At 40.6% G+C, this 112,768-nt stretch overlaps 5 protein-coding genes across 20 annotated transcripts; all 5 read left to right on the top strand.

Moving 5' to 3' along the window:
* The first annotated feature begins 2,951 nt into the window (after nt 1–2,951).
* LOC144535362 (protein max-like) lies at nt 2,952–7,366 on the top strand. 4 transcript variants are annotated; one of them, XM_078277789.1, is made up of 4 exons: nt 2,952–3,136; nt 5,226–5,333; nt 6,646–6,769; nt 6,904–7,366. In XM_078277789.1, the coding sequence occupies exons 1-4, from the start codon at nt 3,101–3,103 to the stop codon at nt 7,086–7,088; spliced, it is 453 nt and encodes a 150-aa protein (XP_078133915.1). In that variant the 5' UTR covers nt 2,952–3,100; the 3' UTR covers nt 7,089–7,366. The 4 variants fall into 4 exon arrangements, with proteins under 4 accessions (XP_078133915.1, XP_078133913.1, XP_078133914.1 ...); XM_078277787.1 differs by having other exon boundaries at nt 6,874–7,366; XM_078277788.1 differs by having other exon boundaries at nt 6,631–6,769.
* A 2,239-nt stretch (nt 7,367–9,605) lies between these two features.
* Nucleotides 9,606–15,362, top strand: LOC144535523 (ras-related protein Rab-15-like). 2 transcript variants are annotated; one of them, XM_078278053.1, is made up of 7 exons: nt 9,606–9,794; nt 12,583–12,643; nt 12,731–12,791; nt 12,878–12,955; nt 13,145–13,234; nt 13,774–13,842; nt 13,969–15,362. In XM_078278053.1, the coding sequence occupies exons 1-7, from the start codon at nt 9,671–9,673 to the stop codon at nt 14,122–14,124; spliced, it is 639 nt and encodes a 212-aa protein (XP_078134179.1). In that variant the 5' UTR covers nt 9,606–9,670; the 3' UTR covers nt 14,125–15,362. The 2 variants fall into 2 exon arrangements, with proteins under 2 accessions (XP_078134179.1, XP_078134180.1); XM_078278054.1 differs by having other exon boundaries at nt 13,777–13,842; nt 13,969–15,081.
* A 72-nt stretch (nt 15,363–15,434) lies between these two features.
* Nucleotides 15,435–16,947, top strand: gpx2 (glutathione peroxidase 2). Its single transcript, XM_078278055.1, has 2 exons — nt 15,435–15,656; nt 16,171–16,947. The coding sequence occupies exons 1-2, from the start codon at nt 15,435–15,437 to the stop codon at nt 16,522–16,524; spliced, it is 576 nt and encodes a 191-aa protein (XP_078134181.1). The 3' UTR covers nt 16,525–16,947.
* Nucleotides 16,948–18,542: 1,595 nt separating this feature from the next.
* Nucleotides 18,543–58,935, top strand: LOC144534780 (signal-induced proliferation-associated 1-like protein 1). Of its 7 annotated transcripts, none has more exons than XM_078276799.1 (22): nt 18,543–18,689; nt 37,629–39,341; nt 39,472–39,602; nt 40,772–40,960; nt 41,139–41,313; nt 42,111–42,214; nt 42,513–42,670; nt 48,165–48,744; nt 49,934–50,208; nt 50,320–50,580; nt 50,692–50,835; nt 50,930–51,066; nt 51,186–51,268; nt 51,574–51,992; nt 53,037–53,228; nt 53,891–54,053; nt 54,214–54,415; nt 54,734–54,883; nt 55,080–55,197; nt 55,473–55,572; nt 55,976–56,088; nt 58,494–58,935. In XM_078276799.1, the coding sequence occupies exons 2-22, from the start codon at nt 37,856–37,858 to the stop codon at nt 58,501–58,503; spliced, it is 5,190 nt and encodes a 1,729-aa protein (XP_078132925.1). In that variant the 5' UTR covers nt 18,543–18,689; nt 37,629–37,855; the 3' UTR covers nt 58,504–58,935. The 7 variants fall into 7 exon arrangements, 6 of the variants coding, with proteins under 6 accessions (XP_078132925.1, XP_078132926.1, XP_078132922.1 ...); XM_078276800.1 differs by lacking the exon at nt 58,494–58,935 and adding an exon at nt 57,647–57,872; XM_078276796.1 differs by lacking the exon at nt 58,494–58,935 and adding an exon at nt 31,108–31,204 and having other exon boundaries at nt 55,976–57,872.
* Nucleotides 58,936–65,431: 6,496 nt separating this feature from the next.
* Nucleotides 65,432–105,870, top strand: LOC144535639 (regulator of G-protein signaling 6-like). 6 transcript variants are annotated; one of them, XM_078278180.1, is made up of 16 exons: nt 65,432–65,515; nt 89,642–89,741; nt 90,700–90,750; nt 90,863–90,969; nt 92,169–92,220; nt 92,698–92,762; nt 94,430–94,506; nt 95,308–95,389; nt 95,761–95,835; nt 97,765–97,866; nt 97,995–98,077; nt 98,446–98,571; nt 99,469–99,655; nt 100,496–100,585; nt 103,439–103,495; nt 103,788–105,870. In XM_078278180.1, the coding sequence occupies exons 1-16, from the start codon at nt 65,432–65,434 to the stop codon at nt 103,836–103,838; spliced, it is 1,389 nt and encodes a 462-aa protein (XP_078134306.1). In that variant the 3' UTR covers nt 103,839–105,870. The 6 variants fall into 6 exon arrangements, with proteins under 6 accessions (XP_078134306.1, XP_078134304.1, XP_078134303.1 ...); XM_078278178.1 differs by having other exon boundaries at nt 97,995–98,167; XM_078278177.1 differs by having other exon boundaries at nt 97,995–98,167; nt 103,436–103,495.
* Nucleotides 105,871–112,768: the final 6,898 nt, after the last annotated feature.

Genomic DNA, 112,768 nt, shown 5'->3' with positions numbered 1-112,768 from the left:
CCTCTTTTATTGTGAGACGTGGGTGTTTTGTACACCAAGACCTTTTATTTACAACGTACCCAACTGATCGTATATGTTAGACCAGGCTCAAATGTTGTTGACTTAATACCACAAGCAGTGTAGAGATTAGGTCAAAGTTAAACAGGCCAAAGCTCAAAATCTCAATGCACCTCACGTGCTGCAGACATTCAATGGAATCTCTTACAGGAACAACAGCTTAAGTTAACCTGCATCTTCTACATACATATAACAACAACAATGTTGTTAGGGTTAGGTAACTAATATACAACAAAACATGATACAATTTGCTATCGAACTTAATGAATCAGAAAATAAAATAATAATTTTTTTTAAGGTTTTGAGGATGATAGAAGCACTTAAAAAGCAAGGTATAGTTCTATGTATTTATGAAGATATTTCCATTTGATAAATATCACCATCTAAAAGTGAACTGTCAACTGGAAGTAAGACAAGAAGACATAATGGGCATGAAGATAATTTACAGCCCTGTTTGAATCTTAGAATTAACAATACAACAGGTGCAACTGAGGACAATCAAAAACTGGATATCACCGTCTAAAAGTATTTTTATCCCTGGGTGAATCAGTTCTACACAAAACAAGCAAGGTATCTGATAAAGATCTGTATCTGGATGGCATATTGAAATCCTTTGAGGATGTAGTACAGCAATTTGGAATCCCTAAGTCCCAATTTTTTAGATGTTTGCAACTTCCCCATCTGTTAGTGGGGACATTTGTATCCAGTTCTTCAGTCCTGAAGGCTTCAGAATATTATTTTATGGTTATTCAGAACCTGGGGGATGGAGCCTGGTCAGTCCTCAAGAAGACATGGGAAAGAGATTATAGTATTACACTAGAAGATGAGGAGTGGGACAGAATTGGTAGAAATATTAAAACTATGTCACGCGATGTAAAGGTGTGTCTCATGCAGTTTAAGATCATGCATCGCTTCTACTGGACACGCTCCAAATTGTTTAGACTTGGATTGAAAGACACACCAAATTGTTGGAATTGTAACACAGAAGACAGCCAATTACTTCATGCCCTATGGTCCTGTGATAAGAGATACATGATAATTTATGTCGGATTGCAGGGACCCAGATTCCATTCAGCCCAAGAGTATTTGTTCTGGGAGATGGCTCGATCCTAAGTGGGATAGATAAGTACACGAGAAGTTAGGTCCAAACCAGTTCAATGATAGCCAGACAGATTCTTCTAAGAGTATGGAGGAACGAAGGGGTACCTCCAATCCAAGAGTGGGCTTGTGAGATGGCTAGAGTGGCAGCATTTGAAAAAATGTCATGCAAGTGGCTTGCTAGATTGAGTTCTTACACAGAAAAATTGAGAAAATATCTGAGGTCTCTGGAGGGGCCCTAGGACGCTATATACTATGGAAAGGTGTATATAATGTACCAATGGTATCAGCATTTATACATAATGTGGTTATTTGATTGACAGTTGGCTGTTATTTTATGTATTGAATATTATGTATATATGTATATTATTTCAACTTGTCAAGGAAAAGAGAAGGGGGAAAAACGAATTGTAAAGGGAGGTGGTGATGGCTGATGGGGGGTCAGACAGGGAGATGTGCTTATGTTGTGAGTTGAATGTTTTGTGTTTTTTTTTGTTTCAAATACGAATAAAAAGGTTAATCACAAAAAAAACAAGCAAAGTATATATTTTGATTACTGTGACTCTGCTCACTCTGTTCATCTGGAAACTGTGAAAACTTCATGTTTTGCGGTCTTCCCATCAACCTTGAAAAAAAATTACATTTACTAATACATTTTCAGTGCTTATTTCCACGTCCCATATTTTCTGATATAAAACAAAAATTGAAAACGGGTCAATTTGACCCTAAGTCAACACAAGGGTTAAAAACAAAAGTCAGATGGAGATCATATGCTTGTTAATACCACTTGTATCTAGGTTACAGTCTATGTTGAGTAGTCAGATGCTGCACATATGACTCAGCCTATTCTTTCTCAGATCTTGTTTCATTAAAACTATAAAAGATGCCCTTTCTGTCTCTCTGGTCAGAAGACACATTTTTATCCTCTTGAGATTTGTCTCTCTATTATTATTGTACAATGACAATAACTTTAATCTTCAAACTATCAGTGTTTTTGTGCATTATTTTAGGTGTGTTTAAGTGCTTACAGATAATTTCCACGACAGCTCATATGCTAGAGACACCCTCTGTTGTCTAAATATTAAATGATAAGGTCAGGTGTAGATTTAAATTATGTTATTTTTAAGGATGTAAAACAGTCCATGTTTAGCTTTGTCTTATTCAAATTACACAAAACTAATCCCCGATTAGTTAAGAGATAAGATAGATAATGAAGCACATCTATGTAGTGCTTCAGTAGGTTTATAAGCAGTGATCGCTTGCTGCAGAAGCTATTTAAAGGTCCTAAAGAGGCAAGTGTCTAACCATGAATGGTGAGTGGGGGAGGGCAGCCATAGTGAGCTAGGCCACCATCTGGCCTCATAATCATATGCTGGGAGCCTAGTTATTGTAGCACTCTACCCTGCTGACAATAAATGACCAGTGAAACAGCAAACTTTAGCATAGTGTATGTTGGTCCTTACCGCAATATATTTAAAGAGAATATCTATCTTACATCAAAATTATTGCATATGTTTAAGGCCAGATTTATTCATGACAATTTAATCAAATGTGGTTTCTAATATATTTATTTATAACTATACAACAAATATTTAATTATGATCAATATAAGGCTGCTGTGTTTGCAACCTGTAGGAGATAACCGTATATGTTGGTGGGCGCGTCCAAATCCGTGTGCTTATGGGACATGTAGTTCACATTCCGGTGCAAAGGGGGCTGCGTGTTGGCAAATTACTTCATTACCCACAAGGTCTTGTTTTCTTGCGCCTGCGCTTTTAATGTTTTCCCGTCCATGTGTAGGCGAATCACGTGTAGAGAGACCGTTGATCGTCATGTCCCTGCTGTAGCAAAGATCCGTGCTAGATTTTATTATTTGCCTCCAGTTGTCGCTGCACTTTGTTTTGACAGCTGCTTGTTTTCTTTTCTCGTACCTGTTTACCGAAGAATGAGCGAAAACGATGACATCGAAGTCGACAGCGATGTATGTGGTTTAGTTTCCTCTAGGAGTAACGTTAGCTAGTCAAATTGTTAGCCAAACAGCAACGTTAACATTCATGCCAGCCTAACGTTACGCTATCTGATGGAGCTAACGTTAGCTAGCTAGCTGGATTTCTTGGCTAACACTAGCTCGATTTTAAGATAAATAGGGAGTGAGCTATTTGAAACTAAGTGTTTTGGAGTGATAACTGGCTGACTGGCTTGTTAATGAAAGTCAAGCACATTAGTCAGGTGAATTTGTCAAGTTGTGTGGTTTTACTGCACCCAGTTAAACCAGCCATCGTTTGGCTTTGGTGGCTTATCTATCTGTGCAATTACGGTACAGGTGCTGGAAGTGGCCAAAAAGCACGTAACGTTAGACAGAGTCTTGCTCACTTCATTATATTACGTTACACACCATTTGATTAAGTCTTCTTGAAAATGTGATAAAAGGTTTGATATTTGTTTTTTAAAGAAATAAATATAAATTAACCTTCACTGTAAATACGCATTGTAATGCAAAGACAATTCCCTTATTTATCATGTTTAACTACGTTAAAATAGTTTGCCGGAAATCCCAAAGGATTTCTGCTCAGAATGCAATTGGCTGTTATATGAAAATATATACAATTGTAGGTAATTCTACTGTACATTTCAGAGGAAATTAAAGGAAAAGTCAATGCATTGTAACGCATAGAACATGCCTTCAAAGTTGAACATAAATATATTTTTTTTATCAAATATTAAAACTACATTAAAAATGCTTTCAAATGTTATATCAGTCGAGGATACTCCGATCAGATCTTTTTTGTTGTAGTTAAAAAATGAGGGGATTTCCCATACATTACAGTGCGTATGTACAGTGGAGGTGGATTTATATTTATTCAGATTTTTCAATATTGCTTAATTGGGTATGTGGAATGCGAGAGTTTATTATTGTAGTTAGCGTAACTTTTAACGTCCATCTTGGCCGCCTTAAGCAATGTTACTGTAATTGTATGAATACACGCGCAACAAAACCCAAACGGTGGCTGTGCAAAATAGGACCGTAGAGACGGCTGTGTTAATGTTTTCATGTTTTACGATTAGGGACATGCCAAGTTCATCTGTTATTTACCTGCAGCTTTCTGGATTTTTTAACAATATGTTCTACAACGAGAATACAGTACTGCCGCAGGACTTCACACTGCATTTGAAACATACTTGCACCATTAAAAAAAAACACAGTACGTGCTAATTTAAATTCCCCATGGTTTACAAACCAGCTGTATATAATTGCACATAAATGCGCTGTGGCGTTGTAATTGAGGATGCATATGAAAGCATGTCAGATCCTCGATCAGGTCACATATTTCTCAGAGCCCCTTGCAGCTACATGTAAAATGTGTATAGCAATTAATAGCCCCCATGAAAAATCTTACCCAATACTATATTTGTGCTGTTTCTATCCAATTACATTTTTGTGTTTGACCTGGCAAATTGTTCAAATGACTCTATGATAACTATAAGATCAAGATATGCATTCAAGTTTATTTGCTTAGCCATATTATGGTGTGAGAAGTTTCCACGCCAACTAGTGTGTCTTAAATATTTGACAGATGTTGCACAAATCTATGCCAAGTCTATGCCTATTGCCATTCAAGCCTTCAGGAGAGTTCTCCTGCACCAGATAAGCATGTATTTTATTTAGCTTTGAACGAAATTGAGTTCCTGTGAAGGACAATTGTTGGACTGTCGGGATATGCTGGTCCAACCCTTTCAGCAACTGAAAGCAACCAGCACATCTTCAGTTGAGACTCTGTAAACAGATCCCCTCCTTGTAAACATTATACTCGCACCACAGGTTCCTGCTCTATGATGGCAGGGAAAATTAGATTTAAATTAGTACACACAAGGACCCTGTGAAAGATAAGACAACTTATTCTACTTGTTTGCAATTTAAATCTGCAGCATTTACATATTGCAGCTTTAAATGGCTCCCTGTCCTAAAAATCACATGGTAATCAAGTAACAAACTTTCTTCTGACTTCATTGGTGTGTTTTTGAATATATGACCTGCATTGTAAATATAAACATTGCCTCTCCCTTTGCAGGCAGACAAGCGAGCCCATCACAATGCGCTTGAGCGCAAACGCAGGGACCACATTAAAGACAGCTTTCATGGTTTACGAGATTCCGTGCCTGCTTTACAAGGGGAGAAGGTGAGAGGAAAATATATGCATTTTCTACATTCTATAACTCTACCAGCAAAGATATTGAATCATTTTTTTTTTTTTTTTTTTAAGGTAAGACGTATGTCAGATGTCTATCTCGTGGCGCAGCAGCCTTGTTCACATAAAGAGCCACGTTTAGATTTTCTTGTCAGTGTCACCATCCATCCATCTACCTTAATGCTTGCTTACTATTGGCATAAGCCTGAGCTGCATGTCCTTATGAGGGAAGAAAACAAACTGAGGTCAAAAAGTGTATTAAGTTGTGCACATGCAAAGCACCTTTGTAAGGCATGAGAGAGCTGTATGTTGTCATCTTGCACTGCTGTGCTTTCGGACTGTTTTCACAGCTCTGCAAACGTGGTCGATCAGCTGCATTTCCAAGTCCATAATATTCATCCACCTTATCAGACATTATTACAGTTTGTACTAGGGCTGCTCGACGATGGAAAAAATCATAATCAAAATTATTTTGGTCAATGTTGAAATCCTGATTATTATAGATATAGATAAATTAGATAGATAAACAAATGTGTCATAAATCCGTGTCATTCAGAACACAAGGCAAAATAGGATTTTACTTGCAAAGTGTAAAGTACAAAATAATTGTTTTTCTCGATTACATCGTTTTTGTGATCGTTGGGAGCCGAAATCGCGATCAAAATTCGATTCGACAGCTCTAGTTTGTACCCATCGATGTTTCTGTTGTGTTCTGCTAAGACAGCTCTCTTAGAGGTCTAAACCAGAGGAGTGACAAAATCATGGGCTCGTTTTAAAAGATGGCTTTCCCAAGCAAAGCCATCCATGTGTCAATCATGTCCAAATGATGTGATTTGAGATTGTCCATTTCAGGTCCTCATTGTACTTTTACAGACTGGAAGGCAACAGCTCTATACTCTTTTAGCATCTTAGCCCACCTAACCAAGAGAGAGCTGTTTGTATTTATAGTCCATTTCATCAGTCAGTTCATCATTCAATTAAATCCAAGTGCAGCAAGCACTGGTATTCAGTATGCATGTGTGATGGCGCTCCAACATGAAGAACATGTGTTTTTGTGCTAGGTCATTCTAAAATGTTTTCAGAGTTCTAAATGTGCTTAAGGTTGCTGGCCTTTGGAATAGTCTTGTCATTTTAGTCTTGTCATTTTAAATTTAAAAAAATAATTGCAACATACATGTATAACACTGTGATCACTGCATAACTGTTTTGGCACAATTAATGTTGTTCTGCCTGAACAAACAGACACTGCAGCTTTTTTCCCATGGCTCTCTGAAATTTGTGCTGACAGAGTTCTGTCAAACAGGCTTCCCGAGCACAGATTCTAGACAAAGCCACCGAGTACATCCAGTACATGAGGCGAAAAAACCATACCCACCAGCAAGACATTGATGACTTAAAGAAGCAGAATGCACTGTTGGAGCAACAGGGTAAGTGAAAGACGTGCACGTTTTTGTTGTTGTTGTTCTTTTACGTCAAAGTGTGATTTAGTCTTTTAGTTACAGTATGCAATATTTGATGAGATCTCCTGCAGTCTTTGTCTCTCTGTCTGTGGGTACTGCAGTTCGTGCACTGGAGAAGGCGAAGGGGAACACTCAGCTCCAGACAAACTACTCTTCTGACAGCAGCTTGTACACAAACCGCAAAGGCAGCGCGGTGTCTGCCTTTGACGGCGGGTCCGACTCCAGCTCTGAATCAGAGCCAGACGAGCCACCCAACAGAAAGAAGCTGCGCGTGGAGCCCAGCTAGACTCCGGTCGCCGCTTCCCCCCCCCCCGGTTCTCCAAACAGACTCTTTTTGCCCACCAGCCCCAACTCCTCTCACCTGTCCACACTCAGTCCTGCATTCTAACACCAGTCCAGAAGACAAGATGGAGACTGTGTGAGAGAGGTGCTATTATGTATAAAACGCTTCTACCTTCCTTTTTCCTCCTGGTAAGCATCCTGTCACTCCGTTCGTGGCCCAGCAACAACTTTTTAAGACCCCCAAAGTGAGGCAGCTCTGCAGTTTTGAAGGACTATGCTTTTTATATAAAAACCTCATGATAACCATTCATAATCATATGTGGAGACGACAAGGTATGACGCTTTAGTAAAGCTACACAAAATATATAGATTTTTTTTTTTCTTCTCTCATGGTTGTTGTGGACAACGTCTCTGCAATCTGTTGGGGTTGTGAGACTTTTTTGACCTTTTGACAAAATGGTAATTAGGAATAGTTTACCTTTTTAATATTCATACTTTTCCAGAAAAGAATGTGAAGTTGCTTTTGAAAAGAAAATGTCTGTTATGCAAGATGCAACCCTCCTTATTCAGTGTAGGTGGCTGAAGTTTTTGTCTGTAAAATGTTTGTATAATCAAATGAATCCCTCTATTTATAGTGACTCACCGAAATTGATTTCCTACCCTTATATCTGGTCTCCCTTATGTTTGGCTTGAGATTTTCCAGAGAGCACAGGAGGATGAACAAGTTGACCTGCTGTTTTAGTGGATTTTCCACAGGCTCAACTATTTATTTTCCTCTATTTTTATTATCAGATAAAATGTAGGTATACAAAAAAAATATCCCCTAATGGATACTGAATGTTAGGCAATGCAGTTAAAGGGCAGTGACCTTTTATTTTTGTTAATGAAAGTCCATTTCAGTGTGTGGTATATAACACTGTATACTCTTTAATGGTGTCAGTTCTGCAAAGAAAAGCCTTCCCTTGAAATATTTGCCTGTGCTGGGAACGCTTGTCTTTCTTCCTTTCTTTTCTTTTTGCAGAAGTAAATTAGTGTGTATGTAATCAATATTTGTTTGTTCCATTCCATGGAAATTACAGGTATGTTGTACATACTGCCAACGGTTGTCTTGCAAGTTAAGGCAAACCTTTATTATGAGACTATAAATAAAACTATTTTATCCTTTTGGGATGTATTTGTGACTCAACATGTTTTTAATAACATCTTATGATAGCTTTTGTACATTAAGCTTCCTAAATTTACATTAATCTTCACGTGTTTGGGGTTAGAGGGAAACGGCTGAGGGAACTCATTTTCAATCCCAGTTAATGAAATAATCAGATGTTTGATTACATTTTAGAAACTGCTAATAGAATCAAAGCAATCAAGAGTGATAATTTAGTGAGCTATTGTAGGATATAATTTTTTTTAGATTTATATATTTGAATGGCAGGGATACAAAGACAATTCTGATTTCTTTGGTGGTTTTTCTCACTCCGTTTCAGATAATATGCAGACAGTGGGAGCATCAGGAGACGGGTGCAGGTACTAAGGCTACAGTTGAGGACACAGACGTCATATCCTCCAATGGGGCATTGCATTAAATCAAGAAGAGTCGAGGGACTTTACACATTAAAGCCTGATTCTGCAGTTTTAGTCTACACATTTTAAGATTAGATTTTTTAATTAAAATATAAGATTAAATAAATTGCCATGATGATTTAATATTCTCCACTAACATTACGTTTGGTGTCAGAATGTTCTGACACCAGGTAGGCTACCTGACAGAACGTGTAAAATCATGTCTTCCTCTAATGTAGAAGTAGCCTACTCTGTAAGTCAGTAATAGGCTACAGTAGAGTTGCATATTAAGGTGTTTGGGGGTCCTTCTGTAAGTCATTTGGGTTACAATTAGTTTTTGGAGAATACTACAACCAGCAATACCACAGGCCAAGCAATCGGCCCTTTCCAAACAGGCACATTTTCACCGGGCGCTGTAGGCCTACTAGTTTGTTTAAAAAAATTGATTTTGGGAACAGCCCAATGTAATTGTCCCAGTTTACGCTCCCACAGCAAGAAGCAGCCTCTTCAAGGATGCAGGTTGTATGCTGCCTTCTGGGGCAGTAGGTAATGTTTTAGAACACAGTAACCTGTCGCACCAGCTGGCTCCAGCTGTGTGTACATTTTCTTAAATTAGGGTGTAAAGTCCCAGCGATACGTTGAAATTACCGGAACGTAAAGTTTAAATGTATTTTTTAAAAGATAAGAGAAAGATTACTCCTTTGTAAAGATAGGAGAAATTAGCCTACTAGCTAAGGCCAGAACAAAACATAAAGCAAAGGTGATGCATTCATCACATTGTGTGTTTTAAATACACGCTAAACTCGAACCGAAACACAAAATAGCCTGCTATAGTTCTAGTAATATTTCTAGGAAAAAACTGCTCAAACAACCGGCTTTGTAAAATGGTACGCGTTCTAAATGACTTAATTTACAAATCCCGAGTATAGAAATACGATTGTCCGAGGGGCCATGGAGGCAGCACACTGCAGTGAGCCAAAGCTACTTGGAAGAGTCATGTTTTCTTCTACATTTTAGTTTTTGGTCATGGCTAAACAGTACGACTTTTTGTTCCGGTTGCTCATGCTCGGAGACTCGGGGGTTGGGAAGACGTGCGTGTTGCGAAGGTTCACAGAAAGTGAATTTGATCCTTCACATATTTCCACCATCGGTAAGCCATCCAACAAGTTTTCAGTGACGCCTGTTTCAAAAGTCCTATGGCTTCATGTTAGCCGCAGATTGAACCGGATAAACATCGGTGAATACTTTTTACAGAATTAATGTCGAGATGGCAACTTTTTAACTAAACTTTCTAAAACAGTTGACCCTAATTTTCACTTTTGTTCAAAATGCCTAAGCTGGCCTACTTGGCTAGTAGGATTACGTTAATACTAAGTGACTCAGGTCTTAACAGCCCTGAAACTGACTGAAAATGTCTTAAGAAAGCTACACTGATCCTAAAATATTACATTTTCTAACAAAGATATGTCCCTAAAGAATACCTCTCATTCATCCTTTAGTTAATAAAGGATGTAGGAGAGGTCTGAAAAGCTGTTAACTGTCACAGTAACAATGGAAAGGAATGTCAACAAAATTGTTTTATCTGCCCTCAAAGTGTTTTTTATCCTGTTTATTATTCAGAAAATGGTACTTGTAGACTGATCTGCACATTAGTGCTTCATATCGCTGCTGCCTCTTTTCCTGACTGTTTGATAAACTAATGACTTGGAGGAAAATGGTGTGGCAGTTTTACACTAAGAGTAAAGCAAAGAAAAACAGTCACAGACACTTTGATTGTAGGCTGTATAGTTAATTGTGACTGTAAGAGAAAGTGCTGTAGTGTAGAGTGAATTTAGGTTAAAAGGTTTGTGTACTGCAAGCTGGAGAGCTGACTTGAGGAGAGCTTTACATGGGATTAAACTCAGTTATTTGAGAAGGTGCATGGTAAGTAAATTGTCATTGCTTTAAGATCCCTGATGTTGTGATTATTGGTTACATTAGACTGCTTCCCTCCAGATCTGCATCCCCATTTCTCACAAACACAGTGTCAGTTCAGAGAGCTGTGGCAACAAGAAGGAACGCACAGCTTTGCATATATTAAATAAAAAAACACAAGGGAAGCGAGAATGGGACAGTATTAATATGGAAGCTTGTGTCAGTGGTAAGGTGGTAAAAAGGCTTTGTGGTCCACAAGAATCCATGTTTTAAAGATGAAACGCACCATAAATTAACACACCATAAAATAGTGATTTATTCTTTAGTATTGTATTAAATACATTTGAATTTCAACTAGTCTCTCCTTAAGCCAAATGTTAGTCTTATCTTATCTCATCGACAGTGACTAAAGGAACACGATTAGAATTTTAAATATAATTTTACTGGGATGTAGATTAGAAGGCACATTTTCTGATTCACTAAAGTCTTAACATTCAAATCAAACACATTTGAATGTAACGTCTCAAACAGAAATTATGCCAGCCAACGGAGTCATTGACTATTTATGTGTCCTTCATAGCGGAACTTGAAAAGGAAGTACAAAAACAGGTGTATAGGGGCGGCTGTGGCTCATGTGGTAAGAGCTGTCGCCTACCAATCGGTTCGATCCGTGGCCCTTCAGGTCCATGTCGCAAGACACTGAACCCCGAATTGCTCCCGATGCTGCGCCATCTGTGTGTGAATGTTTATCTGATAAACAGGAGCCACCTTGTATGGCAGCCTCGGCCACCAGTGTGTGAATGGTTCCTGTACTATGTAAAAGTGCTTTGGGTAGTCGTTAAGACTAGAAAGGCGCTATAGAAATACAGTCCATTTACTATAGTGAAGCTGAATTGATTAGTCCATTGACAGGAAATGAATCTGCACTGTCATGGCTTACTGGGACACTTGAATAGAACATTGCTAATGTTATAAACATGCTTTTCCTATGACAAGTCTGCTGTAGAAAAAAGGCCCATAAGTGATCGCGTTAAGTCTATTTTTCAAGTAAAAATGCCAAACATGATCTTGTTACAGCTTCTCTACTCTGAGGCTTAATTTGCTGTTTTACTTTGTCTTACTGTATGTGATAGTTAACTAAATTGCTGGGTTTTGGACTGTTAGTCAGACAAAATAAGCGATTTGAAGGGATGTTGTTGGCTTTACAAAAGTTTGATTGGTATTTTTCACCGTTCTCTGAAATGCTTTTAGATCAATTGATTAATTGTATAATCAGGAAAATAATCAGATGAATCATTATTGAAAATAATATACCAGTGGCCGGGTTGGTTCAGTGGGTAGAGCAGGCACACGTATACTGAGAGGCTTATGCCTCGACGCAGAGGTCCAGGGTTCGTGTCCGACCTGTGACGATTTCCTGCATGTCTTTCCCCTCTTTCTCACCTAGCTGTCCTATCCATTAAAGGCAGAAAAGCCCAAAAAAAGAAGAAAATAATAATATACCACATAGTATATTTAGCACAATACTAGAGCATATACATTTTAAGCATCTAATATACACAGTATGTAGCATGAAAATGAGTTTTTAGAGTGGGCTCAGCATACAAACTAAACTAAAATTGATTTAAGAAGATAAACAGGTTGGCAGCTGGTGCTATTCTGTCACATTTCTTAACTCTCTCGTCCTGTTACCCAGCAGTAAAAACACACAGCTGCAGCTCACATCGGTTGCAACCCCCTTGTGGAGACACAGTGATTTAAAAGCTGACGCTATGCAGTGCTTGAGATACTATTCATTAGGGATAATAGTGTCTCTGAGCAACACTCATTAAGTGCTTACAAACACACAATAGCCCATGAAAAATAGCACAAAGCAGGATTTGTTCATCAATTTGTCACAGTTGCATAAGTGATTCCACTTTGACCTTGTTAAGGTGTTTGCAGTTGCATCACAAATTGCTTCTGTTATGTGTTGTTGTTTCTGTGGAATTAAATGTAATTTTCTTTCTTTTTTCTTTTGGCAGGAGTAGATTTTAAAATGAAAACACTAGAACTAGATGGAATCAGGGTGCGAGTACAGATATGGTAAGTTATGTATGATTTTTAATTGCATTCACAGTATGCTGATGTGCATATTGTGTGATCTTCTGCTGGGTTTGGTCGTCTGTGCAGGGACACGGCAGGTCAGGAACGTTATCACACCATCACCAAACAGTACTACAGGCGTGCACAGGTGATCCCTCCATATGAACAACAAGTTACCTTCATGGGTTACTGTAGCATTCATTCTTTAATCCTTCTTCGTTGATTCTTGTCCAGGGTATCATCTTTGTATACGACATCACAAGCGAGTCGTCCTTTCAGCACCTAGTGAAGTGGGCCAGTGATGTGGATGAAGTAAGGCAATAAGCACTCTCATTTCACTCCCTTGGCCTTCACAGTGACCCAGTATTTGTACCAACTCTCAGTGCACCGCTGAGGCTTGCTGCACACCCAGTGGCTTAGTGTGAGTGACAAGATGATGAAGTCCCTTATCTCTTTGCTGTCTGTCTTGACTTTAGTTTTTTGTGTTGTTGTGTTTTGCAGTATGCCCAAGACAAGGTGCAAAGGATCTTGGTAGGAAACAAGTGTGATGAGGAGCTTAAGAGGCAGGTGACAAAGGACCAAGGAAACAAGGTTTGATTAAACCTTATTTTATGGGTTTTATTAGTTTTTTAAATAGTCTTTTTTTTTTTTAAACATGTAACGTACTTAATAACATACTTGTTGTAGATATAAAAAATATCCTAGAGTACCCAGTAGTTATTGTTTCAAGTTCAAAGTGGCAAACACTTTACATTGAGTGATATAAGGTGACAGGATTAAATGGTAAGCAGACATTTTTAAAGGATACACAGCTAAATCTAAGAGTTTTGTTTATTAGTCTGGCAATTATTTCACAAACTGTGGTACAGAAATACTGTATTAATGGAGTTTTCATGACACCTTACTTTGCTTACACAGAATGTGAGTTTTTCTTAAACATTTTTCCAACGTGGACCCAGCACATCAGCTCATTTGTATGAATAATTCATTAAAAACAAATTGATAGGCCAGTTAATAACAACTTACATCCAGTCTCCTAAACCCTGTGTTCGTTTACTTGAGAAAACTGACCACGGCTATTAAAATACCTTTTGTTGTACTTATTTATAACCATATCCACCTGGACAAAGCAGCTAGCAGAAAGCTATGGGATGGAGTTCTTTGAGACCAGCGCCTTCAACAGCATGAACATCTGTGAGGTAGGACACAGGGTGCATCTCCAAAGAAACTGTGTGTCACATTAGAAATGTGCATACATACGGGATGGGAACTTACCTGCTAAATTCTTATTTATTATCTTACATATTTATTTTTCACTTCCTCAGTCCTTCACTCGTGTGACAGAACTGGTGCTGCAGGCTCACAAGAGAGACATGGACAACTTGTTGGGATCCCTGGATGATTATCTGGAGAAGGCCGTTTTGGAAGAAGAGGACAGTGAAGGCACCGACAACAACGCTCAGAAGACCTGCATCTGTTAGAAAGAGGGCCATCACAGTACCATGGCTCATACTGCAGCTAAAGACATTTGTTCCCCACTGTGACTTGACTCAGCCCTCCTCCACTTTCTTCATAGATACTGTGACCTGTTGGCCAGGAGGGTGCTCCATTGGTTTCCCTCTTCGTATGTCGGTGCAGTGGTAGATGCAGTTAGCAGCAGCAACTAGCAGAGGGCCCATTCTGTTGCATGATCACTGAACCCTGTAGCCAGTGAAGAGTATGCATACAGTGCATGAAGGTAGCTCCATTTGCTCCAGCAAAACTATCAATGCACACTCTCTTTACATTTTCCACGGTGAAATGCACTATATACATCTAGAAATTGATTGGTGATGTGTGGATCCATATCAAAGAAATCAGTTTATTAAGTTGCAAAGAGTATATGTGCTACGACAAGGCAGCCAGAGGACAGAGTTGAATTATTTACTTCTCGAAACTCAAACCAGGGCGGATTCTTTTACACAATGGGCTTATTTCTTCTAGGGAGACAGTGTTTTGCCATGTTCAGTGACCTTTCTGAATGCAGTGCATGTTTGTTTACCATCCTGAATGTATATGTATTTGTTTTATGAACGTGACTGGCATTGCCTACTGTATGTTATGCATTTAAGCAGTGCTACTGCTGCTTAGAATATGTTTGCAGGGTCTGCTGAGGTGCCACGGATATGTCATTTTAATGTTATGTTTGAAACTCAAGGATGTTGCAAAAAATCTTGCTATGTATAAATTCCAATTGCCTATATTTAAAACAAATTAATTGGATATCTGAGCCTTGCTGAGTCACAAAATTTTGGATTGAGAGTAAAGTTGGATCCTTGGGGAGTTAAGATGGGTTCATTTATTTTTCATCACCTGCTGCGTGTGCACGTTAAATCTTTGATGACTGAGAAAACTGATACATACAATGCTGAATACATCCCATAATACCATTTGACCATGTCAAATACAGTACATGCTCAAGATACGACACATTTTAAAAGAATTCCAATGACCGCACCTTTTAAGTTCAGAGAAATTCTAAATGTAAACCCTTTTCTAAGCTTATCCAAAATAGGATAGCACATTGTGAATCACGCAAAACCTACTTCATGTACTTGTGTGGTGTCACAATCAGTTACATCAATCTGCTCCATCTGAAACTTGTAAAAGAGTATTGTATGTCAGGTGCGGATCAGTTTCTTGCAGAGCCATTTGACACCCACAAAAGGCAGGGAGTCAGGTGACCAAGCAGTTGGATGCAGTCACACGTTGATATCCCGTCTGCCTCCAGTGAGGAATCACAGGAGTTGAGATGACGTTCATCGCCAAGACCTTCTACGACCTGAGAGCCACCACGCTGGAGGGAGACTCGGTGGATTTCAACGTGTTTCGGGGACGGGTGGTCCTGATAGAGAATGTGGCCTCGCTCTGAGGCACCACCACCCGGGACTTCAGTGAGCTCAACCAGCTTCAGAGCAAGTACCCTCATCGGCTGGTGGTCCTGGGTTTTCCCTGTAACCAGTTTGGCTATCAGGTGAGTTGAGCAGCATGGTTTCCTCAGGCAATTTGTTATGACCCTGCAATATCTGCTCTTGATATAAGCCTAAAATCTCATACATGTATGCCGATGATGGTTTATTAGTCATGTGAAATGTATCAATTCACCTGTTTATACAAACCTTCACCCAATTAAGTGCTTCCTCTGGATGATAAAATGTTTTCCATATTTGGAGCTACACCTGAATTCCAGATGTTTAAAGCCAATTTCATCTTTCTGACTATATCATATATAAATATATATATTTACGTTTGAAAATGAACAATGTTTGTTATATCCAGTGAGAATAACGCCCATTATATTTATAAAGTAGTAAGAACAGCACGATCACATAGTGTGAAAACAGTAGCTGCTACTTCAGCTTTGATACTATTAGATTTTAAGTATCTGCTGACACTCTGATAGCAGGTGGTTTTGTTTGCTACAGTGTAATCAGCTTGATTCATGTTATCATTTTCACAATATGAAAATAAGCACTTGTGTTTTGCAGGAGAACTGCAGCAATGGTGAGATCTTGAATTCCCTGCAGCATGTGCGTCCAGGCGGCGGCTTTCAGCCCAGCTTTACCGTCTTTGAGAAGTGTGTTGTCAACGGGACAAACACACATCCAGTCTTTGCCTATCTTAAAGACAAGCTCCCCTATCCCGATGATGACCCCACCTCCCTCATGCAGGACCCCAAATTTCTGGTTTGGAGTCCCATCAGCAGGACAGACATCTCTTGGAACTTTGAGAAATTCCTCATCGGGCCAGAGGGAGAGCCCTTTAAAAGATACAGCAAAATGTTTCCCACCATTGACATAGAACCTGACATTCAAAGACTGTTAAGATTAACCAAGACCTAAGAATAGCCTCCACCTCTTAATGACTTCTCATCCATCACAGTCAAAGCTGATATGCTGTCCTCCACACTTTTAAGCCTTATTAAATGAGGGTGGTATTCTTAAAAGCTAAAGGAATATTATCTGAGGCCTTATAAGTGCTTAAGAGTAGTGGAGGAATAAATTCAATCTATGTAAAAAAAATAATTTTACAGTACAAATGTGGGTATACGTCATAGAAATGATCACTTCTAAAGCCAGGTATTTTCTTATGCATGTCCTTTTGTTTCTTGTCCTATGCTAGCCTGGCCAGCAGATGGTGCTACAGATTTGATCATACAAAAAGATAACTTCTTGTGTTCATGCTTTTATGAATTAACATTCATCACACACACACTCACAAAATATTTGCACTGGAATAAAACCCTAAAAACCAATTCTCTCTCACTGCATCTTCTTTTAATTGGACCAGTGAGGCACCTGCTATAAAGATGTGTGCCTCTGATTTAAAAAAAAAAAAAAAAAAAAAGGTTGACAAAAATAGATGTCATTTCTGAAACAGCTCTGTGTAGGCATAGTAATGATGCTTAAAATACAGAGGGAATGATGTGGAATTAGGATACATGTTGTCATTGCACATTAAAATGCTCACAGGCCATTCCTCTGCATTATGCATCCTCTAGCCTGCTGATTCGTTCTTTATTTGTTGAGATCTCTTTCCACCAATTCACAGGATCTAAATTTCCAACTATGACATGCTGACACCAGTAGACAACAGCTGCAGGAATGATTCACTACCGCAGTGGCATTTGAAGACAAGTCCTTATTCATGCATATAGGAGAGCATTGCACTGCCACTGTCTAATGTTTAATTTCCTATGCACAGTGCATTGTTTGCAAGGTCTGCAGATTAGCAGTGGCTTTTCTGCACATCCGCTCACATCGACACTAGCTGATGATGTCAGAGCTACAGGCACAGGCCGGGCAGTGCCCTAATGTCTTAGTCAGGTTGCTGCGGGGACAACAGTGAAACACTCAGTCACCGGCACTGTTGTATTTCCGTTTGTAGACAGCCTGTATCACTGTCTTTGCATATCACATTTAAATAGTTGTATTGTTGTGATACATGAGAACATTTGATTAATGTATTTCCCACAGGCCTGCTGGTATGTGGTTGACAGTCAGGTAAGCAATGTTGCCTATTAGAAGCAGCAAATATTTGAGGAAGACCTCTCCTCTACCCTCTGCACTGCTCCTCTGCACACAGTTTGCAGAAGAATACCACCAAAGATCGTTTATGTTAGAGTGATGTGAGAATCACTCATTGAAATTCTCACCAAATAATGAATAATTAAAATAATAGAATAAAACTCATCACATATAAATTTGTGTCAAGTGGCACACAAATTCTAACTTCATCTCTTGAAAATACTTGCATACATTTGCATGTGTATTGCTCCAAATAACCATGCATGTAACTGCAGCAATATCATGTAAATAATAGAAATAAGCACACTATTCTTTACAATTGGCACTGCATGGCACTGTAAAAGTCCATCTTAAGACAGCTTTAGAAACTGCTTTGAATGTTCTCCCAATTTTTTTCAACAAACATGACATGTTTTTAACAGGAGATTTGCAATAGTAGGTCAAAGGTTGCTGGGTTAAATAGGTCTTGCACTGGAGGATGTGTGTGGTTACATTTAATTATTGTCAGTAGAAATTTGACCAAACTTAAACATAGTAAAACATAAAAAGGTGTGTAACTGGACCTACAAAGAAAAGGATGTAATTACAGGTTTGGAGTAAAAACTTAGCTGCATTAGCTTGCACAGTTTACAACCTATGTTTTTAACGCAGAGTGAGCGCTCTTCGTTTTCCCTCCCCTCCGTCTACCCACTACAGGTGAGCACTGTTGCCACGGAAACGTTTGCTTTCCCCACGAAGCTTTCTCGCGAGACTCCGGGGGCGAGTGAGAGAGAGAGAGAGAGAGAGAGAGAGAGAGAGAGAGAGAGAGAGAGAGAGAGAGAGAGAGGGGGAGAGACTGCCTGAATGATCTCATCCCCTCCAGCAGCTGCATAGCGCAGCGAGGCAAACCCGTAACTTTCTATCAAACTTCAAAGTTGCCTTTCTGAGGACGACACCGGGCATTTTCGGTTTAAACCGGAGCAAACACGTTTCCCGAGAAGGTAAGAAAGAGCGCTACGCAGTTTGTGTTTCGGACTTACAGGACCTTGTTACGAGTTGAAACAAAAGGAGGAAAACCCGCTTCGTAGTGTGTGACATCCAAAAGCTTGAGGCAGAAAGGAGAAAAGGTGAGCCGGGAACGTGGTGCTAGTCATGTGCGGGGTGTTGTTCGTGGTACAAGGTGCCTAACGATACACACAACATCTGTCGGCTGTCCGTGAACGACAAAGCACATCTTTGTGCTGTGTCAAGGTGCAGTGTGGAGCCAGTGCGCAGTCAGTGCCAGTGCTTTTATTTTAACTAATGGGGTTGGTGGTAGACGAAATGGACTCGGTAATAAACGTTTCTACCCGACTATCACTGAGGCTGTCAAAATATAGCCTATGTACCCGCGGCGTCGTTGTGTATGTCAAGGGCATTCTTAGCACTGCTTTGGGGAGACGATTTACAGGTGGTATCGTGCACAGTACAAAGCCTATATCTCCTTGTGTAACTGTCACCACCCGATAATCAGTATGGTGTACCCCGTGTTTCATGCAGGTGATCTCCTTGTGCCACATCTGGCATGGGAGCTCTGATTTGTTTACAGCATTGCCTGGTTCATCATGTTGTTGAACAGATTAGGTCAAGATGATTGCATCGTGAATGTGGTTCATCTTAATCAATATAGCCTACCATGTTAAATTCTGTACCACAGGGTATCTACTTGTCATGGTCCGCCATGGCATTTTGATCAGACCCAATCAGACCCACCTTTGCTAAATGTATTTATGCATAATGTGCAGAATACACAAATCCAGCATTGAATGTTCACTGTGGGCATAGAGACTGTTTTGAATTAGATATAGAATACAGATCAGGACTACATGATAGAATGGGGAAGATTTGGCAATGCGGGGCAACAAGGCAAACAGAGGTTTGTTTAAATAGTAACAACCAGCAAAGAGTGACAACCTTTCAACGTTCAATGCAGTATTGTGTCCAAAACCAGCATATTTACAAAATATCAGCTGTAACAAACCAGTCACAACTATGCAGGTGGAACCATAGACAGGTAGGACATGGAAAATCATTGGGCTCCCCTCAAACTGAATCACAGCGCTTGCTCCAGTGGCTTGTTGGAGTTGGATAATTTTACATGAGTCAGGTGCAAAAAAGGAACATTTGGAGTTTAGCTTTTGGCAAGGATCAAGGATTTTTAGAATTCTTGATAGGCTTAGCTGACCTGCGGTGGGCATGACTGATCATACACTGCACTGTAATCTTTACTAGTGAGTCTAATATCAGCTTTGTCCCATTTAAATTGTAGCTATTCACACTGGAATGCTTCTTGCTTCTCTGATGGGATTTCTTATAGAGCATTCCTCTAATGCAAAGGCAGCAGCTTTATATTGCTGTTGAGGGAAGCATGCATGCTCTGTTTTTAATCTGCCACAATGGGCCAACAACTCTGTGTTTTATGCTGCTGACAAAAATACCATTCAAGGATAAGACATTACTGCGTGGGCCTTAAAACATCTCATTTAAGGAGACTTTGCAGCCATAGTAGCACGAGGCTCATATGATATATTTTCATCTGCATGTAAACTCTAAAAGTTCCTTCAGAAAAAAAGCCATTGCTTCTCACATTTCTTATCAGCATAAACAGTCCTCCCCCTGGTATATGACAAGGACAGTGTTTCTATTTTCACTTTTTGCATCATACTTCTCACTCACAATCATAACAATTGTTATTGTGCTTCATTTGTCGTAGAGTGTTTTTAATGTGCACAGAGGGATGCTTCCTGTTGCTAAGTTGAGCTCATGTTTCTATTGTCTCTTGTGCATTGGCTCGAAGGGAATAGCTCGAGCAAAGATAAAAGACAACAACAAGAGGAGCAGTGTGCAGCTTTATAATTTGCCACTCTGGAATGTGTGGGCTGCAATTATGCTAAGTGGCCATCATGATGAAATGCTTAAATTAACTGTTTACATTTTATAATGAATAATGGCATTATTGTTCTGATTAATTCTCAAGTTCAAAGTGCATTATTCTTAACTGGTTTAATGGTTTTAATGTATAAAGTAGGTTTTTGACCACACTCTTTTCACAGTAATGTGCTGCTTCTTGGTTACACGCTGCTGTTAAGCCCGTGCCCCTGTCAGCTCTAGCTGCCTGTTACTGATGACAGACAAGGCTACAAACTAAACAGACCTTCAGATATGGCCCTGGATGATCTGGTGCACCAATGTAGCCAATGTCAGCTCCAAGGCCAATTCCTTCATGCCTGTTTAATTCTATGCCAGACACCAAAATGAGTCATGTATTCATGAGTTTTGACACAACCTTCAGTCATAGTTTGAAATATATCACTTTTTTGTTTTTGAAAAAAAGGAAGCTCCTTTAGTTTTAACATGAGTGATATGTCCGGCTGGTATTAGTCAGCCTGTAGTCAGATGTCAAGTGACTTGATGGTAATATGGCCTCCAGCATTTTTTCCGTGTGATTGTCTTTTTCGCTGGTGACTGAAGGGGTTGATGAGTTTGATTGTAATGAGGTGTGACTATGGGTCCGCGTTTCCTGCTTGCTAAACTGTTGGAATGCTCTGTCTTTGTCTGGATCGGACGGTCCACTGTATACCAGCCAATGGAGGAAAGCAGAGGGCTTGGAAGCTACAATAGTGATGATGTAATCCCTTTTCAGCGAACTGTCACAGAGTAAATGCGTGCAGACAAAGGAAAATTCCCCTCCTTTTCACCCCACCTGCCACAAAGTTTGGGGAATTTTTCGGACACTGTAATTATCTATGCGGGAGATTCTGTAGTGGTCACCTCCACTGAGGGAGTTTAGTAGTGGGGGACAGGTGCAAAGTGTTGCTATTGACTCTGATCTGGACCTTAGCTGATTGACAGTTGTGTCTCCATTTGGTGGTCTGTTACAATACTTATACACTCATGAACTAAAGCAACCTTTCTGTGACTGGGTTCTGTCATGCTGCTTCCAGCTCTCAACTCCAAACCAAAACCCACAGTCATGCAGAGATCAGACACTGTGTAATTCCCCTTTTCTGCTCCCATCAAACCTCATACGTGCTGAAAATAGCACCACATGGCCTAGAGATTAGAAGATGGGAGAATGAAAAAATTAAAAGTTTGACAAACGACCACTTAAGAATAACTTAAAGTGAGACAAGGAAGAAAAAAAAACTTTCCATAATGAAATCTGGAATTTTGATGATGATGATGATGATGACGATGATGTGCTGCCGCAGGCTACCTCGCTGCCACACAGTGATGACATGCTCAATATTGTCTCGACATGTCTGCCAGTTGCTACACTGTCTCTGTGCTTGGCCTGCACACTCTCCCTGGAACAGATTACAGAACTCAGCCTCTGAGAAGAATCAAAACACCAAACAGAGTTACAGGCCCATGCCCCATGCAGAGCCTATGTGGGCAGCGGTGGAAAATAATTCCACATACAAAAACCGCAGAGGTTTTTTGCTGTTGTCCCTCCTGTGGACAGAAATCTGAGAAGCAGTCAGGAATGCATGAGGGCTTGGCCCTGCTCAAAACAGATCTCAATCCATAGGCAGGTCTGTTCAGCTTGTCCTCATTCCTGTACATGCTTACAACTGTTTTTGTTTCTTTCAGGAGCTCCTTTTACCATGTGATTTGTAGTAAAAACAGGAATGCTGGCACAACAATACAACATGGGAGGTTTTCTCTTGAAAAACACTACTCTCTGAAGCTGAACTCTATCTGCGCTGTTTCAAGTTCTCTAATATAGTCACAGCATTCTTTCTGTAGTTTGTGTTGTGCTTTGTTTCCTGTTCTGAAACTCAGAAAATCCCTCCTCATATTGCTCCAAAATTCCACATCCTTTGCTTTGGAACCAGGGAATCCATTTCCACCCTGTGAGTTCCTGCTTTGCTCTTTGTAAAGCTGAGAAGGAAGAATAAGACCACTGTGCACCCAACCCTTTGCTAGATTTAGAGGACTTTTTAAACAAATAGAAGTTTCAGGTGGACTGAGTGAAGTAATTAGGAACATGTCCCACTGTCGCTATTCATGCAGTATGTCCATGCAGTTTTGTGTTATTACCTTAGCCTTTAACAAAAAACATATACTGAATATTGATGTTGAAATAATTAGTCTACAGTGTATAACAGGACACTGTCTGATGAATAAGGCCATAGTCTTTTTTTCCATATTTCTCCAGGTGCAAAGGGCAGATAGGGCTGGCTAATAACAAACATGGCTACTTTCCCAGCCTTTCCTCTCTCGCTGCCTGTTTCCTGTGTGTTTCATTGATGTATTCCTGGATACCCTGTCTACAGCTTTGCTACACAAGAAACACATTTGAAACTGGAAGCTGTCTTGTAAATATGAAGATGGACATGTGTTTGTATAATAGTTGCATGTAGAAGCTCTTAAAGTTGAATATTGATATGAGAATGTGTTTGCTTAGTTCGATATATAGTCATCAAAACAATATAAAAAAGTGTATATTGTATATATTTTGCCATATCGTTTCTATCGCAATGTCGAAAAACCATCAGCCGAACTGCATTACGGCAATAGTTACGTCATTTGGACGCTTTACGTTCTGATCCTTGCACGTTATGTTCATTTTGCACTAAGGTTCTTAATTAAATGAGAAATAGTACTTTTGCCAAGTATTTACTTTACAAAGGAGTATACAAATAGGCTTTACCAAGTGGTTATTTCATATAGCCTGGACTATTTATTGAATTACCAGTGATATATCGTTATTGAGATATGAAATGACCTAAATTGGGATTGAAGAATTTGGCCATATCACTCAGCCCTTATTGCTTGGGAGGAGGTAAGGTGGTGTTGTGGCTTTGTGTTTAGCCTACATGGTACTCATACTTGCCCTGAATGCTGATTAGGAGGAAGTCACCAGTGGGTGTTTGCTACTAGAAAGAGAAAACCTGCACCTGTACACATCCTGGTTTGCCTCATTTTAAACTGACCCTAGTAACCAGATGTTAAAATACCCAACACTAGGTAGAGAAACACTATGGTAGATGCAAATGAGGGACTCCAGTCAAAACTTGGATGTCTTCCTCCTCTGTGACTTGTGGGGATGCAAAGTCCTGATTATTGCCAGCCGGGGGAGGAATTAAGGGGAAGGGCGCGGGGGCATGTTAATTGCATTCTGCTTCATTCTGTATCCATGAGCCAAGACTAAAACAGTAGAATTACTGGGACAACCGTCTGATGTTGTCTGATTAATAAAGCAGATGTTAATTTGCTTGCTTTGTGCTGTCATGTATTTTTGGGATTTCTTTTTTTGGTGTTTATGAAAACAAAAGTATTGAAAACACTGCACCCTGGACTGCTGTTTAAAATGATATGTGGCTTGCATGGAACTGGCACGGAAGCATGATAAACCACAGTTGTGAGAGTGTGCCAGTAGGTGCAGTGCAGTGCAGGCCAGCAGCAGAACGCTGTACAGGTTTGCACTGTGGTTTTCTGGCACAGACTGTGATTTAGCAGGGCACCACTATTATGCAACACTAGCTGACTTATCGCAGTCCAAATGACTGTATGAATTGATTAACTCTGCGGCCTGACTGTTCATAATTGGACTGGAAGTGCACTGGGCTATGCACTGGACCAGTGCCAAAATCAATGACTGAAAATGGTTTACGTGTATAACTTTGCTACGCTGTTGTTTTGGATTTTGTGTCCTTATCACGCCTTTCCATCTCCTAAACTGTACATTTAGAAACTATTTGCCATTTCTGACAAATAATTCAGATTACTGAGGCACACCTGGGCTTTCCACTGAGTCCTCAGTTGGGGAATTAGGCTGCCCTCCAAGCTGTAGGGGACAACACAGTCAGCCAGGCAGACATGGCAGAAAATCCCCCTGAGGTTTTCTGCTAGGATAATAAGCCCTTCCCTTGTCCCCCCCCCCCTTCACTGCACTGGTCCTCATGTCACTTCGCACTGAAGCATACCCCAATGCAGCCCATGTTAAATTGCTTACCTGGCGAGATCCTATTCTTATGTTTCTGCCTTCATCCTTGCAAACTGAAACAGGTTAATTTCAAAATTGTAGATTACATCTTGTGCACTAGGGACAAAATTAATGTCTGGTGGCAGCACAGCAGCTATTTGGCCAATGTGAGCGGATATTAATCAAGCTTTCACCTTGACTCTGGCCTTCCACAATGGCTTGCCGTGTTCTCCTTTTGAATGCCGCTTCTCTGTCAGATATTAGTCTGTGGGGAAGCCTTATACAGTTGAAGTGCATTCCGTTATGGCTGCCCCAATTCATCTCTGCAATCAAATTAGCTGATGTGTTTTACCCTAGTTGCTGCAGAGGTGTATTTGTGGCCAAGCAGCTGTTGATTGATTGATAGATAAGTTTTACCGATAAAAACGAACTCCAAAGGATGTGTAGAGCATCTTATGATAGATTTGATTGCATTCTCTGGGGTGCTTTTTAAGGCTGTGGTCAATGCTACTGCTGCAGTGAAGCTCGTGTTTCTCATGTTTGCTCAGCAGGGTCCTGACCCTTCCCAAACCTGCCTAATCAAACAATCACAACTGCTCTTCTTCTATAACAACACCTTGCCACAACCTGTCCAGACAGCCCTGTCAAAATAAAGAACAAACCAACATGTCATTCCCAAACTATTCCATTTTTAAAATGCCATTTCAGCAATACAGAGTTCCTATTGTGGGTTTCAAGTTCCCTGTGAGCTTTCTATTTCTTTGTTACTGACAGTGTTTTCATTAATTTCTCTTGCCAGCCTGTTATTTGATCTGAGGATTCCGTTAATTTGTCTGTACAAGGTTGGTGTTGCATGGGCACATAAGCTATGATTGTCTCTTCAAATACTTGATTATTTCTGAGATTGTAATCAGTTAAAATGTACTTTGCTTTATTGTGGTAAGGGTGGTCTAATCTAATTTGCAGTCCTCTGTGACTTAGCTTTGCTACCTGTGTAATCAGGCAGAGGATGTGAGAGGACAGAGCAGTGGATGACTTCCAAACATCACAGCCATCTGTCATATTGACACCTCTCCTATGAGAATCTGTCAGGCCACTGTCGACTGACCTTGCTGCTCATACGCAGTTGTACATGAAGACCTAAGTGCTCTCACCCTGGCCCTGTCCTCATCCCACACCCACACTACATACGCAGACTCATGAATACGATCTCATTCATTTTTGGCAGTTTGAAATACAGTAATAAAGATTTTAAAAAAACAAGACTTGCAATCAAGTTTAACAGCAATTTGGAACTGGAGGAACACTAATCCTAGGCAATCGGGAAGCCAAGAAGACTAATAAATAGGGCTGTCAATCGATTACAATATTTAATTGTGATTAATCGCATGATTGTCCATAGTTAACTCGCGATTAATCGCAAATTTTTTATCTCTTCTAAATGTACTTTAAAACGGATATTTTTTAAAGTTTTTAATGCTCTTATCAACGTGGGAACGGACAAATATGCTTGCTTCATGAAAATGTTTATTATTATTGCAACAATCCAAAACAATGACAAATACTGTCTAGAATATTCTCCAGAATAACCTCAAAAGCCCATTAAGCAATAACAGATGGGCATATTGACCCGAATGCAACATTACTTGGTAATAAAGGTTAACTAAACATCCCATTTTCTTAAGCAGCTCAACACAGAACAATGGACCTCGTGCATTTGTGCTATCGCTGTTGAAAGTTTGTTGCTTGTAGAGTTGTCCAGGCGTCTCCGTTGCAAACAATCCAGCATGGCCTGCCTTTGGCCGTATCCTTGGCCAGCAAGTGTTTTTTGAGAATCTACGTACTCCGGTGGTAACTCAATTCACATCGACAGTATGCAAATAACTTTAGTCTTGACGGAACCATCTCAAATAGAGATGAGCCGATACCGATACCAGTATCGGCTCCGATACTGCCTAAAACGCTGATATCGGTTTCGGGAAATATTGGAGTTTATGCACCGATCCGATACCACGTAATAAAGCCCTAAAGAAAATCTACGTTGAAGTAGTTTATTTATGTTCTTTTTCCGTTATAATGGACTGTCAAACTGGAGAATAAAAGAAAGTTCTGGGGCGTTCATTGTTTGTGTTTGTTCATGTTTCACAAAGAGTTTAACCTGAGCCAGACCGACAACTAAGAGAAATAATATCACATCCATACAGGGATGGTAGAATACAGTTGTTAAAACATACTAAAATATATGACACACTGGTATCGGATCAGTACTCGGTATCGGCCGATACGCAAATTCAGGTATCAGAATCGGTATCGGGAAGCAAAAAATGGTATCGGGCCATCTCTAATCTCAAAGGGCTTTGAAACTGAATTACGTAGCTATTCAAAAGACCCTTTCCTTTATCCATTTCTGCTCAAGTAGGTTTCTGCTAGCCATCCACCACTGCTGCATCGCTTCCTGATTTCCCAAACTACAGAGCGGCCCAAGGCCCAAATCACAGAACGTACATGTGTTTATCACCATCAAAATAAATGAGTGCCGTTAAAAGGAATTTGAGTCAACTCGTTATTAATGCATTCATTTTGACAGCCCTAATAAAAACATGACTAGGTATTTTGACCCAGTTGAGCAACCAACATTTTCATCCTCTGAGAACATGTATGCTTGTTGACTCTACGCATTAGGATTGTCAGTAATATTGACTGCCTCCATTTCCCCCCCATTGTTTGTAGTAGCCATGGGCCACAGGAATAAATGGCTGTATTGGCCTGAGCCCAGCTAGGACGGGCACTGGTCAAGTGACCAATACTCACTGATGGGCATGCACATGCACACAGCTGGGTTCGTGTGTGTGTGTGTGTGTGTGTGTGTGTGTGTGTGTGTGTGTTCTTGATTAACTACATTCGTGGGGTCCAAAAACTGGGAATACAGTATACTTGTGGGGTCCGGACAGCTTCGTGGGGCCAAAATGCTGGACCCCACAACTTTAAAGGGCTGTTTGAGGGTTAAGACTTGGTTTTAGGATTAGGGTTAGAATTAGTTTATGTTAGGGTGAGGGTAAAGGTTAAGGTTAGGCATTTGGTTGTGATGGTTAAGGTTAGGGTAAGGGGCTAGGGAATGCATTATGTCAATGACAGGTCCCCACAAAGATAGTGATGTGTGTGTGTGTGTGTGTGTGTGTGTGTGTGTGTGTGTGTGTGTGTGTGTGTGTGTGTGTGTGACCACTGGATGCCCCCAGACTGCCCCCCAGTGCATGCAACATCCCATTTCCAGCACCAGCTTTTGCACAATCAAAATACCATGATCTAATCAACATTTTGATTGACCCACTCAATTTATCCCTGTTCAAACGTTCCTTCAGCTCCACATCTCTGCTGCCACAGGTGGTGATGTGACATCGATCCAGTGGAGCAGTCATAATGATTCTGAACATGCTAGATAGCACTGTACATAAGATGTATGAGCAGCACTGCAGGCTTACCCTTGATATGTTTTGCTCGTGAGTGCCTGTGATCAGAGAATGAAGTAATAACAGGCTTGGGAAGTGTTTGACGGGCCTCCTGGCTGAGCCCCCTATCCCGTCTCCTGGCACGTGGAGAGGCTGAATTATAGACGGCAAATGCAAAGTATTCACTCAGCCCTCCTCCCCGCATCAACACTGTTAATTATACTGCTGCTACTCCAGCATCCCTTCTATTTTAATCCTCAACTGATGGAAACTGCTTCATCCCAACACACACACTTGAGCACACATTCAGAGGCGTGTGCCAGCCCCATGCTGAGCTGGGAGTATTTGTTTTGTAACACATAGGTTCACTGCTTTTCAGATATTAGGAGGGGCATATTAACCTTTTGTTGGGCAAATAGAGAAAACGCAGTACCCCTATAAACACCTCTCCGCCCCAGCCCACACTGCCCTGTTTAACAAGGCACCCTGCTGGGAAATGCTCCCATTGTATTGGGTTTAATCCAAGTGGCCTGCTTGCTCAGTTCAGCAAGGCAACATTTTCTCAAACACACATAATATCTGAATTTGTACTACAATGTAACAAGTGGAAATATTCCAATATAATAGCATTATAGCAATTAACATACAGTTGTTAATCAAATGTATTACTTCCAAGTCACCTTACAGCCTCTTATAGGAGCTGCCAGTAGAAACAGTAGGTGAAGGAGACTTTTTTTAAGAGCTTTGGGTTAGTTTTGAAATCCAAAGCTCATACTGAAACATTCCCATATAAATCACAGATCTTTTTCACCTGGAGGAAGTGGTGTGCTATTTGGAGTGCCTGTGTGGGAACAGTTGCCAGTACGTTTCCTGTGCGGGGCAGGAATTGAGGTGGAATTGTCATATTACATTTCTCAAGATGTTTTTTGAAGCTCCTATGTTGGTTATCATATCTGATATTAAAGTATTTCTTGTCTTTTCAGTGAACTTCAGCAGGCAGGTTTTCCTGATGTGTTGAAACTGTAGGTGGCCAAGGTCACTGATTATTCTGTATTCAGTAACACAAGTAACGCAGCAAATTGATAGTATAAATAATGTGTTTGTGCAAATGATTGCTTAATTACTTTATTTTACTATATCTCTTTACATAAATATGTTTTTCTACTTAAAAACTAATTAAAAAAAATAACAAATGAAATTTGAATGGTATTATAGGCGCCGATACCGTGGGTGCTCCGGAGCTGCAGCACCCATGGAAAATACTGAGCGTCCACGTGTGCCAGACTGCCAGTAGGCTACATTCATTCAAAATTAAACATTGTAGTTGTTGCTAAGTGGAGCGTGTGAGCGCTGATCGCGGTTACGTGTCAGTTAAACTTCTCATCTCCAATCCTATCTGTATTTGTGAGAAGTGGCGCTGTCCTGAGTTGAAAGATAGCCTACTTTACGGCTTTATTATCGAGTTAATAGGCGTGTGTGTTTGTGTCGGCCGCTGTCCATTTCCTAAGGTTGCTGCTCTCTCTCTCCTTTGCCTGCTGCGTGTCCAGTGTGTGAGTGACAGCCCGCTCAGCGAGCTTTTTACGTTACGCCCGCAATCTCTCGTGGAGCATTATAACTTTGAAAAACCACATGTTCCAGTTAATCTTATAATGGATATGTGTGTTGAGTTATTTAACCAGTGGTTCTCAACCTTTTTGGGACCAGCGCCCCCCTATCCATTATCCAAGTCCAGGTCCCCCTCAAATCCCCCTTAGCTAAAACGTTCAGATTTCCAACTATTCTGAACACTCCGGTTTCAACAGTTTTTCCTACTCTTGGCTAAGTGTTACGCAACTCTAAGCCAGCCTGCTATGATTGGTCATCTGCTCCAAGTAGGCGGGACTGGAGTGTTTTTTTTTATTTTAATTTTTTTAAGCCACTGCGGTGTTAACATTGTCCCATGTAACTACATGCAAACGGAAGTAAACACTGTCACCTTGGCTGCCAGTTTTGTTAAATTCTCCCGAATTCCAGGTCACATTACCCCTGAAACGTTTTCTGTTAGTAGTATTTGGTTTAAAAGCCTTTTTTGACTGTAGAAATTGCTGCTATATTCTATTAGTGTCAACTGTTAACTGAAGTAGCTACATGGCTAACGGCAGTAAACAATGTCATCTTAGCTGCCAATGTTCTCCCCAATTCCGGGTCGCATTACTGCTGAAACATGTCCTATTGCGTAGTGTTTAGTTCAGAAGCCTTTATCGGCAGTTATTGACGGTAGACAGTGCTGCTTCGTTCCACTACAATCTAATGTTAGCATACTGCTAACTATTAAGTAGCTACATGCTAACGCGACATAGCTGTAATATTGGCCAATGTTGGCAGTTCATTAAATGTGGGTATGGAAAAGTTTACAATAGAGATATGATATGGCAGACAGTGCAGATATAGGGATGTCACTTTGTAGGATATGATTTATTTCTTCATCAGCTTATAAACGATTTCAGACTGATCTCATGAAGTGGCGTATGTATGACACGCCAATTCGTATGCCATTTTTGGCATGTTATCAAGATGCATACTCGCTTTTTAGCGTATTTATCAACGCCGTTTGGCCTCCATTGACTTATATTACCTTGCGATTGCGTGTGAATTGACGCCGTAGCGAGTAGTATGAAAGGGCGAAAATCTGCGTAGGGAGGTTGGTCGAGGTGGAGGATGGATAAAATACTTTCACCCAGGAGATCGGGGATCGGGGATCGTGTCCCGCGTGTCACGTTTCCTTCACTCAACCGTCACTTTCTCGCTATAACATGCCAAGTGGCATGTATGTTTACGTCCACTGTATACAGTGTAGACATACACGCGGATAGCTCAAAATGCGTACAGATAACATGCCACTTGGCTTAAGAAAGTCGGCGTGTATGTTTACGCGAAGTCATGATGTCATGTTGACGATTTAGAAGAACAAGGTTCATGGTTGAGAGGGCTACACATTACAGTCTGTATTCTACTGTCTTTTAGGCAACAAGAATATAATCTCTTACTGCCTTCCGACCTGCGAACACTGCCTGCTGGGTTCAGTTTGGCGCACAACCATGCCTGAAACACTGCTGTAGAGGTAAACTTGGCCACCATGTTTAACTGCATGCTCTGTACATTTTATCGTTCATTCATATCAAGAGAGATTAGGGAGACAGATTGAGCAGATCCTTTTGTTCTGGGCAGCCCTGATGGCTACACAGAGACCATAACTTGCATTTCAAACGTGATTTGCAAGAAAATGTAATCTTAGTTTGAGACAGGTATTGCAGAAATAGCATCTCTATGAGCTGGCAGGGGAAAGGAAAGTGCTGTCTTTGATGTTTGCAGAAATGAAAAGCTGTTTGGATTGTCTTATTCAGAAATAACTATTGTCCCATGAGTTTGTTCTTATATCAAAACATCTAGTTTGGGTTCTTGTAGTTCCTGTAGAATTTGGTGTTTTATTTTCAGAGTTTTGCTTTATCAGGCATGTGTGTGTGAGAGTCTTTGTCTCTGCGTGTACCTGTCCATGTGCATCAGGAACTCACTGTCTTTCTAATGGAGTCCTAGGGTTTGAGGCAGGCAGAGAGGGCAGGGTGAGGGAAAGTGCAGCCTAGAGCGGACTTCCACTTTTTTAAACCTCAGCTCCCAACTGCTGCAGCCGCCTCATTAGAATTTTTTACATTCCTCTTCAGGCAGCAGCACACTGCTTCCTCTCCATTGCTCTTTATAATGCACAGCTTTTAAAAGCTGACAAGCTTAAATCTGAACCTCCTCAATAAAGACAAGTCATCTATAAAACCAAATATGAGGAACTAAACTAGGGCTGCAACTAACGATTATTTTCATAGTCTATTAATCTGTTGATTATTTTCTCGATTAATCGATTAGTTGTTTGGTCTATAAAATGTCAGAAAATTGTGAAAAATGTGGATCAGTGTTTCCCAAACGCTGGGGATGACGTCCTCAAATGTCTTGTCAAAGATATTCAGTTTCCTGTCATAGAGGAGAGAAGAAACTAGAAAATATTCACATTTAACAAGCTGGAATCAAAGAATTTTTACTCAAACCGACTAATCGATTATCAAAATAGTTTAATTTAAAAGTTGACAACTAATCGATTAATCGTTGCAGCTCTAAACTAAACCAACTGTGGCTCAGTCTCTGGAGATTCATGTATTTAAGGACCATACAGTTGATGTACATACTTTTAAATCAATTGAATACAAGCCTGACTTTTTTTGTTTTGACTGGGCAGCTAATAGATTAGATAAGAAGTATTGTTCCTTCTTTACTCTGTACAAGCAGACCAGCTGTTAGCCGTGCAATTAGCTTTTTTTTTCTTTTTTTTTATAGATATATGGCCCTCTAGGAGTTGGACAAAGGCTTTCATTGTCAAACTCCTGGCCCACCCAGATAATGACATTGGAAATCGGACTGGGTTTACCGTTTCTAACTATAAACTATGTCAAGTGTTTCAAGTGTCTATTTATCCTGCTGTCTCTCCCACGTAAAATGTGATACCCTGGTGGAGTACTTTCTGAAGAAGAGAGGAAGGATCGAGGACACCCTGCTGGAGATAATGGCAATGAATATATCCTGGCGCTCCTCCAGAGCTGTCTTCTTGTGCAAGGCTGTGAGTGAAATTCACTTTGCCAGTGGTTAGCTATGCCCATTACTCACTGAACTGTGCTGCAGTGATAGCGAGGGGCCCAGATATGGGGCAGAGCAGCAGCACATCACAAAACAATGGTGATGATGAATGTCGATACACTGCCACCGGTTTTTGAAGTGCTCCAACTACACGCAGTGTTTGCATTGCATGTGTGGTCGGTTGAACAATTCCTCGGTTCAGTTGTTAAATTTTATTGTGGCTTTGCACTTCATCCTTAGCTGGTATCTCATAAATCAAGCTCTCAGTATAACTTGGCTGCAAAGATAGAAGACTGTAGTTGTAAAGTGATGGCAGACTTAAAAGTGTTTTATAACTGACTATCACTGTGACTGTCAGTGTTGCACTTCTCTCTAAGAATTTGCCCAAACATGCCCTACTTCTCTTCCCCCCCTCACACAGATGTTCATCACTTCCTCAACTGAAATTGGTGGAATTCCAGGATGTCGTATAGTTTGTCTGCCAGCGGGGTGTCAGGTTCTCGGGTTTGCTCAATCAGATGGGCAGGTTTGTGCTTGGTTTTCAGCCAGATGCAGATACGTGGGGGAGCAAACAGAAAAATAGTTGTAAAAAACCTTGTGCATCTGTTGTGCCTATAGGCTGCTGTGGTTAGACTACACTGGATGTGTAGACACCTCAGTTAACCCCTCACTCCTCAAAACTCCCTCCTTGACAGGAAATGATGTTGTGTAGGAGTCAGTGGATATATTATTATTACGGCAGATTTTCACATATAAAGTTTAAATTCTATGTGTGACTGGTGCACAACCTTGTGGAAAAGCTTGCTCACTGTGGAAGAGTTTAACTGCAGTCTGGCTCCAGTCTGTAGCTTTCTTCATGTTTTTCCCCATAGTGCTTCACCAAATCTCAGTCATCTGTCAGTTAGAATGTGTTGAGTCATACTCACATACTGTAACACAACACAGAAAACTTTATTTTTGTTGTAAGCCTTCTTGCTATTTTCTTGGCCAGGTGAGCCCTTCCTCTGCCTACCTGTCCATCATGAATGTATCCTTCTTTGATGCTTCCCTTGTTTCCAAATTCTAGTTCAGTGTTTGCTTCATCTCTATTTCTCCAGTTTCCCTTGCATCTCATTCATTTGGTTTTCCTGGCAGGCCTCATATACACAGCCACAGTGAGGTTCCAGTGCCAGGCCATTTTCAAAGACTTCACTATGTTGGAATGGGGCCCCAGTCTTGCCCAGGACAGAGGGACCTTTGTGCCTGCTGCCCGACAGCCCAGTCAGCTCTCAGAGCAGGGGAATATTAGGGGACAGGGTGAACCAATGGGCTAAATGGTAGGGTGCCTGTTTGAAAGCCAATGGTGTCAGCCAAACAGCCCCTTAGCCCCATTCAAGCACGCAGTAATTACAAGCTTGTAGGGCAATCCTTTGGCTTCTTTGTCTCGGCTTTGGAAACACTTGCCCATTCCACCGGGGAACTTCATTCCCTCTCTGTTTGGAGACCAAGGACGAAGAGTCTTTCAACTCCAGCATGCTGTCCTTTCTCTCGGGGACACCAGCTAGCCAAGCCAGCTCAGCAACAGGGATCCCCTCCAGGAGACTTTGAGAGTGTCTAGCACCCCACGCTGTGTCTTGATGATGACTCAAGTCTTTGCTTTAGTTGCTCTGATTTTTGTGAGTCAGATTTGAAAGACTCAGACCCTAGGTTTATATTTGTGATTCATCACAGTACAGTTCTGCTGACAGACTGCTGTCTGTCACCCACCTTTAATTCCATGTATGTGTGAGTGGAAGGACCACTATCTGAATCACCTGTAACACATACAGGCTGAGTTTTTATAGGGCCATGTTATTCAGATCAGAGCACAGCCCTCTGTGTCTAGACTCGTCACTACAACCGTAACAACAAATTGTAGCACCTCAAAGGTGTGCCGTGACATCACCAGCCCTTAGTCTGCATCTGTACAACCACTTTGCTCATCTCTCGATGAGCCTGACAGACCAGCTGGGAGGTCAGAGCCCCAATTACAGGAAGTTAACCTCATTTAGTTAACAGGCTCAAGCTGTTTGGACATGTCCTAGAGAATTGTGAAAAAAACATCTTTTTATTTCTGCACAAGGTGGATAATGCATTGGAAGGAGACTGCATTATTTTGTGGGGTTTCTGACCGTCTCTCGTTCTTTTAGCCTGTCTGTCAGTCACACAAACACAAGGCCCACTTCTTCTGTCTCTGTGCCATACTCCTTCCTTTTTATCTGACAAGCACATGAAGCCAGTCATCTGTCTGCGTGTCCATTAGCAAGTAGATTATCTGCCTGTTTTCTGGGACGTCTGTGTGTGCACACGGGCCTGTTTCATGTGTGTTGCTTCTCTTCTTCTGTCTGTCCCTGTGGATGCTCTGCAGCATGAGGGAGTAAGGCCCAACACTCTGGGACTGGACCTGCAGTTTAGCTTACATTCCCCGTCTATTTTCAGTCTTATTCATGTCAAAGAAAGTAGTTAGTAGGACATGAATGATTTTTTTTTTTATTATTCATTAATGAGGTTTTATTAATCTGCTGTAGACACTTACTCAACTCCCATGCCCCAAAGAATTGGTGCCCATTCATTAGGGGACTGTATAGTTGGGAACGTTCATTATGTGACAGATGAAAGATAACAGCGCAAACATTTTTCTTTCATCTAATTTGAATTTCTTCTGGCTGAAGATTTCCTATAATGTAACCATAAAGCTGTTACATCCTGGGTTTGAATTTGAAAATTGCCCTGTCCATTTCATTTGATGATGATTTGATCTTTGCTTTGATCGGCTTATTATCAGACTGTTAGGCTCCATGTGAAACCCCTTATAATGAATTGCTTGCTTAAGGACCCTGTACATTACTGCCTTATGTTTGTGGTTCAAAAAATTTGACGTGTAGAAGCATTATTTTACTGACGGTTCAACACACTGTCGGACTAGACCAGGAATTATGCCTGTTAGTCTTTTATGCTGCATGCGTTTGCTTGATATTGATCCAACAGAAAGAGTCTCTGCTGCATAATATTCACACCACATTCTATGTTTTGAAGAAAGGCTGACTGGGGATGCTTTGCCTCTGGCACTCTGAAAACTGAATCATCCCCACAGCCTTGAGATTTTACATTTGCACTTTTTTTCCTGACTTGTAAATGAATGTTTATACTGTATTATCAATATCAAACAAACTGCATTGTCTAGGGAACATTTGACCCATCCCTCAGTTGACTGTGCTACTGTGGTAATGCTGTTGGTCACATGGTATTATGCACTCCTGTTATACACCTACCTCTTTGATCACTTTTTAATGTAAATGTCTTCTTTCTGATAAGTATGTGTCTAACTTAGAATAAAGTTGGCCCTCATGTTAGGATGCAGTGGTGCAAGGTGGTGGTGCTGTAGGCCTGTCACAGTGCACTGGTTGCTAGTGGGTAATGTGATCACAGCCACAGCCAGACAGGGCTGACTGAGAGTGGAGCCTTAATCTCTCCCAGTGTCTCATCTGCCAAATTGGCCCGATTTGTCAGGCAGAGGATCATCACCCACCTCTCACATGACTTTGAAAGGGCCCCTTTTGCTTTTTGATGTGCAGCTTGGGATATTTGATTAAGAAAACTGCAATACTGCATTACAATTAGCTAATGTTGGCTACTAAAGGGCCACGCAAAGAGACCTCACAAGTCACAAGCCATGAATCAGTGGATGAGGGATGAGATATTTCTCTCACTTGTATACTTGTATGCAGTGTTGGGCACAGTAACTCCTTTAGTTTTGACAGTAACTAGTACTCTAACACATTATTTTTTTAAATAGAGTAACAAATTTACCATTACTGAAAGGCTTGTTACTTCGTTATTATCTCTGCCATCTGCCACGCGTAAGCCAGAGGGGATCATGCGTTCAGTCGTTTTAATTTGGCGTTTTCATGTTTCCCCTCGATGCTTATTCTGAAATTTGTTTAAAAAGTAGGCACCCTTATCTGAAATTGAACATATCAGTGACTATCAGAAGAACAAAAAAACATCCACATTCTGTTCTGCAGACAGGTTTTTAAATTCTCTATCTCTCTCACTTTCTCCTTAGAGGATTCTTGCATATATGTAAAAATGTCCTAAGACATTTTCATAGGAAAGGTTGCATGAAAATATGCCCTGTTGTATGAAGGCGGATACTGGAGTTCTTTTACTAGATGCCCTAAAACCACGCTGTTATTAAGTAGTGAAATAAATGAGATATTTGCCTGCTTAACTCAAGATTTGATTTGAAAGTGACAATTTAATTACCATTGTGCTTTCTCCCATCCTGTCGAGGCGATATACAGGGCACTGATCACAGCCAATCAGGTGTAAAGTCATCTGGTTTTCCAATACTAAGGATCTTATCTCAACAACTTATTAATTTAAGACCTGCTTCCCAAATTGGTTTCTTTTACTTTCAGTCATAGATATGTGAGAGAAAGTGGTGTGAGCCAAGAAACAGATGTTTGTGAAAGGGCTGCACGATATGACCTAAAATCAAAATCACGTTTAATTGCACATTTACCTCGATAACGATAAATTAACGATAATTAATCACGTTGTTCTGCGTTTTTTTTGGGCACAAGTTGCTCAGTTGACTTGGACTCGGTGTTTCACTTATCCTCCATTATGCTTTCCATGCAGTGACTACACACGCGGTAGAATGTTTTTTAGGAGAAAGTAGGCTTATCAACAGGAATAAATTATCGAAATTATCGTCATGGGAAAAATACGTTAATAACAGCTTTAGAATTTCGATGTCGATAATTTTCGATTAATCATCCAGCCCTAGTTTGTGATTATCTTTTCTCCGGACCCTTACTATATTTACTTTTTTCTTTTCTTTTCAGGATTCGTTGTTTGGAGTATGATTAATGCCAAGTGGCCGTGGCAACACAGTTGAGGAAGCAGTATGCAGGCTTGAATGCCGAAGAGGTGGGCTTGCCTCTTCACTTTTTCTGCCTCTTTACTTGTTGATCCACACAATCAACCTGCTCATGAAGTCAGGGAGCAGCATCACAACCCAAAGGCAGCCATGTCTCCCTACTAAGTGCCTTTAGCCTTTTGCACTGGTGTCATGACCAGCCTGAAGCAACCACCCATGGAGCGCACCGTTGGGGGTTCCATCCCCGCCACTGATGAGTTTTACACCCGCCACCTCCGTATGGTCAATGGAGGGGCTGTGCCAACCCGCACAGACAATGTCCATGCCACTGTGAGTACAGGAGTGCCTAAAATGGGTGTCCGGGCTCGGGTGGCTGACTGGCCCCCAAGGAAAGACATTGCAGGGGTTATGTGGCACTCAGCTACAGAGCCTGAGAACTCTGGTGTACCCTCTGCTGGAAAAAGTCACATTAAGTTAGGCTCTGTAATGAGCCCTCAAGACTCATCAATGCTGCGTAACATTCATAATACTTTGAAGAATCGAACCCAGGCCCAGGCCAACAATTACAGCCCTGACACTCGATACCTAGCCCCAGGTGACTATAGAGGCCCGGCACATAGAAACCCACGACAAAGACGCATCCGTCAGCGGAGCAACAGTGACATGACTATCAGTGAGATGGAAGGCAGTGGAGACAGTGGAGAGGACTGGGGTCCAGCATTGGGAGCCAAATGGTCCCCTCTTCATCGCGAATACGGTAGCACCTCCTCAATAGATCAGCATGGAGCATCTGGAGAGAGCTTCTTTGAAATGCTTAGGGGCTATCAAGGGGACAAAGTTGACCAGCGTAGCCCTGCTCCAGAGAAACTGGAGGACATGCTGAATGTTGGGCCCAAGCAGGCCAGCATTGATCTTCAGGAGGATGTCGTAGACAGCCAGCCTCCTAAAGCCAGAGATAAGCTCCCAAAGAGACGAACTAAATCTGAGACAGGGGGTGAGTCTATATTCCGCAAACTTCGGAACGTGCGGGGTGAGTCGGACTCCCCCAGAGCGGGGTCTGATGTAGAGGACAGCCGGACAGAGGACATGGGCCCTCCTTTCAAGCCCTGGGTGTGTCAGAAAGGCTTTGCCCACTATGATGTTCAAAGCATGCTGTTTGACCTCAACGAAGTTACTCAGTTGCGGCAGATTGCAGGCAAGAGGAAAAACACCACCACAGGGGCATCTGCTGCTGCTGTAGCCTCGGCTACCTCCACCCTCTCGTCCACACACAGCCTGCCTTACAGCTCCCCGAGTGGCAGCCAGGAAGAGCTCAGTTCTAGGGACAGTCCTGGTCTGGAGGCAGGGGATGAACAGAGCAATGAAATGCTGCTAAGTTGCCCCTGCTTCCGCAACGAGATAGGTGCTGATGGCAATGGGAGGCGCAGATTGGGAGTAGGTGGGGCAGGGTATCATGGGCTTGTGGGTGGTGGAGCAGGTAATAGTGGCTCAGGAACCCTGAGTGGGGAAGGAAACTTGTACGAAACATCTGTGAGCACGCACTGCACAAATGCTGGGGTAGCAGTGCTTGAGGGACCAAAGGAAGGCCCCAGCACGCTCAGCGGAAAAGGCAAACAATACATTGTGGAGCATGTAGACCTGGGAGCCTACTACTATAGGAAGTTCTTCTACCTTAGGGGTAAGATTAATTTATTTGCTTTCATTATGTACTCATTAGCATATGAATGTGTGTTGTTTAAAGCAGTTTAAAGTTTGATATTCCCCAACAGAATTTTTTTATCGTTTCTCTGCTGCTTCCTCCACCTCAGAGCACTGGAACTATTTTGGGATGGACGAGTCGCTGGGTCCAGTGGCAGTGAGCCTGCGCAGGGAGAAGCTGGAGGAGGACAAGGAGCATGGCCAGCAGTATAACTACCGTCTCATCTTCAGAACCAGCGAGGTCAGCCATAGCCTCCTATCCTTACTACACCCCAACCTCAACCTCAATTTCAGCATCACGTCACATCAATCCTTCCTGCTTCGGAGTGAATCTGCACACAGCATTTAACGATACAGCCCCTTAATATTTTTGCACTCACAGATTTGGGAAAGTTAAGGAAACTGTTTTGGTTGACTGTGGGAAAATCATTTTGTTTGATGCTTGCTTGGATCTTATATCCATTTTATAGTACACCTTCTATACTTGTGTGTAGTTAAAATACTAATATGCCTGCTACACAATACATACCATACATACTCAAGACCAGCTTGAGGTTACCAGTCTCAGTCCTTGTTTATTATTATGCAACCAGCCCTGGGGCTATTTAGCTGTCTCCCAATATCATCAATGTGTGAAGAAACTTCAGAAAGTGCACTCATCTTCCAGCCTCCAAGGCCTGTCAGTGCCCAGCAACCTCTAACCACTGTGTGGAGAGTGTTTCAGTAAAAATAGATTGTCATATTTAGTTGCAAAGTTGGCTGCCAGTGTTCTGTGTTTGGTTTGGGGATTTTGGTTTTTACATTTTGGGTTATGGGATTCATTATATGGACTTACATTCCCAGACAGAGGCTAAAGGCACCTGTCTGGGGCTGTTTGTTGTGGACTGGAGTAGGACAGGTGCATGTGATTAAACCCACACACATTAGACTGAAGTACCACAGGACCCCCGCCCCCTATCCTACCTTCCAAACATGAGGAACACAGGTCCATTGTAAACACAGGCCCTGCACAGCCTCAAACTTGTAGGAGAAAAAGTCTCGGTCCGTTCCAGCTGTTTATGATAGCCAAGTGATTGAGTTCACTCCCAGAACCCAGCACAATGCAGACTTTGTGTACACAGAATGCTAAGGCAAGCTCCCCCCACCTCTTCCACTTTCTATTTACGCAACGCCTATGAGTCATAATTGTCTTGTTGTTTTATGTCACCTTCTTTAAGGGTACAGTAAGGGGATGGTATTACTTGACTGCAGCAACTTCTGATCTTGATCTTTGAGCAGGCATGTTTTGCTATCAGTATGTTCCATCTCCAAGAGAGAGACAGTTAAAACACACTCAAATTCCTGAGATGCATTCTTTCTCTTCTCAAACTCCTCTCTGTAATCACTCTTTCCCTGTCTCCCTCCATACAGCTGACCACTCTTCGAGGTTCTATTCTGGAGGATGCAGTGCCTTCCACCTCTAAGCATGGCACCACCCGGGGGCTGCCTATCAAGGAGGTACTGGAGTACCTTCTCCCTGAGCTGGATATGTCCTGCCTCAGACTGGCCCTCAACACACCCAAAGTCACTGAGCAGCTGATGAAACTGGATGAACAAGGGGTAGGGGGATAAAGCATGAGCAAGTGTTATTATACAGAATCAGAACTTTTTCTGGCTATGTATAAATGCTCCCCTCATTTTGTACAGAACATGAATTTGTGTTTTGTGAGTTCCTATATTGTACTCTGTTATGACATGAACTGTTAAAGAAAGATTGTGCTTCTTTGCTGTCCCCTAGCTGAGTTTTCAGGTGAAGGTGGGGGTGATGTACTGCCGAGCAGGCCAGAGCACTGAGGAGGAGATGTACAACAACGAGATAGCCGGTCCTGCCCTGGAAGAGTTCCTCCAACTGTTGGGGGAGAAGGTTTGCCTCAAGGGCTTCACCAAGTACAGAGCCCAGCTGGACACCAAAAGTAACAATCCCAACACACCTCTAGATTAAACACATACACACATGGAGCTTGTGCTTTTATTCATTAGTGACCTGTGTTGTGGTGCATCTTTTAAAGTCACCAATTGTTGTAGATAAAATGTGTCTTTTGCTGCCTAGCCCATGACCTCTGCCTTTTTATTACTAGCAGTCCTGCTGTAAGTTAGTTTCACTTTAGTTTCATATTGCACCATACTTTATATGGTCAAATATTTCCTTTCACTGGATCTAATTTTCTCCCACCAGCTTTGTCCTTTCAAAACTGTCACTTTACTTTTTTTATTCTTATCTCTCTTCTCTAGTATCATTTTCTCTCTGGTGTGTCTTCTACAAAAGTCCCTCAGTAGTACGAATGAGTGCATGTGGATAATTGCATCAATCTTTAGGGAATCTGGCTTGACTCAAACAAACATAGATTTGGTGATTGAATGACAAAGTCTATAATTTCCTGTTTATGGCCTTGTAGTCCACAAAGTACCATTGAATTATAGTCTAATTATTTAAACATTTAGACACTGCCCCTTGTTCTGGAAACTGTAATGTTAAACAGAAAGGGAAAGGGATCCACTTACACTTGAGTAAAACAGTTAATTGAGCATTGGTTTTATCCAGGCTGACATTGATCCACAGTTCACTGTTGTCTCGATGTTTTGGCTACGGTTAAATTGCATCCTATCTTGTACAGAAACCACTGAGCTCACAGAATATACATGTGAGAGAGATGGATGGCAGTAACTGTGCAATGGATCTCAACCCTGTATTGCTATTTTTCCCCTGTAGCGGATTCCACGGGTACTCACTCCCTGTACACGACTTACAAGGACTATGAGATCATGTTTCATGTGTCGACTCTGCTGCCTTACACACCCAACAACAAACAACAGGTAAAAATCGAGAGCCCAGCCGTTGTGGTATACCATTAGTTATGTATCAGGAAATTCCTTTGTTTGGAAATGGATGGAGTAAAGAAAACCTTAAAGGAAGGATGTATCATTAGATGCATTATATGACTTATGGCTCTGTAATCAGATTTGATTCTTATCCAACTTTCATTCTAATGAAACTTCTATTGTTGAGTGCCATGTCATTAAATGGAATGTATGATATGATTGGTATGGCTTTGCTTTCAGATTCAAATCCCATACTGCTCTAATTAAGACTGTGTTGTTTTCCATTGACTAGTTACTGAGGAAACGCCACATAGGGAACGACATTGTGACCATCGTGTTCCAGGAGCCTGGTGCTCACCCCTTCACCCCGAAGGCCGTTCGCTCTCACTTTCAACATGTCTTCATCATTGTACGGGTGCACGATCCCTGCTCTGACAACACATGCTACAGGTGGGTCTTGTATTTGACCAGCAGAATAATAGCTAAACCCGACATAATGAATAACCCTTTGAGCTTGGAGGTGTACAGTGAATTTGTAAGGACCACAATGGAAACAAGTCTTTTTTTCTACACACGCATACATGTTATGTGGTTTGTCAAAGAAAGGAAGGAAGGAAGAAAAAGCAGTGTTGGTGTATGTGGCATGTTTGCTGAACAAAATTTCTTCCTGAAGTACAGGTTTTTAAAAAATCTTGACAACCTACCAAAGCTTGGAAAGGTTACCAGTTTACCGTCTCAAAGAATTATGAGTATGAAACTGTGACTGACACTGACGTTAAGGTTAGCCCACCAGCTATGAATATGTATGACCGTATCGAGAGACTAAGGAGACTTATTACAATTTTAAGTAGGCCAGGCTGACCAAACCTAGTAGCAATGTTGAAATTCTGGTTTTAACTTACCATCTCAGTGCAGCACTGGACCCTTTTTATGGGACCCTTAAAAGCTCCGCACCACTTCCAGTGCTACCTGCGGTGTTGTTTTTATGCAGGTAGCTACAGTAGCATTAAGACAAAAGTACTGACTGGAAGGCATGGGATGGACATAAAAGCCTGTTGTGTGACTGTCCTGTCTCTCTGGGGTGTGTATTCTCATGTCTGCATAAGTATAAATTAGTTTGATTATGATCAAATGTAATAGATTGGCCCTACAGTAGCTGTCCTCCTCCTCTTCTCTTCCGCTGGCTGATTCTTAGCCTCGTGATGATCAGACTGCAACTCTATGGCGTTCACACTCATGCATTCCGACTCCACCACTCACACATTTTCTCTGCTCTGCATACACTGATATTACACACATAGTTGCTCCCCTTCACTCTCTTACTCCCGTTTCTCCTTTTTACCTGTTTGTCATGCTCACTTGCACACTATTACACACACACGCACACACTTTTTCCCATGCACACTCAAAGGCTCACACACTCATATAATACAACACCCCCCCCCCCCACCCCCCCTCTTTCTTTCTTTCTTTCTTTCTTTCTTTCATCTTCTTCTCTTTTCCTCCCTCCCTGCCTGTCACTTTGCCTTTGGGCAGCGTGAGCTGGAATGGTCTGAAGGAGTTAGCGCCATGCACATGAAGTGCTCTCTTCACTCAGACATGCATGTGAGCGGGGAGGATTGTTCAGATGAGTCCCTCAGAGCTCACAGAATCTATCTCAGTAGCGGACGGTTCAGGCCAGCCTTCTGTCTCTCAGTTCGCACCTACATCAAATTTGGGCTAATTTATTTAGTCTTTTTTTACAGACTTTTCTCCTCTCTGGCAAATAATTTTTTTCTGACCTATCGACCAGTGGACACCTTTATTCAGTTTGCTTTTTGCCTAAAGGGGGCATGTTTGAGTTTAAATTCTGGGAAAAGAGAAAGGGTGAAATGCTGGTTCTCCTGGTTTGCCTTATTGATGAAATGGAGAGGCGCAGGACACAGAGTCCTTGAGGACAATCTAGCTACCCCACCCAGAGAAACTCGCACACTCCCAGCCTTTGGTTTCTACTTCTATGCTGTGGATCGAGGCACCATATGTTAAGACTTCACTCCTGACTCTTTGTCACAAGTCTTTTCACGAATGCCTTTTCCTGATGGTTTGGAAAGGTTTCTGGGTTGGGACAACAGAACACAGGCTACAAAGATTTGCTCCACCTCACTGAGTAGTATGTCTTGAGTGTCGGATTGAAGCTACAGAACAGAAACGCGTTATCATCGACCCGAGGAATCTTTTGGTCACATTGATTGCAAAAAAGATTCATGGTATTGTGCAGTAAGGAAGAACATGGTTGCTTTTTGGTGACACCAGGAGGTAAGTTAAACTCTTGGTGTTTATGTTGATTTATTTATTTGTTTATTTAACAGGGACAATGTGTGGCTATTGACTGTCCTAGAATAAAGGCTGTTTTATGCTTCTGAGTCAACTCCACGCCGTCGCTCCTACGACGTCGTGACCCCTTCGGAGTTCTGCGTTGGGTTTGCTTTGCATCGCGGTGCATTTCACCGCCATAACGCTAGGGGGTGTGTGGCTTCGAAGTTCGATGTCGCCTGTGTCTGTGTCGCTCACCACTGAAACGGTACTCAGAATGGCAAACCTCATAGACTGTCATGCTAAAATATTAATCTTATGTGTTTGGCCTTTTTTTTGCTTAGATTTTGTAAAAAAAGTATCGAGAAATAGACACAGTAAAATCCATTGACCTAGTTACTCTAACCAGAAAATAAGTCGGAGGTTATTTGCGAGGTGTCTGCCAGCCAGTTTATGTTGTGTTAGCAAGCAAACTTTAAGACAACTGCCCACAAAGTACTGCTTGCAAAGTACTGAAGTGCTAATTTCAAAACGTTACTGACGTATAGACACTTTACAAACGGATAACCCCGTCATTGTAACCAAAATATGTCTGAGTTTATTTGCAAAGCTTATGTCAGTGAACTAGCATGTTGCTACTCCCCACAGTAGGCTGCTTGAAACACCGACGATCAACACACAGGACGAGTAGACCAATCACAGTCCTTGCGGTCTGCGTCGCCTCGACGCAAAGTTAAAATTTTTTGGAGGTGCACGTCGAGCTACAGCGGAGGGCTCGGAGGGAGGTTTACAGCGGTTCGCCGTCAATTCAATGCAGAAGCATAAATCAGCCTTAAGCTTAATAGCTCAATTTCATCAGCGGTCCCTGTGTAGGCAAATCCACAAAGGAGTTGCAGCATCAAATGTTATGATTCGGGTACAGAGAATATAGGCTACACCACAACCTGCAAACATTATACATTTGCAGGTTGTGTTGTGTTGTTGCATGTGGTATTTCATGCAGTGATTTGACTTTGCCACTTACTGAATACCAAGCTCTATGGATCTCACACATTTGCAAACACGCAGATTGTTACGCGCAGACATACTGGCTTGAAACCTGATTTCCCACAAAGAGATTGTTTGTTAAATGTTTTTGCCATCAGTCTGTGTCTTCGTAGCTTGTGACCATGTCAATAATGGGATGTCTTTATTAATAGAGATTAGAGCAGTAAAGAGTATGTTATGATTTGTTGAGTCATCCAGTTATTAATAGCCTGTTGTTGCCTGCTGCTGAGATTTGGATAATGCTCAGGTCTTATTGAGCCAGACCAGAGCATTAGAGGAGTAAGTGGCCCGGGGCCAGCGGGGTGCTAATCTGCTGCTTTCAACCGCTGTCTCAAAGTCACATGGGGCCATCAAGGCGGATTGCATAACTAGACCTTTGTCAAGGAAATGTAGGCTGTTTGTGCTTGCTAGCTCGAGCCGCAACACTGCTTCTCCATACCATGATGTAGCGGAGAGCTGGCTTGTCAACTGTGATTGGATGTATAGTATTTATACGCTGGGCTTAGTCAGGCATAGTTTGTAACATTTCTGCTAAAGGCTATGACTGTTATCTGTTGAATGGATTGGACTGGATGGAGACTTGTCAGGACTGTCACATTAGCTTATCTAACACCATGTCATGGACTAATGGAAAGTGAACCCTTTGGAATTAACTACATTTATGCACAATTTCTCTTATTTGTTTATATATATAAAATGTGGTCTGATCTTTAGCAAAGTCACTTTAATAATAATTGTTTTATATTGCATTTATTAAATAATCTCGATTAAAAATCCAAATAGGAAATAGTATGTGAACCCCCTTTACAAATGGCCTCTAAAAAAGCTACTACAAGTCAGATATTCTCATCAATTGTAGTTAGTGCTTATTTGTACCTTGTTCTGTACAAAACATCTTGTTCTGTACAAAAAAACATGAATTACTGACACTCATCTCTTCACAAGCTGATGTGATCCTTCCCTCATTCACAGGTGCTATTAGAGATGAAGCAAAAAGGTATTAAAAGGTGGAAGAGAATGCTTGGGTTACAGTTAAGGACCTGTCTAAATATCTAAAAGTCACTGAGGTTGCGATTTATGTCTCAGCAATAAGAAAAATATAGGGCAACAATGGTGCTGCTCATCAAAGGGCACCATAGAGGAAAGCACTGTTCTACCTTAAGATAAATTGATGATATTGTACATCTCAAATTGGCAACCCAAATGTTGTTTTATGTTACTGGGACAATGTTCTGTGAAAAGCTGAAACAAAAGACTATATTTAGTTGCATAAACACCTTACACTTTGGAGTAATAAAGCAAAACAAACTAATAGCCTAACATTATCCTTAAAGTGAAGCATGGAATAGGGATCCCCATGATTTGTAGTTGTGTTGTGGCCCCTGGGCCTGAACATTTACCAACCATTACTGCACCATTACTCATTGAGAAAACAATGCACTCACACAAATTAAAAATCATTTTTGCAAGTTTAAGTTTCAGGGTAGCTGTCAGTCATCTGATGCTTCATAGAAGTTGGGAGATGTAACACGGAAATGCCCCTAAACACAGTTAAACAGGAACTACAAAAATAACTTGGACATTATAAAATTCATCCTGGCCAATGTGGAGATGTGATCAACACATATAGGAAACACTTGGTTGTGTCACTGGTTTAACTAGTTACCAAACTCACTTTCTTTTTCCAAACTGATTTTGGCTTGTTCAAGCAAATATTTCAATGAATACACCAAAACATGTAATTGTTTTTATGTTACTATTTCAGGCAGATGTAGCTTGTCCATTATTGTGAATTTTAAGAATATCAGACCACATTTTCTGATTAAATCATGCAGAAAAAAATACACTTACTTTTTAGTGGCACTGCTGGATGGATACACTTAAAGCCTCAATTTATGCAGCCAAAGTGTGTATAAACAGGCTGCCAACTAATTGAATAATACAAGCATGTCGTCCCAAATAGTAAATTAATCCCAATTTGTTTAAAAGCACACAGTAAATTTTTATATGAACAACAATACCTACACCTGTTAAATCATTTATAGTAATCCGACTCAAGGGCAGCTATTGTGTGCAAATGGAATAGGAGCAGTGGAGGGTAACAATAGAAGAGCCTTGCCTGTAGGAATTTTAACACACTCCTTTATACTCACAAGTGAAACGGGTCAAAGGCAACTATACTTGTGGGTAAACTATGTAATGTGTCTCCACTATGCTGTTTTATCATGCTATGTTTGTCCTCCTAATGTAACTTTTACCCCCAGTTATTTGACCATCATGGAAATAAGATATGTTAACTTTTATTGTTTGTTTGTTTTTCTGTGTCATATTTTAGTTCTATGTGTTTCATGCTTTTTATATTTTATGTTATTTTATTTTGTCTTCATACATATCCAATAGTCTTCTGACTTTTTTTATTTTTGTATATTTCTACAACCATTTGTTGAATATCGTTTCATGACAGAATCAAACCAAACCATACTTTTAAAGTGCATTACTGCAAAGGCCTATACAAAGGGGTTTAAGTTATGGATTATAATGTTTGTTTATTGACATACTATAGCAGTGCCCTCAAACCCTTACCCTCTTTTTTTCCTTTCTGCAGTGTGGCTGTCACCCGTTCCCAGGACGTTCCCTCCTTTGGCCCACCAATCCCCAAGGGTGTGACCTTCCCCAAGTCCACTGTCTTCAGGGACTTTCTGTTGGGCAAAGTCATCAACGCTGAGAACGCAGCCCACAAGTCTGATAAGTTTGGTGCCATGGCAACACGCACACGGCAGGAATATCTTCGAGACTTGGCAGAGCGTCACGTGACCAGTACTCCTGTCGAACCCACTGGGAAGTTCCCCTTTATCTCTCTGGCACACAAACGACGGGAGAAGGTGCGTCCATACAGTGGGGCGGAGCTGCGGAGCCTAGGGGCCGTGACCTGGCAGGTTCATGCTGAAGATCAGGTAGCTGGTGCTGAACGCGAATGCCTGTTGGCCATTTCAAATGACTTCATCATCCTATTGGATCAGGAGGCCAAAGCGGTGGTGTTTAACTGCGCCACACGTGATGTGATTGGTTGGTCAACTGGGAGTCCTGCCTCCATGAAGATCTACTATGAGCGTGGAGAGAGTGTATCTCTGCGCTCCATCAATAACAACACAGAAGACTTTGGAGAGGTTGTCAAGAGACTGGAGGTCAGTGGGGCACCACTACTGTCTATGACGGTACATCTCATTAGCACACACCATCTGCTGTAGCTATCAGAGGTTATGCTGAGCCAAACACCGCATCTCTGAAAAACAGCTTGTAATAAACAGGCACAGTCCTTTTGGCTTTCACTATCTGAATGCACACTGCTTTTGTCATCATATTTACATTTTAGCTAGTCATCTGCAAAGCTTATCCATTATAGATAACGACTAAAACAGTAGAATAAACGTGCATTTCTAAATCAAGCACCAAGTGTCAATTAGTACAAAGGTCAGGGCCTTTTGGAGTATCCCTGTAGCCAGTGAACAGGTATGTAGGCAAAAAGTGCTTAGTAAAGTTTTTCAGTCTTATGAGTGTCTTCCACTATGATGTGTGAGGGCAGTATTCCCTCTGTCCCTTGAAAACAGTAGTACGAAGAAATAGGAACAACGTATTGTTGATGTTATAATAGCAACATAAGGGCGTAGCCTCAAATTAGACAGTCACCAAAAAGCCACAGCTGTTGTGTTGACTCTATGATTATAAGTTATGCTTAGCACAATACATAGTAATTTGGTGATATGATATTACTGAGGTTTTCAGTGTGGTGTAGGTAAGGCAGTGCTTTTTGACGGGGCATTTGGATCATTCTGCTGACAATGCAGTTCTAGTTGATAGTAAACAAAGTTAAGATTTACTGTTGCCTTCTAGCAGTACTGGCACGTGCCCTTCTTTGTAAAGCAGGGATGTGTTGTTTTTTCATGGCCTTTGTTGTGGGCATCATAACATGCATGATAACTGTATCTAACTGGAACTCTGCTCCTTTTGTGATTTGCTACTATTTTTACTATTTACTATTCTGTGTACTTACTACCATTTACTTCTCAGTTAACTTCCCACAGGTAGAGGAAGAGCGAGACAGGGTGTCTAATGGTAGTTGTAATATACCACAGTTATAATAGGAGTGTACATAATTATTTAAATTCAAGTGCTTAGTATTTATAGTATGTGACTGAAATATGTTCCTCAGCTGGGATGGGATTAGAGCTAGCTTGAAGACGGTATATTAGTTTACCTGCAAAAGACTCTGAAGGGTTTCTTTAAGAAATTGTTTTATACATTATGCATTATGTCTTCTACTCTTTCTCTGATTTGCCCCTTTGCACCTCTGCTCCCTCACTTTACTGTTTGTAGCTGTTGACCAAGGGCAGTCAGACCACAGAGATGACATTGCGCCGTAACGCCCTGGGCCAGCTGGGCTTTCATGTCAACTTTGAGGGCATTGTTGCTGAGGTGGAGCCCTATGGCTATGCTTGGCAGGCTGGGCTCAGGCAGGGCAGCCGATTGGTGGAGATTTGTAAGGTGTCGGTGGCTTCGCTGTCTCACGAGCAGATGATCGACCTGCTCAGAACCTCTGTTACTGTCAAGGTGGTCATCATCCCTCCACATGAGGACTCCACGCCACGCAGGTAGAGTAGATACACAGGAGATGATTTATAGATGCAAGAGAAACTCTGCTTAATGCAGTTGTCTGTGGCTTTTAAAGCTGTCCCATTCTGACTGTGAACATGTGCCAACAGAGGCTGCTCAGAAATCTACCACATGCCACTAGTGGATTACAAGAACCACAAGGAGGGCATGCCATATGAGTTAAAGTTCCCTTTCCGCCCCACCAACAACAACAACACCAAGTGGCCACGCACCTCATCCAGCCCTCAAACACGCGCTGCTGGCACAGGGGGAACGCTGATCAAGGCCCCGCCTTCAGACTTCAGTGACCGTAACTCTGCTGTTATTCCCAGAAGTGTGTCCAGCGACGGGCGACCCCTCAACCCCAAAAGGTCACAAAATAAATATAATGCTGTTATAAAACTTGCAGACACACTGAACAAAAAGCTGTCTGGCTGCAGTTCACAGTTGGTCTTTAATGACATACTTATGCGTCGTCACAGATATTCCCCAGGGAACGACAACTACGCTCTTGCCTGCTCTATTGTGATGGGTCGCACACTGCACAACACAAACTCCCCTTCCAGCCTCCCCTACACAGACGCCATGAGCTCCAACCAGTGGAGGCAGAAATCTATGCCTGATGGGTAAGTTCTTCTGCCCCTCACTATGGGTTACTAATGCTAAATTGGCCTGCTGCACTACCTGGCACTATGGTGACCTTCCTCATCTCCCCTCTAGGTTTAATAACAACAACTGCCGGTCCCCTGTGTCATCTGTGCGGCACATGGCAGGTGAGGGGGTCAATGGAATGAAAACGTGCTCTAGCACTGGTGTTGGATGGACCCGAACTGGGGAGGGGGACAAAACCAGTGCAGGTAAGAGGAATTCGGAACTCTGGCCTTAGTGTTAGCGATATCATTGAATAAAACATGACTTTTACTGGGCTACCACTTGTCTACAGACCTCATTACCCATATGTCCTTGCGTCCCATAGACACTGTGGTTTCCAAGGCAGTAATTCCTCGACTCCAACCGCCAGAGCAGGGCAGCCAAATGTCTCCTAACAAAAGCACTAAGGTGAGCTGGAATCAACAAGCACCATACTGTATGTCATCTCCTAGCTCCTATGTGATTGCAGGTTACGAGTTGATAAAGGAGGCCCTGGGTTAACCAGAGTGCTGCAGTTTAATCACTGGTAAAGATGTGCTTTTGAGTAAGAGCTACAACATGTGTATTCCAATCTCCACTCTTTAAATAGTGACAGTGGATTGAGCTTGCAATATCATAATATGGGGAAATATTAAATATGTACAGTAAAAAGTTTGTGGAAAAAAAAGTTTTTTAATTTGAAAATACTAATTGGACTTCTCATCTCTGAATAGCTGGATGCTCCGTATTCATCCAGCCAGTCTAGCAGCAACACACTCTCGAGCAACGCCTCCAGCTCCGCCCACAGCGATGAGAAGTGGTACGAAGTCGGCTCACGTTCAGGAGTGCGGAACGATCTCGAGCTCAACGGCTATCTTCAGGGCACCTCCACTGACAGCGGCATTGATGCCACTTCCTTCACTGCCACACAAAGCAGCACAGCTTCCTCCACTGGTGCCTTCAGGGCCAAAGACAAAATCCCATGGCAGGATGACCCAGCAGGCAGCCAGAGGGCCTCGGACTCTTCACCTCCGACGCCAGACTCTCTCGTTGCCATTGGAGGCAGTGAGATTCCAGCAAAGAGTCCATCAGCCTTTCCCCTCATTCCTGATAGTGGCTCCTACAGCCTCAGTGATGCAGCCTCCCACTCCAGGTGTGCTGCTGTTCTGTTTGACTCAGCTGTAGGCAGCTGAGGAATTTGTGGCCTTGCATCAATGTTTCATTTAACAGACAGTGATTCATTATAGTCCAGATATATCCTGTACCATCCCAGATGGAAAAGTCCAAAGCTCTCTGCGTTTTGGCATTAACAGAGGGAGAGAGGAAGAATTAAATAACTGTGTGTGTGTGTGTGTGTGTGTGTGTGTGTGTGTGTGTGTGTGTGTGTGTGTGTGTGTGTGTGTGTGTGTGTGTGTGTGTGTGTGTGTGTGTGTGCGTGTGGTTTTGCATTTGTATGTATCTCTGTCTCCTGGTATTCATGATTGAAAGGAAGTGCTTGAAGTTGCTAGAAATGCAGACTGTGAGTTCAGCACTGTTTCCCCTCTTCTAAATCCCACTTCCTTTTGAATCAACTAAAGCTTTCCTCCCTCTCCTCTTCACTCAGCCAGAAATAACTCAGCTCTACCAGACTTGTATATTGGCAGCTTTGTTTTATAGTATGTGCGGTGCACGCACATGCGCGACATGGACACAAAACTTGCTGTTTGAAAATTCAAGCTTTTATGTCAAACTACGGAGAAATGTTATTCGAAGTTGCTGGAAATAAAGTGCAAGGACACGGCGTCCTATTTTTTTTAATCCATAAAGTCATCAGTTGATCCCATCTGCAGAGAGAGAGAAATACATAGTAATGGAACAGGTTAAGATAATCTGTTTATGTTCTGTTTATATATGCAACAAGTGCTAACATATTTTGACAGTTTGAACTAGAAAGAAAGTGGCCATCTGAGGGAATTCATTCTCAGCCAAATTATAGATATTGGTGCTTCATCAATCATGCCAATTGAACCAAGGCCAAAATAAAAATTAAATAATTGAAACCCTGACAAATGAATAGTACTGTACTGCCACTTCTGCAGCCACTTAATATGCTCTGGGTGCTATGTTTTTATAATTATATGAAAATCAAAGACTGTGACACTGCTGCCTTTCTTTTTCATACATACTGTATGTCTCACCTGCCTTCATTTTTCTTCAGCACACTCAGTTCTGGCCTCTCAGGGAGTCCGATGGATCAGGGGCAAGACGAGGCAGCAGCTGCAGCCACCTCACCCACATCACCAGGGACCAAGAGTTTCTACCCTCGTCAAGGAGCGACCTCAAAGTACTTGATTGGCTGGAGGAAACCTGGGGGAACCGTCAACTCTGTGGACTTTGGAAGCACTCGCAAGTAAGATAGGAACTGTCTCCTGCAGTGCTGCATGTTGAGAAAAATTATCATTCAGTGTAGAAATGCGTCCCACTGTCAGTGATGTTGATGTTTGAGAAACTGGGGGAAAGGACTGAATGTTTTGTTATATTTTGTCTTTGAGACAGCTCACTTAATACTACTTTTCTAATTTTGGCAACACTGCCACCATGTGGTGTAGCTGTTTTTTTGTGTTTTTTTTAATTGTTTGGTTCCCAGAGAAGGGTGACTAAATATATTGTCCTTTTTTATTCATTCAAGGCAGCATATGTCTCATTGTTTGGCCCAAAGGGCGATTGCATCATTTGTGGTTGATGGCTACTGCTGTTTTCACACTGTACAGCTGCTGAACAAACCACAGTTATTCCTGGTGAAGCAATAGAGTGGTGAGAGAGTACAGTAGAGAAGTGTCTTGTCAAGTGTGTGTTAACCTCACAAAGAATGGTTGCAGCTCCTTATCATTCATTCACTGATTCCCATCCAGTCTCAGAATTTGAACTGCTGACCTTTAATCACAGACATTCTTTGTTGTTGATGTTCTTGGCCACCACCTCCATTACCTTTGCATTCTTATTTTCTATATAATGTGTGTTATTTGGATTTAAGAGGTATCTCTCTGAGTTGAATCTTGCTTTTATCTCCAGACGGCACCAGAGTGATGGTCTGCTGGGTGGTCAGCCGCAGCTCAGGGCCAATCTCCGGGGCTCCCAGTCGCCCCAGCGGCACACTGCCAAGTCCAGCTTGGAAGAGGACTTGAAGAAGCTCATCACACTTGACAGCCCTCCACCTACTACAAGTGAAGAGAAGGTACTGAGAAAGGCTGTGGCCTTACTGTTTAGACTGACTCTAGTAACATAGTACAATGATTCCTCCCCATTTTTTGATTAGGACAAATTTGCATTCGTAAAATGTTTCACTTTGTTTTACCTAAATCCTGTAATTTGTCTGTTTCCATCCCTATCTGAAGCCAATGTTTCCAGGTCCGCTAGCGACTCGTCGCTCCCTCCAGAGAACTCTGTCAGATGAAAGTATTTACAGCGGGCAGAGAGAGCCATCCTCTAGTGGACAGCGTGACACGCCTACTGACCTTCTGTTCAGCTGCTCCACCATGCCACGCTCACCCACCAATCGCCATGGACCAAGCCGGCGAGCATCACACAAATCCCTGGGTGAATGTTCAGTATTTATAGCTGATCACAGAGGAGGTGGAAGTGTGATAAATGTTGTCCTGTGAACCTTTGTTTGTAGTTAGAAAAAAGTAATGAAGTAGGATAATGTGATTTATACATAGTCTTCAGATAACAAGGTTTGTAAACTTAATCTCAAAAACAGAAAATAGACACTTCCAAAGGCTTAAAATATCACCTATAATCTCAATTTAAAGGGAGCATCGCTGTTGGTTGCAAGATTTCTCTGTTTTTCTGTCATAGGAGAACAGATACAAATGCTGTCCACTGTGGTTTACTTTGCTGTTTCTCCTTCCCTAGGAGACCTATCAGCCCCAGAGAGCTTAGAGCTGGAGCAGGAGAGGAAGAGGCAGCAGCTGCAGGACGCTGTCCTCATGCCGCTGCCTGACAGTGGGGCAGATGGCCCGCTGGACTGGGCCCACCTGGTAGATGCTGCCAAGGCCTTTGAGGGTAGGCATGTCGTGTTTTAATTTCCTCCACAAAATCATTGGAAGTGAAGGTTAATTACTGATATTACTTTTCAGTAGTAGGTGTGGCAGAAAAACCCAACTGCCATCTTTATCCTCACCAGAAGATGGCACTGTTAGTCTGTATTTGTTCTCTCTCCAAATCTAATGATATGTCTTTTAACTGTTTTTTTATTCAGAGCAGAGGCTGGTCTTCCTAGCAGCCCAAGAGGAGAGCTCTGTGGCTGAGAGCACAGCAGCCACCAGTCCCCAGCAGGCTGAGCCTCAGGCAGCCCCACTGAGACAGCCCTCACCTGGGTAAGAGGCCTTACTGTAGGTCATGGCGTGGGGCCAGTGTTTGCTTTAATCCACTGGTGTCCAGCACTGTGCCATGAAACACCCTGCAGATTTCACTCCAATAAAACATTACTGCAGCTGGTATCACTAATTAGCCCTCCGCTCTGGTTGACTGCATGCTAAACGGTAAAACCGCTTGGAAAAAGGCAACTTTTGACTGATGCACAGCTTTAACCACTGCTTCACTCTGTTTCACTGTTCATTCCAGCTAATGTCCTGGTTGTCCTTTTTCACAGAGAGATTCCGGCCTGCCTGATGGGGAAGGTCAGCCAGCTAGAGTCAATGGTGAAGGCACTACAGGAGGACTTGAAGAAGGCGAGTCATCTTTCAATAAGAGTGAGATCTCTTAAAAGAAAACAAACACACAGACTTAGACTGACAATGTGAAATATTTAATTTGTTAATTGTTGTCAAAAAATCATTTAAATGGGGCTTTAACATCCAGTAAGTATCATGCAGCTATTAGGCTATAGACAACTGTACTCAAGATCAAAGACTAAATTACATTTCGTTTTCATAGCTTGTTTTGTCATTTCTTATAATGGTGTTTTCCAGTGAAGGTTTTCTGTAAAAAAGCTGTATGGAACTGGGAAGCTTTGAATAACTGGAATCATGTTCTTGCAAATTTGAACTATTAAGCCCTATTGATGAAATGAAATCACATTAAAAGGGAAACCAGCAAGTTGTTGAACCTCAAACCTAAGATCACATTGCTCACACATGTCTTTGTCGCCACCAGGAGAAGGATGCCAAGGCATCACTGCAGGCTCAGATCCAGAGCCTGCGAGAGGACAACCAGCGTCTCCTGGAGGAGTCCTACAGCGCCTCAGCCAAGCTCAAGAAGTTCACAGAGTGGGTCTTTAACACCATCGACATGAACTGATGCACATAGATGTAGTCTGCTCTACATTAGGAGTTTGATCATTACTCAAGCTGATCTGAAACTTGGTTGTTCAGTGCTGCACACACAACAAACTCACAACATGAACTGTGTGCCAACATGAATTTACATGTCATCCGTCTTTAGCCTTGCGGATCTGTGGTATAATCACCACGAAAGATTTTTGGGAAAGAACAGGGGAATAGAAGAACTGTGCGTCAGTTTTAAACAGCATGCACTCCTTTCCTTAGAATTTCAGAAATATGATGCTTTGTTTCCGATCTAATAGATTGTTGGTATCCTTGCATGTCAGAGACAGCAAGATGTTGAAACTAACCTAAAGGGATTTAAAGTTACTGTCCCTATTTAGCTCCCCAGCTAACCTAATTACAAGCGAACAGATTTCCAATTAAAAAGCTCCAACACAATTTTAAATGTGTTCCTGCAAGAGTTTGTTCCACATTCCTCTGCTAGAGGTTTACACTTTCTAAGAATTAAGCGTGTTGTAAATTACTTGCTGTTCAATTTGACCAATTTAGTGATATGACTGATTATTTTTTTATTACTAACCAAAAGAAAAGAACTATATGAGATGATGGGAGATGTCGGCCCCCATAAGAAACTATGCTTTTTCGGTAGCAGTGTGGGTAGGTAGACACAGACAGACAGACAGACAGACAGACCCTCTGCATAGCACATATCTGTAAACACTGTAAGGTCAAGTCTGTAATGCCTGTGTTATATCAAATGTTTAACTTCTAGAGGGTTAAAAGCAAGTACAAGTTGCACAGGACTACTGGTCAACTGATGAAAAGAATATATTGTAAAATCACACAACAATATGGGTTCCATAAAGAGAGAGAGAGTGACAGTTCAGTGTCACTTATTCAGATTATTGTAAATATATTTGACGTTAACATTTATTTTCTCACCTCTGCCCTTGATATGACGTGTGAAGAGTATTTATGACAAAGATGATGGCCAAGAAAAGAAAAACAGCCATATACGGTTAGAGATCTGCATGTACTTATGATGGTCAGTCTCCTATAATATATAAAATATATATACTTTAACTCCAAACTGAGTTTAACAGAAAAAGCTAACTTTTGATCCAAAATACTAATTCTTACATTTTTTGAAAGTCCTTATGCAGTGGATTGATTGACAGTGCCACCTAGTGTTGACAACATGCCCTTCGTTCATAGCATGCTAAAAGGCCTCAATCTGATCCTCAATTCTCTCAATAGATTAAATCGGTACTGCTCAATATGATTACATCGTAAGATATTGTGTAAATCCTGAAATTCCAGCTACAGAGTTCTCTGTAGTGTGTAAATCTGCTTGTAAGCCCGACCTCAATTTGGTCTGTAGTAGACCAAACAAAGACCTTATTTAAGCCTTATAACTGTTTCCTTTTGTATTCAGATACTGTGCAACTGTATATAAGGAGAATTTGATATGCATCAGAATTTGCACCTTCATTCTTTTTTTTATTGATTCTTTTTTATGTATTTCTGCTTTACTGGCTAGGATATAGTGGAGAGTGAAAGGAACAATATGGAAGATAAACAGGGGAGGCATAAGACAGGAAAAAGGCCATGAGCCGGACTCAGATGAATGAATCCCAGGCCCCTAGCACAGCAGATCACCCCTGCACCTTCATTCTTAACATGTGTGACAGCATGTGATTCTGTTTCCATTGAGCTGTGATGTGTAAAAATGTTTATATCTATTAAAAATATTTTGTTGAATTACACCTTGTCTCACATTGTGGTCTTTTAGCGTAGCATATAATGTGATTTAGACAACATTAGTATCAATATACAGGTTTCCTAAAAACAGGAAAAGTCATTTAACTGCTAGGGCCATCTGAGGTGGCTTCCAGAGTAAATGGATACGCGTCAGTGACCTGGCAGGAGGTGGTTGCCTGCTGTTGTATTGTGACTAACAGAGAGCTGCTGTTTTTTTACTTAGGCATGATTACACAAGGCTGTTGCCTTGACACTGATGGGCCTCGATCAGACAGAGTGATGGATGAGGATAGGGCTGCAACTAACAATTATTTTCATTGTTGATTAATATGTTGATTATTTTCTCGATTAATCGATTAGATGTTTGGTCAAATGATGAAAAATGTTGATCAGTGTTTTTCCAAAGCCCGTCCTCAAATGTCTTTCTTTGTCCACAAATCAAAGATTATGCAGTTTACTGTCACAGAGGAGTGAAGAAACTACCGAAAATATTCACATTTAAGAAGCTGCGACCAGAGAATTTTACTTTTTTCATAAAAAATGACAAACTGATTAATCGGTTATCAAAATAATTGGCGATTAATTTAAAAGTTGACAACTAATCGATTAATCATTCATCTTTGCAGCCCTAGATGAGGATAACCTGAGAGACACCAATATGAAGACATGGACGCTTATGGATCCCATAAATGACTGGAGTGTGATGTCTTGCAGAGTCATGGCTATACTGCTGCAAAGCTGTTTCTAGACATTTAGTTAATTAGTTTAAAGGATAGGTTTTTTAGTCTGTCTCTTAAAATACGGTAATACTCACATGACCATGTAGCCTACATTGATAGAGGTGTTTCTGATGTGATTCCACTGGAAGAGATATAGCACAATTCTGCAGTCACAGTTCTTCGCAAAACTGTGTTAAGGTGAAGCTAATATGAGGCTTCAGAGTAAGATTAATCGAGTAATAGTTTGGAGTATTTTCAGTACGAACTCCCCCTCTGTTTCCACAGTGTTTCCTTAATGAGCTGCATTGGAGGGAGAGTTAATAAGTAACGTTAGCGTGTCAGACATTCTAGCAGCTGTGTGAGGCTGTACTTTGAGCTACAAGGTAACGTCAACATGCTTACAGTGACAATGCTAACATAAGATATTTTATTGTAACAGATAACGTTAGTGTTTGGTTTTACTAGGTTAGCCATCTTAGTTTAGCATGTTATTATGCTAACTTTTGCTTGTAAGCACTAAACAAGGTTGTGATGAGCTGTTAGAATAAACTATGGTTTTACATTTTGAATTGAATGGCTAATTATGTATCCTAGGGGCCTGGAATATAAATATAATTATGTAGCAAGTTTTATGGCAATCATCCAACAGTTAATGAGATTATTCAGCTGACCGACCAGCATTGCTAACGTTATCCCTAGAGTCATGCAGCATGGTTAAAAAGAGGGAATTTCTAGACTATCTCTACCAACATGTTTTGTCTAACTCGGACTCATAGAAACATGTAAAAGTAGACTGCTCAACGCAACTTTATTCATATAATATTAGCATATTTATCACAAACATGTACCCCAAAGTGCTTCACATAGCAAATTGAAACAACACAAATTAAAATACATATTTTTTGCAAGACTAAAGTTTACAATAAAACAACATGTTTAACATCAATAAATACATAGCATTACTCCAATTTAAAACCCAGATTAAAAATGTCCTTTTTACCAACAAAAGAAATACCAAGAGAGATTGCCATTCTAATATTTTTGCCATCTGGCACAGAACGAGGACTCCGGACAGTCTTCCATCTCCTAAATTACATTGAAAATCATCAGGTGAGGATTTCTGCACGGTCAGTATGGACATAAGAAACAATTACAATGACCAATATCCTTTTCAACATACATACTGTATAGGCATGTGGATATTGTTGTAAGACATACTTGAACAATTGTGAACCTATCTTTTAAATAAGTTCTTTCTACAATGAATGTCTCCATATGTCATGTGTGTGGCCAGTAGTGTTGCTCTCTGGCAGTGGTGTGGCTGTGAACGGTCTGCTCAATAATTTAGCATTAATGCAGATTATAACTGGGCTGGCCCCCTTAAAGCAGATTAGAGAACTCCCTGTCTGTCTGTCTGTCTGTCTGTCTGCCTGCCTGCCTGCCTGTCTGTTACCTTGTTAATGATGGCACTCCATAATGCCAGAGCAGCTCATGGGACAGGAAGATATGCTGATTGCAGGTCACTGCAGTGTGGTTCATGTGTGTGGCTAATTGTAATCAGGGGGGATGGGTGATATGTCATATTGCTATATGGTTAGCGCTGTGGAGATAGGAAACTACTAATATGGTAGACATACAGAGAAGTATACATGTAGTTGTGATAGCAGAGCTCTATTTTTATGGGGGATGTAATATACTTGGAGTGGGAATCAACAGAGGCCTCACGATACGATATCATCACGATACGATATCACAATACTTATGTCACAATAAGATATTAGTGCGATTTTAAACATATTGCAATGTTCCGCGATATATTGCAATGTATTACCTTTTTTCCAACTTCAAATATTTCCCAATTTCAAATGATGTCCCCAAAAGGAAACTTTGTCAACATCTGTTTTATCTAAAAAGATAAATTTCTCTGTTTGTTTATCTCACTTCAATTTGATTGCTGCAAAATGGGCACAAACTGACCAACACGTATGGGGTGATGGCGCAGTGGATATGACACCTACCTTTGGTGTGGGTAGGGTTCAATTCCCACTGCGATACATCAACCAATGTGTCCCTGAGCAAGACACTTAACCCCTAGTTGCTCCAGAGGCGTGCGACCTCTGACATATATAGCAATTGTAAGTCGCTTTGGATAAAAGTGTCAGCTAAATGACATGTAATGTAATGTAATAATAACAGATCAATACTTGGTGGTATTGATACAGTATTGCCACGGAAAATATCGCGATACTATGCTGTATCGATTTTTTTCCCCCCACTCCTAAAATATACCTGCTCCTTTCCTGCTGAAACGTATTAGAGAAATGTGTGGTGTAAGCACAGTGGGCCGACGAATGGTTTCACACTTTAATAGACATGCGGGTGTGTGACCTCAGTTTCCCTTGGTTACCACATTTACTAAGAACAGCAGTTTTGAGTTCATTTTCCTAACTTCTTCTGCTTTGGACTGAAGGAAATTGGTCTTTTCTTCTGTTTAGCTTGATAAAAATCTGTTCATTCGGTCTTTTCTTTCTGTGTAAGGAATATTCGAAACACCTCAAATATTTTCAAAAAGAATGAAGAGGGAGCTTAAGAGAGCCTTTGCTTAGATAACAGCACACTGCTAAAAGAGAGAAGAACACATGGTGGAGAATAGCAAGCAAGATAGTTCTCTGATAACTGGTGAACTGGTTCTGTCAACACAAACATCTGTATGTGTGTTTCTGTGTGTGTGTTCACTCTGCATGCATGCATTCACAAATTGGCCATGCCATTTATTTCTGGAGTATCTTCCTCGGGGGCTTTTGGGATCTCATTTATTGCAGGGAAAAAAGGTTCATTCGTTCGGGTTTGCCATTTAAGCTTGACTGATTCCAGAGTTTCCAAGAAGACAGAGGGAAGGAGGAGAACATAGACATGCAAAAGGGGCAACGCTGGAGACCGAAATAGAGATTCTGTTTGCCATCCTCAGTAACAAAAATGGAATTTATAGTAATGTGAGGATATAAAAACATTCAGAAATACAAATATAAGTTGTGTAAATGTGTCTAACTTGGGATCATGGCCTGCTTAAGAATACGCCTCACACACATAAGCTTTGAATGGAAATTGAAAAGCGTTATCTCTGAGGTGGCTTGCTTCAAAGAGTCTGGAATATATATTTATAGCCTGCATGTGTGTGTGCTCAGTAACAGTTTCTTGTTTTTATATTAGCATTTCAATATCCTCCTAATGAAATGTTTCTTATTTTCAGCATCAGTGGGCGCTGCTGCAGTGTGCATCTCCCTGTCCTCCTTTCCTCTACACTGTGTATCCAGTGTGCGTGCTCTCTCTCTCTCTCTCTCTCTCTCTCTCTCTCTCTCTCTCTCTCTCTCACACACACACACACACACACATACACCGTCTGGCTTTCCCCTCCCTCTCTTTTCCCCTTCATATTCTGTAATTCCTTTATGCCTCCCCCTTTTCCAACTTGATCTGCCTCTCTGTTGCATCAGCAGCATCTCCCAACATCTCTCTGTCTCTCTCTGTCTCTCTCTCTCACACACACACAAACTTGCTTCGAGCACATGCAGACATAGGGAGAGGGGGGATGAACGAGGTGTACACATGTGAGGATTTCCTAAACTGCTGGGGCAAGGCAGGACTGGTGAAGAGAGAAGCAGAGGAGGAGGAATAGAGGAATACTGCAGTGACCAGACAGCTTCTCTCTCTCTCACTCTCTTTCTCGCTGCTTCACTGCTTTCATCACCCTGTCTTCTTCATCCCCTTCTCTCCCCCTCTGCCAATTATACCATGAACCTGCCTGCTGCTTGTTGCTAAGGGGGAGCCAACCAGGGGAGCAGAGTGGACCAGGCATTATTTTGTTTCTAAGGTAATGAATGCTTCATTAATGGCAACTATCAGGTGTCACGGATGTTGCATTGCACTAGGCTGCTCGCCTGCTGAGATTGAACACAGCTTTGAGACTCACAATCACAATATGGCTCTGCGTGTATCTGGAGCATGTTTTTGTTCTGTGTGTGAACTCGCTGGCAGTGTGTTTCAGTTGACGGGGCGTCTATTGGCTTGTTTATTTGAGCTACTGCAGGGGGTTCTGCCCTGTGAATATGTGTTTGTGTGCGGTGTCCTTTTGTGTTTGTCTCCTCATAAATTGGTGTTTGCTCGGATGTGAGGTTGTGCATGTGTAGAGATGCACACATGCATTGTACATGATGGCATGTTGGTGCTCTCTGGCTGTCTTTTAGCAACTGTCCATATTGCATCCATTTCACTTTGACACAAGCTTTCAATTAACATCTTGGACATGCCTCTCTGTGGAGTTTGATTTGCATGCTTGAGCAGCTCAATTGGGAGGAAGTTCTCTAGAATTACAGCTTACTGTCCACAAGGGACCTATTGGCTCGCTATTGTTTTTTTTAAGCAGGTGATATGCAATCCATAGTGCCTGCCATTCAATACGGCCCTTGAGGCGGATGCAAAGATTAGCTGTCTAATATGCTCAGCCTCTAAAAAGAGCACAGACGTGTTAGCCAATGGGGAGTGCTGTACTCCGCACTTCTGGTGGCAATAACAAACAGTAAGGCGAGAGCGGATGATTACTTATTCACTCATGCACATCACCATGCTCTGTGGTGTAATAGATTAAAGTGTTCAACTATGGTGACAAAGCCACCGTACATGTCTGCTGTTGTGCAAGCCAGTGGTATGCTGAATTTGAACTATTTCAATTTTCCCCTCTCTCCGCCAGAGCCATTATCTGCAGTTGTTCAGACTTGTAACATTGCACGGCTACAATTACATAATTCAACTACTCCAAATCCCTTGCTAGCAGCTGGCCCTTGGCAAGATGCAGTGTTACTAATTTAGTTAACGTATGAAGGTTTCATATTGTGCCCGCTCATGTGTGCCTGTCATGAAGTGCTTTCTTTATCCTCTGTGCTTTCTCCCATCAATAGCTCATCATAGTTCTTTTTTAAAACACAAATACAGTGAATAGTGAGCTGTGTGTGTGATTATTTTTTCTCCTGGCAGCTTTATTCTCTCACACTTTGTGATTTTAGAAGTACCAGAAATTATGAATGCGTCAAACTGTGTAATCCACCCCCTCACCCCTCGTTCCTCAGCATGATTAAAGGACTAATAAATGGTTTAACCCATTTAAGGCACACAGAAGCCTTCAATGCCAAAGGGTAGAGGAGGCTGAGGGGGCTCGTTGAAGCCCAATCGTTTGAGTAGTTTATGGAAATCCTTAGTTAAGCAGAATGAATTCTCCTGAAAGATTAAGGGAGGGATGGAGGGAGGAAGGGAGGGAGGGAGACAGCCACGAGAAAGTGATGGGGACTGTGTAGGGGTTGTAAATAAATCCCTTAACAGCAGCTCTCAGCATGAAGCCTGGGGGGGAGAGTGCAGGCAGATCAGAGGTAACCATTATGATTACAGGCAGCTAATGGAGTCAATACTTACTAACGCTTAGCATAAAAACAACAAAAAACTTAGTGGCACACATCAACCACAGTTAAACTAACAGCATCACCTCAGCGAGGGTTCATTCATTATGAACATCAGTTTTTATGTGAAGAAAGATGACTCATCTCCTCACAGCCACATTGACTAGGTGTTGTAGGCACACATCTGTGCTGTATACATAATTATTATTGCCATCCTGACTCCCCTGAGCTGATACACTGTACCGCAGTGGTTACCAACCTGTGTTCATTAGGGCCCGAGCATTGACAGTCGGTCAGTGAAGGCCCTATTGAAATCGATAGGATTATTATTATTATTATTAATCTCTTGAATGAATCACATTTTTGAGGGGCTAAAGGTTCATGAAAATGTGTGAAAATTTGCACACGCATAAGAACCAGTGAACATTTTTGTATTTTATGGGTCCTTCTTGGGTGTAACAAAATTACTCAATAGCGCCCCCTACAAAAGTTCAAAGAAGTAGCACCTGCAGTACATTTGACCTAGATGTATGAAATTTGGTAGGCATATTTATCATGGCCAGACCTCCTGGAGCCATCCTTTTCACCCAACAGGAAGTCAGCCATATTTAATTTACTGTGCATTTTTAACAATTGGAGGCTTTTTGTTGATTTTATTTTATTTGTAATTGGATGTTATTTGACACTATTACATAAAGTGGACACTGTTGCAATAATGTTTTTATCCAAATAGACTGTCAATGTGGTCAAGTTTGCATTTAAACTACCACTATATGGAGTGGCATGTTTCAACCATTTATCCAGTTAAGCTTAGCTATTTAAAGTAGAATAAATATATCCATACTTTTATCTATATTTCCACTGTGTATCTATTACTTTAACCATTTATTACTTTTACTAACTGTTTAGACCTCTGCTCATGCTAACACATGTTCACTCTCAATTCACTCAAGTGTTTGGAGATTACAGCTAACTTAAAATGTGGATATATTTTCTTTTGCTAAAAAAATCATAAAAATGATATGAGCAACTCTACTATCTTTCATGGTAACTGCAGAAGTGCCCCACAAGTACGCCTGTTTGAAAATCACTGCTGTATTGTACTGTATGCTCGAGATTTGACTTTGCAGCTTAGTTAATAGTCTGCTTACATCAGCCTACCTGAGCTCTCTTATCTGTCCCTACTGCGACAGGCGTCTCCTTTCCGAGACAGCAGCACCCATTTTGGCAGCTGAATGTCATGACGATAAATGCTGGAGGAATTTTGGTTACATTTTGGAAATAGAAATTCCGACTGATGTTTATCGTTAGTCAGAATATTGTGTTCTTCCATCGTCCAGGGGACGCTGGGTGCTGTATTCATGTTTTCATCTGTTTCTTCGACAGGACGGAGTGAAAATGGCGGAGGGGTCCAGAGACCAGGGAGGTGTGGGCACCACTGATCCAGAGGAGGACTCCCCCAACATGATCGTCTACAGAAAAGTAAGGCTTACTCTATGTGTGTGTGCTACATGTCTGGCCTATATGAAGGGAGAATAATTCGCTGCAGGCAATGACCCATAGACAGGCTCCTGACAGCCCACTGGTCCGTATTAGTGTGTACCGACCACACGCAGTTGTCAGGATGCCATCCTGAAACGAGCTCTCTTAGTCCTTCAGGACCTTCTTCTTCTAGTCTGGCAAACTTCAGCTCTCCAATGTTTTAATAAGCTCTCAATCCCATCGGTGAGGGTTTGGGCAGTGAAAGGTCCTTTTAGTGTCAAGGGTAATTACCTCGTGCTCATGGTGCCTCACTTTCAATAGCTGCAGTTTGATTGGAAAGGGTGAGCAGTATTGGTGGCTAATTACGTGGATGTTCGGCTGAGAGGAAGTAGCTGGTTTTTGAGGGCCGAGATTGGGAACGCCCAATGAAGGGATGGTTATTCCTCCTCAACTGACGAATAGCTCATTATTTCTCTGCCAGTACTCTGACAGCCCACTTAAAAAAAAAAGCTTCTTATGATCAGACTTAAACCACGGGATCCACCACTGCCCCCTGAGCCTGCTGTCTTGATTGTTCTATGAGCAGGCCTGTCCCACTGTCCCAAATCTATTGTTTCATACTGCTCCTAATGATTTTTTGTTTATATAGAGGTAAACAGATTAGTGAAGGAATGGGCAAGACAGGATGTGAAATAATTGCTGCTGCTGTGTCAGTGGTAAAATGTCTCTTTTAGGCGTGTTGTTAACTTTGTGTCACTGTGGAGTTTCGGGCTTGGGGACAGTTTGAAGAATTACCTGCACACCTCAATTTTTGTAATAAACACCTTCAGTCTGCAGCTGTAATGAACACCTTCTCTACTTCTAATAACGATGCTACTGAGAATGTGTGCTTCGACAGAGTGTCACACATCAGCAGTTGGCAATATAAAAGATAATGGAAGTGCATTGCCAGCAAAAAACAATCACTTTTCTATTGTGAAGACCTGTTAGGTAGCAGTGAGCATTTTCAGTGAAGTATCTGCTAGGAATCCAGCTATGATATTCAATAATCAAATAAGAATTATCACCGTTGTAAGACAAAAGCCCAGATTTCATAACAGGCGTCACATTTCTGTCAAAAATATTTGTGTACTGCATGTGTGTCTGTTTTGTGTGCATATTGCATATTGTACATTGCACATAGTTTTGTCATTATCCTCCATTGTAGTCTAAGAAGCTGTCGCTCTGCAGAGAGAATATACTGTAGTTGCATGTAAAACTGGGTATCTTAATATATTTCACGGCAGAACTTCATTATGTAACACTACACATGCCTGGAGGCAACACATTTAAAATGCTAGACTTTGCTTGTCAGGATGCTGCCTGAGGAGATATCCATCATTTCATGTTTTAGTCATACCCAGTGACAAAAGACAGATGACTCTGAGAGTGACAGGATGTTTTCCGCCCCTTCCTGCTTTGAAAATGTGAATGTTTTTTTTGTGATCAAATGTTTATTGTATTTTTAGGCACAACATATACATTGTATATGGATGAATGCAATGACCAAACAAGCAGAAACAGCAATAAAAAATAAAAAATGGGGTAGGGGTGGCTGCTGAGGTTAAAGTATTTAAATCTATAGATTATCAAGGGGGGCTATGATAGCCGTCCATGCCTTTATTGTCTTAGAGCATGCTCTATTTATCTTAGCTGTTGTATATTCCAAATTTGCTATTGTACTAAAGGCCAGAAACCAGTAAGACTGCAAAGAGAGACTCGGTGTGTACCACATTTGTAAAATTGTACTTTTTTGCAGCTGTAAAGCCTGCAAACAACAAGCTACGTTGATTAAGAGTAAGGGATGTATTGTCATTTAGAAGACAGAGAGATGGATTTGACAACACATTTCCCAAAAAAATAATAAAAGGAGCAATACGAGGGCCATCCCAAAACATATGTAAAAATGCAATTTTCAACTTGAAGCTTTTATGGAAGAAAGCTGAGGATGCAAAGTAACATGGTTAAGCAAAAGCATTTTTCACATACAAAGAAATAATAATTTTAAGACCCAATATTTGTCTTAGTATTAGTGCTGTCAGTTAAACGCGTTATTAACGGCGTTAACGCAAACCCATTTTAACGGCTTACATTTTGTTATCGTGAGATTAACGTTCTTTTTGGCCTAGCAAACTTTGTAGTTTTTTTCACATGCTGTTGCAACAACTAGTAATGTTAGAAAAACTACAACACCACACTGGATCTAGCTAGACCGGAAACAAAACAACAGGCACGCCGCACACACTTGTTTGGGCTTGCGAGCCGGCCAAAGAGTAGTAGGCTAACGTTACGTTTTGAGTGGATGGCGAGTGCGAGACGCCGAAATGGATGCCAATAAGATTCTGAATGGAAAGTTTACTTTGAAAAAGTTGCCAAATGGTTCCATTGACAAGACCAAAGTGATCTGTGTGTTTTGTCGTTGTGAACTGAGCTATCATCACAGCACGTCCAGTCTGAAATACCACTTGATGGCCAAGCACACGGCTGATGCCAATTCTCCGCCCCCTCGTCAAAGCCAGGCGACAAAAGCACAAAGCAAGCCGATCCACTTTTCCATGTTGATAAGAGCATTAAAATGAGAAAAAATAATGGGACAAAAAAAAATCTAAGGACATTTAGAATAGATAAAAATGTGTGATTAATTGCAAGTTAACTATGACATTGATGCGATTAATTGCGATTAAATATTTTAATCGTTTGACAGCACTACTTAGTATATGATCTTAATGACCTTTAATTGAATTGGTATAGTTTATTATATTTTACTTCAGTGCCACTCACTAGCTGAAGATGTCAAAGAGGCCAAACGATAGAAAGGTGCTGGGTCTTTGAGGGGAGAGCGCCCACAGCTTCTGGACTCTGTGGGTGGTCATGCTGGCACAGTGTGAGGCACTGCTTGCAGAGGCAGATGGCCACCAATATGCTCAGCCTCCTAGGAAAACACTGGCAGCTTTATCCCAAAGGCCCCTTGTCATATAGAAGACATTAGCACCTTACTGCAAGGAGCAAAGGGCTAGTGTAGTCTGAGTCAAGAGATAAAAATATTTTAAAGTGTGGGTGGCACCTTTGTGAAATGTATGGCGAGTATGGGTTAAAATACCTTACTTATATGGCAATATCTGTTGCAACACTGAAGTTAACTGTGTAGGCAGTTAGATAAAGGTAAATGTGATGTATTTAGCCATTAGAGAGGCTGAGTGCCCGGGAGGGGAGAAGGTTGTCTTTGTCCATGAAGTGTAGGTGCTGCAGTACTATCTTGCTCTGTCTCTCTTCTCCCATGAAAAGAGAAAGTGAAGCAAAACAATCCAATAACTGCAGGACGTCTTATTGCCTCAAGAACGTTTGGTCTAACAGAAGTAGGTTGCACACATAGTGTAAATGCACGCACACAGAGGAACTAAAACACAAGCTTAATTCCGCTTTAATGCACACTACCCCATTCCGGTTGTTGTGTTTTTCCTTGCAATGTTTGGTATGCTTAGCAGACAGAATATGGCAGGATAGAGGAACAGGATTGGCACCAAGAGACACACACAAAAAAAACTCAAACCATCATGAAAAGCAGTACTGTGCTGGGAAATGTAATTAAGCTGAGGAGAGAGTCCACTTTAGTGTGTGTGTGTGTGTGTGTGTGTGTGTGTGTGTGTGTGTGTGTGTGTGTGTGTGTGTGTGTGTGTGTGTGTGTGTGTGTGTGTGTCCTCCCCTTTTTCCCCCTCTGACTTGGGGGGACAAGACAGTTATTTGTCGCCAAAGGACCAAAGCACTATTCAGGTCATTAAATGTTTGATTGGATAATTCTTGGCGATCAACTCATACCTGAAAGCGGGTATTAAAGCCACTGTATATGTGGTACAATGACACAAACCTTTTATCCAGAGGAGTTTTAGGAGCCATTAGTGGGTAAATATTAGTAATTAGCCATGCCATGAAGTTCAAACTACTACTTGGTACCAGTTGACAATTAAAACTGATATGTTCTAGCTTAATACACTACACTGCATCTGTAAGGTAAATCGAAACAGAAAATCCACATTATAGCCACTGTCTTACTAAGTCTAGGATTTATTGCCATTACATTTTGTACAGATATTCATAGTCTGCTGACTTTAGTGATTCTCTGATGGTGGCAGGCGTCATTTTTCGCCTTACATTGCAGGTGATATATTCGGTTTGGGTGGCTGTAAGGCAAGTTTTGTTGGCGGTCTTCCCCTTAAAAAACGCATTAGAGAAAAAATACATTGATTTTTGATTTGATCTTAATGGTAAATAGCTGGATTTATATAGGATTTTTATCAAAAGCATTTAAGAATTTGCCTTTCATTCACCCATTCACATACACACTCACACACCAATAGCAGCAAGTTACCATGTAAGGTCTGAACATCAGGATCAATTTGGTGTTCAGTCATTGTCTTGCCCAGGGACACATTAGATGCTAGATCCTACCCACCGAACGACAACACAAGCCTACTGCGCAGGTGTTAACACACAGACGGTTATTTGAACTTCTAAGGTATAACCCTTATAAGTAACGAGATGTAACCCTAACCCTGCCTTTTAACCTAACCTTTCAACTTCAGTGTTGACGCTTGCAGAGTATGCCAGATTTGTTAGGTGATATAGCATCTACCCAAGGACACTCTGACAGGAGAAGCTGGGGATTGAACCACCAATCCTGTGATTACGCTCTATCTCTTGAGCCACAGCCACACTATCTTTTATTTTGTAGCGTCCTCAGGATGGCTTGCTGGCTAACCATGCATCGAGCGTTGTATTTATTGCTAATTCTCAAATGCTAGCATGCCAACACGCTAAACTACAACGGCGTTGGAAAATGTTACCAGCTAAACATTAGCATGTTGTTACATTGTTATTATGAGCATGTTAGCATGCTGATATTAGCATTTAGTTCAAAGCATGGCTATGGGTCAATACCACCTCAAGGGGCTGCTCGTCTTGTTTTTTTTTTTACTACCTTTCCTTCGTTCTTTTTCTGCCGCCACCATTTCCTTTGTTCAGCCTTTCTTCTGTTTCTTGCTAATTAATAATTGAACCTCATTGCAAGCTCAAATCTTTGGAAAAAATATCTGGTCCTCTGAGACATATCAGACATATCTCCCCATTCATTTTTTCATATCCAGCTCATGTTTTATCATTACTTGGTATTTTTATCCATGTATGTGCTTCTTAATGTTAAGAAAGGAGGACTTAAGGGAAAAAAACAAAGTATATAAAGAAAAGAGGGCTTTTATTGCCTTAATAAAACAGTGTCTAAGGCAGTTGGACAGATCTTTGAATTTGCATGGGGGGACTAACACAAGTTATCACACCTGTGTCATTCCTTCAGACTGGATAGATGTTACATCTAACATAGGGTGAGGGACGGGAGAAGAAGAAATTACTGTCAATACCAACCTTAACCTCCCACATCGTCCACATCAGTGACAACTGGATGGGTTTAGTGTGATTTAGAGACAGGACACAGAGGGAGTTCCCTCCACTCCCACATACTGGAAATATGCATATAATTACAGAAGGAGAGAAGGACAAGTGGCAGGAGAAGATGAAATTACTGTAAAGCATCATCTATTGGCCTACCACAGCAGGGACTGACAGATGGTTGGGTTTGAAGAGGACTGAATCGCTCTCGTTCTGCTGGTCAGAAGGAAGCTTGCCTATTTGTCTCTGTGCTTCCACCCCATGAGTCACACTCTCTTCTCTCTCTGAAGTGCCCCTGAGGCCCATAGAAGGTATATCTCTCCTCTCTTTAGACTAACCTCCATCCGAGGTGTCACTACACGCTGTTCCTGTGTGCACTTAAGATAACACAGTCCAGCTAAACGCTCTGAATATCACTTCTGCAGCTGTAGAGACAAGGTCTCCCTGTGCTTTATCATGCATGACCGTTTTAACACCGTCTCCACTTGCACCCCGGCAGCCTTTATCTGACTCGCTGGTATGGGCTGAACTATCAGGGTCACGCTGAATCCTAGTGTGCGTGTATGCTAAGTGCCAGTGTGGGTTGCTTTCCTAGTCAGGTCAATAAGATAAAACAACAGTAACAGTGTAAACTCCATCTCTTATATAACCAACTCCTGTTAGTTTAATGTGTCGGCCAGTCAATTCTTGCCAGTTGAGCAGAAGAACCAACACATGAAAATCCTGGAAGCCCACTGAAAAACAAATCATAATTGGATAATAATTCAGTGTTTTGGCAGGCTTGGCACTGTGTTGACAGGATTATTCACCTCATCCATAGAGAATGACTGTGACTGAAATAAAAGGCTTTTCTCCAGTGAGGAAAGTCCTTCCTGTGCCGGTGCCTCTCCTGTTCTCCCTCCCTGTTCGCACATTGCTGACAGTGTGCTCTTAAAGGAGCACATTTAATAAGGCAGCCAGTGTTTCTGTGCTTCATATTTGACTGAAGTGTAAAGCTGCATATGCAAGAAAAGGGTGATGTTAATAGGGATTTTGGTGGTTGGCACCACTGTGTCCCGCATGTAAATGGCCTCCAAACCCCCCGGAGCCTCCGACTTATCACATGCTGAAAAGGCTGCTTGAAATCGCAGTAGGGATGGAGTCCGCCTTTAATGCCTCCCACTGTACGCTGAAAAACCTCAGCATCTCTGCAGGACAGGGAGCTCACTGTGTTCCTACATAGCATATTAAATGAAAATACTTTAAATGTGGACACAATTATAGCAGTTGACTTGAAGAGAATATCCACATCGACAAACAAAGTTTCCATTCACTGTGTTCAAGTTGATGTGTAATAGCGTCAGCGAGGAAACTGTTGCCCAGTTAAACTGTTGTTAAAGATCGATGCTAATAAAGATTAAACTCTTGTGTCATCATGCACAGTAAATACTAATGGATCATTGGAACCGGCTCTGACATTAGTGTGTTAAAAGCTGCTGGTCCTCTGTGCCTTGTGGTGACACTCTGACAGTCTGACAGCAGTGACTAGCTGGGCAAACTGTAGCCCTGCGGTAGTGCTGACACACTGAATTAGTAAAAAATAGGATGTAAAAAGAGAACAAGCTATTACAGTCCCACATGGTTTTGTCACACTTTAAATAGATGCATTCACAGTAACAGAGACAATAATTATAAACCTATATTGCACTTATTTTACAAAGTTGCTGCCAGAGAGGGAATCAATACAAGAAGAGTAAAGCCATTAAAACAAAGATAACGATAGGAAGCATTAAATAAAAGTTGAAAAAGATAGTAATAAGAAAGTAATAGTAAAGGCCCTCTCAATTCAAAGAAAAAAACAAAAACTTCATAAGTGTAGCCTGAGGACTTAAGGTTGAACTCAAAGTCAGCAATGGAGGTGGCCAGACTGAGTCACCCTTGGTCAAGAATGATTTTGCCAACAGGGAACATGGAGAAAACAATAGAACCACTGACACATGTGTGACCCTGACCAATGAAATCTTCTGAGTAGATTCTATTTAAAAAGTAGGATTAAAGGGTAACAACCGTTTTTTTCCAACCTGAACTATGTTTTTGTGTCTAAGTGACTGATGGGAACAGCAATCTTTGAAATTGGTCCAGTTGCAGTTGGCAGCGACGAAACAAGCTACAATGTTTGTTAATAGGGCAATTGTCCAGCTTGTATTTACCTTCACAAAACTCGTTTTGTGAAAAAAGTGTCTGACAACGTTATGGAAATGATTTCTAATGAGGTCGAACTTTCTGTTGAAGAGTAAGATCCTTATTTTAAATGTAAAAACATCCGCGAAATTGCGTTCGCTAAACCCACCAGATCAATGTAAATAAACATTAATTTTAGCATTGTAAAATACACTTCATTCAAAGTTGACAGAAACAAAATAAAACTATGAAATGCCGTTTTGGGTCGTCTTTCCAGTTTTCCAACCATCGCAACTCTAGTTTTGGTTGAAATCAACACATAGTTTACCGATTTACATGTGAAAATAGGTTGGCTCTATACACGCTAAAAGTATTGCTTTTTTAAATAGAGTCTGGTGGGTTTAGCACTAGCAACTTCAGAGCTGTTTCTGGTTAAACAGAAAGGTCTCAACGAGGTTTGAAAGGTCTCTGTAGTATTTGATTGGTATTTGGTTTGAAAGTATCTCTGAAGGGATCCTTTCCATAATGTTGTCAGACACTTGGAATATCAATCTGAGCCTGTCAGTGGCAAAACGAGCACTTCTGTGAAGGTAAATGAAAACTTACATTGTAGCTTGTTTCGCCGCTGCCGACTGCAGCGATCTTGCTTAATGCTGGACCAATGTCAAAGATTGTTCATATCATCAGACACTTAGACACAAAAACATAGGAAAATAGGGTCCAGGTTTAAAAAAAAACGGTAGTTACCCTTTAAGCCCATGAGGCAGTCAATTAAAATGACATCATCAACTGGGCTAAATGCTGCCGTACAGCTTCAAATTGTATAGCAGGACTGTATAGCAAAACAAACAGGATAAATACTTTCCAGTACTGAATACATGAATACATTTTAAAACTTCTCTGAGAACATTATGAAAAAAATAAATATCAAAATATATTTTGGAGGAAAGGAGGTTTATATTTATTTATACAGAAGGTTTACTTTGATATTGTATTAAGCTTTTCTGTCCTCTTCTTTTTTTACGACCAGTGTTGCGTCATCAAGCCATGGAGATGGATTAACTTTGTGAACTGATCTAGTTTTCAAGGGTGCAGTAGCATCCAAGGCTGATGGGCACAGGTCATTAAAGTGGCTAACCAAATCATTTGTGCGTGCAGAACAAGCCGTACGTCTGCTTTGACTCAATTCGGCTGATGAAAATTGAATAGTTGATTGAGCATTAAGGATGCCGGAGCAGATGGTTCATTTGTCCTGCAAAGTAACAACTTTAAAGGAGCATTAAAAAGAAATACTTGTATGATCAGAGATAACAATTCTCAGTATAGAGTTCTCACATTTAGTGAAAACTAAGTGACAATTGTTCAGATACATGCTTGCATCGTACTACTCAAAATCTGACCGTGCCTCTGGAATCCGCTCTGCTCTTCCTCTTTTACAACTCATCTTTTTCATGCTTCAATTTTAGCTGCAACTTCAACTCCCAACTTGTTCAAACCTCTGTGGATCTTGTTAAGAAATGCTCCTCTTTTTGTCCCATTTTCACTCTGACTACACTGTTAATCAAAGAAAAGGCAAGTTTTGTCTCTGCTGACAGTTTCTTTTTGTTGGTGGTAAATTTTATCCCTGAGTTGGCAGACCAGACGGTGATGAGAATGTCCTCAATAATACATTACGTGTCATTTAGCTGATGCTTTTATCCAAAGCGACTTACAATTGCTATATATTGGCGTTTTTCCATTACATGGTACCTGCTCGACTCGCCTCGACTCTACTCGCCTCACTGTGCGTCCGTTTTCCATAGCAGATTTTAGTACCGCCTCAGCGTGGCTGGTCGTCATAGCGGCGCCGCAGTAAACTGCCGTGACCTAACGCGACACAGAACGTGGAAGGTGTGTTGTTGTTGCCACAGCCAGAAGACACATTTTGTTTCAAATGAAGCTGGAGGCAGTCCAATAAATAAAAAGAAAATAAACACAGCTGGCTAAACTATTTAAAAATGGCGGGTTTGTTCAGGACACCCCCCTCTCTCGCTTTCACGTCACCTTTTGGTATCGCCTCAGCTCGCTTGGAACCTCGACTGAGGTGGTACTAAAACAAGTACCTGTTAGCAGGTACCAGGGACTTTTTTTCGTAATGGAAAACCAAAAAAGGCGAGTACCACGTAATGGAAAAGCACCATATGTCAGAGGCCACATGCCTCTGGAGCAACTATGGGGACACATTGGTTGATGTATCACAGTGGGAATTGAACCCAGATTTCCCACACCAAAGGCATGTGTCATATCCACTGCGCCATCACCACCCAATACAGCACCACCATGCTGAATACAGCTGATCAAGTATGGTTCGTTGATTAAAAAAGAAAAAGCCGATTGCGCGATTACAAGATATTTCATATTTTAATCTTCGAAAGCCTCATTAGACCACTCTCTCTCTACTCAGAAAATAAAAGAAGTTCTAGAAAATGAAAAATAACAGAAGAATCTCGTCTCACTCATTCACACGTTATTCAAATGGCTTTTAATTACCTCTGACAAAGACAAAGAGCACAATACAGCAGAGTACAGCTTGTCACAGAATGAAGACTGTGAATGAAATTTGCTGATTAACAACCTTTTAAATGTACGGTAATCGCAGCGCCATCTGCCAACACCGCCATTTGTATTGTTTACAGACACATGTGATAGGATAGAGTTCCACTTAAAATAGAAGGTCTGACTCAGATAAGCAGGAGACAGACAGAGAGGGACAAAGTGTCATCTGTGCACTGTTGAACTACAGGTAATGATGGAGTGTCTGTTGCTGGAGTGGTGTGACTCCCTGTAATTGTCTCTGGGTTGAGGCTGTAGCAGGGATGAGTCACCTATGTCCCAAATGTTAATCACCATGGCTAGCTAGTCTGACTAAACACCATACCTGCGGTGACAGAGCTTTCACCATTGCAGTCCCCTCCCTCTGGAACTCCCTACCCATACACATCTGTGACTGTACTGACCTGGACACATTCAGAACACTAATTAAAACACACCCCTTCAGATTAGCTTTCCACATACAATAGTCTTACATTTCTCACCTGATAGTTACTGGTTTTATTGTTTTTAAATTGCTTTTAATATGCTTGTTTTATGTGTTGGTTTTATTGCTTATCTGTTTTTAATGTGCTATATGTGCTGGTTTTACTGTAAATTGTCTTTGAGTACCATGTAAAGCGCTATATAAATACAATTTATTATTATTATTATTATTATTATTATTATTAAACAGGCCCTCAGAGGAGAGGCCAGACCATTTGGCTTCACTCCATGGACCTGCTCCCCCAAACCACATCCCCAACCTCAGTTCAGTTCAGACCACACTGACTCTTTAACTTGGGATTTCTTGGTTAAGTTAACTCCCCAACCTCTAGAAATTAATTGGATAAATGACTGAAATGACCTTGTGTGTTTATCTTGTTTAGTCACTGCTGCAGTCATAAGGGTCTAAGCAACCCATTTGTGTTATCCTCTGGTGCGCAGGGAGATTTCATACTAAATTTGTGACACTAGGGAGGCTGGACTATTTGACATAATGTGAGTGAGTTAGATAATCTGTGGCAGATTTTCCTCTTTCTTCTTCCTCAGCTTGAAAATAATAGAAAGGTCCTTGTGGGAGACCTTGCTTTGTGCCGACTCCAATTTTCATTTCAATTGCTCTGTCAATAACTCATACGTCAGAGACCAAATCCCTAACAAAGCCGTGATTACGTTCATCAAACTGAGTGAGAGGAACACCTCAGTGAAGGAGTAATGCCGAACCTGGACTCAGGTTTTTCACCTTGGCTTGATGAAGGTTCAACCTGCATTTAAATTTTGCACAAAGGGCAAGTTCTATTAGCAACTTACATGGGGTTTGTTTTGCCTGAATACAGTATGTTCACATTTCACACAAGAGAGAGTCTTCTAAACCAAGTATCGTATAACTTCCACCAGAGCGAGAGACCTTTATTAATCTCACCTTCCTTCTCAACCACTTACACGTGTCAGGCAACATGAGCCTTATTTATTTAGACACTCCAATACACCCAGCTTTGAATTCAACACCGCTGCTTGAAATGGAAATTGGTCTGCGTTAACGGAACTGACAGTAGGAAGGGCACGCTGGAGCTTTTTTAAGCTAATAATCATCAGAATCGTTTGGGCTCAAGCCACAGAAAGAGAGAGGCAGTGACAATGCTGCAGTAGGGTGCAGGGCTCTACAGTGCGACCGTTTAACTTGCATTTGTAACTAAAAATAGATGTGTGCGAACTGTAAAATGTATGTGGGAGCACATATGCGAATAGCCTAAAGTAAGGGTATTTTCATACTTGCCGTTTTTTCAGTGGCGGTTCTACATTGATACATTGAATTACACCCTGCATGAGACCCCCTTTGAACTTTTAGGGAGGAACCGTTAGCTCCTTGGTTACTGCCTCAAATTCTATGCTTGGCACACTTTTAGTTATGACTTGTTAAACTATACTTTGTCACGAAATACAGTTGTAGCAAATAGCAAATGTTTGTTTTTGAAACTACCTACAGATTTGAAAATTCTGTTGGCTAATTACAGGGCCTAACATTAACCCAAATAATGGAAATAAATAATAACTGAACTTGTAACAGTTTTGTTGCAAAGCACAATATTATGGTGAAATTAGATCTCATGTTTGTTGAGTTAAAACCAAATTATTGTTGTATAAGCATAGCAAGCATCATAGCAAAAAGTCTAACAAACGTAAGTGTTATACCCACCAATTAACATTCTTGCCAAATAATGATGTGAGCTAAACTATGATCTTCTTCGTCTTCTACTGATCTAAAGTATGACATTCAATGAAAAGGTGAAATAAAAACGTTTTGCACGTCCGGGATCCATTCATTATAAATGCACTTGCATTACAAGGAAGAAGGCAGGACGTTGGCAGATGCTAAATCTTTGTATGAAAACAGGTCACAACTTTTTTGCAATCGATGTCTAGGGCTTTGTAGAGTTTGGTCAACAGTGTCCTGCCTTCCAAAAACAGACATCTAGATTTTAGTGGACAATTTGCAAACTTCACTGCTGTGGTGAGACAGCGAATCGTCCACTATTACCTTCTCTTGTTTTGTTTTTTAGTAATTTTTTAGTTCTTCTTTCTGTATGATATTTGATCCATATGTTATGTTAGGAATATCACAAGCCCTGATCTGAGAAGTGCTTTTAGCAGTTGCAGTTGTGGAGGAAATTACTAGACAATTCTGATGTGCAAAGTCCCAAAGCAGATGTGGCTGAGCAGATTGCCTTCGCAAACCCTTGCTAAATTATAGCCAGCTGTCACGCACAGATAGCATACAACCAGGAATGAAATCAGAATAGGACACTTCTCTTCACTTTTAAATATGTTGAGAGGATATTAGATCACAAAGCATGGCCAGTCCCTTTCTAGGAAGCTTATTCAATAATTCAAGTGGGTGTGCTAGTAAGGTTGCAAATTCTAGCTTTGCTGACATAATAGATGGTTCATTTTTGACTCCCCTGAGGTAGAAGAATAAAAGATTTATGAGCAAATTTGGTCACTGCCTGGCAATGCGTTAGCTAGCACTGAAGGTGGCCTGTTGGCATTACAGATAATCAATCAGCATTGAGTAAGGATTTGATGCCATAAAACATACTGTAGTGCTTTCGCTTTCCTATTGGTTCTATCATTCAGTCAATCAGCTTTTAAGGTAATGCAGCTCTGTAACATATCCTCTTATAAAACACAGGCCAGTGCTGCTGACATGTCCTCTGCTGGTCCCTATTAGGAAGAGGAGTCATCCCCGCAGGGACTAATGGCAGCAAAGTACATTACAGGTGTGTGGCGCAGCCTGCTGCCCTGTGGCATTGTGAGATGAGATTTTCCCTCCATATGTCAGCCCAGCCGCCCAAATTTCATTACCTGTACCTGCGAGTTGGAAGTAACAAGACTTTATTGCCAGCATTCGAAATCTGTCACCCAGCAAGAACAGAGTTGTTTTCATAGCGCCTCACCAGACTTGAAATGATGCTCCAGGAAAAATATCCTGATTCTGCACTGTGTCACACACACAGAACTGCTGGTGAATGTGCCGCTCGCTGTCTGACAGCAGCCTCGGCTTGTGTGAGTTTCTAAAGATCTGTGCTGGTCCAGAGGCACATATTCCCCCTGCGCTCCACCACGCCTCCTCTCTCTTTCATAACAGCCCTTTTCACTTAGTCCCTCTGTTGTCACAGGAACAATCCTTACGCCTAAAAGCCTGTCAGCATTCCCTCACTCACAGCGGAAAACCAACACAGGTAATAAGTACATCAGGTCTGCAGTTACAGCAGTGTGTGAGTGACAGTTTTACCGCAGTGGAAAGGAGGTGGTCGGAGGGAATGAGCTTAATGGTACACAGCAGAGCTATAAAAATCCTCTCTTATACCAGGAGCCATGACAGGAAATCCATGCATCTTGGAAGTTCAAGGGCCTCTCTTACTCACTGATTGATGTCACTGATGATGCATGTGAGCATAGGAGCTTACTAGGAACAGAGAAACAGTATAATATTGAGCTGAGGTATGAAATGTGTAGATGATAGAAACATACCGCCTCCAGCAGAGAGAGAGAGAGAGAGAGAGAGAGAGCGAGAGAGAGCGAGAGAGAGAGAGAGAAAGAATAAGGAGCAGATGGCGTTATAAAATGATGACATGAAAAAGAAAAAAACATTCCTTTAAATCAAAGCTTGGCTAAGCTGATGAAGATGTGATGCATCATTTGGCTTTGAAGTACCTCTACATGCTACACACTATACATGCACACATTAGCCATTCAACAGTTCACTAATGACAGGCTAAAGAACCATCTGCATGTGTTGTAATGGATGGAGCTGAGTGCAGATGGGAGAGGCCGGACCTGCCCACCACTTGCATTTCACTGTTACCAGATCTACATCTTGTCATCTCAAATAAGCGCCTCGGATGCTGGCTGCATGTCTTTTGTGGTTGTTATCAAAAATCATGCATCAACGCTTCAATAGAAGGACACATTGATTCAAGTACAAGAGGAGAGACTAGTTTTGACTGTGTTGCCAACTACTACAAATGAAGTAGAATTTGGTGTAAATATTGAAAGGAAGGAGATATGTTGTCGACTTCTAAAGCCCAGATCTCTCCTCTCCTCTGAGATCATGGCGATTTGTCTCCTGTGTCTCCGACATCAAGAACAGGCTTGTGGGCCCAGTGAGGGAAACCTAGGTTTGATGACACCTCCTCTCCTCTCCCCTCTCTCTCTCTCTCTGTAAACCAATTACCACCAGGCTTTAAGGAACAGGACTGGCAGGAGTGGCATGTCAGGGGGCGATGCCAACATCAAAGATAGACAGATGGTCCTCAGGTTTTACCACCTCAAACCAATCACCTGCAGATATTATTACACGATTAGCCGGTGCCGTGTCCCAGATATGAAGCCAGAATGAGGATGTATCGATCGAGAAAGTGGAAAAGATTTAAACTGAACTCAAATTCAGTATCACCGTTGTGTAAGAGTAGCTTCCATGAGCCACTGAGCTCCAAAATTGGCAGCAGCAGAGAGAATTGTGCCTAGTCTGAGGCCCCCCCATAGTGGCTCTAAGCAGCGAGCATCTTCATCCACATCCTCAGAATAGCACCATGTTATCCAGTGCCACTCATCCAACACTGTCACACCATTGTCGATTTCCACTTTTACATTTTAGCAGCTTACCTCTGTCTTGCATAACAGTGAACACGCTGTGACTTAGAGGCAACACTTTTTTTTGTCCCATGACTGAGAGACTAGGGAGAAAAAAAAGCTGATAAATGATAGAAAACCCTCTCTGGAAAGAACTACTTTGAAACTGGCAAGCAGGCAGATAGCAGCAGATGCTTTTTGCCCGGTACAATCTGTTCACTTTCTCCACACCACGCTCTTGCATCCCACCTCTCCCTCTCTGTTGTTTTTTCATTTCTCCACACGCAAATAGCCTTCCTTTGCTTTTCTCCCCTAATTACAGACCAGTGGCTGTAAGGATACTGACCCTTATTAGGATCCGAACCTCAGTCCCTTGAGACCCACAGGCACTCAAAATGCAGGTTGCGTGAGAGGTGTTGTAGAATGTGAGTGTAGAGCGAAAGTTACCATCCTGCATTTAAATTGCTATTCATAATGATCTCAAAGGTAAATCTTGCAGAGGACTGAACTGCAGGTAATGTGATTCTCTCTCTCCGGAGCAAATGACCTTTTGTGGCTTGTCAAAGCTGCCGTTCGTTTTTGACTGTAATAAAACCAGATCCGCACACAGCAGAGTAAAACTGGCTTATAAAAGTAGCCAGTCAGATGTGTGGCTGCTGATGCTCTTCATTTCAGACAGGGTCTCTCTTTTAAAAGTAGCCCCTGTATCTGCACAGACCACTTTGTTTTAGAGTGGACTATCTATTCAGAGGAGCAGCCGACCCCTGTTTTCCCTGCACTCAAGCCCTTAGCAACCCGTGGAGTATCTAACAACAGACATTTACAAGAGGTAGATGATCTTTTTCTGTACTCCTTGAGTCTAATCAACAGAAAAGTGACCTGATGAGTCACTGTGGTTTGTGGGTAGGCTTATACTCTCTTGTGTATAGATTGTCTTAACTTGGCAGCGTTTCATATCTGCATTTTGCTCGCAAGAATTGTGCCAACCCCAAAGCTTTGATCTTTGTATTTTTCAAGTATCTCCTTGTGATTTGGGGGAACATAAAGGGAACTTATTCATTTCTCTTTAAAAATAAGAGAGTCAGAAAGCAATGACAATAAGATTATCCCTGCCGTCCAAAGAACTTGATCTGTAATTGTAATTTAGTCAAGCTGGCTTCCTGCCCATGCCGGAGCCAAATTTGAAAAACTTTTAATTGCTTAGCTCCTCTTGCCACTGTGTTGCCATGGAGATGGAATCTAAGCTGACGCACGCACACGACCCATCCCAACCCCAAACTCTCCACATCACATCCAGGTCTGTCACCATAAGGGATCCTCAACTGGCCCCAATAAGGGACAAACTTCCTCATCAACACTCTCCGTCCTAAGATATAGGTGTGGTTGGTTTGGTAAAGCGCAGCAGCACTGTTGGACACTTCTGGATGTCAGCATGTTTCCCCCGAGGGGCATCCAGCTGGGTGGGCAGTCAAGCAGCGACTAATCAGACTCTTTGTACAGTTCTATACCTCTGGGCCTCTTTGTCAGGACAGCGTCTGTGTTGTGCTGTCACCACTTGAGCTAAAGAGACTGCTAATGCCTAGTACATGATTAAATTACACATGAATACACAGGGCAACACCTTACTTGAGGAACTTGTTGGACATTTTCACTCAATTGCGGGGTGCTAGTTTGCAGGAATAAATGTGAAAGGGATTGTTTACATGTTTACTGATGGGAAACAGATTGCTTCCTAATGTTCTTTTGATGCCGTTTAAGCAAACAATACAAAGATGAGATCTAGCCTACATTTAACCTTCAGCAGGCTTTTCTGGAAGTGTTGTAGCCCAGATTTGGGTGGATAGGATTCCTTTTTTCCATGTTCAACCAATTAACTTTAGTGCATTCACAATCCATCGCCACTAATGATTACAGGGATTATACATGAAAGGTATTGGCAAAAGAGAAAATGGATTCAGTGGAGTGTAAAGCCATTTTTTTCAGCTGCAGGACATAATGGGAAAACAGTTGTTTATTGCGGAAGAGAGAAGCTGCAGGGCGGTCCTGTGGAGCTGGCAATTTGGAGAAGAGATGGATCAGTGAATATGTCTCTTTTACAACATAGTTGATGCCTCGCTAAAATTCAATGTTGGTAGCAGGTGACTAGTTTTTTTTTGGTGATAATGAGAATCAGCAAGAGCTTTGAAGCAACTGTTTATGTTTTTGTGCATGTGTTCATACGAACATGCGGTACACATGACTGTGGCAACGTGTCAGTGTGTGATCGAGTGCAAATGTGATTCATTCACACGTCTCCAACGCAGTATAAGTTTCCAACATCATGCTCAGTTGGCAGGGCTTTTCCAGTCTGCTGTGTTCGCTGCTGTCAGTGTCTCTCCCTGGTGTGTCAGATCCAGCTGAGAAAGCTCTCACAGCTCCCTCATCATGACTTGGCATGCTAAGAGAGTTAGATGGTGTTGGGGTGGAGCGATGGGAGAGAGAAGGGGGGGTCTTCTCTCTCCAGCAGGCTTTATTCTCACCTCGTTCCCCATGGCACCACACACCAGCTGGAACTCACTTAATTATGCACACGGCATGGCGCAGAGGTCAACATGGCACTCAAAAATAGTATTGTGTGACCGGTTGTGTACTTTGGGGAAGTAACTTTATAGTATCTGACAAATTATAGGCCGGGACAGAATGTGTGCAATGAATATATATGTAATTACTTAGTGATTTGCAGTCATTTTATTATAAAATTGAGTACATTGTGAACTTAATCATACAAAATGAAGACAAAGTATCCATGGAAACTACAATATATTAGGGTTATTGAGAAGAATGGAGCTTGTGTCCTTTTGTAAATTGGGGGGAAAGTGAATGGGGAGATGTTGAGAGACATTTTGATGAGACCTCATCGCTATTATATTAGCAATGAAAAGGACTTCATTAACTATAAATAACAGCAGTTTTTGTTGTCTGTTAAAGAGCTACAGAACACTTTTCACACAGCACATTCAAAGTGAAATGATGTGCCATTTTAATAATTATTTAAAGGAAGATCTGGAACGAGAAATCCGTTTTTAGTATGTAGGAATGCACAGCAAAGAAAAGGGACATTTATTATATTTGCAAAAATTCAAATACATTCAGAAGTTAGAGTGAACAAGAAGTACATGATGAAACAAAAAAGAAAGCTACAGGCTAACTGCCAAGGGAGGTTACTATGCTAGTGGTGTCCTAGTAGCCTCTGGAAACAAGTGTCTGGAAATAGAAATACTGCAGAAGGCAAGGCAGTGCTTATGACAACACATTAAGAGGGAGAGCATGCATTGGGAAGGCTACTGTTCTATGAGCCAGCAGGGGGCTTAGTGCAGCCACAGGCGCTCAATGTGAAGGAACAGAGTTAAAGTTTAACACTGGATAGGGCAATGCAGCAAACAACATACAAAAAGAAAGTGTGCAGTTTAGTACTGCTTTGATACAAGGAAGGCATTAAAAGTAAATAAAGCAGTTTATATCGATGGAGGGCAAAGCTAAACAGTTCATCTAGGTCATAGGAGATGGAGGCTTCCCCACAGGTCTCTTAAATTAAGGCATTATAGTGTTGGTTGTGTAGTGTATTTGTTTAAAAAGTGAGGGAGGTACAGCGGAGGGAAGTACAGTAAAGGATTCAGGAACTCGTGGTTCAGGACTGCAGGACAATTGCAGCCTCCATCGTGTGTGACGAGGGTTTAACAATGCTCCAAACCTCTTTGACGTTAGAATGAACTACCTTTTAAAACAGTCATTCAACTGTGAATATGTACAGTATGTGTGTTGAGGTCAGATGACGAATTCACGACAGCATTTCCATTTATTGTTGAATGTCAATATTTATTCATATTTTATCAGACTCTAGAGGGTTACAGTGCAGGAACTGTAGATAATGTATTGATTATTTTAATAACTGGAAATTATTTTTGAATGTCACTGGGGTAGTTGAGACTTGTTTAAGATTGTCTCTTAATAGGGCTATTATTTTCTCTTCAGATTTTAACAAACAGGAGAAGGACTGTGCTCTCTTCTTCTTCTCTAGGAACAGTATGTCATGCTGCTGCTCAGTATTTCCACTGAGCATTAAAATTTAGCCAGATGCTCCCATTTATAATAGCATTATGCATAATATAAAACATTCCCAATGAATCCTAATACATTTAAAATATGGTTGTGTTGTTATGTTCTATTATTTGATAATGGAGTGGGATTTCCTGTTATAATGACAAACTAATATATGTTTTTTGAGTACATTTAAACACAGATTAATGCTGGGATACTCAAAACACGACAAGTATTTGCACACAAGAAAAAAAAAACATGACTGCTTTAGGTGTTTGAGAATGACTTGGCAAACCAAAACTTTTTAAAGCCTCAACGCTATTTTATCTTCATTCAGCTCTCACTCCAGGCCAGATAAGTATCTTTTCGCTCGCACCTGGATGTCCATCGATTTCCTCACAGACCAGAATGTCAGTGACAAGTGTGCCCGAGCCCCACTGATGACTGCTGAATCATTAATGACGCTATTACTGCCTGATACATCTTTTAGCAGCCGCTGTCTCATTTCTGAAGACTGGGACAGTTTTTAATAGCTTCATCTGTAGCCTTTTTTTGGAAAAAGGGCACAGGGTTTCAATTAGTAGAAGAAGTGAATGTTTCTGCACTTATGGCCTGCCTACCAGAGTTCAACCTGTTGCTTTTTCTCAATGGTTATTTATGTCAATGATGCTCTCGTTTAGGTTTTATTTCACTTCATTAAGTCCCAATTACAAACCCAATATTACAGGAAGTGGTGATCTTGTTTTAAACATTAGAGCGTACAGGCCTTTCCTGACATTAATGTGGAGTAAATGCTTTTTATTGACTGGTGGCCTTAGTTGTAGGTATTCATCTCGAGCTGCTCCCTCACATTCTCCCTACACCTTTACCCTCCTACATGTGCCATACAGAGTTGCTAGAGCCATAAAAGATAAGATGGACAACACACACACACCTACACACAGACACAGCCATGCATTGGTACAAATTTGCAAACACGTGTGCAGCAAATGCAAACATGCGGTGGCAAGATACACAAGTGTTCTCCTGATAATCATTTACAGAGCTCAGTGGCGAGGGGCAAAGTGCTGTTATCGCATGCTAGCAGCAATTTTCATCTCTCAAAAACCCTCCACACCAAGCTGCAAACACCATTAGCTTGTACATCCAGGAGATACGATGTGCACTTTCTGTAGCTGTGCCAAGTACTTATTGTCTGCTGTCATCCTGTAGAGAGATATTGAGTCCTTCTTTCTAAAGCCTACTGCTATATGCAGTCCAAGGTCCATTATTACATGAGAACAAAAGGACTTAATCCTTTGCATGTTGCTGTGTCTCAGGGGATTTGAGGAGTCCTTCAGAGTTGGATCGAACAGAGCTGATTTCAAAGCTGTTGCCTTGTTGTTTCACTTCAAAGGAAAGATTGTGATGTGTCAGTGCTAATCTGTCGTGCCCCTGATTGTGCTCATGTAAAACAGTTTATGCTCACATATAGGCGAAAGCAGGCCTAAAATACCAAGGCTCTGTTCACAACACAGAGGGCATATGCAGCTCTGTATCCCCCCTCTGTCCTGTGAGAGATTTATCAACAAGAGTTGAGGCAGTAATTCTCCACAGTGGATGTTCAATAATTAATACCAAGACACACTCTCAAGCTTATGGTGCGAGATTGGTAATTGTTTTGCCACGCAGTGTTCTCTCCCTCCTCTCTGCTCTGCATTATGTGTGTTATTAAATCCATATGCATCAGGGGTGTTTTGTTGTAGATTTATGGGCTGCATGTATAAATCGTCCATTTAATACTTTGCCAGGCAGGATGGTAATAGTGGTTTAGTTAATGTGCTGCAGCATGCTGCGCTCTCCGCTTGTTGTTCTCTCTTTACCTTCCTATTCACTTGTGGTGTTAAGGTTAGAAACATGTTGCAGAATTAAAGTATATCAAGAAGTGGGTTGAGGACAAATAATATATCTAAAATGTAAAGGCTTTATGGAAATGCTAGAGTGATCCCAGCAAACATTTTACAGGTAAAACACACATTTGACACACAGGTTTGACATACTAAATCCCAATCGGACATGTTGGTCAATTCCAGCATGTATCTATTGGAGGATTCATCCTTTGGCGACCATAAATGTCATTATAGAATTTCACACCAATCGATCAAGTAGTAGTGGTGAACTGACTGACACACAGGCTCATCAACATTAACTGTCCATAGAGGCTAATGTGGCTAAAAAACAAAAGTATATACAGTAGCCTGATAGGAGAGTGTTCAGAGCCTGTAAGTTCAACCCAATTCACACAATCTGCTTTGTCATACTGTAGCAGCGTGTGTGCTTGTGTTCATATGCACGTGACTGTGTACGTGTGCGGGCATCCGAGTGTGCTTACTTACTAGACAGATGCTTAGGGAGCCATAAAGACTGTTATAGCCAGTGCTATTAAACCTTAGCAGCTACTGTACTGCATATGGTTGGCTGCAAGTATGCAAAATCAGGATTTTTTTAATGTAGATTGATTTCTACAACAGAGCGCTGACTGCTCACATCAATACATGACCTGACCTGACCTGACGGCTTATGATCTACAAACAACCTGTTCAAGGACTTGATCAAACACTGATTTTTAAAAATAAATTATGTGTTTCTGTATGTTTGTGTGTTTAGGACTCTGTATGTGGATTTCTGCATCGTCATATGTGTGTTTGTGCATGTGTGTCCATGTACTTGATTGACTTGATGTTCACTTGTTTACTGTACTGTGTTCTCCCCTGTGTAGTGGCAAGCTGTGCCGGGCCTTACTTTAGGCGGCTGATGTGTGATGTGTTTGTGTCTCTGGCTGTGTCATAGGTGTGATGTTTATTTCTGCCTCTGGGGAGTAGCTGTGACAGCCCTTTTCAATTGGCCAAAGCTTCTGACTGAAGCCCTTGTTATAGATAAATAAATCAACCCAACCTGTGGTTGTATTTCCATGGAAATATGTGTGTGTGTGTGTGTGTGTGTGTGTGTGTGTGTCGGTGTGTGTGTGTGTCTGTGTGTGTGTGTGTTTTAGGAAAATATTCAATGTATTGAACCTTTGACCCATGCTATCTTTAAGCTTTATAGAGTGCATTCCACAGGGTGTCACTTTAGATCACCATCAAAAGCACGTATGTTTAAGTGTTCAACAGTGTGGATATATGGATGTCCTCATGTCAGGCAACATATCATAACATGTCAAAAAGGCAACATATAGCATTTTGTCTTGTCTCATTTTTCTACAAACAAAAATAATGAATGTTGTGAGTCAGATCAAAATCATAACGCATCAGAGACTTTACCGAAATCTAAAGCTGCACTTATTGATGTTTTCATGTTGTTAATAGGGCTGTAAAAATAACGCAGATTAATCCATTCCATATTGAACTTTGACCCAGAGCCGTTCTAGCCACCATTCGACTGTAAAATGAAGGAGGGAGACGATAATGTGCTGCCTGGATCATTAATTGGAACATTTACTTACTATCTTCTTCCTGAATAGGGTTGGGTACCGAAATCCGGTGCTAATGCGGCACAGGTGCCTTCATGACCTGTATCTACCAGACCGAATAGCAACGTGGATTTCGGTGCCTCATTCCGGTGCCACTGATATGTCTGCGCTTCTCTCGGATGCTCTGAAACAGACGTTACAGGAAACAAACATCGCTGCACATGATGCTAGTTAACACTACACTCGACAGCAGCTAACGTTAGCCTACCGCTAGCTAGTAGCTGGATTAAACACAGTTACAATGCTGACTGCTAACGTTAAACGGTGTAAAATGTGACTGTATTTTACTTTAGAGGATTCAACACCGGGATGTAACAATCTGCAGCTGCCGTTGTCGGAAAAACACAGATGGTGCGTTCAATGAAACTGGTAGCCTACAGCCTCGTGGTGCATTCAAAGTTGTTGTTAAAGGCCCTTTTCCCATCTGGTGGTTGTTTTTCTCATTCAACAGCAATTTACTAGTGAAATAAGTTATTGTTATAGTTATTACATTATTATTAAATCATTTAATTTTGACCATATGGCCTAGCAATAAACAAGCCTTCTTTAATGTTGCAGACTGTTGTTTAGTACCCTTATTTTTTTTCTTCTTTTTTTTTTACTTTCTTAAAAGGTATTGGTTAAGGCACCGGGCAAAAATTATGTATGCGATTAATTTAGATTAATTAATCACACAGTATGTAATTAATTAGATTCATTTTTTTAATCGATGGACAGCCCTAGTCGTTAACAATGAATCAGATGACTAGGTGTACTGTGAATGGTCTCACTCATAGTAACAAACCAACAGAGAATGATCACCCTACTGTGTAGTTCCCCTTTGCTCTATGGAGCATGTTAGCATCTTTAAGCTCATTGTTTTGGTTTTACAGCCTGCAATTTTACTGTTTTTTAATTTACTCTCATCGCTCCCCCAAGTGGCCAAAATATCAGTAAACTCAATCCTGAATCTATTGTTTGACTTTAAAGAGCCTTCTGTAATTATTTAAAACTAGTAAAAAATGTCCTCACATTGGATGTTTTTCTCTTCTATCACTGATGAATTTTAAATTCCAGAAAAAAAAAGAACAAAAAGCATATATGCACAATAATCCGAGTTATGTAGTTAGAACCATTTTAAGTGGTTGCTGTAGAAAATAGAATATGTGATTTTTTTTTTGTTTTGTTTGTATTTAACAAACCCTCTGGCCTTCCCACAGATAGAAGACATTGTTACACGAATACAAGATGAGAAAGCAGGAGGTGTAGCCATTCGGACTGTCAAAAGTTTCCTCTCCAAGATCCCCAGTGTTGTGTCAGGTTAGTATTATGTGTGCGTAGGTGTGTGGACATGTCTGTTTACTGTATGTGTTTGCACATTTACATACAGTATGTTGTAGTTTCTTGTGTGTTTCTTCCTTAATAAGGACTTGCCTTACTCCTTCACCACCCTCTTTCAAAACCACTCTCAAATCCCACTTATTTAAATCTGCTTTTAATCTGTGATTATTGTAATTATTCTTTTTAGTTGTATTGTTGTATTTAGTATGTTGTTACTGCTTTTACTGTTTCTGTCTTTGTTTTTAAGTGCCTTTGAGTACCTTTTAAAGCGCTATGCAGAATAAATGTATTATCATTATTATGATTGTGTGTGTGTTTGCTTTGTTGTCTAGAGAAAACGTATGAGTCAGTATCAGAAAGCAAATATGACCTTTTGGGCTCATTTAAATTGCTGCTTCTACAGTTGGAGGCAGATGATGTCTTTACCAATAAGCCACTGAGGAAACTGCCTCTGGTGTGCTGCCCTTGTCACACTTTTTTCTCCTTCTCCTTTCTGTCTGTGTCCATCTGTGTGTATGCACTGTATTCCTTATTGTGTTTGTGCATCTGTGTGTGCTTGTGTATGAGGATGAGTCACCAGTGTTGGACGACGAGGTCGCTCCCGCTCTCCCAAGGGTTGTTTCGGAGTCACTGCTTAACATGGCTCCCCCAAGCCCGATGCCCTCACGATCATTCTCAGCAGCCTCTGCCAAAGCACAAGGACCGGGCCAAATATAGTGCTGTCGAGGAGCAGAGAGAGAGACAGGACTGCAAACCTGTTAACATTATGTTATATTCAGACACCTACTGAGCTTTGACCCACAGCTTAGAACAGAGACAAACTCACAAAGACTTCCTCAAAGCTCATTCGTGTTTGTCCATTGCAGCTTTTGTCGAAACTATTGTGCATGTAGAACTGTGACGCCACTTCTAACCATAATTCTTTTATGAATACCAGGGGCAGACATTGTTCAGTGGCTGATGAAAAACCTTTTTATTGAGGATCCAGGTAAGTCTGTTGAGAAATCTGTCATTACATATAAGCACAATAGTGCTCAATTGAAGAGGAAGGCAATTTCAACCCCCCCCATCCTTCTGTGTGCCTTCTGTCATGTCAACAGCTGAAGCCATCCACCTTGGGAGTCTGATCGCTGCCCATGGCTACATCTTCCCCATCTCTGACCATGTCCTGACACTTAAAGATGACGGAACCCTTTATCGCTTTCAGGTACAGAAAGTTCCATCATGGGAATATCCTTGGTATGGATTGGGAGGCCTTTAAATATAGAAAAATGAGATGGTGGTAGTTTATCAGAGGGATATGTTTATTGTGTGATGCTAACGAGAGCAATCCTTGCTAAGCCTATTACTCACCCCACCAAGGTCGATACTGTATATCCCTGCTGGACGCTGCGTCAGAGCGTGAGGTGGGCCGCAGAACAAAACCTACAGGCCAGCCATTCAGCTTGTCAGAGTTATTTTTTTCTTTTCGCTCCATCTGATGCAGCATGAATGACAGGTCCCTCTGATAGCTTTCGGGGCTCCACGATGACTCATTACTGTGACTGGGCCATTTGCATCTTAATCCTGGCCAGCTACACTCGTCAGGCTCCCCTATGGGAAGCACTCAGCTGGCTGCACACTGGCTCTGCACTTTTCACTGTCACCAGCCGCTGCTCCTCCCCCTAAATCTACCTCTGAATGCATTTATCTTCACCTCTATTGCTCAAGATTAAAAGCCATTATTGTGCCTGTGCAGGGAGGGCAGCGTGTCACACTTGCTCATTCAGCAGAGGCTAAAAATATTCCCTCTGATGTTGTCGTAATGCAACAAGCCCATGTGAAATGCATTGGCCAGTCTCCATAGCTGTGTTGTAAGGCATAGTGACGGGAGATTTTTTAGTTTGCTGGTCTATAAATAGATAATATTCTGGTAGAAGACCCAGATTTAATGACGACTGTTTTCTGTTTGTTACTTTTTTGCGAATGCAGTGAAGTCTTATAGTTGTCATCCTCTCTGGCGATTATAATGGTAATAAGAGCATGTTAACCTTTTGTTCAAAACACTCAAACAGCCACATTCATCAGCGTCAGCCTTTTGCTCTTAGGCTAATTACTGTTATGAGTAATAGTCAGACTAAAATATGCGGTTGAGTGCCACCAATTTCTAATTCTGCCCTGTTATTAAGAATTCATGACAAATGTGAGTGATCCATTATTAATGGACTTGGGAATGAACTTTGAATGTGTAATATCAGTTGCAATAGACAAAAAAAAAAGAAAAAAAGACATAAATCTGGAGAGAAAGAATAAAGTTACCATTGCTCCCCAGACAGTTATGTGCAGGAAAGAAAAGAGAGTAATTTGGATTATTTGAGTAAATTAATAAACTCTGTTTATGTTTCATCCCCTTTTGTTCATCATCAGTCTCCCTACTTCTGGCCTTCAAACTGTTGGGAGCCTGAGAACACAGACTATGGTGAGTCACAACTGTCTTAATTTTTGCCTCTTTTTCCAAACCATTACGATCTTGCTAATGCCTTCAGCTGTTTCTCTGAAACAGAACTCACACTGTAGATCTGTTGTTGACACTTACTGAGTATTGATTCACAGAGCCATTCTCTGTAATGTATCTGGCTCCGAGGAGCCCGCACTACAGAGAACCCTGTGGGAAAAGCTTAGACAAACAAAATAAAGGGACAGTCACTTATATGACCACATCTCCGGCTCTCTGCATGGCATTTACTTGAGGCTTGTTATTTTAGAACACATCGCCTGCCTGCTCCAGCAAAACATTCATTAATGTTGGTTCACACAGCTGAGACCTCAGTTAAAAATTAGCAGCATCCATTGGATAAATTCCTTTTTTATTTTGTAGTCACAACGCTGACAACCCATCTGACTAACTCTATTACCCTCTACATGTCTCACTCTTTCTCCCCCCCTCCCCCTCCAGCCATTTACCTGTGCAAGCGCACCATGCAGAATAAGGCCAGGCTTGAGCTAGCTGACTATGAGGCTGTAAGTACACTGTCATTTTTGGTTAAGTGATTGCCAGGAAGCTCTCAGTTCAATGCTATCATTGTGCATGGACCATAATATCATGACACTCTGAATTTCCTGTTTTGTTTCACATCGCTGAAAAAAGAGCTGTAACAGTGTCCTCTGGGGCCTTGAAATGCCAAGATCCATTCATCCCAGCAAAAAGCAATTATCAAATTACAAACTTTTATACAAATCTGTCATTTTTGTGGAGCAGCATTTGGCAGACTATAATTCAGTCATTTCCTGGCCCCAAAAATACTTACTTGACTACTTGGCATCAGCAGATCAATGTAGTCTCAATAGGGGCATTACTGCAGTGCTGATCTCCTGCTGGTATACAATAGCAATCCACTGCACTTTCATATTCTAAATTATTCTGCAACTATATTGTCCAGTAGACTTCCTTTCTCTCCTATTTAGGTCACTTTTGTCTTCAGGCCTCATTGCTCTCACTGTTAACATGCCTGCTAGTTGGTTTGGACTTTTTTCTGTCTTTGTAATGAGGTCATGTACTGTATCTTCGACAGATGCTTGTTTGAGTGGTCTTATTAAGAATGCCCAATTTGGTATGCAGCTTTGATATGTGTACATTATGGAGTTTTAAAGAGCTTGTGAAGCTTTTATTTCTTTTATTCAAGCAAAATGTATCCTGCAATGAGTTGCACTCAATAAAGTCATGAGGTTATGGTATGAGTCGCCACATTTGTCCCTCCGTAAAACCTCAATGTTCCGTTTTTACACTTTGTTTTTTGTACGGATTAAACTAATGAGATATAACATGTTAAAGGGGAACACCATCTAAATTAAGAATTCCAATATGTTATTTCCATCTACTAGGAAAGTAATCAATCAATATTTGTGAACATGAGATACTCTCTCTCAAAGCCAGAAACCAGACAGGTAAAGCTCAAATCTGTAACGTCTGGAGCTGCTCCATAGATAATGAATGGGAGACATCATTCTTCTTTTTTTTAATACCCAAATTAGTTTTATTCAATTGAAGTGTTCTCAGTTCTGAAAACATAAAATGTACCCATATACTCAGACGATTCCCCTGGGTGCTCTCAGTGTCCTCTCAGTGACAACTTTCTCAATTCATTGTCTATGGAGCAGACTTTATACTTGATGACATCACAGATTTGGGTTTAAGCACTCTAGTTTTTGGATTTGCGATACAGTTGTTAATGTCTTAGACCATTGGAATAACATGTATGAATTTTGAAAATGGGTGTGGTTCCCCTTTAATTAGTGAGCTTCATAGGTATTGGCAGGTAAGTTATCTTAGTTTGGACAGAGCCAGGCTATCTTTTTTTCCCCGTTTCAAATCTTTATGCTAAGCTAAGCCAACCGGCTGTTTGACACAAGAGTGGTGTCAATCTTTTCGTTTACTCTCAAAAAAGGCGAAAAACGTATTTCCCAAAATGATGAATTCAGTAACAGTGTATATACCAAAACAGTGCCTATTCGTGAGTGTGGGATCAGCAGCTCAATAACGTGTTCAGGGACACACTAGTGAGAAGTCGCCTCATCTCAGCATTGGTAATCCAAAAATGAATTTACAGTAAATGGACAATGTAATCATCTAAAGGCCTTGAATTCCAGTAGCCTTCTCCCCTAATGCCACGCCTGATTGGTTCCACCAGGAAAACCTTGCCCGGCTGCAGAGGGCTTTTGCCAGGAAGTGGGAATTTATCTTCATGCAAGCTGAGGCTCAAGTCAAGTGAGTACATGAATGTACATGGGAGTTAGCACGTGTCGCCTCTTGACGTCAGAGTCATACTAACGTGACACATTTACAGCAGCAAGTAGAGAGATGTTGGTGAGATCAGGTTTATACATTCATACTAACTTTTGGCATTACATGCATAATTTGAGTGTTATTTCCCCAAGGAAGAGAAAAACGCTTCAGTGTGCAGTGTCAGTCGGGCATTGAGCCAATGCTTTTCTCATTAGCAATGCTCTGTTTTCATGCCCTGCTGTGACTGCAGGGTTACATGCATTAAATACAGCAAGCATCCCCCTATGGAATTAAACACACACAATTCTCCCTAACTTCTATCTCTTAGTAAGGCTTCCATCTGGTGGCTTGCATGTGTAAACACAGCACTAATATCTCATGCATTTCAGTGAGGAGAGAGCCTTCTTCTCCTGTCTAGAAATATCTTCAAAGTTGGCATTGTTTAGTGGCCACTGTTTTGTACAGGTGCTGGCGATATGGAAAGCAATAAGTCTTCTAATATCTGGGGAATAAACAATACCTAGCGAGGGCCGTCAGTAAATGTCAGTTATGTAAGAGCTCGGCCCCACTGGCAGCAAAACCTGGCATCGCTAAGTGAGGCGAGCAGACCTACACTCTTCAGCTTTTTGCTCCCTAGTCTGGCCTGTCAGTAGTAACATGTACGTGGCTGCGTGTGTTTGTGAGAGTGTGTGACTTATTAATGGAGCCTGATTTATTGTGTTTGACCTGATATTTCTGAGGTATGTGTTCTGTATATAAGTGGCCTGTTTCCTCTGTTGACAGGATTGACAGGAAGAAGGACAAGGCAGAGAGGAAGATCCTGGACAGCCAGGAGAGGGCATTCTGGGACGTCCATCGGCCAGTGGTGAGTACGGGCCAAAACCATGACAAAAGAAAAAGAAGGGAGGGTCAGATGCTCCAACAGTATAACAATGGTAATGAACAAAGAAGAATGAAAAAAGAGGGACTATTATGTGGATAGACAATTTTAGCATTTAAAGCCTGAAAAAAGCAGACTCAGCTCCACACACTGTTTAACTGAGAGCCCTGTTCTGTTGTTGGTAACAGAATCCGATTTGGTACCAGTTACTTTGCATACACGCCTTTGGTGAGAGTGGCATTGCTGAATAGAGAAACAGCATCATATTGTGTGAGGAGCACAGGCACAGACAATGCATGCTGGAGAAACACTGTTATCTGACCCAGAAACACACTGTCTTCTGTTGTCTCCCACAGCCAGGCTGTGTCAACACTACAGAGATGGACATCCGCAAGTGCCGGAGAGAGAGGAACCCACACAGGGTAAAAAAGGTGAGGAGAGGAGACGATGGCAGGTTAGCTTTCCAAACCTAATTATTATCTCAACACTAGTTTTTAGTAGGGCTGTCAAACAATTCATTTTTTCTTAATCGCGATTAATCGCTGAATTTCTATAGTATAGTTAATCGCGATTAATCGCATGTTTTATCACATGATTAAAATTCTATTATTTTGCATTTCAGAACTGTTTGTAAGTACATATTAACAATTGAAAGCAATTATTACCAGTGTATCTTGATTGGGAATCAAATGAATGCAAAGAAAGTTGCTTTATGAACTTGACTTTAAGATTTGTATTTGTTTATTATTTATGTACTGTAAACAAAAGAAAAATGTGTGAATCTGTCATTATTGCACAATTGAGAACCAACCGTAGTAGCCTACGTCTTTAAGACCCGAGTCCTCTACGATGCTGACAGTTCTGCAGTTAGTTGCCACCCATTTTGCAAGAGCTGTCGTAATTTTTTGGGATTTGGTTTCATCCACAGGTCGGCGAGTAGCACTCTCCAAAATAGTGCTTTGCCTGAGCCCGCTAGCATCAACCTGAGTCACGTTAACTGACAGTACTACTATGCTTAGCTCGTAGGTGGTAGCTCAAGCTTGACGTGCTTCAGTGATATTTTAATTCGGCTTTACACAATGTGCATATGGCTTTCGACTTGTCTACTGAGCCGTCCGGGAGTTTTGGAAAATATAAGCGCCATACAGAATTGTATTGCTGGCTGCAGCAGCAGAATGTGTTACGAGGAAGTATGGCAGCTTGATGATAAGTAGAGGTGCAGCAAAGGGTCAACATACTAGCCTAGCTAGATTCTAGTGATTTTAGAACAGCTAAGGGGCGTTGTTGGGCACGACGCAAAGCCGAGTGAAGTGTAAAATAAATTAATAAATGGCGGCATGCGATTAAAAAGATTAATGCAATTTAAAAAAAATGAACGCGTTATGCTCAGCCCTTAATCGCATCGCGATTAACGCGTTAATGCTGACAGCCCTAGTTTTTAGCAATCGTTTGCTATAAACCAGTGGTTTATGACCTCAGTAGGTAGGTCAGTAGCACCACCTCATCTCCTGAAGAATGTTTTTGCCACCAAAACCTTTAATTTAAATGTTTTATTCATTTAACTGCTCAATTACATTTTCTGTAAATTGTATCTCCCCAAATGCTTCAACGCCTTTTACACAGTGTCCACTTCCACTATTTTCTTTTACAAAATGATATATTTTTTTGTTTAGTCATAAAGATATTTGTATAAGATATTGTAACTTTTATAAAACATTTTGATAAGAAAAACTGTACGTACATTTCTTTTAAATGTTGTGTAATGTTTTGTAAAATACTTTAAATAACAGATTTTCGTTGACTTTTGTTGACTATTTTATCTTACTAAATGGCAATATGAAATGGATGGTTTTATAAAAAATATTTAAATAATAAATATATATTTACACATATATGTATATATATATGTGTATACATATATATATATACTGTATATTCATATTTTCATACATAATATGACAATGCCTGTATATATGTTTTTGTTTAGTTAATAGTAAAGTTCTTCTAATTTTTTACAAATGTACAAATATATGTGGGTAAAAGCAATCAAAAATCTAAGGATCTAAGATTCAACGGATTCTAAAAATTCAAACCCACCATGTGTAATCTGTGTGTAATTGTAAAATATATAACTACTCTTCAGGTCGTTAAAACCCCTCGATTCCCAGTCATAATACTGAGGCCATGATGGTGCTAATGATAGCTACAGCCCTGGCCCCAGAACTATTCCCTCTGGTCCCACAACTATTACCTGACATTCATCAAACTACAATATAGAGTCCCTGATCTGTCATGGTTTATCCAAACAACAACAATGGCATCAAAACAAAACAACATGTCTCTCCTCTCATCTTCTCCAGTCGGTCTACGGGGTTCCAGATGATGGCCAGAGCCAGCCGAGTCCCATCCATATCAGCTCCCAGCCGACCAGGAAGGCCACCAAAGAGGACGTTCAGAAGGAGGTAACTCACTGTCTGACCTTCTTCTCCATGCCTGCCTCACCCATCCATCATAGCGACAGTCTGGGACACAGACTGATGAGCTGTTACCTTATTTAGCTTCCTCATTATTTGCTCTCCCTCTCCATCAGATTACCTTCCTGAACATTCAGCTGGACAGACACTGTATGAAGGTTTCCAAAGTGGCCGACAGTCTGATGAGCTACACGGACCAGTTCGTGGAATATGACCCCTTTGTGTCGGCCACAGAGCCTTCCAACCCCTGGATCAGTGATGACACTTCCTTCTGGGACTTGGAAGGAAGGTGAGGCTGGAGGGGTCGTGTTGGGATGTGGGCTGAGAGTTCACAGGAGGCTGATAATTCTTTAAACCAACGCTGAGGTCAGGTGGAGTGTAGAGGCCTCGGTGATGGTGAACTTTTGTTGTCCTGAATTAGGAGGGATATCATCTCAAATGAGAACTAATGCTGACATTCCCAAAGGTTTACTGTGTTATGACATTCTGGTATCTGCTCTCTGTACACCATGAGGAAAAATGACCTATTTTATTCCATTCTTCTCTAATGTGTTTTATTCTGAGCAGTCGTGACCCCAGCCAGCAGCGTGTGAAGAAATGGGGCTTCTCTCTGGAGGAGGCACTGAAAGATCCGGCAGGAAGAGACCAGTTCCTGAAGTTCCTGGAGTCAGAGTTCAGCTCAGAGAACCTGCGGTGAGGCTGACATGCCTTTCTTAAAGCGACTATAATCAATATTTTATATTAACAATGGATCACATGATTATGTATGTATGTTAAATGGGTCACACCTGATGATGTAGTTGCTGTGATTAGATTTGGGGCATCTTTCTGCATAGATACTAAGGTTTTTATGATCACTACTACAACTCCTTAATACTTTTAAATACACAGATTATATTAATACCACACACAGTGGTGGGAAGTACATTTAATAAAGTATCATACTTAAGTACAGTTTTGAGGTACTTGTACTTTACTTTACTACTTTATACTTCTTCTCCACTACATTTTACAGGGAAATAATGGACTTTTATTCTACAGTTGTGTGACTATAGTTCCTTGTATGTGTTAAAAAACGTACTTGGCAATAAAACCTTTTCTGATTCTGATTCTGATTCTGGGTTACTTTGCTGAATTTCTTTTTTTTACATATAAAACCTTGTAAAATATGAGGAACAGTATACAAAACTTTGCTTCACTTTGACCTGCTACTGTACAATGTTAAAATGCTGCTTACATGTTTGTATCATGCAGCAATAATAAAATAAAAATTATATATATATATATATATAAATTATATATATATATATATATATATATATATATATTTTTTTTTACATTGTGGTATTGCTGCTTTTACATAAATAATTCCACCATTGTTACGTCAAAACAAGTGTGTTACCATATTGTAGAAATATTCATATTTCATCAATATTCAAATTAATTCAGTAATCACATTAAATGGCATTGTCAGCATACAAGTTAATGTAAAAAAAACAATTGCCAACTGCCAATTTTATATACACTGTATATATTTAATATTTAATATTTTGGGGAAGTTGTTATTGATTAGATGTGATGCTGTTGTAGGTTCTGGTTAGCAGTGCAGGATCTGAAGCGGCGGCCGCTCCAGGAAGTGTCCTCCAGGGCGCAGGAGATCTGGCAGGAGTTTCTGGCCGAGGGAGCACCGAGCTCCATCAACCTGGACTCTCACAGCTACGAACGCACCAGCCAGAACCTCAAAGACCCCGCACGATACAGCTACGAGGACGCTCAGGTGGACTGTGTTGTTTCTTTACTCATGGACGAATTCACATAACTATACATGTTCACGCACGCATGAACACACACTCACACACACTCACACTGATCTGAATAAACACATAGAGTGCCAACACACCTGCGCCTATAGAGTGCCAACACACCTGCGCCTGTACACATCAATAAAACCAATACTTCTCTAGCGCTACATAGAAAGGGATTTAGTGGTACATATAGGGTGCTGAAACTGTAGCCTTCATAAAGACTATATATATATATTTATACATATATATATATTCTGTATATATAGTCATATATGTATAAGCTCTAAGTAAAAAGGTCCTGAGTTCAGAAGGGTTTACCCTCCATTACATCCCTGTTACATCACACGCACACACACACACACACACACACACACACACACCAGCCAAACACTGAACCTTTCCACCCCACTCATGTTACACTGGTGAATGAATTAGAGGGAACGGAGGAGCAGAAAGAGAGAGGATTGAAGATGAATGACCTAGTGTGTTTGTGCCAGGGCCTAATGAGGCGAGTTATGCCATGAATAGGTTGTTTGGTCGGTTCACCATGGATTCCTGTGGTTCAAAGTGGGTTGGCGATGCGATGTGTGACGTGGAACGCCTCTCACTGGCAGGACGTTACTTAGCTCTGTCTCACAGGACTCTGCCGTTCATGTCAGCGTGCTCGGTTTGCATCACCGCCTCCAAATCACACATGCGTGCATTGCATTACCATAATCAGACCTCCTTTATTACTCTGCACTTCTCTTTATTGTTTCACTCCCTTTTCTCCAAAGCCAACACACACTCATCAGTTTTTCTTTCTATTGCAGGAGCACATATTCAAGCTAATGAAAAGTGACAGCTATGCACGCTTTTTGCGATCCAACATCTACCAAGACCTCCTGTTAGCCAGAAAGAAGGTGAGCTGCACTCTCTGACCCCTTTTCTTTTTTACAAAAGTTTGTCACTTTTATTGCATTTCTCATATTGGTTTGATTCTTCTGGAAAAAGACATTCCAGTTTCATATCTAATGTATTATGTAGTCAGTAATAATTAGACAAAGGGTCCTATTTTTTTTTAAGATTTTGTTTTGGGCTTTTCCGCCTTAAATGGACAGGACAGCTAGGTGAGAAAGGGAAAAACATGCAGGAAATTGTCACAGGTTGGACTTGAACCCTGGACCTCTGCATCAAGGCATAAACCTCTATGTAAATGTGCGCCTGTTCTACCAACTGAGCCAACCTGGCCACAAAGGGCCTTGTTTTAATCGCACAAGCACAGTGACAAGTGCTAAGCTTTTTTTGGTTCATATATGTGCAGCAGGGCTGGGTGAAGTGGAATATAGATCAGAGGTGTAGTGATTAAAGGAGAATTCTGGTCAACCAAATTGTGACCAAGTACATTTACTCTATTTAGTTACTATATATATATATATATATATAAAATGTAGTTACAATTACTCCCAACTTTAGTGATGTTTACACAATAATAATAATAGTCATAATGATAATCATAACTTTATTTGTGTAGCACTTTAAAAACAATAGTTTAGTTAAGTGCTTTGACAGTGGAAACAAAAGCACATACAAATCAATACATAAATATACACATCAATTTAATACACATACCCATAAATGCACAACAAAGTGATAGGGAAAAATGAGAGATGGGGCAGCACTAAAGGACAGAAAAAATCACGATTCAATAACAAAATGGAGTTAACAGGCAGACAATGAGAAAGTTTATAAAAAAGACGGCATCACATAAAAGCAAGTCTATAAAAGTGTGTTTTAAAAAGTGTTTTAAAAGAAGTCACTGATTCAGCGAGCCCTATCTCCTCGGGCAGGTTGTTCCAAAGCTGAGGCGCTGATGAAGAAGGCACGGCCACCTCTGGTTTGTAGCCTCGACCTTGGAACGGTTAAAAGGGCCCCGCCCGAGGATCTAAGGCTGTGAACAGGCTCGTAAGGGGTCAGCATCTCTGAGATATAGTCTAGGGCTAGACCTTGACGAGCTTTAAAAGTAATCAGTAAAATCTTATAATCAATTCTAAAACAGACAGGGAGCCAGTGAAGTGAAGCTAGGATTGGAGTGATGTGATGCCGTCTATTAAAACCGGTGAGAAGCCTGGCTGCTGAGCTCTGGGCCAGCTGGAGGCGAGAGAGGGATTTGTGGTTGATGCCGGTTAAAAGAGAATTGCAATAGTCTAGACTGGAGAATATGAGAGCATGCATGAATGCATCAATGATTGTAATCCAATAGTAGAATATATACAGTCATGTGAAAAAATTATGACACCCATGCTAAAGTTGACTAAAGAGGACTAAAAAAATCTTCTTTTGGAAATTGATCTTATTGCCTTAATTAAAAAAATGAGGAAAAATCCAACCTTTAAGGACACCAAGTTTGTTTGTGAATGAATAATGTATCGTAAATAAATAAATGTTCTTCCTTAAAATACAGGGGGCATAAGTAAGTACACCCCTATGTTAAATTCCCATAGAGGCAGGCAGATTTTTATTTTTAAAGGCCAGTTATTTCATGGATCCAGGATACTATGCATCCTGATAAAGTTCCCTTGGCCTTTGGAATTAAAATAGCCCCACATCATCACATCCCCTTCACCATACCTAGAGATTGGCATGGTTTTATTTCAGTTAGCCTAATAGCTGGTTTGATTTGCATTGAGAGATGATTTTATGGAAAGTACCCCATGCCAATCTCTAGGTCCTTAAAGGTTGGATTTTTCCTCATTTTTTTAATTAAGGCATTAAGATCAATTTGCAAAAGATGATTTTTGTTATTCCTCTTTTTAGTCAACTTTAGCATGGGTGTCCTAATTTTTTCACATGACTGTATAATTGTGTAATGAGGTCATTCTGCATAGAGTATTTCTACACTGTGGTATTGCTACCTTTACTTGAGTAAAAGATCTGAATAATTCTTCCACCACTAGTTAGTTATAATGTTATAATATACATGGGAAAAGTCATTAAAACAACTCAAGGTGTAGGATTTAAGGTAATCTGATCACACTCACATGCTACAAAAGTAGGGCATTTCAATGTCATTTGGCAGCTATTAACAAGGTCTGGCATTTTGCAGTTTGATGCTCTCATGAGGCGACTAACAGAGCCCTAAAAAGGCAAAACTACTGTGCCTAAGATGCAGGTGCAAGGAAACTGCTAAATTATGTAAAACGTCAAGGAAACAGTCTCGAAAAACAGGCCAAACAGGCAAACTGCTGTGTAAAAGAGGAACAACAGTCATGCATGCTGGTGGTGTTAGAGAGTAGTCCTCCCCCCTGAAGTGCTTTGAGTGTCTATGACAAAGCGCTTTATAAATATAATTAATTATTATTCAATAGAAGCAACAAATAAGCAACATATAGTACGTAGATATGACAGAAAAGTATAGTAGTTGTTGATAGTGATGGTGATTTTGTATGTTATATTTTCTGACTCCCGAAGGTTATCAGTGTAGTTTGTGTGTTGTCATTTAGCTGTTACTGTGTAATATGGAGCTTTTCAGCAAATCACAGCTGCCTCTCTTCATGCTAGCCTTTCTGCCCTTTCCCATTTGGACACTGCTCCTTCTGCTGGCCTGTCACTGACCCCACTCCATTTCCTAAAAAAAATGCAACTCCCACATTGTCTTCGGCCCTCATTTTTGCAATGCTTGGCCCCTTTTTTACTACATCACCCTCTGACCCCCCCGTCAACACCCGTACCTGACCCAATCACTCACCCTGCTTCCCCCCCTCCCAAAACAGCAGCCAGCAGATACTGAACAGGGCCGCCGCACCTCCTTGGAGAAGTTCACCCGCAGTGTGGTAAGTCATTTGGAGCTGGGGCTGTTCATATCACAAACCACACTGGCTGGCTCACTATCAGTGGCTTTTGCAAAGTATAACCATATTACACTCTGTTGTGGCTCTTTATACCTGTAATATGATGTGTATTAAGTGAAAAAGATAACATGCTAGTCACATGAATGGTTGCAACCAAGCATTTTATATTTTAAAAGAAGCACCTTGTTTGTAGAGACTTTTTGTGATTTATAAAGTACTTGTACTTTTATCATCTCAGTCTAGTAATGTGTTTTTGTTTTAATTGACCTTGTAGGGCAAGTCATTGACGGGAAAGCGCCTGACAGGCCTGATGCAGTCATCCTGACACAGCCTGTGCTGGAGGGGCACAGCCAGACCCTGTTGGAGTGGTGACCGCCACACAGGGGCAGGGGCTGGGGCACAGACAGTGGAACTGGGCTGGACATGGCTGCTGTGGATGCTGTCATACACTGCTCCGAGGACTGCTGCCACACTGCTACTGCAGCACTGGGCCTGCCGGGGCGAACGCCCCAAACTGAACCACTGACGCAATTGCTGACAAGGGAACCTCAGCCAACACACCACATGGCATGCAGCATACAGTATAAGCACATTCAGACTAGGGCTGCCCTCCTTTCATCACTTAGTCTGCAAACTGGTTGGTAGGCTCTTTGTCGACTAAGCTGACCAGTTTATATTGTTTTCATTTTGTTTTATATACTTGTTTATTGGATATTAAAGCACATCTGTGGTGTTGCAACAATATTCTTTGATAAAAACTACATTTAAAAGCTATTTGCCACAACATTTGCAATGTATTGACTTTTGATTTAGTTGTCGGCTCGGGTCAAAGAGACACATCATCACAGACACAAATTGACATTCTATTTTGCATATGTCTCTGTACTGACAAGGCAGCCAGCAATAAATAAAGTGTGAGACCACTTCTTTTTTTTCTTTTTTAAAAAAAATGAAAAATATCCTTTTTATATCCTTAAAATTTCTATTATATCTGTTCCTTATAAAGCACATGACATGTTAGTTAAATAGTGAACATTGTTTTGGCAGTAATCAAAAATATACAAAGTAGTTGTTTCCCATAAGTTATATTTAACAATGTCTACAAAATTGATTTTTGAAGGTATAACTTTTCAGGCTTCATTACATTCCAAAATCTGGCATAAGGGCTTAATGTAGCATTCACACTGCACTGTTGCATGTGTCACTCAAATGTCTTTTGATTCATTAATCCAGTTGGCAAATTTGGTTTACTGAACTTCTAGGCTTCAAGTTCCAAAATGTTCAGGCTGCACAGTCAAATTAGTCAATTCCAAAGTCTGTGTGAATAAGAGCTTGAAAAGCTTAAACAAAAACATGGCCCACATGGTGGTGTAAATCACAGTGATTTGAGCTTTTAATTTAGTCATAGTTCTAGTGTGCACAGTCACATGTGTAATAGCATCTACATGCTTTTTGGGGCTCCTACTATAGTGTAGTTTTTAAGGTTTCCAGTGCCATGGGTCCATCTAGTGGTGGTTAAACCACAGGACCAGCAACAGAGTGTTAAAAGACTGTATTAAACTAGGTTCACATATCGCAAGGCATCATGATGTCAAACCTAGTCCTCTGATCATGGAGATATTACAAGGCCTGCAGCCCAATATGGGATCACTTATGCTTTGTTGCTTTTTTACTGCATGAATATCTCATCTTTGGTTTTGTCAAAACAATTAAACCTGCCCACGTTTGTTTGGCAAAATGTATGCTGTGACTCTCGATCTAATAATCGTAATGTGTTTTAATGACTATGGGGAAAATGGTGCATGATATTGGACCATAATGACCAAATGAAGATGGTTTGGCTCTCCAAAGACCGCACACAGACGAGGAAAAGCACTGGAGCAACACTCCTCAGTGAATGGACATCAAAGCCCTTAAATGCAACTGGGAACAATATTTGACTTGTAAACATTAAGGCATCTGCACTCCACTGTGGCTTCAGACTTCTTCTACAGACAGAAAGTGCTTGGACAGACAGCTCCCCAATGATCCCAGGGACTGCTACAATGACAGACTGCTGAATGAGTGAATCGCCTATTATTTACTGTTAGAGTCGTTGTAATGCACTGTACAGGTAATATTAATAGTTGTCATAAACCAATAACCTCTTGATTATAAGGTAGAGAGAGATACTTAACTTGAGTCGATGTACCAAATGTTATTCTCAGCACAAACACAATGTAAATTCGCTAAATTTCATCATCCAAAAGCACACTTTATTATGATATGGGCACATTACTATGCATGTAACATATTCAGGGTATTTTGAGCTTTTAGTTTCTCAATCAGCAAGATGACTACTGGCACTCTAAAACACTCAAGCACCTGCTATCTATTCATGGGTACCAAATAATAATAAAAAAAACTCTGGACCTGTCTCCTCTGTGCCACTCTTCTGTTGGTGTTGGCTGTTCTGCGTCAAGAAACAAAGAAGTCAACTGTGTCTCCTTTGTTTCACTTAGAGCTGATGTCTTTTTCAGGAGTATCACAATACAAGGTCCCAGATATATGTGCAAATGTAAATCACAAAACACTTTTTCTACGATGGACCTGGGAACACATTGGCACAACACATTAGGCAAACATATATGCAATATTAAGAAAAAAGAAACAAATAGAGAAAACATCCAAAAGCAGGGCTGCAAGTAGCAAATACGGAAACAGTTTCTGCATGATTTTGATCATATTGCAGATATACGCTAGCCTTTTGCTTATTATATGCCTACCAATTCCAATAACCTGACGAAATACACACAACTATAAAACAGGCCATCGTTCACGGAATGAATGAATGAATTTATACTATGACTTTTTGACATACTATGACTTTTTATGATTTTTAAGGACATACTATTCTATAATGTTTTTATATATACTATATTATGACTTTTTGACATACTATATGACGTTTTTATGATTTTAATGACATACTATACTATGACTTTAGGACTTTTTGACATACTATACTATGAATTTTTTTTTATTTTTATGAAATACTGAATAGTCTTTTTTTACTATACTATATTATTAATTATTATTATATATTATTATTACTTTTTATGATTATTCATGACATACTATACTATGCATTTTTATGATTTTTATGAAATACTATACCATAACCTTTTATGACTTTTTGACATACTATACTTTGACCTTTATGACTTTTTGTGACAAACTATAATATGACTTTTTATGACTTTTTACAAAATACTGCGTATACTGACTTTTTTATGACATACTATGCTATGACTTTTTTATGACTTTTTATGACATTATGGCTTTTTATGACTTTTTGACATACAAGTATACTATGACTTTTTAAGACATACTATACTATAACTTTTTTATGACTGTTTTATGACATGCTACACTGTGACTTTTTATGACTAAACAATAACATTTTTATAACTTTTATCACTTTTGAAATACTATACTATGACTTTTTTATGACTTTTTATGACATACTGTACTATGACTTTTTTTTTTTACTTTTTATGACATACCTATCATGGTTGTGGTTTTCAGTTGTAGTTTTTCCTGTTTTATTGTGTTAATTAATTCTCTGTTTCCTTGTTTACTGTCTCATGTGTTTCTGTATTCTCTGTGTTTTACCATGTTCCATGTGTGTATGTTTTATGCTTCAGTTTCCTGTTTTACTTTGTAGTGTCTGTTTCTCTGTGTTGTGTCTTGCTTTCTTTCCTGCCTTGTGTTTTCCCGCCTCTGTGATTGTCTGCCCTGCTCTGATATGTTCCACCTGTTCAGCAGCCCTCATGTCACCTGTCTCGCGTTACTACCCTCCTTGCCTTGTGTATTTAGTATCTCTGCTGTATTTGTAGCTTGTCCGTTCGTCGTTGTTTCTTCCAGTGTTATTACATGCGTCTCTCAAGCCTTTCAGTTTTGTAAGTGGTTTTTAGATTTTGTTTTGGACTTTTCTTTTGCCTGTCTGCCTACCTCAGGACACCTTCTGTTTGTAAGCCTTTTCATTTAAATAAATCTTTCAACTCTACTTGCTGCCTCCTTGTCGCTACACTCTGCATTTTGGGTCCAAGCCTGCTATTCTCCAGACCTGACAATACTATAATATGACTTTTTGACATACTATACTATGACCTTTTCATCGCTTTTTTCGACATACTATACTATGAATCATTTTTTTTTTATCCCTTTCTTCAACATAGCCTACTATACTATTACTTTTTATCACTTTTTCCCACATAATAGAGTATGACTTTATCACTTTTTTCAACATACTATACTATGACTTTTATTACTTTTTTCTTACATGCTATACTATTACTTTTCATCATTTTTTTTCGACATACTGTACTATGAATTCTTTCAACATACTATAATATGACCTTTTATCACTTTCTTTGACATACTCATTATGATTTTTATCACTTTTCTCGACATACTATACTATTGACTTTTTTTTTTTTAATCACTTTTATCCGACATACTCTATGACTTTTTCGGACATACTAATATTAGTTTTTATCAAAAACTTTTTTCGAAATACTGTTCTATGACTTTTTTTATAACTTATTTCAACATATTCTACTATGACTTATATTCTATGACTTTTTTCGACATACTCTACTATGACTTTTTTATCACTTTTTTGAAATACTCTATGAACGTTTTTGACATTACTATACTGACTTTTTTTTACATATACTATGACTATTTTCAACATACTATACTATGACATTTTCCACTTTTGTCGACATACTATGACTTTTTTATCACTTATTTCAACATTCTATACTATGATTTTTTTCGGCATACTATACTATTTAATCACTTTTTTTGACATACTATGACTTTTTTTTTTATCACTTTTTCAGAAATACTCTATGAAAGTTTTTGACAAATTATGACTTTTTTTGAGTTTTTTAACTTTTTCCAAAAAAAAAATCATAAAGTCATATTATGTCAAATTTTGAAGAAAAGTCATAGTATAGTATATCGGAAAAAAATTGTAAAAAAAAAAGTCATAGTATGTCAAATTTTGAAAAAAGGTCATAGTATAGTATATCGGAAAAAAATTGTAAAAAAAAAAGTCATAGTATGTCAAACATTTTGAAAAAAAGTCATAGTATACTATATTGAAAAAATAGTTGAAAACACCAAGGTGGTTTATATTTTTTTACTTTATCATTTCAAGTATTCATGGTAAGAAAACGTGTTCCACAGATGTTTTCATTTGTCTTCTGGGTCACATCAACCACATCCTGGGCCTCTGAGCAGCTGGCCAATCCCAGTCCTCTCCTGCAGGATGGCGTCATCATGACCTTACCGCTGAAATGACCAATCAGGTCCTTTAATTTCAGATTGTTTTAATACTCCTGCTGATCAGTCAAAGTCAAAGTCATAGCATAGTATTTCCAAGTTTTTTTTATTTAAAAGTCGTAGTATAGTATGTCGAAAATAAAAGTCATAGTATGTCAAATTTTGAAAAAAAAATCATAGTATAGTATGTCAAACATTTTGAAAAGAAGTCATAGTATAGTATGTCGTAAAAAAAAAGTCATAGTATGTTAAAAAATCATAATATAGTATGTCGAAAAAAGTCATAGTATAGTGTCAAAAAAAGTCAGTATAGCATGTCGGAAAAAAGTCATAGTATAGTATGTTGAAAAAAGTCATAGTATAGTTGTCAAATTTTGAAAAGTCATAATATAGTATGGCGAAAAAAGTCATATTATAGTATGTCGGAAAAAAGTGATAGTAAAGCATGTTGAAAAAATTCATAAAGTCATATTATAGTTTGTTGTAAAAAGTCATAAAAGTCATAGTATGTCAAATTTTGAAGAAAAGTCATAGTATAGTGGTCAAATTTTGAAAAGTCATAATATAGTATGTCGAAAAAAGTCATAGTATAGTGTCAAAAAAAGTCAGTATAGCATGTCGGAAAAAAGTCATAGTATAGTATGTTGAAAAAAGTGATAGTAAAGCATGTTGACAAAATTCATAAAGCCATATTATAGCTTGTTGTAAAAAGTCATAAAAGTCATAGTATGTCAAATTTTGAAAAAAGGTCATAGTATAGTATATCGGAAATCATGACCTTACCGCTGAAATGACCAATCAGGTCCTTTAATTTCAGATTGTTTTAATACTCCTGCTGATCAGTCAAAGTCAAAGTCATAGCATAGTATGTTGACTTTTTTAAAAAAAAAGTCATAGTATAGTATTTAGAAGTTTTTTTTAATTTAAAAGTCGTAGTATAGTATGTCGAAAATAAAAGTCATAGTATGTCGAATTTTGAAAAAAAAGTTATAATATTGTATGTCAAAAAAAGTCATAGTATGTTAAAAATGTTGGGAAAGAAGTCATAGTATAGTATGTCAAACATTTTGAAAATAAGTCATAGTATAGTATGTTGGGGGAAAAAAAGTCATAGTATGTTAAAAAGTCATAATATAGTATGTCGAAAAAAGTCATAGTATAGCATGTCGGAAAAAATTCATAGTATAGTATGTTGAAAAAAGTCATAGTATAGTTGTCAAATTTTGAAAAGTCATAATATAGTATGGCAAAAAAAGTCATATTATAGTATGTCGGAAAAAAGTGATAGTAAAGCATGTTGAAAAAATTCATAAAGTCATATTATAGCTTGTTGTAAAAAGTCATAAAAGTCATAGTATGTCAAATTTTGAAGAAAAGTCATAGTATAGTGTATTGAAATTTTTTTTTTTTAAAAGTCATAGTATAGTATGTCAAATTTTGAAAAAAGGTCATAGTATAGTATATCGGAAAAAAATTGTAAAGAAAAGTCATAGTATAGTATGTCGAAAATTTTGAAAAGAAGTCATAGTATACTATGTTGAAAAAATAGCTGAAAACACCAAGGTGGTTTATATTTTTTTACTTTATCATTTCAAGTATTCATGGTAAGAAAACGTGTTTCACAGATGTTTTCATTTGTCTTCTGGGTAACATCAACCACATCCTGGGCCTCTGAGCAGCCGGCCAATCACAGTCCTCTCCTGCAGGATGGCGTCATCATGACCTTACCGCTGAAATGACCAATCAGGTCCTTTAATTTCAGGTTGTTTTAATACTCCTGCTGATCAATCCAGTTCTCAGATGACCACACGTCCTTTAACACACCAACGGTTTTATATCAGCTAATCAATGCAAACATTAAAGGGCTTTTCCACTGTTTTTAATGTTGCCTCCTCTAGACACTCAGTGTATTTATTTGTGTTGAGAACATTGCATAATGAATCATTAGATTGTTGAAAAAATGTTGTTTCTTAAAAATCAAAAGTACGTTCAGATCGTTTGTTTTTTGTCTAAAAGGGACTACATTTACAGTTTAAAGCGCCCATATTATGCTCATTTTCAGGTTCATAATTGTATTTTAAGGTTGTACCAGAATAGGTTTACATGGTTTCATTTTCAAAAAACACCATATTTTTGTTGTACTGCACCGCTCTCTCTCACTGCTGCAGATCCTCTTTTCAGCTGGTCTCTGTTTTAGCTACAGAGTAAGACCTCTTTTCTTCTTCTTCTTCTTCTGTACTATCTTTGATTGCACTCGCACATGCGCGGTAGCTCAGATGTAGATCATGTCAGCTAGCTAGCTCCATAGACAGTAAAAGAAAGGCTGTTTCTCCAACTTCGGTCAGTTACAAGGCAGGATTAGCTGGGAGACTTCTAAATGAGTCTCCCAGCTAATGTAAGCACTAATGTAGCACATGTAAGTAGTTCTTTTGTAGATTATGGTGAACTTGTGTGTGTTGTAGCAGTGCTTTGCTATTGAGAACGAGGTAGCATGCTAGCGTTAGCATTAGCATTAGCATGCATGGACCAACGCTACGAGCTAACGGTTGCGGTTTGTGACGTCACAAGCCGTGCCGATTTTGAACAGCTCACCCGGAGACTGAAGGCAGGACACATTCAGAAACCGTATCTCACTCAAAACAGCATGGATGGATTTTTTTAAACACAGAAGCACAACTGGAACATCGATCACTCCTTAACCAGCTGCTGTTCTGTCTCAAGTGATGGAGGCGAGGCTTACAGTCTGCAGGCGGCGAATCGCTGCAGCTCTTCACGGTAGATGATCCCACTCGCCGTCTTCCTGGTTTCTGACAACAACAAACACCACAGAATCAAATATGTTTCAGAAACAAAATCACTTTCTATTGTCCAGCTTTATTCACATTAATAGTATTTACCTGCATGTAGAACAACAGATCGACAGGTTATTTAATTATTATTTATGACTGAACATGCTGCATATATCATCACCAACCTTCTTCAGCACTGGACAGGATCACACTCTGAAACACAAAGAGGTGAGTCAAGACAGAGCCAATCGGGACATCCTGTCACAGGTACAGGAAGTGTGTTGGGACCATAGACTGTATTAATATATACAGTCTATGATTGGGACAGAAGAGGACGTAGCCTACCTTCCCTTTACATGTATCCATCAGACACACAGCGTTGGCGATGGTGTAGCGCCTCCTGGTGGAGTCTTTGATGGCTGCAGAGTACGACACCTCAAACACCAAACCCCTCTCTATCGCCTGAAAACACACACACACACACACACACACACACACACACACACACACACACACACACACACTACACTACACTATTATTAATATAAACACGTTACTATACTATGACTTTTTTTTCAAATTTTTTGACATAAAAAAGTCCTACATACTATGTTACCTTTTTTCGACATACTATATTAGGACTTTTTTCAAATGTTTTGACATACTATGCCTTTTCTTTTTTACTTTTTTCAACATACTATACTATGACATTTTCCACTTTTTTCAACATACTATACTATGACTTTTTTTATCACTTATTTCGACATACTACATACTTTTTTTGACGCACTCTATTGTGAATTTTTTTCGACATACTATACTATGACTTTTTTATCACTTTTTCCAACATACTATACTATATCTTTTTTATCACTTTTTTCGACATACTATACTGACTTTTTTTGGCATACTCTACTATGACTATTTTCAATATACTATACTATGACTTTTTCCACTTTTTTCGACATACTATACTGACTTTTTTCGACATATTCTACTATGACTATTTTTCGACTTTTTCAACATACTATGCTATGACTTCTTTTCGACTTTTTCCCACATAATATACTCTGACCATTTTCGGCATACTCTACTATATCTATTTTCAATATACTATACTATGACTTTTTCC

Source organism: Sander vitreus, chromosome 20 (genome assembly GCF_031162955.1).
Source record: "Sander vitreus isolate 19-12246 chromosome 20, sanVit1, whole genome shotgun sequence".
NCBI classification, from domain to species: Eukaryota; Metazoa; Chordata; class Actinopteri; order Perciformes; family Percidae; genus Sander; species Sander vitreus.
The sequence above is the reverse complement of the archived record's forward strand: the minus strand, read 5'-3'. Positions and strand labels throughout refer to the sequence as shown.

What these genes read in the sequence shown, in the direction of transcription:
- LOC144535639 (XM_078278177.1), top strand. Translation starts at nt 65,432, where the DNA reads ATGGCGGAGGGGTCCAGAGACCAGGGAGGTGTGGGCACCACTGATCCA. An exon ending in AGCTAGCTGACTATGAGGCT is followed by an intron (nt 92,763 to 94,429) that starts GTAAGTACACTG and finishes TGGTTCCACCAG; the next exon opens with GAAAACCTTGCCCGGCTGCA. An exon ending in CAAGCTGAGGCTCAAGTCAA is followed by an intron (nt 94,507 to 95,307) that starts GTGAGTACATGA and finishes CTCTGTTGACAG; the next exon opens with GATTGACAGGAAGAAGGACA.
- LOC144535523 (XM_078278053.1), top strand. Translation starts at nt 9,671, where the DNA reads ATGGCTAAACAGTACGACTTTTTGTTCCGGTTGCTCATGCTCGGAGAC. An exon ending in TTCACATATTTCCACCATCG is followed by an intron (nt 9,795 to 12,582) that starts GTAAGCCATCCA and finishes TTCTTTTGGCAG; the next exon opens with GAGTAGATTTTAAAATGAAA. An exon ending in ACAGCATGAACATCTGTGAG is followed by an intron (nt 13,843 to 13,968) that starts GTAGGACACAGG and finishes TCACTTCCTCAG; the next exon opens with TCCTTCACTCGTGTGACAGA.
- LOC144534780 (XM_078276795.1), top strand. Translation starts at nt 37,856, where the DNA reads ATGACCAGCCTGAAGCAACCACCCATGGAGCGCACCGTTGGGGGTTCC. An exon ending in TGCTGCCAAGGCCTTTGAGG is followed by an intron (nt 54,884 to 55,079) that starts GTAGGCATGTCG and finishes TTTTTTATTCAG; the next exon opens with AGCAGAGGCTGGTCTTCCTA. An exon ending in CTGAGACAGCCCTCACCTGG is followed by an intron (nt 55,198 to 55,472) that starts GTAAGAGGCCTT and finishes CCTTTTTCACAG; the next exon opens with AGAGATTCCGGCCTGCCTGA.
- LOC144535362 (XM_078277786.1), top strand. Translation starts at nt 3,101, where the DNA reads ATGAGCGAAAACGATGACATCGAAGTCGACAGCGAT. An exon ending in ACATCGAAGTCGACAGCGAT is followed by an intron (nt 3,137 to 5,225) that starts GTATGTGGTTTA and finishes CTCCCTTTGCAG; the next exon opens with GCAGACAAGCGAGCCCATCA. An exon ending in TGCACTGTTGGAGCAACAGG is followed by an intron (nt 6,770 to 6,873) that starts GTAAGTGAAAGA and finishes GATCTCCTGCAG; the next exon opens with TCTTTGTCTCTCTGTCTGTG.